This window comes from Megascapheus bottae, chromosome X, assembly GCF_031878675.1.
Source record: "Megascapheus bottae isolate mThoBot1 chromosome X, mThoBot2.hap1, whole genome shotgun sequence".
NCBI lineage: Eukaryota > Metazoa > Chordata > Mammalia > Rodentia > Geomyidae > Megascapheus > Megascapheus bottae.
The window spans coordinates 51,272,037-51,416,215 of NC_143547.1; the positions used below are offsets into that span (position 1 = coordinate 51,272,037).

Below are 144,179 nucleotides of genomic sequence, written 5' to 3' on the forward strand. Positions count from 1 at the left end.
AGTATTAAGATATACATTTGTAATGTGTCCAGTTGGATTTTTAAACAATACAGTATTTGGAAAACAGTTCCAAATTAAACATATGTTGGTGTTTCTTTCATTGGACATTGTTCAAACAAAAGCCTGTACCTTTCATAAAAGGATAAATGTAATAGCAATACTTCAAAAACAGGGAGTTAAGTAACTAATTGTGACTCAATGAGTTCCCTAAAGCAGACACATCATGTTGTGTTAGTTCATATGTGGTAACATAAGACATCTCACATGTCCCCAAGAGTAGCAAGGTGAAATGTAAATGAGCTTCAGGAGGAAATTAAATTGGTTTCATTTGCTGGAGACCTTTAGAAAAGTCTCCAGTTATTTTGATAAGAAACACTGAGTTTAAAGGGAAAGATAATTTCTCCTCAATTTTAAAGTTTCATTTGCCATAGGTAACAAAATGCAAAGAAATTCCTTGAGCTTGGATGGCAACTTACCAACATTTCAACAATGGAGTTAGGAGCCAAGCTATAGGTTCCTGTCAGCTGTATGGAACGTGTCACTATGTGACTCCTTGCTTTAGTCAGCCATTGAAGTTAAACATGGGAATCTGGCATATTTTTCTCTATCACCCGTAAAATGGTTTTAAAATTTTAATCTCTCTCTTTTGTTTTGTCTGCTGAAGTGCTTGAGAGTTAAGTTGTAAAAGTTCTGATTCCTCATCCTCAGATTCCCAAGGAACAAGTGCAGGGTCTTACAGAATAAAAGTGCAGTCATAAAAATGAGGAGAGCGATTTAACACGAATGAAATTTTTGCTATCCAATGTGCCGTTCATTTTCAAATGTTGTGAAGAATGATCTCTAAATCATGGTTCCTGTAATCAAGAGGGTTGAGGTTTAAAACTAGCCTAAGCAGAAGTTTTGGAGACTCCATCTGCAATGAACACTGGAGGTGTGGTAGTAGTGACAGAGTGCCAAACATGAACAAGGAAGGCCAGAAAGAGCACTGGTAAAGATAAAGTAAATAAGTAAATACACAAATAAATAGAAAAACAAAACAGGAAAGGAAGAATATTCTCAAATGCTAGCTTCAGTACTTTGTGCTATATGGTTGCTCAGCATGTGGATTGTGAAGCCAACATTAACTGGATATTAATCCCACATCTATAATGTATTTCCTGTTTTAATATTGAGCAAATTACTTAATGCATTTATAATAATGTCCTTATCTGTCACATGGGTATATAACATCTCCTTATTTTGGAAGAATTAAATAAGATAATATTTGTAAAAGTGATCACTGACTGTTACAGGCAACACCATGCAAGTGTATGTTTAGTTGAATAATGAATTGATGCTTTTGGGACAGAATCTTAAGATTTCCAGGCTATATAATAAGGAGTGGGAAGAGAAAGAGGGAGAGAGAGAGAGAGAGAGAGAGAGAGAGAGAGAGAGAGAGAGAGAGAGAGAGAGAGAGAGAGAGAGAGAGAGAGAGAGAGAGAGAAGAGAGAGAGAGAGAGAGAGAGAGAGAGAAAAGAGAGAGAGAGAGAGAGAGAGAGAGAGAGAGAGAGAGAGAGAGAGAGAGAGAGAGAGAGAGAGATTCCCCATATTAAAGAAGAGGAGCTGAGAAGTTAAAAAAATCAAATAAGATCATTTGCAAGACAATATTAGAAAGAGAATCCCAAGATACTGTAGAAGGTCCACTTTAAATACTCATCTGTGGGGCCCGGAGTTTGGCCTAGTGGTAGAGTGCTTGCCTAGCATGCACGACGACCCAGGTTTGATTCCCCGATACCATATGCATAGAAAAAAGCCGGAAGTGGTGCTCAGGCTCAAGTGGTAGAGCTCTAGCCTTGAGAAAGTCCAAGGACAGTGCTAAGGCCCTGAGCTCAAGCAAAAATAAAAGTCCAAGGATAGTGCTCAGGCCCTGAGCTCAGGACTGGCAAAAAAATAAAAATACTCATCTGTGCCTGCAAATAAAGAAACTATTTGAAGAAAAATACCTGATAGAATTTAAAAACAGTGCAAATATGGAGCTAAAGTTAGTATTTATTTATTGCATGTACATTTATTTATATATTTATTTGAAATAGGGAAGGGGAAAACCAAGGGGCCTGGGAGGAGGTGTGGGAGGTAAAGTGGGAGAAAAACATGGGAAGGGGTATTAATGTTCAAGAAGTAATGTACTCACTACCTGATGAATGTAACTGTAACCCCTGTATACATCACTCCAAAAATACAATACATTTTTTTCATTTTTATTTATATTGTAATTAATAAAAGGATTAATTTTATATTTGCCAGATAGAAGGTGCATTACTTCACATACATTGATACCCCTTCTCATGTTTTTGCCTCCATTTCCCTCCCCCCACAATAAAATACAATTTAAAAAATTAGTACCTATTGCCAGGTGCGGTGGCTCACAACTGCAATCCTAGCTATTTAGGAGGCTGAGAGCTGAGGATTGCAGCTCAAAGCCAGACCCGTCACTAAAGACGGTGAGACTCCAATTAACCACTAGAAAACCCGAAGTGGAGCTGTGGCTCAAGGGGTAGGGAGGTAGCCTTGAGGTAACGAGCTCAGGGACAGCGCCCAGGCCCAGAGCTCAAGCCCCACGACCCACAAAACCAAATCTTATCTTAAGTACTATCATGTCTTATCTAGAATCTAGGTGAGGCAGGAGAAATTACATATTTTTTCTGAGTATAAATGTTTTCCATCCAGTATGTAAGGGAGTAAAGAGCAAAATGTACCTGTTGAGCCAGGTTCTAAAAAAACATTTCATTTACTTCTTGGTTCCAAAAGGTCCCTAAATTCTTGAATCACATAGACTATTCTGAATACAGCTGGTGAGGGAGAATCTGGATTGATCACAGTAACTCAACAGCTTCTAAAACTGTCCTGCTTGGCCTCCAAATTTATGGTTCAGAATAAAAACAGTTGTGGTAGTAGGGGAAGAAGAGAGGAACATAAAATACAGAACACAAAATGGTGACAAAGGCTAGGATCCAACTTTAGTTATCCTCACATATCTTGTTACTATGCCCCTATTTCTCTCTGTGTGTGTGTGTGTGTGCCTGTATGTGTGTGTTTCTGTGCCAATCCTGGGGCTTGAACTCGGGGCCTGAGTGCTGTCCTTGAGCTTTGGTGTTCAAGGTCAGTGCCCTACCACTTGACCAACAGCTCCACTTCTGGACCTTTGGCGATTAATTGGCTATAAGTGTCTCACAGACTTTCCTGCCCAGGCTGGTTTTGAACCATGATCCTCAAATCTGAGCTACCAACACCTTGTTCCTACTGTCTAGTTCTGTACATTAAATACATGTATTTCCTGAACTCCACTTGTATCATATAAACAATGAAGGGCTAATGGCCCTTCTAGACTCAAGATTCCAAGATTCTAAGGATGCCTTTAACCTTCTCTGGTAATTCTATGTCTACTTTCAGAGGAGTACGAAGTCATAAACTTTCATTGTCATACAAAATAGTGTCATTTACGGATGTTTTTCAATTATATCATGTTCTTGATCATAATAATGGTCCTATAAGTAGAGCGGGTATGTTTATTCTCAGTTGACATATGAAATTGAGGCTCAGAGGCTAAAACTCATAATTTTCTCTTTGTTGATATGCTCATCATGTTACATGGATCATCTAACTAGTCATAATGATCCTTTGAAGAATCTTATAATAGATAATGTAATTCTTTACTTTTGGCAAATTAAGACAGAGGCACAAGGAGAGTTACTGATTTGCTCAGGTTCATCTATATGTAAATCTAGGCACGTACCTAGATTTTAGAGATTTACAGTTAAGAACTGTCACGTTTCTCCTCTTATAAGAACAAAAATGGGATTTTGCTTTAATAAGATGGTAGGATAGAAGGCCAAGAGTGTGGTCTAGTGGTAGAGTGCTTGCCTATCATGCACGAAGCTCTAGGTTTGATTAGAGTGCTAGCCTTGAGAAAGCTCAAGGATAGTGCCCAGGCTCTGAGTTCAAGCCCAAGTACTGGCAAAATAAGATGGTAGGATAGAAAAAAACACCAAATATTAGTGAAAGCACAAAACTGTTTTGGAAAGGCAAACATTGTGGATAGAGTCCATATTGTTGCCCTCTAACATCTCTATCTTACCCCCAAATTCTCATTTATCAATCATTTTCATAAGCGCTATCCTCATAAGTCCAGTGAAGTATAAAACGTTTTACAGAGCAGGATACACTGCAGCATATCTCTCCCCTTTACATTGTTCAACCCCGCTTGCCAAGTCTACCTGTTTCAGGGGAGTAGGCCTGATTCATGCTTAATTCCCACTACAATAAAAAATAAATCTACTGGGACCTATTTCTGCTTTTCTAGCATGTGGCTAGGGCAAGGAAGGTGATTTTCTGAGTTATCTAAATGCACAATGTATATGTGAACTGTTGATAGTACATAGTATATATTTTGAGGAATTTTTCTGAAAAGATGTAGCTCCAAGCAACAGATGTTAAATAATATGAATGCAGGCATGATGTTGGGTTATTTTATGTGACATAACACTCTCTCCATCCTCACATCATGACCTCTTAATTTTTTGTAGTTGGTAAGATGCTTTCTTCAGTGCCATGTAGGTAAAGGATGCCAATATTTTCTAGAATAGAAAAAGTGGGGAAGAATCCTAGTAGTTTAGTTACACAAGTGGGTTGGCTTGACCTTGGAGGTAATGCAGTATTATTTCGCCTTCAGATAGTAATCAATAGAGCTAGAATAGTATTATCCTGTCCTGGCTCCCTTTCAAGTTTCAAAATGAATTTCACAATACATATGAAACCAGTTCTCAATTAGTAACCATTGGAGAAATTCAAGTTTCTCAACAATTGAGTAACAATGATAGTGATGTTCAAAATCATAATGAGCAAAGCTTGCCGTGGTGGGGTCTGGAGTGTGTCCTAGTGGTAGAGTGCTCGCCTAGCATGCATGAAGCCCTAGGTTCAATTTCTTGGTACCACATACACAGAAAAAGCCGGAAGTGGTGCTGTGGTTCAAGTGGTAGAGTGCTAGCCTTGAGAAAAAAAAAAAAACCAAAGACAGTGCCCAGGCCCTGAAGTCAAGCCCCAGGACTGACAAAAAAGGAAAAGAAAAAATAAAGAAAAAGAAAAAAGCTTGCCATGAGAACAAATAGGATGAGGTGGGGTCAATTCAATTTTACAGTCTAAAATAAATTACATTGAATAGTTTCTATTGTTGTTGCCAAATTAAATATTATCATTTGACATATCTTAAAGACAAGAAAGCCTACTGATTTGAAATGACTATAGCACATTGAACAGTTATGTCCTTTTCTGGGTCATAATGTTCCCATTTGTCCCATGAGTGGGTAAGAGTGCCAGTCATTCTCAGAATTTTCAGAGTATTTGTAGAAAGGAAAGAAACCTAAGAACCACCCAAATGCTATGGCTGCTTCTTTTCATGCACAGAAGTAGCCTGAAATGTCAGAGAAAAACTGTTTGTGGGAATTTGTACCTCGAAGGTCTCTTGGACAATCTTGAGTGGGCTGCTTTCAATAAGCTTTCAGTGAGAATGCCTAAGTACTAGAGATCCACTAGAAAAATGACAAAGCATAGGTTATTAACAAAAAGGAAAATTTTTGCATGTCAGTAACAATTATCAAGTACTAAAAAATTAGGTAAGCTTGTCCAAAAATTAGCAAGAATTTTGTCATTTAATTATCAATAAATGTTTTCATTCATCTACACTTTCATACATTGTAGGAAACATCATATATGAATAGTGAATACAGTAATTATGAGTTGCTTATAAGCATATTATATAGTTCTCACAAAATGTGGTCAAAATATTAAATATCAAAAGAAGTTCCAAAACCAAATTTTTAAGTTCCTGTACATGCGTTTTAAAGCTCAGTTGGTATGGAAACACTCTGTTTTTCCCACTTTATTGTCAGTTATATTTAAATAGTTGTATGATCTGCTGAGTGTTTTCCTGTACCTTATGAGACCTAAGAGAGTCAAAGTTCATGTGCTTACATAACTTGGGGGTATTGGTGGGCTGGGAAAGATGAGGGACAGTGATAGAAGAGGTGACATTGATCAAGATGTATTGCATTTATATTACTGGATTAAACTCTTTATACAGCTACTTAGAGATAATAATAATAAAAAGTCAATGTGCCGGGGCTGGGAGTATGTAGTGGTAGAGTGCTTGCCTAGCATGAATGAAGACCAGGTTCAATTCCTCAGTACCACATACACAGAAAAAGCTGGAAGCGGTGCTGTGGCTCAAGTGCAGAGCACTGTCCTTGAGAAAGCCCAAGGACAGTGATCAGGTCCTGAGTTAAAAAAAAGGCAATGTGCTTAAATGTTCATGACCATGTTTTAGATTGAAAATTTGTTTAAAAGTGATATGTCAGGCTGGGACTATGGCCTAGTGGTAGAGTGCTTACTAAGCATGCATGAAGATCCAGGTTAGATTCTGTGGTACTATATACATAGAAAAAGCTGGAAGTGGTGCTGTGGCTCAAGTAGTAGGGCTCTAGCCTTGAGAAAGTCCAAGGACAGTGCTCAGGTACTGAGTTCAAGCTCCAGAACTGGCAAAAACGTGGTGTGTCTCAGAAAATATGAGATTTCAGCAGTGTTTTGAGAAAAATTAATTAAAAATCCCCCTTTTAATATTCTAAGAATCCTAAGTATTCACTTTTTTCCCTCAATGGTTGTTTCACTGAAATCATATGACAAAAAAACACCAAAGGGCTAATGATGTACTCAGTAAAAGAAAATGTTGCTTCCCAATTGCACTTTGAACACCTTCATGATTTCCAGTGGAAATAACTGGAAAATAATTTTGGTGTCCCCACAATGCTTTTCTCTCAATTTCTATTGGACTGGACTTCATTAGCAAGCTGAACAAAACATTTTTATTTATAATTTGTATATCACTTCTTCCAAATATTGAAGTTATTGTTTTAAGAGAATGAACACATTTAAACAGTAATAAATTTGAGTTACTTCATTTACTTTTCTTTTTTGTTATTTTGTTGGTTGGATTTAAAAACATGGACTAATATTCTGGGGATATGATTTTAAAATCATATGCAAACCAACTCCTTTAAAATATAGTACAAGTGGTATATATACACAATGGAATTCTACATAGCCAACAGACAAGATAAAATAATGCCATTCGCAGGGAAGTGGATGAATCTAGAGTGAATTATGCTGAGTGAGACAAGTCAAGACCTAAGGAACAAAAGGCGCATGGTATCCTTAATATGCGGTTATTAAACCCAAAGTGTACAAGAGCGAGGACTCAATAACTGCATACCCAAAGCTATGGACATGGTAATGGAAATACAAACATAACTATACAGACAAAAAACCCTATGACTCTATAATCATAATGTTTTATTTCATAAACTGATATGTTTCTATGACATACAAACCGTTAGCCCAATTTCGATTAAGTTCTAAGTACTAAGTCCCTGAGAATGTAATTAGAGATTCCCTCCTTGAACAATTGTTTGTTAAACTTGTCATTTAAAATATGATGTAAACATAAGCCATATAATTAATATTGTTACACTATCTCACTTTGTTACCTGATATATCAGATATATTTGTGTTTGGTTATCTGAAATTGGATAGGGAACGGGGGGGGGGGAGACAAGATGAGGAGCGGGGGAGAGGGGAAGGGAAATGGAGAACAAGACATGGGAAAGGGTATCAATGTATGGGAATTAATGTATCATTTATCTGGCAAATATCATGTAACTCTTCTATTAATTACAATAAAAATATATTAAAAAATAAAATATAGTACAAGAGTTATCAACATAAATAGAAGCATTGAAAATATATCTTAGAAAGAATGAAATGTTTGATTATTCTTGGAGACTTCACTGTAATATTTAGCAAAGGGAAAATTTAAAAATGAATAAGCATTAACTTCTCTGATTTAATGTTGCAAAACTTTTATAGTTAAATAAGGAAATTATTACTGAAACTTTTTCCCCTGTTAGATGTGGGTCTTGAACTCTGGGTCTGGGCACTGTTCCTGAGCTCTTCAGCTCTAGGCTAACAGTATACCACTTGGAGGCACAGCACCATTTATAATTTTCTGGGGGTAAATTGGATATAAGGGTCCCATGGACATTTGTGACCAGGCTAGCTTTGGAACTGTGATCTTTAGATCTTGGCCCCCTGAGTAGCTAGGATGACAGGTGTGAGCCACCAACACCTGGCCCTGAAACATTTTTTAAGTTAGGGATTAAAAATACTAGTCACTAAATTATTGGGTAAAAATATCTAATGAAGCCAGGCGTCAGTGGCTCACAACTCTCTGATCCTCTCAGGAGGCTGAGATCTGAGGATCGAGGTTCAAAGCCAGCCCCAAGCACGCTCATGTCCAGTTAACCACCAGAAAACCAGAAGTGGCCCTGTGGCTCAAGTGGAAGAGCAATAGACTTGGGCTAAAAGCTCAAGGACAGCACCCAACCCAATCAACATATATACACACACACACACACACACACACACACACACACACACACACACACACACAGAGACAGAGAGAGAGAGAGAGACTAAAGAGATCATGAATATAGATTGTCAATTGTTCTATTTAGCAACAAAACATCCCATAAAATACACAAATGGCATCCTTTGTGAAACTTCCTCTTTTTATTTGGATAAATCACATGTTATCAGACAGAAATTTAAAGCTACTTTAAAAAATTCCAAACCTGGGCCGGGTCTGGGAGTTTGGCCTAGTGGTAGAGTGCTTGCCTAGCATGCACGAAGACCTAGGTTCGATTCCTTGGTACCACATACTTAGAAAAACACAGAAGTGGTGCTGAGGCTCAAGCAGTAGAGCTCTAGCCTTGAGAAAAAAAATCCAAGGACAGTGCTCAGGCCCTGAGCTTAAGCCCAGGACTGGAAAAGAAAAAAGAACAAAAAATTCCAAACCTTGGTTAGTAGGATGAGGGAGAATGATGAAAGGAGTGATGAAGCTGCATTGTACTTATAAACTGACTTGTTGAATGGTAATGCCTTTGTACAACTACTTAAAGACAATAAAATATAATTAAAAATGAAACCTGAAATAAATAAATAAAACTGGCAAACCCCAAACCTTTATACTATATTAATAAAAAGTACTTTACTTAGTTGTAGTTTGGTGCTATAGTTTTGATATCATATTTAAGAAAAGTGTTTACCGGAAACTAATGTTGGCTTTATCAAAGATATGTTAATAAGTATGCTTCTCACATTCTTTCACATACTATACACAACTAAAAGAGCAACTAATATGGAAGCTGTAAGATTTCTTAGGAAAACACTGCAAGGCAATACAAATCATTATCTACAAATAATGTTTAAGCATTCTGACATATGGTGTATAGTGTTTTTAATCTAGAAGAATATTTTAGAAGCAAGTATTGAAACCCAAGAACCAATTCTTTTATGTTACACTTGGTCACGAAGACGAGCAAGTCTCTGTGACAGTTCATCCTGGAAAGAGGCAAATTTTACAGGTCATTAAGGCTGTGAAAAATACAAGTCACTAGTATTTTAAACACCTAACATTTTAAATAATCCTATCAGAAACTCACACAGAAATAGCATGAAGAGTTTAATTTAAACATTTTAAAGAAATGAAAAAATTAGTCGAGGAAAAGCAGTGAAGGGGAACAAAATCAATTTACAGATGAAATGTGCATAGAAAATACCTCTCTTTATAAAGCTATAGACTAACCACATTTTGTTAATTTATGATATAAAATACCCTGGTAGAAAATACTTTTTAATTTGGGAACTCAGTACACGCAGATATTCTACTTCAATCATTCTATTTTTCTTCATAAAGAGGAATATTTTTATAATACAAAAGTGTAAATGTTTACTAATATAAATAAATGCACACTTCCCATAAAATATAGATCCCTAAAATTATTTATTTAAACAGACATTAAGAAAAATATAAATCAAAACAAAATCCCAACTCTACTTGTTCCATGGAAGCAATGCTGGTGCTAACAGGCTTTGTTTGGTCTTGTGAAAGCTCCATATTGATATCAAGGCTGAAAGTCGATTGTAAAAAGATTAGCATAAATGACTGTGATAGCATTTTACAATAAGTATTTCTAATTTAAATACTACATCCCAGATTTCACTTTAATTTATTAAATGTATTTTTATTATATTTAAATTGTTGTTTGAAGGAGTTTGAATTCCTCTTGCCAGTTTATGAGTATGATGTGTCCTGAAAAGGGTCATCCCTTATATCATGTTCCCCACTACTTCCATTTAAGTCAACATAGAATAAACTCCTATATCTGTAAAAAGAACTTCAAACATCTTCTAAATGAAGACTTCAGGGTAAATGATGTTACTAATTGTAAAGTATTTTTGTTGAGCCCTAAAATTCATCCAGTTAGATGATGCCCCCACAATAGAGAAGCTAATAAAAGACCAAGAAATTAATATAGTGAAAGAAAATAAACAGGGTAGGTAAACTTAGCCTCACAATCCATATCTAATATTTTAGTCAATTTCCAGACTGCCCTTAATAGAAATAATTCCCTGATGGGGGGGAGGGAAATGGGTACCAAGACATGTGAAAGGGTATCAATGTATGTGAATTATTGCACCTTCTATCTGGCAAATATCATGTAACCCTTTTACTAATTACAATTTAAAAAAAAGAATAAAATTTTCAAAAAAAAAAGAAATAATTCCCTGAATCCAACTATAAACTGAGGTTCAAAAAATTTAAGTATGTAGGGCCGGGAGTTTGGCCTAGTGGTAGAGTGCTTGCCTAGCATGCATGAAGACCTGGGTTTGATTCCTCAGTACCACATACATAGAAAGAAAATTTAAGTATGTTGTCAAAGATCATCTTGTGTGAGAGTTAAACCAAGGCTGGTTTGCTTCCAAGGTTCACTATTTTAATCTCCATTGCACTATTTCTTTAGGGTATTAACTATTCTTATCATTTATATCAAAACTAGTGCATGTCAACTACAGTCTAAAAAACTAGGGAAAATTCTGTAATTTTTGTAATCATTATAAGATGCTATTGACAGATTACCACTTGGAAAAGGAAAGATACTAAACCTTTGTTGTGAAAAATTACAAACTCCAACAGCAATTGGATATTTCACATCATTAAGTATGGACATTAGCTCTTCTGTATTTCTACCTTGTTTTATTGCTGTAGTAACTACCAGCCATTACTGACCTAACTCATTTCTCATATCTAGAGATATGTCTGGCTTCACAACTGAGGGGAAGTTTGCTTATTGTTAATTGGTGAAAAGCATCCAGGATGCTGTTAAACATCCTATAATGCATAGGAAAAATGTTCATGGCAAAATGGCTATACTGCATAGGTTGAGAAATACTGATTTAACCTTATCAAAAAGTTTCCTGCTGATACTGATTTATGACTGAAGAGGAGTAAGGCTGTAATGTATTTCTAAGCTCTATTATCTCATTTTGTCTTTTCTCTCCTGCCAGTCCTGGGGATTGAGCTCAAAGACAGGCTGTATATGAGCTGTTTTTTTGTTTTGTTTTGTTTTGTTTTGTTTTTTTGTTGTTAGCACTCTACCACTTATGCCATACTTCTACGTCTAGCATTTTGATGGACAATTGAGTCTCACAGGCTTTTCCTACAGGCTGTGGCTGGCTTTGAACCATGATCCACAGATCTCAGAGTGGCTAGGATTGCAGGCGTAAGCCACTGGCACCCAGCTTTCATTTAGTCTTCTAGTAAAAAGATTATTTAATAGCTAAGATAAATAGAAATCAATTCTACTAATATGGAGCCTTCTGACACATAATGGCTTTGTTTCTTTTATAATAGTCAATAAAAACCACTTTTACTAACTGCTTATATTAACATATGAGCTGAATTAGAATATTAACAAGGTAAAACAGTAGGCAACCTAACTTCAAGCCATGTTATCAAATACTGAGTAGCTTATTTTAATTTATTAACTTGGACATTAATTTGCCAATGACAAGTGATCTAAAGAGGTGATAAATCTAACTTTTCATTCTAATCAGCAATTATACCACAGCATTATTCATTAACTCTATCCCCTAGGTGACATTGAACTTTATCTTTCCAGAGGAAAGCAATAAAGAATACATAAACCCTATTTCAACCCATTAATGTACACTTGAAAATAAAATCTAAAACACTCATTTTTATTATTTTAGAAAATTTATTTTTGTGATGTTTATAGGGCTTGAACTCAGGGTCTGGGTACTGTCCCTGAGTATCTTTGATCAAGGCTAGTTAATTAGAGATTAGAATCTCATGAATTTTCTTGCCTGGGCTGGCTTAAAACTGTAACCCTCAGATCTCAGCTTCCTGAGTAGCTAGAATTGCAGGCATAAGCAGTCTGTACCTGGCTAAAAATGAATTCATTTTTGGCCAGTCCTGGGCTTGAGCTCAGGGCCTGAGCACTGTCCTTGAGCTTTCTCAAGGCTAGAGCTCTACCACTTGAACCCCAGCATCATTTCCAGCTTTTTCTATGTATGTGGTACCAAGGAATTGAACCTTGGTCTTCGTGCATGCTAGGCAAGCACTCTACCGCTAGGTCAAACTCCGAGCCTACCAAAATGAGTTTTTATTATGTTATGCTTTAACATGACATTTGTAACAGATATGATCAAGTCATTCTGTTCAAACATGAAAGACTAAGAAACAGTCTATACTGAACATCCTGTTTCCAAGAGCAGGATTGTAAAGGGCATTGGTTATTTGCTGTCTTAAAAAAGCAAATGAACCTGGGCGTAGTGGCTCAAGCCTGTAATCCTAGCTACTCAGGAGGATGAGATATGAGAATTGTGGTTCAGAGCCAGCCCAGGCAGAAAATGAGAAGTGGCCCTGTGGCTCAAAATGGTAGAGCACTAGCCTTGAGCCAAGAGCTCAGGAACTGCTCCCAAACCCAGAATTCAAGCTCAACGACTGATAAAAAAACAAAAACAAACAAAAGAAAACAAATGTAATATGGCTTTCTTTTAAATTATTTGTGTATCTTTACATATTGTTCAGTTTGTAGGACTCAAATTAGACATGAATTAATAGTTTTGGGCAAAGATTATGAAAAATCCAAGTATGTTCTTCATTAAGCCAATGTATTTCTTGGTTACCTTCTTTCATTTATTACCATATATTAAATGAATCTATCTCCAGAGATTTTAAAGAATATGTTAGCATGATTTGAACAAAGTCACACATTTATGAGTATGCCAATAACTAGATGACAATTAACATTCTTCAAATCATTAAATTTTGGTGTCAAGAAACGAATCTAATCAATGATAGTAAAGACTAAAATTTTAATCTATATCATAATTTTTAGAGTACTAGAAACTTCACACAAGACATCACACATACTAAGCAAACACTCTACCATTGAATCACACCACTGACCATATACCAAAGAATTTTAGGTACTAAATATTGAGCCAAGATTATCCAATAGCTCCTGAATAATGTCTTACCCAGCTTCATCTGCCATTTCTTGAAGTAGAATATCAACCTGGTTCTAGAAAAGGAATATTAGAATTTATACTTCAATGGTTTGAGCTTTAAAGGGTAGCCTGTGATTTTAAAAATGAATTAGAGTGAATGAATTAGAGTGAAATAAGCTAATCCCACATGGATGCACATCACATTTTCCCCCTCATTTGTGGAAGTTGGGGGAAATAAAACAAAACAATCAAGGTTACAGGATTAAGAGGAACTACTTAAAGGCAAAAGGGGAAGAAAAAAGGAGGGAGAGGAAGAGGTATTAAAATAGCAATAGAAGTGGGCATGGTGGCTCAAGGATTGAGCCTGTAATCCTAGCTACTCAGGAGGCTAAAATCTGAGGAATGTGTTCAAAGCCAGCCCCAGCACGAAAAACTGTGAGACTCTTATCTCCAGTTAATCACTAGAAAAGGGAAAGTGTGGCAGAAGCTCCGGGGTAGGGCTGTAGCTTTGAGCTGCCAAGCTCAGGGACAACACCCAGGCCCAGGGGTAGGGCCATAACTTTGAGCTGAAGAGCTTAGGGACAGTGCCCAGGCTTAGAGTTCAAGCGCCACGACCCCCTAAAAAATAGCAATAGATGGGAGGGTGTGGAGGGAGGAAAAGTGGGAAAAAACTTGAGAAAGGGTATCAAGGATAGAGAAGTAATATGCTCACTACCTGACAAATGTAATGTAACTCCTCTATTTGTTACCCCAACAATAAAATAAATTAAAAATAGCAATAGAAATGGTTAATAGAATCAAATTAATATATTCATATATGAAAATGCCATGATAAAAAATCTTACATTGTACAATTTAGTTTATGTTAATGAAAATTTTTAAAGAGGGAAACCTCAACTTTAAAAATAAACTATTAAAATGCTTTCATTACCACCAGAGGGTGCTGTCTATTTTAAAACATGGCTACTTTCAATTAATGTTAAGTTATAAAAAATAGTAAGAGTAAGATTCATATATGATTTGTACCTTTGAGGAATGTATCTCTCTAATGGAATGACTCAATCTGTAACACTCTATCATAATTCACTGTGTTTTCAAAATTTTACTGATGTAAATTGTGTAAATGGTTTTGTTTTTATTTCATACATGCATACTGTTCTTAGATCAATTTCACACTTTCTAATGCTCATGGATAACAATCCTTTCCCCAGTTTTGAACATTTTTGTTGCTATTTTCATTTATGTGTGCATATATATATATACATATATACATATGAATGGACTTCAACCATTTTAGATATATTGCTACATACATATGTACTATACAGATAGATATAATGTATTTTGCTCATCCATCAGTCTTTGCTTTCCCATTCCCATCTTGCTGTTTCCTCATGCAAACCTGTTACAATTTTATTCTGTTATTTTTCTTGGGTTTAAATTCCACATATAAGCAAAAACATGATAGCTCTAATTTTAGATTAGACTAGCCATAACTCATATTGATGCAAATCTGATATTTAGGAACACTTTCAAGTATCTCTGTCTATATTGTATATACTATATCTCCTGTCATTATGCTTTAAACAACACAGTTTAACTACTCATAAAAGATTTATATTGCATTAGGTACTAAAAGCAATTCAGAGATATTTTAAACTATAAATAAGAGGATGTGGAAATGTTGTATTTAAATTATATGTGTGTGTGTGTGTGTGTGTGTGTGTGTGTATAAAGACATACACACACATATATGGATTTGAATATGCTCAGGTCCTGGCATCTACAGATATTAAGCAATGACTGATGTACTTTTGTAAGGGATTTTTTTGAGAGAAGATGTCATGATGTGCCTATGTAGCACAAGATGGGCTGGTAGCTTATATCTTGCTAGCCTAAATCTCAAGTGCCTCTGGCCTCTTTCTCCAGAGTAGTGAGATCACAGGAATATATATGAGATAACAAGTACATGAGATTACACTTGGCCCTATATTTAGATATGCACTAAGGTATAAGAAGTACTCAGGGGGCTTAGAGTTTAGCCTAGGGTAGAGTGCTTGCCTAGCATGCACAGGGACCCGGGGTGGATTCTTTGGTACCACATACATAGAAAAAAAGCTGGAAGTGGTGCTGAGGCTCAAGTGGTAGAGCTCCAGCATTGAGAAAGTCCAAGTGCAGTGCTCAGGTCCTGAGCTCAAGTCTAGGACTGTCAAAAAACAAAGTACTCAGGGAAAACTTAGCTTTACAAAGTATTTTGTGTTTATGCAGGAAGTTCTAAAATGTGATCACATTTCTACAAGTAACACGATATATGATTCTGAGCAAGCCATCAACTTTCTTGTTGGAGCTTTAGTTTCTCTTGTGCAATTAACTTAGTCATATATGTTTGTAATATACAATCCAAAATCAGAAAATAACAGCACATACTCATGTGGATTAACATTTTTGTCATTTTTATTTTATATCTAAAGTGTAATTATTTTTATTTTGAACTGGTTTTGATTGTATTACATGGTATTTATCTGACTTGCTTTCCTTAAAAGTATAAGAATCAATCATTCCTATTTAGTGATCTAGTTCATTCATTTATTCTTTCAGGGTATTGTAGTACAGGAATACATTAAATTTAAATCATTCTATTTCTAGATACTTATTTTTTCTTAATTTCTTACTATATAGAGAAAGTGCAATAAGTATGTATATATGTATATAGGTATCTTTGTATACACAAAAGACTTTTTAGTGTATACATTTGGAAGTGGGAGTCCTATATTAACAATTATGAAACTGTCATATGTTTAAATGTATTTAACAATATTCATAAAGTAATGAGCACCTGTTCTATGCTAGATAAATATTTTACATATTATGGAATCATTGATAAACAAGTATCTGTGCCAGTGACAGGTAGGAAGGGGAGAGAAACACCACAATTTAAATATTGCTGTGTGGTTTAATTCCAATGAACATAATGAAATTTAATCTAAAAACATAGATAAAATATAGATAAAAATATAGTTTGGCCTAGTAGTAGAGTGCTTGCCTCGCATGCATGAGGACCCAGTTTTGATTTCTTGGTACCACATACATAGAAAAATGCTGGAAGTGGTGCTGTGGCTCAAGTGGTAGTTCTCTAGCCTTGAGAAAGCCCAACGACAGTACTCAAGCCCTGAGTTCAAGATCCAGGACTGACAAAAAAAAATAAAAAAAATTTTAAACATACGGTCAAATTGAAAATATGGGAAAGGATTTGACATAGAGGCAAGAGATCACATTATTATCTCCATCAATATACCAATGACATTCTTTAAAGAAGTAGAGAGAAACCAACCACATAAACATACAAGTAGCTGTAAAAGTGCTGAATAAAAAAGAAAAGCTGGAGCTACTGCAGTGCCCTATTTCAAGACATAATATATAGTCAAAGTAACACAGGCAGCATAGTATGATTGGCCTAAAAACAGGACACATAGACTAATGAAACAGATTGATATCTCAGAAATAAAGCCAATATGTAACTGATTTTTTTTGCCACTCCCAGGGCTTGAACTCAGGGCCTGGGCACTGTAATTGATTTTTGACAAAAGTAAAAAACCAAAATAAATACAGTGGAGAAATGACAGTCTCTCCAATGATTGGTTCCAGGAAAAATAGTTATCCATATATAAAGATCTGAGACTTCACTTTTATATCACCCTGTACAGATATCAATTCAAAATGGATCAAAGACCTAAAAGTATGGAAGCCCTTGAAGAAGACATGGAGAAAAGACTACATATCATTTGTAGGGGCTGTGATTTTTTGGGAATGTATCCTTAAAACACAGAAAACGAAAGAAAATTAGACATATAGAACTATACCATTCACAAAAGATTCCACACAGCAAGTGAAATATTCAATAGTGAAGAGATAACTAACAGTATAGGAGAAAATATCTGCCAGTTATTTGTCTGATGAAGACTTAACATCAAGAATATATTAGGAATTTTAAAAACTGAAAAGTAGACAAATTAGATAATCCAATTAGCAAATGGGGAAAAGACCTACATTTATCAAATAAAGAACAAATGGCCAACAATAGATTTAAAAATGTTCAACATCACTAATCATTGCAGGAATGTAAATCAAAATCAGAATGAGGTATCACATCACTGGATTAAAAATAGCTATTATGAAAAAACAGAGTACTGCAAGTGCTAGTGAGGATGTGGAAAAGGGAATTGTTGCATATTGTTAGTTGGCAAGTAATTTAATTATTATGGAAAATTCTGTGGGACTTCCTCAAAAGCTACAAATATTACCTAGCAATCCCCAGTCTATGATCTAGGAATGGAGCGGTAGATAAGTTGAATAAGGGAAGTCTAGATTTGATGAGTACTCTTCAAAAGATATATCACACAGATTTCCTATTAACATGTACAATTAATACACATTAATAAAAATGGAGAAAGTTAGACCCTCAAGAAAAATGGAATTATTTCAGGGATATTAAAGAACTTTTCTGAATTGTTTATGTTGAAGCACTCAAATAACTGTGTTATTTGCCAAAATTCATAGCATCATCTTCCAAAAGTGTTTAATTTATTAGACACTACTATTTTAAAAAAGAAAAATGAATTTTGGAAAAGAAAACAACATACCATCAGCAGGAATGCCATACATAGTATGGAACACTGATTAACTCTAAATGTAGGGGCAGCATTTTTAGTTGTCATTCTAATTCTTTTATTTTTATTCTTATTTTTTTAATCAGTCGTGGGGCTTGAACTCTGGGCCCAGGGACTGCCCCTGAGCTCTTCAGCTCAAGGCTAGCACTCTACCATTTAAGCCACAGCATAACTTCTGGTTTTCTGGTGGTTAGTTGGAGATAAGAGTTTCATAGACATTCCTGCCTGGGCTGGCTTTGAACCACCATGCTCTGATCTCAGCCTCCTGAGAAGCTAGGATTACAGGTGTGAGCCAATGGTAGCCAGATTTATTTTTTGAAAAATGATTAAGCTTACAATCTAGTATCTGCAGGTGCATAGAGCAACTAAAAATTTTAAAGAAGCACATGCTATGTTAGAAAGCGAGAAGTAACAGATGCATGAAAAAGTGTTCAATATCTTTAGCTATAAAAGAAATGCAAAATAAACATTACATGGAAACCCCATCTCACTCCAGTTAGAGTGGAAGCAATCAAGAAAACACAAAACAACAAATGCTAGACATGGGCTGAGAGTTTGGCCTAGTGGTAGAGTATTTGCCTAGCATGCATGATTCTTCAGTACCACATACATAGAAAAAGCCAGAAGCAGTGCTGTGGCTCAAGTGGTAGAGCTCTAGCCTTGAGAAAGCCCAAGGACAGTATTCAGGCCCTGAATTCAAGCCTCGGGACTAACAAACAACAACAACAAAAACAAAAACAAAAAATGCTAGACAGGATGTGAGAAAAAGGATCCCCCATACACTCTTGGTGGGAATCTAAATTATTGCAGTGCTGTGAAAATTAGTATTGAGGTTATTTAAAATATTAAACATTGCTGGGTGGTGGCTTATGCCTGTAATCCTAGCTACTCAGGAGACTAAGATCTGAGGATCACGGTTCATAGCCAACCTGGACACTAAAGAATGTGAGACTTATTTCCAATTAATCACTAGAAAATAAGAAGTGGGGCTGTGGATCAAGGGGTAGGGTGGTAGCCTTGAGCTGAAGTGCTCAGGCACAGTGCCCAGGCCCAGAGTTCAAGCCCCATGATCCACCAAAAAAAATACTAAAAATAGATTTTCCTCATGTCCTTGCCATAATACTATTGGGTATATATCCAAGAAAGAGCAAATTAATACACTAGAAAGACACCTACATATCCATGTTTATTAACAACACTGTTCATGATAAGCCAAACGAGGGAATTATTAAGGTGATCAGCAACAGATGGCTGGTTAAAGAATCCATATTACTTACACACACACACACACACACACACACACACACACACACACGCAATGGAATACTACACAGCTATAAAGAAAAATAAAATGTTACTTTCAGGAAAATGGATACAACTGGAGGATTTCCTACTGAAGGAGAGAAGCCAAATTCTAAAAACAAACAAACAAACAAACAAAACTGTATGTTTTCACTTAAATATGAAGTCTATACCTAAAATACATACACATGGGCTGGCACGTAAGTATCCATGTAAATAATTACTTTAGAGGGTTAGATATAAAACATGAATCAAGCTTAGAGACTACATAAGAGAAGGGTAGAGGAGAATGGTAAAAGAAAGAAGATGAACAATTGTGTAACCATCAAAGGTGTATATGAGTGCAGCACCAAGAAACAACACAAGACCAAGATTAATATTGGTAGGAAGAAAGTGAAATAAACTCTGTGGACCATTGGGATGGGATGCACCTGGAGGAGCAAAAGGAAGATTAAATACTGTCAAAATACACAATTTGAAACGATGAAATTGGAACAAGAAAGCCAGTTGGTGAAGTTATTTCTTAGAGGATAGGAGCAAGGAGTATGTTAGAGGAAGTCCAATTGATTGGAATACAGAAACATCAGTATAACTGATAGAAGTTAATTTTAAAAATGAAGATGGTATGTACTTGGGACAGAAATACAGAAGGAAGGGTTGGTGCAGAGTAGGGCATGAAGGTACATGGTTATGTAAGATTAAGTAGAGTTGAATGACCTCACCACGAGAATGACTTGAAAAAGGACTGAAGGGAAGAAAGGATGGAGTCAAACAGATGTATGAAGGAAGAACTCCTGGAGACAAAAACTACAAATGGTGGAATGGCTATGAAGCAGAAATATGGATGGTGTGCTCGATAAAAAATAAGGAAATTGCCTGAATAAAATAAAAAGTAAGAGAAAATTATATCAGAAAATCAGTGTGAAGCAATTCTTACAAGATCTTATTACTCAGAAAGTATCTGACTTTTAATCTGGGTTAACATTGAGCCACTGGAAGGTTTTGATCAGAAGTATGACAACTAAACTTATTTTAACAGGATAATCTGGTTGATAAAATGAGAGCAGGATAAATATTACTAAGTTGTATTTACACAATGGATATTACATTTAAATTCTAGACACATATTAACAAGATACAAGTATTTGGGGAATTAGGTACATTCAATCAATTCACTTGTGTTTTAAGGTTTTTTTTTTTATGAAGAAAGCCTTGTGTGTTTTTTAATGTCTCTAGCAAATACTTAAAATTGAGCTGTTCCACAAATGAACCTTCAATTTTTTCTAAATCTACAAAGCATTTTTAAAGGTCATTAAGCCCAACATCTGCATTTTACAGTTACACACAGTGAGGCCCAGGGGCATGAGTATTGTAATCAATGTCCCAAAGTTAATTGCAGAGCAGAGATTAGGAATCCTAGCAGGCTTACTGAAGTTATCATTCCAATTTACTTGTGCTTCTTAAATTCAACTAATCATAAAACCATAACTGAGGATCACTTAAAGTACCTGCAAAAGGAAGATGTGCAGAAAAGAGAGCACTTATGCACTACTGATAGTATTGTAAATTAGTATAGCCATTAGGGAAAACAGTATGTGTGTGCGTCAAAGGACTTCCAAAGAACTACCATGATTCAGAAATCCCACAGTGCAGTAAATGAAAGTAGTATGTCAGAGAAATATCTGTACCTCCACCTTCCTTCCAGCACTAGTCACAATAATGAAGAAATGGAACTGATGATGGGTAAAGGTATGAATGCACAATAAAACAGTATTTTTCCATAAAATACATAAATAGTATCACTTGTGATAATATAGGTAAAACTGGAGACTTATTGTTTAGTGAAATAAGCCAGGCACAAGAAAGACAAATATTGTATGATTTCATTCATATGTAGAATATATAAAAGCTGACCTCATATAGAAGTTGAGAGTAAAATAGCGGTTACCAAAAGCCAGAGAAGGAGGTTCAAGGACTAGAGAAAGAGCCATTGGTGTTACTAATGTAGTCTTGGATCATAGCATCATATTCTAGTGTGCTATTGTATAGTAGAATGAACATATTAACAGTAATATACTGGATGTTTTTAAAGCCAGAAGAAAGGATTTTGAAACTTTGCACCAGAAATTGGAAACGTCTGAGATAGATGTACTTGATCTGACTTGATCATTACACAATATAGACACCTATTCAAACACTATGTGACCCAATTAATACTTACATTTTAAGTTTTATGTAATTATAATAAATTTAATAAAATAGTACCAGTAGCAACAGGGTGTAACTAGGCTCTAGACCTGTGACCTAATATAATAATTTCCAGAACTCCAGAGGAAGCTAGATAATGTAGTCCTCTGATTTGCACTGAAAATCTAGGGACAAAGCAGTTAATTTCCTATTTGTATTTTGCAGTATATTATGTTTATTTAGAAATGAAATGATGGTTTAGATTCACAAATCCCTTGTATTTTGAAGTCAGGTGATTTTCAAAAAGCTACTTTACACAGGAAAATTCTTCTTACTTGTGGTGTTCTTAGAGTTTTAGAGCTACTCATTGTGTCTTCCAATTTGTTGTGTTTGAACATCCAGTGTTTCAAATTGGTGTTCAAATTTGTCCATTAAGGCAGAAACCTGTTAAAAATACATTCATATGAAATCTTACAATGAAAAGATATTATCTATAAAATAATAATGATGAAAAGTCATATTTCTTTTACAATTTCAAGGTTCATAGTCCTCAGTGCAGCATCCATAGACTTAACAACACCTACCGTGGATTTTGCCACCTATTTGGAGTATAACAAAGATTTAGTATACCATGCTACAAACAATGTTAGCATTTTTTATTCTCTTAAACTTATTAGTTACAGATACATTTGTTAAAAGTCTTAGGAGTAAAAATATATCATGCAGTCTGTTCCAGGCATTATATATCACATACCTATGATCTTCTGCTTCATTAGAAAGAAAACACATCTTGGTTTGAAAATCCATTACCACCATAATTTTCCTCACTAAGCACTCTGACATTTTTCCAGTTCAAGAAGGCCTTTGCCAGAAGACTATAAAACTTTGCAATAGATTTATATTTTTGACAACTCTTAATACACTGTAAACTTAAACCAAAAATTCCTATTATTTATAGATATGAAGTCTTACTTTGCCCATTGTTACTGCAGTCTGAACTCTGCCTGCAACAACATCAATCCTAGCACTCATTCTCAAGTAGCTGATTGCTTGATTTTTTTTGACGGATTGCATTTTCAGCATGAATTCTGGCAACTTCTGCATTGCCTTTCTGAATGGCCTGTTTTAATCAGAGCAAAAGCAAAGTACATATTGTTGAAGACAAAGAGAATAAGAAACTGATGAAAACAAAGTACTTAAAAAAGAAATTGACCCCAAGTTAGCCTATAATCTATAAGATCTGCTAATTTACCTTTTAGAGAAAAATTATTACTTAAACTATTAAAATCTTTACATTTTTATCTTTTTTGCCAGACCTGGGCTTGGGCTCAGGGCCTGAGCACTGACCCTGGATTTTCTCAAGGCTAGGGCTCGACCACTTGAGCCACAGCACCACTTCTGGCTTTTTGCTATGTATGTGGTACAGAGGAATCGAACCCGGGTCTTCATGCATGCTAGGCAAGCACTCTACCGCTAGGCCAAACTGCCGGCCCCTAGATTTTTACCTTTTGACTAGAAAAATGTTCATTAATAATTTAAAAATTAGCATATATAGAAAAATTAAAATTAAAAATGCTTATGCTCATATCACTGAGAAATTTCCAGGATCAATATTTTAGTACATAGTTTCAATATATATATTACGACATATGCATTTATTATCAAAGAACACAGAGAACACTGTCTTAGAAGCTGTTTCCATACTTTAGAATCTGTTTTCTCATGTATGAAAACACCTTTTATTTATTTATTTTTATGATTTATTTATTTTTTTATTTACTTTTTATTATTTTATTTTGCCAGTCTTGGGGCTGAACCTCAGGGTCTGAGTACTTTCCTTCGGCTTTGTCAAGGCTAGAGCTCTACTATTTGAGCCACAGCACCACTTCTGGCTTTTTTTTCTATGTTTGTTGTACCAAGTACTCAAACACAGGTCTCTGTGCATGCTAGTCAAGCACTCTACCACTAGGCAAAACTCCTGGCTCCAGGAAAAACCTTTTAGTGTAAAAAATATGTAACCACATCGTTATTTCTAACAAAATCAGGAAAGCGCTCTTCACTTGTACATCAAAAAGCCAAGGAGTTTTGAGAAGTGGAGCCCAAAGTATGTAATGTAATAGAAGCCTATCAAATGATTTCAGGGGCCAAAAATCAGTGAGATCAAGTATGCCAAACATGACAAAATATTTGGCAAAGTGACTTGGGAGGTCACTGTGACTACTGAACACAGTCCCAGAATAAGTGAGAACAGCTGGTTTAACAAGCTAAAGAGGGGAGAGAAATTTAAAAATTCAATGTAAGTACTTTTATGCATTTCAGGGAGGAGACAGTTAATGAAACATAGATGTATTTTAAGGTTGAATAAACTTAAGAGCATAATTTTGGCTGAAGTCAAGGAGCCAGTGAAGACAGGAAGGTAGAGAACTCAAGATAAGGAAAAGGAGATGGTTCACGAAACAAAGGCCCAGGGCAGAAATAAAGATAACTGAAGAGAGGAAGCAAGTCATAATATTCAACGCATAACCTATAAAAGTAAGAATATTGATGGGAGGGGTTGTGTGGGACAAGATGGGGGAAAATGATGAAAATGATGATATTGATCAAGATGCATTGTACTTATAAGCAGATTTGTTGAATGGCAACCCATTCCTACAACTATGTAAACATTTTAAAATGTGAGAAAGAGCTTGGGTATCAGGCTGGCAAAAGGGAGAACAGGCTAACTTTTGAAATGAAAGTCGAAAAGTAAACGTATGTATAAAGATATATTTAGGGCCAGGAGTTTGGCCTAGTGGTGGGTTGCTTGCCTAGCTTGCACAACACCCTGGATTTGATTCCTCAATACCACATACACAGGAAAAGCCGGAAGTGGTGCTGTGGCTCAAGTGATAGAGCACTTGCCTTGAGAAAGCTCAAGGATAGTGCTCAGGCCCTGAGCTCAAGGCCCAGGACTGGAAAAAAAAATAAAAGATATAGTTTAGTTGAGGATGTTTTGGTTTTAGAAGAGAGGGATCAATAGAAACTTGCTTCTGATGCTTCAGTTTCCTTAAGAAAGCAGATAATACGTCCATTAAGGAGGTGACTAAGTCTCTTTGGGCTGTTTGGGATGGGGTGGGGGGAGGGAAATGTGGACAAAAACATGAGAAGGAGTATCAATGTGCAAGAAGTAATGTACCTACTACCTGACGAATGTAGCTGTAAACTCTCTATACCTTATCGCAACAATAAAAAGAAGCTTTGAAAAGAAAGGAAGGAAGGAAAGAAGGAAGGAAGGAAGGAAGGAAGGAAGGAAGGAAGGAAGGAAGGAAGGAAGAAAGAAAGGAAGGAAGGTAAGAAAGGAAGAAAGAAAGAGAGAAAGAAAGAAAGAAAGAAAGAAAGAAAGAAAGAAAGAAAGAAAGAAAGAGAAAGAAAGAAAGGGCCAGGAGTTTGGCTTAGTGGTAGAGTGCTTGGCTAGCATGCACGAAGACCTGGGTTCGATTCCTTGGTACCACATATATAGAAAAAAGCTGGACGTGGTGCTGAGGCTCAAGTGGTAGAGCTCTAGCCTTGAGAAAGTCCAAGGACAGTGCTCAGGCCCCGAGCTTAAGCCCAGGACTGGCAAAACAATAAAATAAAATAAAATTTAAAAAAAGGAAGAAAGAAAGAAAGAAGAACAGAAAAATATTATAGGGCCGGGAGCGTAGCCTAGTGGTAGGGTGCTTTCCTAGCATGCATGAAGCCCTAGGTTTGATTCCTAGGTGCCATACATTCAGAAAAAAGGCAAAAGTGGCACTGTGGCTCTAGTGGCGGAGCACTAGCCTTGAGCAAAAATTGTCCAAGGACAGTGCTCAGGCCCCAGGACTAAAAAAAAAAAAAAGAAAAAAAAAGAAAATAGTAGAAACTAAATGACATAAATAATAAAACTTTATTTCTCACATTCTAGAGGCTGTGAAGTTTAAGGAAAAGTATTTCCAGGTTTGTCTGAAAAGGGCCCATTTAGTATTTCAAAGTGCTTCTGTGTTGACATATAATAGGCACTTAAGAGCTGGAAATATAACCACCAACAAACTTTTAAACATAGAAACAATGGCATTATTAATTATGTGAGGCAACTAAATAGACACTTGGTTTAAAATGTGACAGATGTTAATTTTTTCAATGTAAAATACAGTGTATACAGTTAACCACCTTCAATGTAATTAACTGTACTTTCAACATAAATAGTGAGACTATTAAAAGTGTTCTACCTTCTTAATCTTGGTTTTTTCAGCTTTTTCTTCTTTATCACATTTCTTGGCATTCCTATTAAGTTCTTTTGCAACAAGTTTCAAGTTAAAAAAGTGTTCTGAAAACATAGGTTAAGGCTATTCAAAGAGCCATGTTCCCAACACAACTAACAGCAAATGTGATATTACCATTACAGAAATTATCCAAGAACGTATGTAATTTAGATCAACACTAAAAATCTTTTTTGAGGATCTAGAAAAATGTATACCTCCTCTATTCTTGCTTTCATTCAAAACCAAAGTAAGATATCATATATATATATATATATATATATATATAAATTGTAAAGGAAAAGAACACTTTTCTTTTTTTAACTTTTTTTCTTCATACATTTTTATTGCAATTAATACAAGGGTTACATTATATTCACCAGATATAAAGTACATTAATTACTTCACAAACATTGATACCCTTTCTCATGTCTTGGTCCCCATTTCCCTCCCCCCACCCTCACCCCTCATCTTGTTTCCCCCTTCCCTATCCTATTTCAAATAACCAAACAAACATATATACAATATATCAGATAACAAGGCAAAATACTGTAACCATATGAGATAACCAAGGGACAGCAAAAGAGATGAGAGATAACATAGTACATTAAGGACAACAATCACTCATTATATGGCTTTTGTTTCTATATCCTGGAGGTCCTCTCATTTAGTGTCATACTATATGGCCTTATATATCTAGGTTTTCCTCTATTGTAAATCTCTGCTAGGAGAAAAGAACACTTTTCTATGTGAAGAAATTTGGCAGATAGCACCTTAACTAAGTTTAACACCATTAATAACATATTTTTTGTGGCAGTCATGGGCCTTAAATTCAGGACCTGTGCATTGTCTCCGAGATTTTGTGTTCAAGCCTAGTGCTCTATCACTTGAGCCACAGCTCCCTTTGTGGCTGTTTGGTAGTTAATTGGAGATAGTCTCATAGACTTTCATGCCCGTGCTGGCATTGAACCATAAAACTCAGGTTTCAGCCTGAATAGCTTGGATTATAGGCTTGAACCACTGGCACCTGGCAATAGTAAAGCTTTTTGTTGTTGTGTTGGTCCTGGGGCTTGAAATTAGGGTCTGGATGTTGTTCCTGATCTTTTAATGTTCAAAGTGAATGCTCTACCACTTGAGCCACAGCTCCACTTCTGGCTTTTCCTGGTGAATACCTGAACATAAGAATCTCATAGACTTTCTTGTCCAGGCCGGCTTCAAACAAAAATCCTTAGATCTCAGCCTCCTGAGTAGCTAGGATTACAGGTGTGAGCCATCAGTGTCTGGCTAATAGTAAAACTTTTAATATAATTTACCGTCTGAAATGAAGATCTGAGAAGGTATACACAGCTATCACTTCCATGGTATTATGCTAAAAACATAACTTCAGTCTGCATCAGACAATCCTGAAGTGAGAGACATTTGTGTATTCAGGTATCAAATTCATGGAAAGCTAGTAACAGTTTAATAATAACTCTCCCCGATTCGAGAACATAGGTAGGATGATAAAACACAACATGGTATCCTGGATTTTTCCTTGAATGCCAAAAGTATATAATTAGAAAAACTGGTAAAGTCCAAGTAATTTCAGAAGTTTAGCTAACAATATTGTAGTCATTGATTTTTTTTTGCTGCTATTTATACTACCATTATATATGGCAGCATTAGTGGAAACTTGGTAAACAGTTTATAATAACTTTACTTTTCTGCAACTTTTCTTCAAATATAAAATTATTTTCAGATTAAATTTTGGGCCAGGAGCATGGCCTAGTGGTAGAGTGCTTGCCTAGCATGCATGAAGCCCTGGGTTTGATACCTTGGTAGTACATACAGGCCCTGAGTTCAAGCGCCAGAAAAAAGATTAACTTATTACTAAAAATACAAAAGTTATTAAAATAAAAAGAAAGATATTTTGTTCAATAAAACCTCAGTGAGCAATATGATGAATATTTTCTTTGAATTTTTATGCCATATAAATGATTATCAGATATATATATACACACAGAGAGAGAGAGAGAGAGAGAGAGAGAGAGAGAGAGAGAGAGAGAGAGAGAGAGAGAGAGAGAGAGAGTTTTGTGATACTTAGATTAAATTTGCTTTTGTATACTTGGTATTTCTTTGAGAAATCTACAAACAATGGAAAGTGCAGTTTTCTGAAAGGTCACATAAATGCAGTTCAAATGGTTCAGGATATAAGAATGCTTTGTTTTATTTACCAATGCTAGTAGACTATTTTATTCATCTCTCAACGATTTCATGCTTCTAATCTAACACCTTACTTTAATGAGAAAGATGAACATGCTATCTTGAGGAGTATTCAGGATATAAATTGGAAGTACAACTAGATTTGTTTAAGAAATAAAGCATGTGAATAAATTTCTGGGCAATTTTAATATAAAGTACCATGAACATTTATAAGATTTGATAATTTCAGCCAGATGTAATTGCATCTCCTTTTATAAACATAGCTATTTTTCTAAACTCTTTGGGTTATATAACTCTTTGTTTCAAGGTCATTCTGTGAATTCTAGAACTTTCAGCAGCATCACTGCCTTTTACCCATTAGGTGTCAGTAACATTCCTGTTTCCCCGTTATACCAACTTCCAGATACTACCAAAGGTCACCTAGGGTAGGAAAGGGAAAATTAAACTAATAAAAATGATAATCACTGCTACAGATTAAAAGAAATGATATAAATTTTCTTCATTTCTTAAATAATCTCCCCTTAAATATACTTACATAACTCAAATGCTGGTGAACATGAGGGGAAGGGAAAAATTGTGGGTGGGAATGTAAACTAGTGCAACTATTATGGGAAAAATTTGAATGGAGGTATCTCAAAAACCTAAAATTAGGTCAACTGATATCATTCTTCAGTGTATCTGAAGAAGTATAAGATAATACACAGAGAGATACCTGAATATCCATGTGTATTTTAGCCTGTTCACAATAGGAAACTGCTAGTGTTCAGTGAATTGATAAAATAGTGCACATATTTACTGTGTAATATTACTCATCCTTAAAGAACAATGAAATTATGAGCCAGGAGCCGGTGGTTCACATCTGTAATCTTAGCTACTTAACAGACTGAGATCTGAGGATCATAGTTCAAAGCCAGTCTGGGCAGGAAAGTCCATGAGACTCATTTCCAATTAACCACCAGAAAACTGGAAGTGGCGCTGTGGCTCAAGTGGTACAGCACTATCCTTGAGCTGAAGAGCTCAGGGACAGCCCCCCATGCCAAGGGTTCAAACTCCATGACTGACAAAAAAAATCAAATTATGCCATTTGCAAGAAAATGAATGCAACTGGATGCTATCACATTGAGGGAGATAAATCCAGCCCCCAAAGTCAAATATCTCATTTTCCCTCATATGTGAAATCTAGTCCTAAAATAATGATGGCAACAACAACAATAACAGTAATATTGATATAATGGGACATATGTGTATATAGATGACTGCTTGAGTGAACCAGTGAGATCTAGGAAGAGAAACGGAAGGATATAAAGAAGATCAAAGTATTACAAATATATGTAGAGAGACTGTGTATGAAATTCACTAGAATGGGACAAGCAAGAGGAGTTATACAATTTTTTTTAAAGATGGGAAATATGCTCAAAATAAAATGAGGAAAGGCATGGGAGAAATGGAAATATAATAGGGGAGGTAAACTTGCTCAGCAAACATTTTGCACTTCTATAGAATTATCATAATGAGGGCTGGGAGTTTGGCCTAGTGGTAGAGTGCTTGCCTAGCATGCACACAGGCCCAGGTTCAATTCCTCAGTACCACATACATAGAAAAAAGCTGGAAGTGGTGCTTTGGCTCAAATGGTAGAGCTCTAGCCTTGAGAAAAGTCCAAGGACAGTGCTCAGGCCCTGAGTTCAAGTCCCATGACTGGCAAAAAATATTAAAAAAAGAATTATAATAATGAAACTCTTGTGTTACTGTGGGATTAATTCTAATTAAAACTAAAACTATGACCTGGAGTATGGACTGGTGGTAGAGTGATTGGCTAGCTTGAATGAAGTTCTGGGTTCAATTCCTTGAGGCCACATACACAGAAAAAGCTGGAAGTGGTGCTGTAGCTCAAGTGGTAGAACATTAGCCTTGAAAATGCCCAGGGACAGTGCCCAGCCCCTGAGTTCAAGCCTCAGGACTGGCAAAAATAAGTAAGTAAGTAAGTAAGTAAGTAAATAAATAAATAAATAAATAAAAGAAAAAAAGAGAAATAAAACAGGTTTACTGTATGTAAGTTTATTTGAATTAGGGATGGGAAGGGGAACAACAAAAGGATGAGACAAAGGACAAGGGTGAACCAATACAACAGCGATACTCACAATGAAATATGTTGGAAATGAACTTTACAACTCGGGGCAGGGGGTGAAAGGATAGGCAGTGGGAGAAAAATTTGGGAGGATGTAACTATGTTTAAGAAGAAATGTCGGGGCTGGGAGTTTGGCCTAGTGGTTAAAGTGCTTGCCTAGCACGCACGAAGACCCGGGTTCGATTCCTCGGTACCACATACTTAGAAAAAGCCAGAAGTGGTGTTGAGGCTCAAGTGGTAAAGTTCTAGCCTTGAGAAAAATCCAAGCATATTGCTCAGGCCCTGAGCTTAAGCCCAAGACTGGCAAAAAAAAAACAACAACAACAACAACAACAAAAACCATCTACGGGCCTGGAGTTTGGCCTAGTGGTAGAGTGCTTGCCTAGCATGCACGAAGACCCAGGTTCGATTCCTCGGTACCACATACATAGAAAAAAAAAGCCAGAAATGGTGCTGAGGCTCAAGTGGTAGAGCCTCTAGCCTTGAGAAAGTCCAAGGACAGTGGTCAAGCCCTGCGATCAAGACCACAACTGGCAAAAAAAAAAAAAAAGAAGAAGAAATGTCCCAGGCACGATGGCTCGTGCCTGTAATCCTAGCTACTCAGGAGGCTGAGATCTGAGGATCACAGTTGAAAGCCAGTCTAGGCACTAAAGTCCATGAAACTCTTATCTCCAATTAATCATTAGAAAATGGAAAGTGATGCTGTGGCTCCAGAGGTAGGGTGATAGTCTTGAGCTTTGTAACACCTCTGTATATCACCCTAAAAATAAAGTTACATAAAAAATAAAATTTATTAGTGAATGCCTATTAAAAATAAAAATTTAAAGATGCTAGGGAAATCCCAGAGGACAGAACTATGGAGGAAAATGAACCATTAATAGTAACCAAACATTTGAAGCCCCTGAAACCTTCTATGGTAAGGTCTTCCAGCTGAGCTTTCAAAATAAAAGCATACCATTCCTTTAAAGTTACATTGTTTGCATAAATTTACATAAAGTAATAATTCCTAATAGTAGACAAAGGAAGAAAAATATGATTGTCTTTTGGGGCCTTGGTTAAGTGTAGTAACAACCACTGGAAATACCTTTACATTGATTTGGAATTTAAGTGTAAAATAATCTAATAAACTAATTTAAGATGTTATTTAGTTTTGATCATTTAAAAATTTTATTGCAATGATGATGTACAGAGTGGTTATAGTTACATAAGTCAGGTAATAAGTATTAGTTCGCCCTTTGTCCTACCATTTCTGTGCTTCCCCTTCCCCTCCCCAAGTCAGATAAACTTATATACTAGACAATGGGTACCAAAGTAAAACAGAGACAAAAGAGAAATAACCAAAAAAAGGAAAGAAAAAAAATCTATAAACAGTACAGTAAGAAAACCTCTTGTTGCCCAGCGTGGGTGGCTCATGCCTGTAATTATAGCGTATTCAGGTGGCTGAGAATTTTAATATCGCAGTTCAAAGCTTGGGCAGGAAAGTCCATGAGACTCTTATTTCCAATTAACCTCCAACAACCAAAAGTGGCGCTGTGGCTCAAGGAGTAGAGCCCTATCCTTGGGCTAAAGAGCTCAGGGACAGTGCCCAAGCCCAGAGTTCAAGCCCCACAATCCACCCAAAAAAAAAAAAAAAAAAACCAACTCCACAAAACAAAAAAAAAATTCTAGTTTCCATTTTTTTAGAGTTCATTTCAATAAGCATCATTTTATATGATCATATGTACATAGCTATTGAGCTCTTGTGATCCTCTCCTATGATTATCCTCCTTTGATCTCACTGTGTGAATGTTTAAAGGGCTTTAAAATATTAATTCAATATGATCCTAAATTGGAGACATCCTCGGCCTAGGAGTTTCAGGATCCTAACAGGTTTAAATGAATAGTGAAAGTGAAAACTGTATAAACCTGAAGAAAAAAAGAGTGAACTGCAATGTAGGTCTGAGTGAAGATGGGAATAAATCCAGTAGTCAGGAGGATATGATTTGAAGCTAGTGGAACAGAAAAATTTATGAGGGTCTCTATCCAAAATAACCAGCAATAACAAGGGATCCAGGTGTAACTCAAGGGATAATAAGTAAGACTAGGAAGCATGGGGCCCTGTGTTCAAACCCCAACACTAACCAAGAAAACGAAGAGTTGGGAATCCCCTGCATTGTTGGTTCACACTTGCAATCCTAACTACTCTACAGGCTGAGGATCTAAGGATTTAGGGTCAAAGGCAGCCTAGGCAGTCAAATCTGAGACTCATTTCTAAGAATCCAGTAAATAGCCAGAAATGAAGTTGTAAGTGGTTGAATGACAGAAGGAAAAAGCTAAGCATGAGCTTCAGGTCAAGTTCAAGCTCCAGTACCAGCATGCATGCAATTTCATACACACATGCACACATACACACACAAGATTAAATTAAATACAATAATATGAATTTGGATTTCCACAAAAACATAAAGTTGGCAATCAAGGAGAAATTGTCTGTGCTCTCCACAAATAATGAGAGGAATGAAACCCATTCATACAGCAAAAAAAATCTGAAATAGGAAAAGACAAAATATATCTACTCCTAGAGACACGATAGTAAACCTCCAAATGTCGACTAAAATAACTTTAAAACAGGCCAATCTGTAACATCTAAAGATCTAAAGTCAGACTGAGCAAAATTTACAAGCAATACACTTAACTTTGAAAATATATACAATCAATAGATGTAATTCAAAGTAAGTAGTTGCCACCAACACCAAAATTGGCAATTACTGAAGCATTGCTTCTAGGATAACGTGAGTCCACATTGCCATCAGTTGATCAATAATGTAATTTTATGTCTATTTCTAGTAACGTATCTCATTTAATATTCATTACCATTTCATTAACATTGAAATCACAGCCAATAACACTATAATTCATGGCCTCAAAAAAGCTTATCTAAGACATGTTATTTTTTCCATAAGGTATTACAGATCCTTTCTACAACAAGGAACACTAGCCAGAGCTTCAGGCAATATAGTGGAATACCATTTTAAATATGAAATCACCAACTAAAGGCACAGAGATATAAAAAATGGGACACTAAGTAGGTAACAAAATACATTTCCTTATGGAGTATTCATTTTTTTCATTCTCAGGTAGGAATATACATATACATCTAGTGAGTTAAAACTTTTACTATTCTGATTGGGTCCTAGAATGACCATTAAAGTATCATATATATTGATTATCTGGTTGCAAATTTTATCACGTAAACAAATTTTCAAATACAGAATCTGTGAATAATAAAAGCCAACTGTTCCTGGGTCTTAAACTCAGGGCCTGAGCACTGTCCCTGAACTTCTTTTCTCAAAGGAAACGTTCTTCTCTACTACTTGAGCCATAGCTCACAGCTCCACGTAGGGTTATTTTTATGGTTAATTGGAGATAAGAATCCAAGGACTTTCCTGTTCAGGCTGACCTCAAACCACAATCCTCAGATCACAGCCTCCTAAGTAACTAGGATTACAGATGTAAGCCACCAGCATCTGGTATCAATTGTATTACTCAAGAACAAAACTAGGTGTGACATAATAATTATGTCTGATATAAAGGTTTATTGAGCATGGAGACTACTAAATACAGTTAAATCCAAAGAAATGCTGGTTACACAAGAGAATCACAAGGTTTACACCAGAAAAATTTTAAGGCATAGACCATAAATACACAAGGAAAATGGTAAAACATAGAATTAGAAAAATGAATCAAAATATTTTAAAACCTTTGTGTTATTTGGAAGGATAGTATTTTTCACTGATTTTGATACTTAATAAGTATGTTAAAATAACAGGTTAGGGCTAAAGTAGTAGTATATAATTTCCAGGTAGTAATGGGGAAAAGAGTAGTAAATCACAGACAGAGAAGAATCAGAGAAATGATACAATAAAAGAATAAAACGGGGGCCGGGAGTTTGGCCTAGTGGTTAAAGTGCTTGCCTAGCATGCATGAAGACCCGGGTTCGATTCCTCGGTACCCCACATACATAGAAAAAAGCCAGAAGTGGTGCTGAGGCTCAAGTGGTAGAGCTCTAGCCTTGAGAAAGTCCAAGGACAGTGCTCAGGCCCTGAGCTCAAGCCCAGGACTGGCAAAAAAAAAAAAAAGAATAAAACATCCCCCAATGTCAAAAGGAATTAAGAAAATAATGAAGCTGGGTATTGGTGGCCTACACCTGTTATTATATACATATCATATATATATATCATATATATGAAGTTGAGATATGAGGCTCATGGTTGGATGCCTGACTAGGCAGCAAAATCGATAAGACTCATCTCCAATTAACCATCAAAACTGGTACAATCTTGAGTAAAAATGGCAGGGACAGTGCCAGGCCCTGAGTTTAGGGCTTAGTTTGGAACACACACACACACACACACACACACACACACACACACACAAAATAATAATGAAATAAATCATACCTCCGTGCTTTAAACTGGACCTTAAAACTACAATGGCATAGAAAAAGTAGATGTCAAAGACAGAAAAAATTGAGATAAATACTACCTTAAAAATAGCTTTAATAGTTATCAATAAAAATCCAGCAATATCACTCTTAGGCATATATCCAAAGGAATGTAAGTCAGCATATAATACAGGTACTTGTGCACCCATATTCATTGCATATTGTGCACAAAAATCAACAAGCCAGATGCCATACAAATGATGGATGAATTAAGAAATTGTGGCATGTATACACAATATTATTAACTTATTAAAAAAAGACTGAAACGATGTCATTTTCAGAAAAAGGAATAGAAGTAAAGATCATGTTTAAGCAAAGTAAGCCAAGTTCAGGAAGAAGAACATACATTTTCTCTCATATATGTTTGCTAAACACTGAAAGGATAACCATATATGTATACACACACAAGATCGTATATATGTGTATATAATGTGTTTGTAATTGTGGGACTGTTTTAGAGGAGTTGAGGGGGAAAAGAAGAAAATGCTATAAAATGAACAATACTGAAATCCATTGCCTCTTTGAATGAAGACAGCAAATTCAAACTCACTGAAAGCTTTTAAATAATAGGGGTAGTGGAAATGGAGGAAGTCAATTTCATTCAGTTACAGTGTGTGCATATGTGAAATATTATAAAATCTATATGAGCAATTAGCATACACTAAATTAATGAATGGTAACAATGTAAAACAGGTCCTGTCTAGGGTGTGGATACTACAGAAGAAGGGTGAACGTGGTCAAAGGTTTTTCTTTCCGTTTTTTCTTTTTTTGGTTGGTAGTGTGGCTTGATCGCTGGGCCTGGGCACTGTCCCTGCTTGAGCTCTTAAGCTCAAGAATAGCGCTCTACCACTTGAGCTATAGCACCACTTCCAGTTTTCTGGATTGGAGATAAGAGTGTCATGGAATTTCCTGCCTGGGCTGGCTTTGAGCCTCGACCCTAAGATCTCACCCTCTTGAGTGGCTAGGATTACAGGTATGGGCCACAGGTACCTGGCAGTCAAAGAATTTTATGTATGTTTATGCAAATTGAAAAATGAAGCTTGTAGATTGGGTTGGGAACAAGGCAGGATAAGAGACAATGATGGGCTGAGCATGGGTGGCTCATGCCTGCAGTCCTACCTATACAGGGGGCTATTTGAGGAATACCATTTGAAAGCAGCAAGGGAAGAAAGTCTTTAAGACTAATATCTCTGATTAAACACAAGTGCCACAAGTGGTGTTGTAGCTCAAGTGGTAGAGGGCTAGCCTTGAGCAAAAAAATATTCAGGGCCTGCCTTGAATATTCCAGTTCAAGTCCCAGGAGTAGCACAGAAAGAAAGAAGGAAAAAAAAGAAAGAAAGAAAGAAAGAAAGAGAGAGAGAGAGAGAGAGAGAGAGAGAGAGAGAGAGAGGGAAGGAAGGGAAAGGAAGGAAGGAAGGAAGGAAGGAAGGAAGGAAGGAAGGAAGGAAGGAAGGAAGGAAGAAAGATAGTGGATGGAAAATATGAATGTAATCCATGTGTTGATTGCAAGCACTACCAAAAAAAAAGCCAGAAAAACAAAAACCTCCAAACCAAAAATTCCTCAGGGCCTAGTGCATGCTTAGTTTGTTTGCCTTCTAGGCATGCCTACAGCCTAGCCTTTTGCTGTTTCTTTTGGAGATAGAGTCTTGCAGTTTTCTGCCTGGGCTGGCTTCAAATTACTGTTCTCCCAGATAGTAAAGATTACAAGTATGAGCAACAGTACCTATCTGATCAAAGTACATTTTATGCATATATGGTCAAGTCAAAATGAAACCTCCCTGTACAACTTACTAAGGTTAACAAAAATTTATTCCAAAATTTAAAAATTGTGTCTACTTACAGTTAGAGAAAAAATAACTACGGACCAGCAAGGGTGGCTCAGAACAGTAATCCCGGCTACTCAGGAGCCTGAATTCTGAGGATTACAGTTTGAAGGCCACTTGTACAGGGAAGTCCATGAAACTCTAATTGCCAATTAAGTTCCAAAAAGAAGTCCACAGTGAAGCTGTGGCTCATGTCATAGATTGACAGTGTTGGCCTTGAGCAAAAAAGCTTAGGACCAGCACAAAAAAAAGAAAAAAAAAACCTGCTGCATCTTAATACAGCAGAATTACACCCTTTGGATGTATTTTAGATGGTGATAAAAAGGAGGTATGAAATTACCCTCAAGAAGTTTATCTTTGTGATTGTTGTTCTTAATGTACTATGTTATTTCTTTTCTTTTTTTCCCTACTGGTTAATCTCATGTGGTTACTCTATCTGACTTTGTTAGCTGGCATATAGTACATATGTTTATTTATTTATTTGAAATACAGAAAGGAAGGGGGAACACAAGATGATTGGGAGGGGGTGGGGGAGAAATGGGGACAAAAACATAAGAAGGGGTATGAATGTGCAAGAAGTAATGCACCCACTACCTGATGAATGTAACTGTAAACCCTCTATACATTAACCTGACAATAAAATTACAAAAAGAAAGAAAAATTAGTCACCCTAAGCTGGGTGCAGGTAGCTCATGCTTATAGCTACTCAGCAGGCTGGGATGTGAGAATCACAGTTAAAAGCCAGCTCAGGCAGGAATGTGCATAAGAAATTTATCTCTAATTAATCACAGAAAAAGCCAAAAGTGGAGTTGTGGCTCAGGCCCTGGATTCAAGTCCCATGATAAACAAGTTACCCTAGAATCTGCTCTAGAATGAAACAGTAGTACCAATATTCAACTTCTCTCTTGTCGGTCTCAAAAAAATGATTACTCCTTGTGTATTTCAGGGAGGTCTAGTTTAAGATCAGAGAGTCTCAGTTGAGATAAGAATTGAAAGCAATTTTAAAAATCATTTGTTAGGTGAGTCATGTTGTAATCCTAGCTATTCAGGAGGCTGAGATCTGAGGATCACCGTACAAAGCCAGCGCCTGAAGAAAAGTCCATGAGACTCTTATCTCCAAATAGCCACCTGTGGCTCAAAGTGATAAGAGTGCTGGCCTTGAGCTGAATAGCTCATGGACAGCACTCAGGCCCATAGTTCAAGCCCCTCGACTGACAAATGTATTCGTTAGTCTTCTTATTTTATTGATGTTTATAAAAACTGACTCCTAGAGATGGATTACTGAGAAGTTGCTAAATACATAAACAACACAGAACTTGAGTCCAGCTCAACTCAACTTTGGTGGATTTCATTATATTTATATGTATATTCATATATATGTACAAAATACACACACACAAACATACATACATGTATACAGGGCCCTCTGGATCTCAGCATTCAGAGTAGCTAGAATTAGAGGTATGAGCCACTATTGTATATGTTTTCAGAATTTAAAAATGTAAAATAATAATTATTAGTCATTTCCTCATTTTGTGGGATTTGAAGACAAAAATGATTTATCCTCCAGAATTTCACAATCTACTAAGGTGGACAAATAAACATGATCACAATGGTGGTAGGGAGAATTAAACGGATAAGAAAAGAAGTGAACAGTAAAAAGTGGTGGCAAATGATACTCCTGATTCTCAGGTTTGGGGAAGAGCAGATAGAAGATGATAAAGGAAATATCCTATAAATGAATCATATTTGAATCCAATAATTACATGAGTTGAGAATGTCGCTGTGAGGAGGCTGAGATCTGAAGAGTATGGTTCAAAGCCATCCGAGGCAGGAAGGTCCATGAGACCCTTGTGCCTAAACTATTCATCAAATAGCTAGAAGTGGAGCTATGACACAAATGGTAGAACACCAGCCATAAATGAAAAAGCTAAGGGACATAAACCAGGCCCTGAGTTCAATCCTTAGTATAAATACCAAAAAGTTAACAGAAAAAGTAACAATGACAGAAGAAAATAAAAAAGAGCAGGAAGAACAAAGAGTAGGCAATATCCTTTATTTCTTTCTTAAAAAAATAGTTTCAGTCATAATTAATGCAGCCGTAGTCTTCAGAAACTGTAAATATAGCTGTTAAATATGTGTAAAAAGACTATATGAAAACTAGATGGCCATTCAAATTTGTTTAAGTGAGATATACTTAATATACAGCAATAAATTCAGCATGTCTAACTGTCTGGAGAGAAGTCAAAATGATACTGATAACTCAATTATATTATCATACTTAGTGGTTTGATGTAGCACAACAATGATAGTTTCACGTTTTTGTTTGTTTGGTTTTTTTTTTTTGGCCAGTCCTGGGGCTTGAGCTCAGGCACTGAGCACTGTCCTTGGGCTTTTTCAAGGGTAGAACTGTAATACTTGAGCCACAGCACCACTTCTGGCTTTTTTCTATGTATGTGTGTGCTACTGAGGAACTGAACCCAGGCATGCTAGGCAAACCCTCTACCACTAGCACACACTTCTGGCCTCTAAAATGTGCTATTTTTATCCTTCTTCACAACACAATAAACTGTTCAAAATATTGTTAGTATGAGTTAAACATAAAATATCCTTCTGCATTTTAAGATAAAGGTAGTGACATTAAAAAAAAGGGGAGGAGGAAAGGAGGAGGAGAGGAAAAAAAGAGGAAAGACAAGGAAAGAAAACGAGAAGGAAGGAGGACGAGAAGAGAAAAGAAAGGAAAAGGGAGAGAAAAGGAAGGAGGTACAAGTAGGAAAATGGAGAAGAAATAATAGAAGGAGGGGGGAGTATCAGAAGGAGAATAAGGAAAGAGCAAACGAAGAAAAGGAAAAAAGGAAGAGGAGGAGAGAACTAGAAGAAAAGAAAGAAGAGAAATGGAAGTTTGAAGGAATACGGAAAGGGAAAAGAGTGAAGGAAAAATAGAAAAAGAATAATGGTAATAATAAGAAGGAGGCGGAGGAAGATTGAAGAGAAGCCGAGGAGGAGGAGGAGGAAAGGTGGAGTAGGAGAAGGAAAGAGCACAGAGGAAGGAAAGAGAAGGTAGAAGAAAAAGAGCGTGTAGGAATAGAGTAAAAAGTGAGGAGGAGGAAGAGGGGAAGGGATAGTTGGAGGAAGAGTGGGGAAGGAGGAGGCGGAGGAGACCCAAAGAGACAAAACTAAGCCAAGGAGTTTTTAAGAGTTACCAAACCAATTGCTATTACCCATATTTTATAATCTAACATATTTTCTGTTAAGCCAATTTCTAGAAGAACAAAGACTTTCGGTAATTTGGAGCCTCAGATGGTGGCATTTTGGTAGGGAAATATTTTATTTATGTATTTGTCATGGTTTTACTTAGTTTGGTTCAAGGTTTAATCATAAATACAGAACAGCAGAGCTCGTGCTTTTTTACAGGTTTGGGAACTACAAGAATTTTTTAGTATGAAACGAACAAATTTCTCATTAGAAGGCGTGTGGGTAGCTGAGGATCCATGCAGAAAAAGCAAGTGCAGTCCGCTACCCGCTATGTGCTCCGGAATCACAATTAAATAAAGACTACGACTTCTCCCCACACCTAGGAAAGCCTCCGTGCCCGCTGAGCTCGGTTTGCTACGCAACACATTTCCCATCAGTTTCGATTCAGACAGCTTCATTCTCCAAAAATACAGATGGCCAAAGTCATTAATAATATCGTATCGATGATCAATAATCTTCCAGCAGCCCAGCTACTCTCCCAAAGCACACCCACTGCCCCCCCCCCCCCGCCCCATCTACGATGGCGGCAGGTGTCCATCTGGGGGGGGGCGGATTAAAAACGAATAAAGAAATAACAGGAGAAAGTAAGCGGGTAGAGGCGGCCAAACTGCGTCTTAAAAGGTCAGGACCCCTCCCACTCGCCTCCCAGGGCCGCAGCTCCCCGCCCTCCTCACGCTCCCTGAGCCTGTGCCGGGGCAGCACCTTTGCAGAAGGGAAAGGATACTGTCCGTATTCCCGCGATCGCATCGTGCGCACGCAGAGAAGCGACACCCGGCGGCGGCCGCACAACTTGGAAAAAAAAAAAGCGCGTCTCCGCCAAGCCCGCGCTTTTCTCCAGGTGCGGGTGTGGAGTCGACCTCTTGGATCAAGCCGCTTGCGTGCGCTTGTGGGCTTCTAACCCCACTTCCTGTTTCTGTTTTCCTCACGCGAGCAGAGATCCTGAGAGCCTCGAGGGGGCGGAGCTGGGGCCACGCCAAGATGGCTGCAGGGAGAAGCAGTACTTAGGAGAGTAGCAGTCGCTTGGGGGCAGTGGAGGATCAACTTTGCTGTCCACTTCTTGGATCTTCATCGGCCTTTTCAGGTGCTTTAATGGGTGGATGGGTCTTTAAGCTAACTCACTACCGTTGAGCCGCTGTCCTCTTAGATTGTCCTGCCAAGGAGAGTGGCCCTTTGTCATCGGCCGATCCCTCCCTAACTGGGGACGGCCGGGGGGGGGGGGGGGAGCGGCGGGTTAGTGCCACGAGATGCCCCGGCCTCCTCCCATCGCATTGTATCCTCCCCTGGCGGTCTCTTCTCCCAACTTGCCTTAAATAATGAAGGAAAAGGTGAATGATCTCAAATGTGTTCTGTGAAATGTCTTAAGTATGAAGTATGACGCGTGGCGGGGAAGTTGTCGAGGCGGGCTTTTCGTGATGGGTGGCGGCCGGTGGGATTTGATAGTGTGGGATATACACTTAGGTTGTTTTGTATGCATAGTTTTTAGGTTTGAATAGTGCGGTGCATGGCCCAGAGGGGTGGGGGTATTAGATGGTTTTGAAATGTGAACCTGCGAGCGGAGAGTGAAAGTATATTTTTCCTTGACGGTCTTCTCTTCTAAACTAACCAGCGGCGACATTTTTTGGTTGAGCGTTTATTCTATACGACTGGAAAGTGGGAGAGCTGGCAAGTAGGCCATTGCAATGTGGTTTAGTTATGATCTTTGGAGGTGTGGAGGGAAGCATTTTGTGGAGCACATTTGTACTTTTAAACTTCAGGGCCGAGTCGTATTCCATAAAGCGTTTTGGAGGCGGGGCCATTTATTCATAGGGCAGTTTTAGGCGTGGAGCGTGGAGCACGTGCGTGGGCGGACGGGCATTGCGTGCAGCGGTGTTACCTATGAATTCAGAAGGGGCGGGGCCAGGCCAATCAGCATTTTTAATTATGATCGTGGGGGGTAGGGGGAATCCGTTAAACGATCTTACTCAAAAACCGTTGTTTTTTTTAAAATTTTCTTTTGAACCTTGGAGGAGGGGTTGGTCCGCGCTTAACGTATTCGACTTAAGAGTTTTGCAGCGGGAGGACGGAATTTCTGCTGCGCGATTTTACTTATGAACTTCGGTTCAGAGGAGAAACGCTTAATTTTTTTTACCCTACTTTTCTTTTAGACAGAAGGGGGACACAGAGAAGTTCCGCTAAATTTCTGAGGTAACGGGGGCTGGGAAATATTAATGCTTACCAGATTATTTGAATTTTTTTCGCTCATGGATAAGGTTAAGATGAAAAAAATTACTACAAAAATATGTATAATGGGCAGAGAGGTGAACTCTAACCTCTGAACTACTAAATACTGCCTGGCATTTTATATGAGATCTGTTAATGTTCTTAGATAGTATTACGTGCTATTTCTAGAGATATGAAAGGACTATTGATTGGGTCACTTTTTTCCAAACTTCACTCTCAACTTAAACATTTCAAGGGAGACCGAGGTTATTGCTTTAAAAAATTATCGTAGTAATTCTCCCAGAAAAAATGTAAGAACTTTGTCTTTAAAATTTCAAAATATAGAAAACAAAAATATAATACAATAAATTTATTTTACCTACGATTCTCCTTTTTTAAGCTCCCCAAAATTAGTATTAATTATTGGTGATAGGAATCAAACTTGTTACCTAATTATGACTGCTGCAAGATACTTAAAGAAAACAAAAAGAATTTAATAAAACGCTTTTGAAGCAAGGTTTGTAGAAAGAACGCTCTGAAAATGACTTTCATAGTTGAAACTAGATGAATATTACCTTTGGTTTTTTGAGCTCACTTTATATTTCACTACACGGAATCTCAAATACAAATAAAATAATCTCAAATTCAAATAACTTGCATTTTTCCAGAAGGAACAAGAACAACTTAATAATTATTTCACTAGTTACTATATTAAACACGTTTAGTTCACTGTTGAAAGGCTTAGTTTTTTTCTGTAAATGTAAAAATTAATACTTAAAAAATCTTCCCTAATCACTTAATACATTTTTTTGGCCAGTCCTAGGCTTCGGCTCAGGGTTTGAGCACTGTCCTTGGTTCTTCTCAAGGCTAGAGCTCTCCCACTTCAGCCACAGCACCACTTTTGGCTTTTTTTTTTTGTGGTACCGAGGAATCGAGCCTAGGTCTTTGTGCATGCTAGCCAAGCACGCTATCACTAGGCCAAACTCCCAGCCCCCCTCAGACAGCACTGCTCTACTAAATTTAACAATTTCTCTATTTTTCCTCTTTGTCTACCTGCCTCCATGCCTTCTTGCCTAATCTTTCTATCTCTACTACCTGTCTAACTTAGCTATTATTTAGCTGTCATGTCTTTGAGTTATGTGAAGGTAACCATAAAAAAACTTGCCAGTCTTTTAAATTTTACGGTTTGGTTAAATTGTACAATTTGGTTAACAGAAATGTTCCAATAAAATAATGATATGAAAACATTAAATCAGCTATATGCTATTAATCTCAAGAAAAAAAGACTTTATCTTGACAATAACTTTCCACTTGAAAAATTAAGGGTTTTTTCTTTTGTTTTTTCCCAGTCCTGGGGCTTGAACTCAGGATCTGTGCACTTTCCTTGGGTTTTCTCAAGTCTAGAGCTCTACCACTTGAACCATACTACCATTTAAAGATTTTTTCTATGTTTGTGGTACACTACGCCAAACTCCTGGCCCATAAGTTTTTATTTTATGTATTTTCAAAGAACCTTTATTATAAAAGTTATCTTCATATTTATTTTTGGATATCATATTTCTTTTTAATTAATTAGTGATTTTGAACTGAGGGCCAGGACACTGTCCTCGAGCATTCTTTTGAAAGTTAGTACTCTACCACTTCAGCCACTGCACCACTTCTAACTTTTTCTGTATATGTGGTGCTGAGGACTCAAACCCAGGGCTTCATGCATGTTAGGCAAGTACTCTACCCACTAGCCCACACTCCCAGCTGGATATCATGTTTCTTAAACCTAGGTCTAAAATTTTATTGTGTTTCTCTAGTGAGGATTGAATTCTGGTCTTTTCACTTTTTTTTTATTTGAAACCAGCCTGGGCAAAGAAAAGTACGATGGATTCCGTCTCTATAATACCAGAAAAAGTCCAGACTAGATGTGATTTATGTGGTAGACTTCCAACCAAGCAAACAGATGAGCAACTGGGAGGCCATGAGTTAATGCCATGCATTAGCAAAAAAAAAAGACTCAAGTGGTCATTTATTCATTATGTATTCAATATCATTCACACTCTTTTAAGTCATATTGCATATCTTTGCTCCCTTTCTTCCTTCCTACTAGATTTAGCAATCCTCTCACCTGTATTTAACTAGCCAAGTGAATTTCCTGTCATTCTTAGGTTGTTTAGAAACCTAGTAAACTCTAAACATTGAAATTTAAATAAAACTATCATTCGCATACCAATATAATATATATCACTTCTTTATAGTTAATTAAAACCATAGTTTTAACTACATGGCTTTTAACTAGAATTATATTTAAAGGATTAGTATATATGTATATTAATCAATTGCTGTTGAGTGTTAAAATTTGACATAAACTGATAAATTAAAATTTTGTAAAATATTGAATTATCATGATTAATCATTCTTACTTCAGATATCCAATACATTACCAAGAATAGACTTTTTTTTGCACAGGGTACTTGAACTTTGGGCCTGAGTTCTTTCATGCAAGGCTACTGCCCTACCCCTTGAGCCACAACACCACTTCTGGTTTTCTAGTGGTTAACTGGAGATGAGTCTCATGGGCTTTTGTGCCCAGAATGGCTTTAAACTATCATCCATAGATCTCAAGAGTTAGAGGCATGAGCCACTAGTGCTCGGGAAGAATAAACTTGTTAAAGTTGAAAATGTAAAATAATTGTGTGTAAAAGTATAATTAATCATATTTGATTTGATTGGGTCAAAATATTTATAACATTCTTTACCAAATAATTTTGCGATGATTAGAAAATACAGAGGTACAGGAAAGTTATATGCTATTGTGAAATGAGAATGGTGTGGTATTATATTGCGCCTTTCATACTTTGGTAACCTATTTAAAAGTATACATAAAGGTGACATGGATCAAGGAATATTGTATTCATAAACTGCTTTTTTAAACAGCAGTTCTTTTGTACAGTTACTTCAACAGTAAAAGTACAAATGAGCTGGAATCTGACGGCTTACACTGGTAATCCTTACTACTCATGATAATTGCTGATTGAAGCCAGTTTGGCAGAATCTTATCTTGAATTAACCAGCAAAAACAAAACAAACCAGTGTGAAGGTGTGGATCAAGTGCTACAGAACCAGCTTTGAGCAAAAAGGCCAAGTTAAAACTTATACCTGAGCATACCCTGAGTTCAAAACCCTAATACTGGGATATACACACAAAAATGTACAGATGAATAGATGAATGAGCCTCATATCTATAGATTCTCAGGAAGTAAATTTAGAGTAGTAAAGTCTACATCTTACCTATTTGCAAAACAAAACTAATATTCTATTATACTATATAAATCCATTTTTTGCGTAGAATAACAATATGAGTAGAAATTGCCAGGATACAAACTGTCATTAACAAAATGATTCGCATACATAATTTTATTTAGTCCAGATTCCACAAGTAAGTAAATGCATGCTATATTTGGCTTTGGAACTTGGAGACATCATTTTCCAGGGAATGATATAATTTCATCTTTGTGTGTGTGTCTTTTTTTGTAGTTTATTGGAAATAAGTCATACGGACTTTTCTGCTCAGACTGACTTTGAACTGGAATCCTACTTCTGAGCCTTCTAAGTAGCTAGGACTACAGGTGGGAGCTATGGACACATGGTCAAAATTTCATATTTATGTCTGAGTAATACTACGTACCATATATTTATCATATTTTAAGTTTTCATTTATTGCTTTTTATGTCAGTCATGGGACTTGAACTCTAGGCCTAGGCACTGTCCCTGAGCTCTTCCGCTCAAGGCTACCCATCCCACCCCTTGCGCCACAGTTCCATTTCCAGTTTTCTGGAGGAATTTAATTGGAGATGAGTCTCACAGACTTTGGTCCCCGGGCTGGCTTTGAACCATGATCCTCCGTTCTCCGCCTTCTGAGTAGCTTGGAATACAGTGGTGGGCCACTGGTGCCCAGTTCATTTATTGTTTTTTGAACAGTTGTGCAAAATTCCACAACTTGGTTACTGTGATCAAACTGTTGTAAACATAAATGTTTAAGTACCTATCTGGCAATTAATCTACAATTTTTGAATATAAACACAAAACTGGTATGACAGGTAGGTCTATTTTTAGTTTGTTGAAGAATCTCTGTATCAGTCTCCATAATAGTTGCACTACATTGCATTTCTGGAAACCGTTTGTGAAGGTTATCTCCCACAACTTTACCAGCAGCTGTAGCTTTTTGTTTTATTGATGACTGACATTCAGATTCGGTAAGTTGGAATCTTAGAGTAAATTTGCTTTTAAAAAAATAACTAGATGTTAACATTTCTTTCTGCGTTCTTCAGATACTTCTGAGAATTGAATGAACAAGTTATCTGCTTGTTTAGTAGATGATTCTGTTTAAATCTTTTAGCTCCATGTCTATGCTGGGTATTAATCCCTTATCTGTTGAAAGAGCAGGCAAAGATTTTCTCCCATTCTGTGTGCTGCTTCTTGGTTCTGGTAATTATTTTCTTTTGCTGTGTATAAGCTTTTAAATTTCATCAGTGTCACTTGTCAATTCTTGCTCTCCTTTTTTGACAGGTTAGATACTGTTCAGAAAATATAGTTGCTCCTATAACCTCCAGAATTTCTCCTTTGTTTTCTTGCAATAATTTCAAATCTTACATTAGCTCTGATCTATTTGGAATTGATTTTTGTACCGGGTGAGAGACAGAGGCCTAGTTTAGCTTCCTATATGTATATAACAAGTTTTCCCAGCACCATTTGTTAAAACGACTGTCTTTTTCCAGTATATATTTTAGGCTACTTGGAAAAAAAAGTAAATGACTGTAAACATTTGGACTTATTTGTATCACTTTCATTCAGTTCCATTAGTCTTTATGTCTGTATTTTTTTGCCAGTACCACACCCTTTTTTTTACTATGGCTCTGCAGTATAATTTAAATTCTGGTATTGTGATAATTCCTGTGTTTTGCACTTGGGTCATGATTACTTTTGTCATTGGGCATAAAATGCTTAGATATGAATTTTATGATTGTTTTCTATTTTTTCAAAGAACAATATTGACATTTTAATGGGCAATGTATTGATGTGCAGATTACTTTCATAGCATGACTATTTTTATATTATGTATGCCAGTTCATAAGCATAAAGACCTTTCCATTCCTGCTATGTTCTTCAAAGTTTTATAGTTTTATTGTACAGGATTTTTGCCTCCTTGATTATATTTATACTTAGGTAAATTTTGAGGCAAGAAAGGATTTTTTTTTCTGATTTCTAGATATGTGTCCGAGAGTGATATTACTGGTTATATGGTAGTTTTATTTTTAGTTTTGAGGAGCCTCAATTTTTTTTGTAATTGTTGCACTGTTTTACATTTCTTTTTTTTTCTTTTTCTTTTTTTTCTTTACTGTTTTATATTTCTATCAACTGTGTACACAGATTCTTCCCTTCGCCTAGCACCTTCACCAGCGTTTGTGGTTTGGGGTTTAAACTCAGAGTTTAATGCTGTCCTCTATGTTTTTGCTGTTTAAGGTTGGCAAACCACCACACTACTACTTCTGGCTTTTTGCTAGTTAATTGGAGATAAGAATCTCACAAACTTTCCTGTCCAGGCTGGCTTTGAACAGAGATGCTCAGGTCTCAGTCTCCTGAATAACTAAGATTTACAGGTGTGAGCCACAGGGGGCTCTCTTTTATTGTATTTTTTTCTATTTTTTAATTTATTGTAATCGTGATATACATGAGGGTTACAATTTTAAAAGTAAGGTAATGAGTACATTTCTTTTTAAAACACTGTTACCTGTTACTATGGGAATGAGAATCATGACATTTCATTATCATTTTGAATTGCTGAGCATTCTTTATGTATTTATTGACCATTTGAGAATTGTCTGTTCTGTTTATTTGCCCATTTATTAATTGGATCATGCTTTCCTAATTTATTGAGCTCTTTGAATAGTCTGAAAGCCGGGTATTTCTAACATTCAAGACTTTAAAATGTTCTTTTGTTAGGAGGCCTTTTCCTATTCTATGATAATCAAAATAAAATTGTGCTTTATAATTGAGTTGATTCTTTTTAGAAAATATTTTTATCTTTTAGTTGCACAAAGGAGTTGCCATTCACCAAAGCAGTTTATGCATACAGTGCATCTTGATCAATGTCACTCCTTTCAACATTCTCACCCATTCCTCCCAATCTGCCCTTTACTTTATCTTAATTTTAGGTTACATAGTGAATCTTTTGCCTTTAACAAAGCAAATTTTGTGTACAGTGTATCTTAATCTGAGCCATTTCTCCAACATTTTCACCCCCCTTGGATCCACCCCTTCTCTTATATGAGTTTGCTGATTCTTAAAGGATGCTACAGTGAGAGAAAAGCAGTAATTTTCCTAAATGCTCAGGAGAATTTGTTTAAACATTTGCTTAATATTATTTTACCATGAAGAAATTATTTGAAAAAAAATGTTAAGGCAAGAAAAAGCCAAAGGAAGAGGTTTTTATCAGAAGGGAAGATAAAAGCAAGGTAAAAAGAAAACGCAACCTCTTTTTTACACAACTGCTCTCTTATATTTCTCTAGCCTGTTTTCATGGCCACTAAAAGTATATATTACTTGCCGAGACTGCTTTTATTTACTACTGCTTTCTTTCCACTTTAAGAGTCTTTATCCTAGTTTGATGGGTTAAAATTCTTGAGAACATCTTCTCATAGTTATTTTCACTTTAACGAATAACAGACTAAAACATTCCCTAGTATGTTTTTTATTGCTGCATATTTTGTTTGGTTTTATTTGTTTTTTGTTTGTTTGTTTTTGGTGCTGGTCCTTGAGCTTGAATTTCTGGCCTGGCCAGGTACCTGAGCTTTTGTGCTCAGAGCTATTACTCCACCACTTGAGCAACACCTCTGCTTTTGGCTTGATTTTTTTTGTAGTTAGTTGCATATAAAAATCTCACAAGCTTTTCTGCCCAGGCTGGCTTTGAACTGCAATCCTCTTTTTTCAGCCCCCGAATAACTAGGATTACCTCCCTGCTCCACAGGTTCCTGGCTGCTTTGAAAAATTTTGAGTTATCTGTGTTTTAATATACACATTCTCTGATATTTGGACATTGTTTTTCTATAGTATAGTCAAGAGATCTTACCTCTTAAGGTTTCTCACGTAATACTCTAGACTGGGATGGATAGTTCATTGTTTTCAGTGGCTTCTTGTGCTTTGTAGGATTTTTGAGAGCATCTGTGGCTATTCTTCTAAGCAGTTCTAATTAGGAGTATAAACTGATAATGGAATTATTGTGACATAGGATAGAAATTACTATTTTTAGATAAATAAAAGGAATATTATTTCATATACTAAGAGATTTTGCGTTTTAAATGATTCAGAAAGAAGTTAACATTTGCATGCATTTCATTGAGAAGTAGGGTTTAATTCCTTAAAAATCAATCTAAGAACTATTCCAAGAACAGTTCAATGAAATATTGATTACTTACTATGTGTTTAGCACTGCATACTTGACATATAAGAAACAGAATACAGATTAGGGTGGATTATGGGTCTGATCTATAATAGCTCTTATCATCTTTTTTCAGTTAGAAGAAAGACTATCCATAGGACAAAATTGGTGTGTGTCAGACAAAAGTCTACGAAGTGTAAGTAAACCTATGAGTGAACTGCCTTTTTCATTTGCATGTTCCTCTTCCATGTTTGTCATATATTTTCATTCTCTTGGAATATCACACTGTTTCTTGTGCTTGTCTTGAAACTTGAACTCAGCACCTGGGTGTTGTCTCTGAGTATTTTATTCAAGGCTAATAATTTTCATTTGAGCTACAGTTTCACTTCTGGTTTTTTAGTGCTTACCTGGAGATAAGATTCTCCTGAAGTTTCCCACCCATTCAGGCTTTGAAATGCAGTCCTCAGAGCAGTCTCTTGAGCAGCTAGGATTAGAGGTTTGAGCCACTGGTATCCAGTGGAACATAATTTTAAAGACTTGGTCAATTGTTGCACAGAGATTGAAAGTACAAATTTTCATGTATATAATTTTTTTTCTTAAATGGATATTGAGAATATGGTGAAGCTATAAATATATACGTGTATATATGTGTATACACACACACACACATTATTGAGTCTTACCACATACTAAAATTAAGGAGAGAGATTGAAAGACAAATTCAGAGCAAAAATTTATGAATAACACACTGCAATCAATTTATGATTGCTTTTTGCCTTAAATGACAAAAAAACCAAATCAGATAGTATTTATACACTTCGTCATATAAGCAAAATCAGTTTGCTCACAAATGTGACCATATATGACAAAATTTTTTTCATATATTTTTATTGTAATTAATAGAAGGGTTACATGATATTTGCCAGATAGATGGTGCATTAATTCCCATACATTGATACCCTTTCACATGTCTTTTATTTCAAAAACAACTGGGAACCAGATGTTGGGGCCTTATAACTATAGTCATAGCTACTAAAGAGGCTGAGATCTGGAAATCAGATTTCGAAGCCAGTCTGGGCAACAAAGTCTAGGAGACACTTATTTCCAATTAACTATTAAAAAGCCAGAAGTGGATTTGTAATTCAAGGTAGAGCACTAGCCTTGCACAAAAATATTCAGAGCACCCAGGCCCTAAGCACAAGCCCCAGGACCACAATAATAAGCAAACTAAACAAGTGGGAATCTGTGTTCCTTGAAAAAAATAGTTAATTTGTATGGTAATGAATTTAAGGACTCATTTGTAAATAAGGTGCAAAGCTAAAGCTTAACCCAAACTAAACAATGATATACACTACAGAGAAATTGGTAACTTGTATTTCCTCCTCCTTTCAGATTTCTTTGTTAAAGGAAATTATCCAGTACGTCAAGTCCATCTAGCTGAAGTTTTATTAACTGGAGGTAAGATCTCAAGTTTAGTGAAGCATAATTGTATGAATTAGATGGAAAATGAGGAATTATTTAATTTTTAATGACCATATTTGAGGCTGATAATGAAATAAACTTTGATTTTTTTTGTTTTAGCCTTCAAATAACTCATCATTTAAGATACCTTTATGAATAGAATAGAAAAAAATTTCTTGAAACTCTCTTTAGATGATTTCATTAAGAAATCTTATATGATAACCTGGTGACTCAAGATTATAATCATATTTTAAAGACTGAAATCTAGAGGAACCTGGTTTGAAGCCAGCCCAGGTAGAAAAGTCCTGGAGAGTACATCTCCAAAATAAACAACTTAAAAGAGGAGGCATGGCTTAGGTGATGCAGCATGAGCAGGTAAGTTGTCCAAGCATAAAGTCTTGATTTCAAAGTATAGTGCCATTATATAAAAAAATAAGAGGGCTGGGAGTTTGGCCTAGTGATAGAGTACTTGCCTAGCATGCACAAAGACCCAGGTTCGATTCCTTGTTACCACATACAGAGAAAAAAGACAGAAGTGGTACTGTGGCTCAAGTGGTAGAGCTCTAGCCTTGAGAAAGTGCTAGGACAGTGCTCAGGCCCTGAGCTCAAGACCAGGACTGGCAAAAAAAAGAAAAAGGTTGGAGGCCTGATTCAGTTGGTAAAACACTAGCCAATGAGTGAAAGTGTCAGGTACTGAGTTTGAGTACCAATCTCAGAACAAAATGAAAGAAATGAAGTATGGATTTAATGAACCATTTCCATGCATAGAAAGTATTACAGATATGTATTTGACAAGCATATTTTCTATCATATTATGGCTTTTTTTAGTATTTCTCCATCAGCATTTTTATTTTTTGTTAGTCTTTAATTTTATTTTTTTATTATTTGCAATATTAAGTGTAATTATTTATAAAAAGTCAACATATTTATATACATTAGAATATAGCATATTGCAATTTGTAGAAAATGGAATGAAGATGCAGATATCGTTAATACTTTAAATTGAGTCTAATCAAGCATGAGGATACATTCATGATCAGACACCACCTGTTTCTTTGTCTCTGTCTCTCTGAGTCTCTCCATTGCTGTTCCTAGGATTGTCAAGGATTGGGCACTATCCCTGAGCCTGTTTGTGCTCAAGGCTATACTCTACCACTTGAACTAATAGCACACTTCCAGATTTTTCTGAGTAGTTTATTAGAGATAAGATTCTCACGGACTCTCCTGCCTGGTCTGGAAAGAGCGGAGTTTGAAAAACTAGGGTTTGAACTCACAGCCTGGGTACTGTCCCTTGGCTTTTCTGATCAAGGCTGGAACTCTACCACCACACTTCCATTTCTAGCTTTTTTGTGGTTAATTTAGAGATAAGATTCTCATGGATTTTCCTGCCTGGGTTGGTTTACCTTGGTCTTCAGATCTCAGCCTTCTGAGTAGTTAGGATTATAACATGAGCCACCAATACTCAGTTGCATGTTTCTTGATATTTACTAATATCCTTAAGATCTTCTGACAAACTGCTATCTGGAACTTAGTTATCTAAAGTCAGAACGGTACAATCACTGTGGCATCTTCTGGAAAAAACTTGATGATAAATTATTATCTTTTATAAGTGTCTTATTTCATACAATTAATCTGTTAGAACCAAATCATTGTTTTCCTTATAATATATGTATTATAATATATGTACTATAATATATTGTATTAAAATATATTATATTATTGTAATATAATGTATACTTAAAAACAAGAGTTGTAATCTTAGCTACATAGGAGGTTGAGATATGAGGATTGCTTGCGGTTGAAATGTAGCCCAGGCATAAAAATCTGTGAGACTCTAATCTCCATTTACTTACCAAAAAGGCTAGAAATAGAGCTGTAGTTCAAGTAGTAGAGTGCTAGATATCCTTAAGCACAAAAACTCAGGGACAGTGCTAAGGCCTTGAGTTCAAGTCCCAGGATCAGCATCAAAACAAACAAACAGAAACCCCACAAAAAACCCACATCTCTCTAATGAATTTTTGGCTAATAAGGGTAAAATGAGTCAAATTGATGCTAGCAAACTTGCACCTAATTTTATGACTGATATCATTATGAATACTATAACCACAAGTTACTTAACTAGGGACCTTATACTTTTTCATATAATTTTTATTGTAATTAATAGAGGTGAATTACTTCACAAACATTGATACCCCTTCTCATATTTTGGTCCCCATTTCCCGCCCCCCACCTCTGCCCCTCATCTTTTTTCCACCCTTCCCTATCCTATTCCAAATAACCAGATAAACATATATACAAAATATCAGATAACAAGGTAAAATGCTGTAACAAAATGAGATAACCAAGGGACAGCAAAAGAGATGAGAGATAACATAGTACATTAAGGACAACAATCACTCATTATATGGCTTTTTTTGGGACCTTATACTTTTTATAATTACTACATATACATTATGTAGAACACAATAGTTCTTAAATGTAAATTAGTACTCCAGAGGCCGAGTGAGGATCAACGCCGCCTTGGCCCACATAGAGAACTCTATATCAAAAACTTAAAAATCTAATGAGCAATTGTTAGACTTTTCTTATTAGATTAAGGGCTATATATACCCTCGGAAGAAGAAGAAGAAGATTTAAATTGTAAATAGCTTTTTTTGCCTGTCCTGGGGCTTGAACTCAGGACCTGGCACTCTCCTTTGACAATTTTTGCTTACGGCTAATGCTCTGCACTTAAGCCACAGTGCCACATTTGGCTTTTTCTATGTATGTGATACCAAAGGATTGAACCCAGGGCTTCGTGCTTGCTAGGCAAGCACCACTACCACCAGGCTAGGCTCCCAGCCCCTGTAAATACCTTTTTAAAAAATGTTCGATATGGTGTAGTTAAATGTTACAGATTAATACTTCTGTAAACTAGAATGGGGAAAACAGTTTTGAAACTCATAGGAAAAATGATATTATACACATCACCAACAATACACAAATTTTATGATAGACAATGGGTTACCTTTCAAAATGAATGAGGTGTGTGTGTGTGTGTGTGTGTGTGTGTGTGTGTATGTGTATGTGTATGTGTGTGTCTGTGTGTATGTGTGTGTACAGGTGCTTCCATGTGTGTCAGTCCTGGGGTTGAACTCAGGACGTTAGTGCAGCCCCTGAGCTGCAGTTTGCTCAAGGCTAGTGCTCTTCCACTTGGGACACAGCTCCATTTATAGCTTTTTTTGGTAGTTTATTGAACAGTCTCATGAACTGTCCTGCTTGGATTGGCTTCAAACCATGAGCTTCAGATCTCTGCTTCTTGAGTAAGATTACAGGTGTGAGCCACCAGTTCACAGCTCCATATGAGCTTACTATGAACTTCTTTTAAGATTTTTTCATATAATGTTTTTATATTGAATTCAAATCATCAGGACTTAGCTTTCTTGAATCTATTCAGCCTACACAATTTTTGATACCTTCTTGTTTTTCTACAACTCTGTAGATTGAAGAAATGCAGCAATTTCCTCTTTAGTTTTAGAAATCAAGCTAAAATTTGTTAAACAATTAGAAAACAGGTATTAATAGTATTAATGTTGTAGCACTGACTCTAAGTATAAACCAATGCTTATTTTTTATGTGTGTGCTAGTCTTGAGACTTCTATACTGAGACTTGAGCTCTCATTTTTGCTCACAGCTGACACTACCTTTTTTTTTTGCCAGTCCTGGACTTGGGCTCAGGGCCTAAGCACTGTCCTTGGGTTTTCTCAAGGCTAGAGCTCTACGCCTTTAGCCACAGCACCACTTCTGGCTTTTTTCTATGTATGTGGTACCGAGGAATCGAACCCGGGTCTTAGTACATGCCAGGCAAGCACTCTACCACTAGGCAAACTCCCGGCCCGACACTCTACCTTTTGAGAAATGCCACTTTTTAAGACTTTTAATAGTTAATTGGTGATGAGTCTTTCAGATTCATCTGCCCAGGCTAACTTTGAACATTGACCTTCAGATCTCCCCATCCTGAGTAGCTAGGATTACAGGTCTAAGTACCACTGTCCAGCTAGAAAACAGTGGTGTTGAGTAGAACACTTAAGGTTTAATAGAAGGTGTCTGACTTTAAAAATGTTAAAAGCTGGGTGCTGTGGCTCATGCCTGTAATCATGGCTATTCAGGAGGCTGAGAACTGAGAATCATGTTTCAAAGTTAACCCAGGCACTAAAGACCATGAGACTCTTATCTCCAATTAGCCACTAGAAAACCAGAAGTGGCCATATGTGTCAGAGGGTAGGGCGGTAGCCTTGGAAGCCTTGAGCTGAAGAGCTCAGGGACAGCACCCAGGCCCAGAGTTCAAGCTCTATGACTGACAAAAAAAATGTTGATTCACTAAGGGGGAAAGGAAAATGTTTTCAGGTATAGCAACTAAATCAAACAGAAGTAATGAATGATACCTATTTCTCCTTTCGAATATGCTGCATCAACTAGATTATGACAATCTAGCTTTCATATAATTAAATGAATTATTGATTCTTTGAATATATTCACTGACAAAATGTCTACCTGTCAAAGATACATACGAAATACAACGTCTTAGTGATTAAAGACTTTAGTTGAGTCTTTCCTAATAGAATCATGGAAAAGGGGCAGTTGTTAACAGCTCTGTGATTTTAAAGGACTTTTACAGGTTTTAGAATCTGTAAATGTGAATGACACTGAGGTATCACTTGCTCTTTGCTAATCATTAAACAATTAGGAAATCATTACAGAATTTTAATGCATAAAAACAAATACAAGTCAATTAAACTTTTATGATTCCTCTTTACTCATTACTTCCCACTTTGCATTTAGTAGAACACAAAAGAAACCATACTTCATTATTGTCTTAGTATCAGTTCCATAGACAGATAAATCATGAGACAATTTATAAGTTGTGAATAAAATTTATATATTTAATATCAAGTGACATGTTCTTATTCCTTTTAGTAAATTTTAAATTACTATCATGTCTATGTGAGAGATTTGCTAACATATTCTAAGAGAGGAGTGAAATGGAATCTGATTTAATTATTTGAAATAAAAGATTTGTAATTTTAGATAAGGTTTGATTTGGATCATTTTAGAAATTGATAATGTTCTTATGTAAACTGGTTAACTGTATGTGACACAAAGCAGAACCACAGCATGAACAGAGTTAAGTTTGGGTTTGGTCTAATCTGGAACTCTAAAATACTTTTCATTAAATTATAATTTTTCTTGAAGTCCTTGGATTGAAGAGGTTACTTAGAACATTACAGATAAATCTTGGTTATATATGATATGGAAAAAGAATGGTATATTTGATCATTTGTGTTCAGGGAGGTTATAAAATAGTAACAACTGCTTTGTGTATTTGTGATAAAAGTATGAAAGAACACCAAGGATAATTTTACTGATAGCTGTAGGTACTGAAACAAAATTGAAAACTGCAATAAAGATAGTCCCAAGTTAAACAAATCAGTTTTGTTCTGTGTTCTCAGTGCACATGACACTGTCTCTTTGTAGGAAACAATTACAGAATAATTTAGAGATTCTAAAGCTGTAAATTTTTAGTACAGTGCTTTTCTTTTACAGAGAAGCAAACTGAAGATTGTAGTTGTTATCTTGCTTGCCAAGTTCCATAAACAGTATGAGAGTCAGTATTGAAATCTACATGTTTCTAATATCATTTTTGCATTACAATGATAAATACAAGATTTGATAAAATCATTTTAAAGTTACTAACCCTATCTCATCACCATCTTCTAATACATTAGAAGTTCTCAGCATTCGTGATTTTTATGTAATCCTGTTGTAATATTCTGTTAGAAAATAACATGTTTTCTTTGGCAACTTTTCAACATGACTTAGTTTTCAAGGACTAAAACTTTTCAAATATAGAGGATGTGGAGCACTTGGAAGTTTTGATACAGAAAGGAAGAAAGGAGAAGTCTGGAATGTGCCGTGGTTCTGGAAAAAGTAGACTTGGGAGGGACTTTAGGCATTCGTATCTTCCCAGGGTTTAGGGATGCAGCAGTGAAAGAGAATGCAGTCATCTGACGCCACGCAATCGAGTACTAACAGTAAGATTTTAATTTTGTTTGAAGTGTTATTTAATAAAAGCGGTGTAATTGTAATCAATTTTGAAAGTTTTTAAAATTACTAAACCATTAGAAATAGAAATGAAAAGATGAGTCTTTTAAATTCTTATTTAATTATTTTAACCAGCTGCAATACTGTTTTTTTCTGTGTCCTTGACTGGCGTATACTAGATTCTTTGTGTATGTATGTATGTTTGTGTGGATAGGTCGGCCCCAGTGAATAATGCCTCTAATCCTATCTACTTAAGATACTATTTTACTTTATCTTTTTTTACTTTTACCTTTATGCAGAGCAATGTATCAAACTATCCATTTGTAAATTTATTTGAAAGCATGTTTGAATGTTTTCTGTTAATTATTTTAAATATTTGAACGTTTGTTCAGTTTTATTTATTCTTTGAAAGTTAGTTTTACTTACAAATACCTTTATTCCTTGGATAAAGATAATTAATCTGAGGTTACTGACATGTATGGTTATATATACACATATAATATATGTATATATACACAAATACATATATACATACACACCGGTGTATATATGCACATATACCATGACATTTTGATAATGTAATTATTGAGTTCATAGTATATCAATTACAGCATTTCCTGATTTATAACATTAACTTTGGACACAGTGAATGTGATAGCAATGCTTCCTGTTATATTATCATTCTTAAGACTAAGATATAGCACAGTGATTAGAGAGTGACCAATGAAAAATGAATTCAGGCAGGATGGGAAATGTAGTGCAAGAGATAGGAAAGTTTATTAGGAAAGGAATATAACAGGTTCTGCTCTTTGCCCCTGTGAATCAAAAGATGAGGAAAGTAAGAGAGAAAGGAGATTTATCATGTGCTTGATGCTACAGGAAGACTGCACCTCAGTTCATCTTCTCTTGTCTTCAGGGTACACATATGAGCATTAGATTTCAGTGGAGATGGAATGAGGAGTAAAAGGGCAAAAGGTTCGTATAAGGTTTCACAGCTACAGGTGTCATTATCTCAGCTCTGGTTCTCCTGGGCTTCAGAGAAGTTATTATTGCTGTTGTCATTTGAGGGGTCCCACGGCATGATTTCTTCTGCTCTAGGATGCAGCTTCATTATTATAGGTAACTATCCTCATTTGGGGCTGTTCTCTCTTGCAAGGCTCTGCTATTATTTAGCATCTGTTAATGGTACAAGAGAACTTTATTCTAATAAGTCCACATATTAAGCAATGTAATTTAACTAGACTCACTGTGTCAATCATGCTCTTTCACCCTTCCTTTACTCCTTCCCAAAGCAATCTCAACTTCATTGTCCCATTATCACAACATATACTTCCTTCACCCTCTCATTTTACCCTCCTCTATCCCACTTGTACCACATTCCAGGACATTTAACATTTGTGTCCTTCATTTCCTTCAGTGTGTGCTAATTATTGAAAGGAGTTTAACCTAGATGCATTTCCCACATATTATATTTTATTACATACTAGATATTCATATGATTAACCTATCCTTTACTCTCACTTTCCCTGTATCCAATACCCGAAATTACTCATCAGATTTCAGGGAGTTTCATTTTTCTGTCTTTATTCCCAGAAGCAACATATTTCAGTATTGTGTGTGTGTATGTGTGTGTGTGTGTGTGTGTGTGTGTGTGAGTATGTGTGTGCATGTGTGTGCATGTGTGCATGCATTCATGTATATTCCAGGGTTTGAATTAAAGGACTGGGCACTGTCCCTGAAGTTTTTTGCTCATGGCTAGTGTTCCATCACAGCTCCACTTTTGGCTTTTTAAAGTTTTTGGCCTTTTAAGAATCTCACAGACTTTTCTGCCCAGGCTGGCTTCAAGTCACAATCCTTAGATCTCAGCTTCCTGAGTAGCTAGAGTTACATCTTTAAGCCACTGTTGGGGGTCTGTTTTATTGATTTTTGCAAGAACCTTCAGAGTTTTGGGGCTTGAACTCAGGGCCTGAGCACTGTCCTTGAGCTTTCTCAACACTAGAGCTCTACCACTTGATCCACAGCACCACTTCTGAATTTTTCTATGTATGTGGTACTAAAGGAATTGAACCTGGATGTTTGTGTATGCTAGACAGACAATCTACCACTAGGCTAAACTCCCAGCCTTGCAGTTATTCTTTATCTCACAAAAGCACAGGACTAAAATGTGTTTTATAAAGTACCATAGAAGATAAACATTTCTTAGAAAAAAAGTCATAAATTCCCTTTGATATTCAAGAAAGTTACTAGCTTGAATGTGGAATGCCTACTATATATTTGCTCATTTAATCAACAAATAATCAATTGCATGTCAACTAGTATTCCCATTAACAGATGAGAAAATAGTTGTACATACTGAACAAGTTACTCATGGTAACATTTTAAAATTAGAGATGTTCTGTATGCAATATTACTTTATTGACCATTCAATGTCTGAAGTTCTATGCATGGCACTTTACATAGTATATTCTCTCACTTTAATACCTATGAGAGAACTATGTGAATTTTATAAATAGTAAATGTGAAATTTGAATACATCATCAATAATTGTATAGCTCTTCAGTGGCAGAACTGGAATTTAAATGTTTAATAGTAAATCTTGCACATCGTTTATTCCAGGTATGTACTGAGAAATAACTCAATGAAAACTAACCCTAACTTTGCATTTTATTAATTATAAATAACATGATCATTTTGCTGTGCATTTTGAAATTTTCCTTGCTATTAGCACTTGGGTTGTAATTAGAATTTTGGTTTTATACAACTTAGTTCATTCTGACATAGTGTATAGGTGAATGACACCTCATAAAACTGGCAAATGAAGGTTTTATATAGTATAAGATATTATACTCCTTTATGAAGAATATTTCAGAATAATTTTTAAATATGTTAAGCTGTTCTTTTGACTTGCTAAATACTTAATTTTGAAGCTATTAGACATTTCTCATTTCTTCCTTTTTTTTTAAATACTTTTTTTTGCCAGTCCTGGGCTTGAACTCAGGGCCTCAGCACTGTCCTTGGACTTTCTTAAGGCTAGAGCTCTACCACTTGAGCCTCAGCACCACTTCCGGCTTTTTTTTCTATGTATGTGGTACCAAGGAATCGAACCCGTGTCTTCATGCATGCTAGGCAAGCACTTTAACCACTAGGCCAAACTCCCAGCCCCTCATTTCTTCCTTTTCTTTCTTTGTCAGTTTTGGGGCTTGAAATCAGGGCCTGGGCACTGTCCTTGGACACTTTTTGTTCAAGGCTGGTACTCTGCCACTTGAGCTACAGCACCACTTCCAGCTTTTTCTGTGTATGTGTTATGGAGGAATTGAATCCAGGGCTTTGTGCATGCTAGGTAAGCATTCTACCACAAGGCTGTACTTCTGCCTCCTATTTTTATATTTTTAATGTCTTGTTTTTCTTGCTTGCGTGTTCTTTCCTGGACATTAAACTATGAAAAAGTGTTTTTATAATGTTAATAAAACTGATTTTTAGTGTAATGTATATTAATTCAAATATTTCTGTAAAAAGTAAAGGCCCTACTGACAAATAAACCTAAAATCAGTAACATACAGATTTCCAAAAAATTATAGTCCTTATTCTTTTCTATTTTCTCATTTGATTTGGATTCCTCAAAAAATACTAGTTTCCTAGGTCTTGGAGTCATAAGGTCCATGCAGTTATATATAGAATATTTAATTCATGATATTTTTTTCTATACTGTAGGTTGTATTTTTACTTTGATTTCATATGTTCTTTGAGAGAAGAATCGTTGATTTTTTTCTCATAAATCACTGGTCCTAGAAAATGAAATAAGCACACAGAATTTTCTCATCATTTTGTATACATTGAAATAATTTGGGAACTTTTAGTAGCCAGGCCCATCTCATAAATTCATTCTTTCTTCCTTTCTTCCTCCCCTGCTCCTCCCCTCCTTCACTGCCTCTCCTCACCACTTCCTCTCTTTTCCTCTCCTCTTCCCTCTTCCTTTCCTCCCCCTTTCCCTTCCCCTCTTCCTCTCCTTCACTCTTCCCTTCCTTCCCTCATCTGCTCCTCATCATTTTCCTCCCCTTCTGCTGCTCTCCCCCCTCCTTCTCTTCCTCTCTGCCTGCCTTTTCCCTCCCCTAGTTCTTTCTTCTCCCCTTTTCTCTTTCCTTCCTCCCATCCTCTTGCCCTCCCCTCTACCACCCTTCCACCTCCCCTCTTCTCATTTTCTCCTGTCTTCAATCCTCTCCTCCTCTCCTCTCCCATCCTCCTCCCCTCCAATTTTTCTTCTCCTCTCCTTTTTCCCTCTCCTTATGCTCTCCTCTCTGCCCCTTCTTCCTTTTCCTCCCTACCTCCTCCTCCTCTTTTTTTTTGGCCAGTCCTGAACTTGAGCTCAGGGCCTGAGCACTGTCCTTAGACTTTCTCAAGGCTAGAACTCTACCACTTGAGCCTCAGCACCACTTCTCGATTTTTTCTATGTATGTGGTACCGAGGAGGAATTGAACCAGGTCTTTGTGCATGCTAGGCAAGCACTCTACCACTAGGCCAAACTCCCAGCCCTCCTCCTCCTCTTTTTATGTGTCCCTCTCCTCCTATTCTCTCCACTCTTTCTTCCCAGTTCCCTCTCCCTTTTCCTATCCCACTGCTCTCACCATCAGTTTAATTCCTTCTCCCCTTCTCATCCCTCCCCTCCCATCTACTCTCTTACTTTTTTCCTGCTCTTCCCTTCCTCTGCTCTCCTCTTCCTGTCTCCCTGTCCTCCTTTTTCCTCCGCTCTCCCCTCCCCATCAGATTCATTCATCATTCCCTCTATTGTCATGAAATTCATTCTTTCTCCATTTTTCCCCTCCCCTCCTCTTCCCACCCTCCTAATCTCTCTCTCTCCCCTCTTCTCCTTCTGCTCTCTTCCTTCCCTCTTCTCTTCCCTTTCCTGTTCCCTGCCCTGTTTCTTTCCTCCTTCCTTCTTCCTCCCCTCTTCTTTAGTTCTTCTCCTCTCGTCTTCCATTAGTCTCCTCCTCCCTTCCTCCTTTCCATCTCTTCCTCCCCTCTTGTTTCCTCCCTCCTCCTTCCCTTCTTTATCTCCTCACCTCCTCTTCTCTCCCTTTCCTCCTCCCCATCTGCTCCCCTCTCCTCCCTTCCCTTTCTCCTGTCATCCCCTCCTCCTTCCTTCCTCTCTCTCCCCTTCCCCTTCCCTGCTCTCCTCTGCTCTTTTCCCTCCTGTCCCCCTCCCACCTCCAATCCCCATCATATTCATTGCCTTCCTCTCCCCTCTAATCTCCATCAAACTCATTCTCTCCCTCCACTCCTCTTTCCTCCCCTTCTCTTTCCCTTTTCTTCCCCTCCTATTTTCCTCCTCTTTCCCCTTCCTTCCCTTCACCTCTCCTTACCTCAATTCCTGTCCTCTTGTCATTCCCTTCCCTCCTCCTCTCCTCTCTTCTCTGTTCCCTCCCCTCCAGCCCTCCCCCCTTTTCCCTTCATCTCCTCCTCCTCCTTTCCTCCTCCCTTTCTCCTTTTCTCCTCCTCCTGCTCCTCCTCTTTTTCTAGCCTCTTCCGCTCTCCTCCATTCTCCTCCTCTTTTCTTCCTCTCCTCCTGTGCTTCCCCTCTCCTCTCATCCTTCTCTTCACCTCTTCCCCTCCCATTCTCCTGTCCTGTCCGCCCTCCCAATACTCCCTTCCTTTTCCTCTCTTCCCCCCTCCTTTACCGCTATTCTCTTCCTCTCCCCTCCTATTCTTCTCCTCTTCTTCCTCTGCTCCTGTTTCTTCCCTCCTCCTCTCCTCTTCCTCTTCTCCTGTTTGTCTTCCCCCTTTCCTCTTCCCATTCTCCCCTCCGTCTCCATTCTCCTCCTCTTCCTCTTTCCTCCCCTCCAGTCCTGTTCCCCTCCTCTACATCTCTGCTTCTCCTCCTTGTCCCCTCTTTTTCCCATCCGCCCTTTCTCAGAACTTCCCTCTTCACCTATCATTCATTCCTCTTCCCTCCTCTTCCCTTCCCCTTCTGCTCTTGTTCCCTCTCCTCTCATTCTCCCCTCTTCTCCCTGTATCCATTTCTGCCCCACTCCCCTCCTATTCTGCTCCCTTCCCTTTATCTTCTCCTGTTCTCTTCCCCCTTCCTTCCTCCTGTCTTCCTGGCCTCCCCTACTCCTTCCACTCTTGTTCATTCCTCCTCTCCAGCCCTCCCCTACTTTCCCCTCTTCTCCTCCTGTCTTCCTCTCCACTTTCCCTCCTCTCCTGCCTCTCCTCTCCTAGTCCTTTCATATCTCCTCCTCTCCACTCTCTCCTCTGCTCCTTCCCTTTTCTCCTCCCCTTCTCTTCTCCCTACCATCTCTCTCCCCTTCCCATTCCCCTCTCCTCCTTTTTAACCTCCTTGTCTCCTTCCCTGGCCCTGGTCTTCTCCTCCCCCCCTTCTCCTCTCCTATTCCTCCCTTCTCTCATCCTTTTCTCCTCCTCCTTTCCTGTTCTCTTTCCCCGCTCCTCCCCTCCTCCTCTATTCTTTTCCCCTTCTCTCCCCTCTCTTCCTCCCTCTTCTCTCTTTCCTTTTCATTCACTCCCCTCCTGCCCTTTCACTCTTATTCCCTCCTCTACTCCTCCTCTTCCTCTCTTCCTGTTTCTCACCTCCTCCCTTCCTCTTCCCTTCCTCCCTTCCTTTTCACCTCTATTCCTTCTCCTCTCTCCTCCCTTCTCCTGCTTCCCCTTCTCTCTTCTCCCCTCTCTTCTTTCTCCGCTCTTCCTTTTCTCTTTACCTCTTCCTCCTCTTTTCCTCCTCTCTACTCCCATCCTTCTTTCTGCTTCCTCTCTTCTACTCCCTGTCTCCTGTTCTATCCCCACTCCCTGGCCCTTCTTTCCTCCTCCTCCTCCTCCTCCTCCTCCTCGTCGTCCTCCTCCTTCTCCTCCTTGTCCTCCTCCTCCTCCTCCTCCTCCTCCTCCTCCTCCTCCTCCTCCTCCTCCTCCTCCTCCTCCTCCATCTCTCTCGTTTTCCCCTTCCCTTCTCTTTTCCTTCTCCTTCCCTCTCCTACTATCCTTCTCTCATCCTGGTCTGGGCTCCTGTCCTGCCACTCTTCCCCTCCCTTCGCCTTCTCTCCTCCAGTCCTCCTCTCCTCCAGTTCTCTTCCCCTCTTACTCTTCCTTCATCCCCTTCTATAATCTTTCCATCCTCATGCATGTACTCCTTTCCATCCTTCTTTATCCCTCCCCCCTTTCCCTCTCTCTCTTCTCCATCTCTCCTCTTCCTTTCTTCCTATTTCCTTCCTTCCTCCTCTCCTCCTCCCCTGTTCCTCCCCTTCCCTCCTCTCACTTTCTTTCCTTCTTCCCTCTTCCTCTCCTTCCTCTTCCATTCTCCTACCATCATTCTGTCCTCCTCTCTTACTCTCCCTGTCTCCTGTCTTCCCCATCCTCTTTTCTTCTATTCACTTCCCCTTCTCTCCTCCCTTCTCTCCTTATCCCCTTCCCCTCCTCTCCTCCCTTCTCTCCTTCTGTAATCTCTGCTCTTCTCCCCTTCTGCCCCTCTCTACCTCTTCCCCTCCTCCCCTCATATCCTCTTTTCCTCCCTTATTCTCATCCTCCTTTCTTCTCCTCCCCTATTCCCATTCTTTCCATTCTTTCCTCTCTTTTTTCTCTTATCCTCCCTACCACCACCACCACCCCTTCCTCCTCCTCTTCCTCCTCTCTTCCTCTTCTTATCCCCTCTCCTCTTGCTCTCTCCATTCTTCCTTTGCCCATCTTCCCTCTCCCTTTCCCTATCCCAGAATTCTCACCATCACTTTCATTCTTCTCCCTCCTTCTGCTCATCTCTATTCCCATCAAATTTGGGTTTTACTTCCTCTTCTCCTCCCCTCTTTCTCTCCCCATTTCCTCCTTTTTCCTCCCCTCATCCTTCCCTTCTCTGTCCTCTCCATTCCCTTCTCGAAGTCCTCTCCCTATCAGCTTATTCTCTCTCCCTGCTTCTCCCCTCCCCTCCATCAGATTCATTTTCTCTCTCCTCCCCTCCTCCCTTCCTCTGCTCTCCTCCCCTCCTTTCTCCCTGCCCTCCCTGTTCCTTCTCCTCTTCCCTCTCCATCAGATTCATTCCCTTCCTCTCCCCTCTAATCTCCATTAATTAATTCATTGTCTCTCCATCTCTCATTTCCCCTCCACTTTCCTTCTCTCCTCTTCCTTTCCTCCTCCCCTCCTCCTCTTCTCCACTTTCTCTCCTCCCTTACCCTTACCCCTTCTCCTTTCCTCCCTTGCCCCTCTTTCCCTCCTCCCTCATCCTTTCTCCTTCTCCTTCCCTCCCCTGCTACCCATTTTCTCCTCTTCTCTGTTCCCCTCCCCTCTTCCTCTCTTCCTTTCCTCCTGTTCCCTCATTCCCCCTCCTTCTATCTCCTTCTCCTCTTCTTCATTTTCCTTCCTCTCCCCTACTCATGACATTAATTCTGTTCCCATCTACTCTCCATCAAATTTTCTCTTTCTCCCTCTCCTCCCATCTTTCTTCCCCTTCTCTCATTCTCTCTTCCATCTCACCTCCCCATCACCTTCTCTCCTCCCTTCTCTTACTCTCCTCCTCTCCTCTCTCCCTCTCCTGTCCTTTCTTCTCTTCTTCCTCTCCTCCCTCATCTTCACTCCCCATCATATTCATTTATTCTTCTTTCTCCCTTTCCTCTCCTATCTGACTGTATTTTTCTTTTTTTCTCTTCTCTCCTTTCCCCTCTCCTCTTTCTCAGTGGTACATGTGATTAAACAGCATTTACTCTGCATTTTGAGGCAGACTCTTGGACCCTTTTTCTTGTGCCATTTTCATATACAGTCTTGTTTTTTGCCTGAACTAATATGGATCATTATCCTCATAATACACTGTGTACATGTGTGTATGCGTGCCCATGCTAATGCTTGGGCTTGAACTCAGGTGTCCCTGAGCTTCTTTGCTCAGGACTAGTGCTCCAGCACTTTAGCTACATCTGTACTCTGACTTTAGGTTATTCATTAGAGATGAGTCTCATGGACTTTTCTACCCCTGGCTGGCTTTTTTTTGCCAGTCCTGGGGCTTGAACTCAGGGCCTGGACACTGTCCTCGGATGCTTTTACTAAAGGCTACTGCTCTGCCACTTTGTGCCAGAGGTCCACTTCCAGCTTTTTCTGAGTATGTGGTACCCAGAAATGGAACTTAGGGCTTCCTACATGTTAGGTGAACACTCTACCACTAGGCTATGCTAGTGGCCCCACTGGGTGGCTTTTAACCATAATTTTCAGATTTCATCATCTTTATTAGCTAAGATTACAAGTGTTAGCCACTAGCTCCCAGCTCTATTTATACTTTCTACACGACAGACATGCTACCTCTATGACCTACTTTTATTGGTTGAGATAAGGATTCCTGAACTTTTTGCCTAGGATAACTTTGAATTGTGATCTTCCTGGTTTCTATCTCCCAGGTAGCAAGGATTCTAAGGATGGCTCAATGTTTTGCACAGGTACTAAATATTCATACAGTATAAGTAACTAAGGTCCTTGTTATATCAGGTGCTGAAGAAAAGCTCATGGCAAAAGTAACTAAGATAAAAAGAATAGGTAATTATAAATAAAAGATCATGGATATTTGTGTTTCTCTGTATCTAGAATTAAAAACCTATTTTCTCAACAAAGTTTTACTTTTTATTGGGGCCTTGCTCAGCATTTTTGCTCACAGCTGGCATTCTTTCACTTGAATCATGCCTTTGTTTCCAGCTTTTTTTCTAGCTAATTGGAAATAAGAGGCTTATGTTTTTGTCTTCCTGGGCTGGTTTCAGATCTCAGCCTCCTATGAAGCTAGATTTATAGGCTTGAGCCTCTGATACCTGTCTTCTCTTAAAACGTTTTGGTGTTTATACAGTGGTAAAATGCTTTCATTTATTTATTCCATTAGAAGATATGGTTTGCCTCGTTCAACCACTATGGAAAGCAGTGTGGCAGTGCCTCAAAAGGCTAAACATAGAACTCCCCTATGACCCTGCAATTCCACTACTTGGCATTTACCCAACCATCCAGAAATAAGGACATACTAAATCCACTAGCACAACAATGTTCATTGCAGCACTATTCACCATAGCAAAGATATGGAACCAACCCAGATGTCCCTCAGTTGATGAGTGGATCAACAAGTTGTGGTATTTGTACACAATGGAATTCTATGCTGCTGTCAGGAAGAATGACATCGCCCCATTTGTTAGGAAATGGAAAGACTTAGAAAAAATCATATTAAGTGAAGTAAGCCAGACTCAAAGGAACTTAGGCTCAATGGTTTCCCTCATTTGTCATAATCAGTAGAGACCTTGGGCTCTACTAGCAGAGATCTGCAATAGAGCAAAATCTTGATACATAAGGCCATATAATGTGAAGCTAATTGAAAGGACCACCAGGATATTGAAACAAAAGCCATATAATGAATAATTGTTGTCCTTAATGTACTATGTTGTCTCTCATCTCCTATGCTATCCCTTGGTTATCTCATATTGGTATAGTATCTCACTTTGTTATCTGATATATTGAATTTATTTGTATTTGGATATTTGAAATTTGATAGGGAAGGGGGGAAAACCAAGACGGGAGGGGGGTGTGGGGGGGGAGGGAAGTGGGTACCAAGACATGTGAAAGGGTATCAATGTATGTGAAGTAATGCACCTTCTATCTGGCAGATATCATGTAACCCTTTTACTAATTACAATAAAAAACAAAAAAGAAAAAAAAAGAAGATATGGTTTGCACCATGGTTCCATTTCAGAAAATAAAGCTCATATCATGACAGAAAGAGTTCCCCTATTATTTTTTTTTTGCCAGTCCTGGGCTTGAGCTCAGGGCCTGAGCACTGTCCTTGGACTTTCTCAAGGCTAGAGCTCTACCACTTGAGCCTCAGCACCACTTCTGGCTTTTTTCTATGTATGTGGTACCGAGGAATCGAACCCGGGTCTTCATGCATGCTAGGCAAGCACTTTAACCACTAGGCCAAACTCCCGGCCCCCCTATTATTTTTACATAGCGATTTTTGTGTATTATACAAAATGAGAGGTGTTAGTGTGGTATTTCCAAATACAGATATAAATAATATACTTTTATACCACCTACCCAAATTCAAAACATTTTTCTAATTTTTTTTGCTAATTGTGGGGCTTGAACTCAGGGCCTGAGCACTATCCTTGAGCTTTTCTCAAGGCTAGCACTCTGCCACTTGAGCCACAGCACCACTTCCAGCTTGTTCTATGGATGTGGTACCGAGGAAATGAACCCGGGTCTTTATGCGTGCTAGGCAAGCACTCTTATCACTAGGCCAAACTCCTGGCCCCATTTTTCTATTTTTATGAGCTTTTATTAGTTACACATAGGGGGATTTTTTTTATTATATTTCCATACATGTTTATAATACAGTCCAATCCATCATACTCCATCAATCTCCCTCACTTCTTTCCCCTTCCCAGAAAAATTTCAGCGGATTTACTGTTTCAATTTTCATTGTTGTATATATACATGAAAACTTAATATTTTGGTTTTTGTGCTTGGCTTGTGTCACTCAGTGTCATCCTCCAACTGCATTATTTTATTGCAAATAATATAATTTCATTCTCTCTCTCTCTCTCTCTCTCTCTCTCTCTCTCTCTCTCTCTGTGTGTGTGTGTGTGTGTGTGTGTGTGTGTGTGTGTGTGTAACTTTAAGTTAGGGTCTCTCGTTCTCACTTGCCTTTTATTTATTTATTTATTTATTTATTTAGTTAGTTAGTTAGTTAGTTAGTTAGTTATTTTTGCCAGTCCTGGGCTTGAGCTCAGGGCCTGCACACTGTCCTTGGACTTTCTCAAGGCTAGAGCTCTACCACTTGAGCCTCCGCACCACTTCCAGCTTTTTTCTATGTATGTGGTACCAAGGAATCAATGCCCCCCCCCCGGGTCTTCGCGCATGCTAGGCAAGCACTTTAACCACTAGGCCAAACTCCCGGCCCCTCACTTGCCTTTTTTAAACTCAAGGCTGGCACTCTACTACTTGAATAGCACCTCCATTTCTAGCTTTTTCTGGTTAATTAGAGATGAGTTGCACACACTTTTTTTTCCTGGTCTGGTGTGAACAGCAATCGCCAAATCTTAGCCTGGTGATCAGTCAGGATTACAGACATGAACCACCAATACTCAGCTTTCCTTAGTTATGGCTCTGTTACAGTTCATAGTTTATACCACATTTTCTTTATTCCTGCATCTGTTGTTGGATACTTCAACTGATTCCATCATTTGACTCTGACAGTTGTGAACATTGTTATAATACTGAGGTTTTTGATTTTTTTTCTGATTCAATCATTTAATTTTAATAATTTGACTAGCCCCTGGAATGTAATAGAACTGAGTGTACACTTCTTGAATTCATTGGTTAATTATGGGGCACTTAACAGGTTTTTGATTTTTTAAAATAATTTTAAGTGGATTTCATTATGATAGTTTTACACAAATCCATAAAACTTACATTTCTCTCCCTCTCCCTCCTCCCCCCCCTCTTTCTCTCCCTCCCTCCCTCCCTCCCTCCCTCCCTCCCTCCCTTTATCCCTCTCCAGTGTGTATCTTTTTTTCATTTCTAATGTTTGAATTCAGTATCTAGAGCTCTCACCAGGCTTCTTTGCTCATGGCTAGGTCTCTACCACTTGAGCCATGCCTTCACTCCAGAATATAGCTTGTAAACTGGAGAGTCTCACAGACTCTTCTGCCAGGCTGGATTTGAAGTGATCAGGCTCCTGAGTAGTTAGAATTACAGGCATACTCTACCAACATCTGGCCATTTTTCTTCTTTTTAAACTATAAGGAGTTATAAAAATGGTTTTTAATTCACTGTATCAATTTATAAGTACAATGAATCTTTATCAATGTCACCTCCTTTAATCATTCTGCCTACCTCATCTGTTATTCTCCTCAAGTTACCTGGGACGGTTTTATTAAAAATTATTTTATTTTCATCTAATGTTTAAATTTTGAATATGGAAAGAAAAGACCAGTAAGATTTACCATAGGAAGGTAGACTTGAACTGTGTGAAGTAGTAAGCTCTACGAAGAGCACCCAGGGATTCTGCATTGTATTTAAGAGGAAATATAAATGCTATATGATAATAGTGTCCCTTGGAAATTAACAATATATTGTCTATTGACAGTTCTAAAATTGATGCTTTTTAAAATGTATTGACCTTTTACCTCTTACCAAGTACAATCTGGACACTATAGTCAGAACCTTCTGAATAAAGGAATTATCAGAACTAAGCTTAACATGCATGGAAGAGGGATTGGAATCCATCCCTACTATGGCCTGCCCCCTCTCTGTCAATCACAGGGCTTGAACTCAGGGCTTGGGCACTGACACTGAGATCTTTCACCAGCAAATGCTCTACTACTTTGAGCCACAGTGACAATGCCAGTAATTAATTGGAGATAAGAGTCTCATGGACTTTCCTGCCCATGCTGGCTTAGAACTGCAATCCTCAGATATCAGCCTCCTGAGTAACTAGGATTATAGGCATGAGCCATTAGCACTTGGCAACCCTGGTAATGTTTGTATTTATTGTCTGTCATGGGGCTTGAAATCAAAGCCTGGATTCTATCCTCGAGCTTTTTTGCTCAAGGCTTGCATTCTTCCACTTTGAGGTACACCTTCACTTCCAGTTTTACAGTGTTAATCTTAAAAATCGTTTTGTGCAAGTATCATTCATTTCAGTTAAATAGGTTAATTTACCAGGAACTCTATAGTTCATAATTAAGAAAATAACATTATAACTCTGAGTCTGATCATTATTTACACTTTTTTTTCTGTCATGGGGCTTGAACTCTGGGCCTGGGCGCTGTTCCTGAGCTCTTCAGCACAAGGCTAGTATTCTATGACTTTGAGCCACAGTGCCACTTCCAGTTTTCTGGTGGATAATTGTAGAAAAGAGTCCCATAGACATTCCTGCCCGGGCTGGCTTTGAACTCTGATTTTCAGATCTCAGCCTCTTGACTTGATAGGAGTACAAATGTGAGCCACCAGTGCTTGGCAATATTTAAACATTTTAAGTTTATTACACATGAAGTGTTTATATGCTATGATAAATATGAATGGATAAAAGTATCACAATGGGATTTTAAAATGTAGAAATCTTTTTTTAAATTTCAAGTACATGCTTCTCTGTGCTTCAATAAAATGTAGAATGTTCAATCCATGTCAAGGTTAATCTATGCAATTAGGAAAGCCATATTTTCTAGATATTTTTCTAAGCACATTTTCTCCAGTGAAGGGTAGTGATATAATTTGAATTTTTCTTTTACTATATTTCTATTTTGCATCTCCTACCTTATATATTTAAGAAACATTTATTTCACTATATTGATACTATGTATTTATGACATATTAATTACATGATTATTATCAGAGACGAATAAGCCAAACCCCCTGCTATTAAGAAATATTGACATGGCTGGGAGTTTGGCCCAGTAGTAGAATGCTTGTCTAGCATGCGTGAAGACCCAGGTTCAATTCCTCAGTACTACATACATAGCAAAGACTGGAAGTGGTGCTGTGGCTCAAGTGGTAGAGCTCTAGCCTTGAAAAAAGCCGAAGGATAGTGCTCAGGCCCTGAGTTCAAGCCCCAGCGCTGGCAAAAGTAAAGCATTGGCATATTTAATTTCTTATAATAAAAGTTATCATTTGGAATTCTTAAAGAGTATGTATCTTTGTTTTATCTTGTTTGGGATAACTACAGTGGAAATCTTCTGAAGGATTTGAGTAGAGACAGGCATCTCTAGACTTTCATTTTTAGAGAATTACTTTGGATTCTATATTGAAAAGATCTGCAGAGATGTAAGGGAAAAAAAGTCAAGGAGACAAACTAGGAACCTGTTTCAACAGTCCAACTATGAGATGACTATACCCTGGATTCAAAGAGAGATATTAAAGTGATAAGAAGTTACTTGATATTTCATTGTATTTTAGAGGTAGAACTTAGATTGCATTTAGGTGTGAGAAAAAGTCATGAAGTCCACATGGCTCAATTGATGAAAGTGTGTGAAACCTTCACCAGGATTGATGCTTTGGGACAGTGACCAATATGTGAACTTGATTTGGAACCAGTTTCCGAAGTAGTTATGCCATGTATGCAATTAGATATATAAATGTTCAGTTCAAGGGGGGAGGCTCAACTTTGAAATAGTAATTAACAAGCCATCATCACATAGATAGTACTTAAAGCCATCAGATTAGCCAGTTGCCACTGTTTTTTGCCAATAATCCTAGCTAGTTACAGTAAGACCTCAGGATCTCAGTTCAAAATCAGCAGAGGAAGAAAATTCCACAAGACTCTTAACTCCAGTTAACCACATAAGAATGCTATAAGTGGATCTGTGCCTCAATTGATAGAATGCCAGCCTTGAGCAAAAAAGCTGAGAGAGAGCATCCAGACCTGAGCTCAAGCCCCATGATTGGCCAAACTAATTAATTAATTAATCTTTTAAAATGATGGGATTATGAGAATACATGCAGCCTAAAAGAAAACTTTAAATTATCAGCTTTAGTTTTATTAAATCAGTTTCCTCACAAATTTATTCATCAAAATTGTGAAAGTTGGGACTCCCTCCTTCCTTCTTCTCTCCCTTCCTCTCTTCCTTCCCTCCCTCCCTCTCCCCCTCTTTTCTTTCTTTCTTTCTTGCTTGCTTGCTTTCCTCTTTTTATTTTTATTTCCTCCCTGCCTTCCTTTCCTCTCTCGTTCTATTTTTATCTTTGCTAGTATCAGAGTTTGAACTCAGGTCTTCACACTTACTGTGTTCTCTCTGCCACTTGAACCACATCTCCAGCCGGGATTTTTGCTGATTATTTTGGAGACAGAGTCTTCTGGTCTTTTCTGTTGTTTTGTCACATTGGTTAAATTTGTTTCTAAGTATTTACTTTTTAGCTTCAGTTCCCATTATAAATGTAGAGGAATACTAGTGATCTTTATACATTGATTGATTTTTGTCATCTGTAACTCATTAGATTTATTTTGGTTGACTATTAGGAATTTTCTATATCATATTATTAGAAATAGCAGGTCAATTCATCCTTTCATTCCTAAAATTTATCCAAAACTTATTTTTTTTCTTTAGGATGTACTATAATGCCAGCAAAAGTAAAATCAAACCAGGTATCTTGATTCACCTGGAACTCATTACATGTGCATATTCCTTTGTACAGTTTGATCAAGAAATGCCTTGGGAAGAACTTTGTATTGTAAATGAATTCAATGCATTTTTAGTGTTAAGAATTTTTTTATATTAGTAATCATTTGAGGAGTAAAGACAAGTTTGTATTTCAGAACTTGTGATTTATTATTGAATTCATAAATAGGCATTTTCAAAACCAAAAAATAAAAATATTTGGATATCTGTATGGGTTATGTGTCTCTTTACTATTTTAAAGTCCGTATATCTCAAGGGGTGTTATTTTAATCTAGTATTGTTTTTCTTCATACTTGGAGATCAAAATTGCCTCATTTAAATTTCTCATTTGAAAAAGCTTCTAACTATAAGAGCATTAATGATGCAATAATATTTCTTGCCTCTTGGCAACAGTATCCATGGTGTTATAACAAGTGAAGTGCATAGAATGTGGGGAGATTAGTTGATGGGGAATCTCTGAAAAAGGAAGTTAGTTTTCAGAGTATTAAGTTTTGTTAAACTCAAACTCATCAAAACGTGTGATCAAAGATACGGTGAGAAACTCTGTAGAAACAGTTTCATTAATTTTCCTTGTAGTTTCTACTCTGGTTAGATATTGAAATTGACATTTAATTTTCATTTTTCCCAGAAACACTTTATTCAACTCAAATGAGTGCATAAACTGAACATCTTAGAAAATATGTTTATTTATAATTGCATTTAGAATCATTGCTGTGGTAAATTTGAGCTGTTAGTGTGCTGAAAAACTCATCAGCAATTATTTTAACTTAATTTTCTGATTATTCATTGTAATTATTGTTGATTCATAGAAATTCATGGAATAGTAATTTTTGGTTTGTTTCTTCATATTATCTAATTGTTTTATTAAATATTTTTACTGCAAATAATAATGAAAATTAAATGAATAGAATAAAAATATGAATCTCTGAGCTTACCCAGGAGTTAGAAATGGAATCCATAAATAATATATTGATACAGTATCCGGAATTTCATTGACTCAGAATTCAACACTGTCTGGTAATGGTTTGAAAAATATATCTTGAGAACTCTGTAAACTGAAATATCAAAGTAAAAATATGCTTAGATCTCATAGATAACAAATATCTTTAATTAATACATATCAGTGAAATGAAAGCTGTAGTCAGGTAATCAATATGTTTATGTATTTATGGATTATTCCCTAGCTTGGAATTTTCTGTATAGATATTTTATTCCTTGAAAAGTATTCATGAGACATAATCTTTAGGTATACTCCAAATAAATTAATTTTATTTTTCCCTAGAGAAATAGTTCAATGCAAGTAAACGTTAGAAACAAAACCAAATTAATATTAGACTTAGTAAATTTCACATGGATAATTTCTGTTTAGTGGATGATTCTATTTTAGGCTGTCAACTATTACATTTTGTAATTGTTTCTTTGAAGAAAACCTATATCCAGCTGTTTTCTCTTATAAGTGTTAGTAACTGTGGGAGAAAACAGGGGAGATCTGAGTATTTCTAGCCAAAGTAAGAGTGAGAGGTGTTGAAGTAAGGGAAGAGACTTCGTATGATTAATATAAGTTAAGGAAATATTTGCTAGAGAAAAAAGACACTTATTTCAGCAAAAACTGCCTTTTAGGAAGGAATGTTAGTTTGTTAGAAATTATTAAAGAAATGTGGAAGGTGTGTGTGTGTGTGTGTGTGTGTGTGTGTGTGTGTGTGGTAATACTACTACTAGTAATAGTAGGTATGTATGGCAGGAGAGGTTTTATGGGTGGGAGGTAGGAAAGCTTTGAGACTATGCAATATTTGCAAGGAAGAAAGGACATTGATTTTTCTGTCTGGGAAGGGAGAAAAGGTAGTATTATTCTACCGGAGAAAGTTCAACACTAAAGGAGAATGGAAAGTAGTAGAAAGATCACACGCCTGGGGCATGTAGAACCCACATGACTGGATACTACGGACCACCTTAAATTGTGTGACGACAGGTTGCCATGGAAATGGTTTTACGCTACCAGAGGGGGGATGAGCCAGAGGAAGGGAAGTCTGTGGAGTGGGTGAGCGGGACTAGAGGGGTGTGTTGGGGAAGTCATTTCAGCACCCAGTAATCCTTGGACAGCAGCCGCTCAGCAGCCCCTGGCAGCTGTTGTGCTTGCTTTCTGCTTTCTTTCCATTCTTCCTTAATTTCTTATTACTTCTTTTCTTATTTTTCCCTTGTTTAAAACATCTTTGCATATCTTTCTCTTTCTTTTACCCCCACCCCGCTTGCTTTCCAGCAAGCTCCCCCAGGAGCTTGGAAGGAATTGAAGAGAACAGCAGTTGTTGAAGTGAGTTTAATGGCTAAGAGAGGGTATGGTGAAGGGACGGGTGTGTATGTGTGTGTGGGGGCGGCTGTGAATAGAGATTTTTTTTTAACTTTTTTTTCCCCTGGAGCATTCTGGTGAGTTACTACTTTCTTGCTTTTTTGGGTAGTGTGTGTGAGTCATGTGGAAATGTATATGGTGATGATTGTAACTCTGGAGTCCCCTTCTGACTCCAATGTGTATTAATCTCCTGAATCTTGACATTTATATCCACAAAAGGGTCTGAAGGTCTGACGTGATTTAGGAAATGCTTATTATCTTACTGGGCTTAATATAAGGGTCACTGTGAGTTGAATAGCAACAAGTGAAGAGGGGGAGGCATTTTGATCCCATTTGGTAATGTTAGCTAGAAAACGCTTTATCTTAGAGTCATTTTAGTGGTGTCTCTGACCAGTCACTCCCTTCAAAGGGAACTGGAGTTGTCTCTGGCCAGTGCATCTCTGCTTTGTAGTATTTTCCAAAGACAGCAACTCTGTATTAGGAATAATAGTAGCAAAAGAAGCCCAACAAGTGGATACTGACTTTCAATAGCTATCACTTCTATCGAGTACTGTAAAGGGCAGAGAAAGAATAGGATAAATATTGTGTTACCTTCTTATACTACTCACTGTAAAGAATTGGCACTAAACCTGAAGAGAGCTGGTAGATTATTTTCTTGATGCACTTAAAAGCAACAGACAGCAGTCACAGAACCACAAACAATAAAAACAAGCATATCGGAAATGCATATATATGTATATGGATTAGGCAAGCAAGGAAAATGACAGTTTTTCCCCTGAGGTTAGAAGTATAGATTTTACTGGGAGAAGGCATTCTTTTTATGCTTATAAGCACCAAGTTGTTCCCTGTTGGATCTTATGGGCTCATCTCTAGGTGTTTAGGTGCCAGCCATGATTAGCTTAAATCTCCCCATGTACCTTTCAGCTAGACATTTCAACTTTAAAGGACTTCTTTTACTATTGCTCCACCTACACAAATATTATGAGTAGTTTTTTCTATAAATTAGTTACAGGAAATGGAAAATTTGTATTAATTCTCAGTAAGAACACTTTGAGGGCTGGGATGTGCTCAGTGGCCAAGTGTTTACCTAGCAAGTGCGATGTCCTCAGTTTGATCTCCAATAAAGGCTGAAAAAGAAAAGAAAAACATACTGATAACAAAATCTCAAACAGAACATTTTAATTCTTACACATGACATACAGCTAAGCCTCGTATTTGAAGAGATGTTGCAAAACTGAAGAGAATGTCAAATCCAGATATAACACTAAAATAGAAAATATACTTCTTGATTTGTGCAGATCTGAATATAACTAAAGCCTTTACTCTGACCATCTTTTGTACAGGAAAACTGATGTTTTTTTCTGCCTCTCCAACCTTGATTATAAGCCTAATTACAACTTTGAGACCCTTGTCATGTGTAGCAGTTAAAATGTACATAATAACTTAATATTCAGCGTAATAAAAATGTCAACTTTGAAAAATTAGAGAAACAGTTTTCAAAATAAGAAACTTTTTTACAAGCTTCACAGTTATCTGAGATATGTGTGAGTTGTTATACACTTTAAAATGAATCCATTTATCTTATCAGTAAAATCCTAGATAAATGGATTTCTTGCTAATATTTTGGGATCTTAACTTCATTGCAACTAAAGTAGGTTTGTGAATTGGTCTAAATTGGAAGTTGTAGCATCCATGTTAATGTGACTCATTTTTCAGAAGCAAATTAAAAAATGACTAATACTAAAGGTAACAACTATGGAGCACATATTCTTGAATATTTAAACTCGCTAGACTAGTAATAACAATGCATTAAGGTATAGATAATATTTTGTGATGTAATTATTGTCCTAGACCTACGTCATACAAAATTGCATGCACACAATACTAAAACACTTCATGTATGCATTCAAATAGATTAATCTTCTGAGTACTGAAAGTTTATTTAAAAATCTATGCCGTGATCATTAAAGTATCACATCTATATTGAAATTCTAAATTAATACACAAATTGAATGTTTGAACACTAAGGCAGTTTTTCTTTTAAATGTTTCCATAATTTCATTAAAAACTTTCCATTTGGGCCATATGGGTTTGTATTAGTTGATAGGTAAATACTTGGAGTTCAATGGACTAACACAGAATTTGCCCCCAAACACAGTAATACTTCATTATTGTTGACACATTTTGCTTGAGCTGTCTATTTGAGCAGATTATGAAGTTAAATATGGATTGGAAATGACTGTTGAACATTTTATTATTGTAATGTGTATAGAAGGATCGCTATAGATTGTTTAGTGAGCTCAATGCTTATAATAATTCTTTTAGATAATGAAGTCTTTTTAAACATCTTTTTTTTGTCAGTCATGGGGCTTTAACTCTGGGCCTGGGCTCTGTCTGTGAGCTCTTCAACTCAAGGTTTTCATTCTACTACTTGAGCCACAGTTCCAAACATCTTTTATCTGCATTGGATACAGACATTTCTGGGTTACTTTGTAAGCAAAACTTACTTTGAAGAGCCAGATGCAGGTAGTTCATGGCTATAATCCTAGCTACTTAGGAATCTGAGATCAGAGGATTTCAGTTCAAAGCCAGCCAGGGCAAGAAAGTCCATGAGACTTTTATCTTCAATTACCCACCAAAAAGCCAGAAGTAACGCTGTGACACATTGTAGAGTGCTAGCCTTGACCTATGACACATGGTAGAGTGCTAACCTTGAGCTATGGACATTAGCCTTGTGCAAAATGAGTTTAGGGACAGTGCCCCAGCCCAGAGTTTAAGGCACAGGATCAGTGCTCTCTCCCTCTCCTTCTCCCTCTCTCATTATTTTGTGAGTCATAGGGCTTGAACTCAGCCTGGGCATTGTCCCTGAGCTCTTCAGTTCAAGGCTACCTCCCTACTCCTGGCCCTGGCCATTATCCCTGAGCTCTACAGCTCAAGGCTACCTCCCTACCCTTGAGCCAAGCCTCACTTCCCATTTTCTAGAGGTTAATTGGAGATAAGAGTCTAAGGTCCTTTTGTGCCCGGGCAGGCTTTGAACCTTGATCCTCAGATCTCAGCCTCCTGAGTAGCTAGTATTACAGTTGTGAGCCACTGTGCCTGGCTCGCAAACTTATTTTGACATAAGTGAAACTAAAGTAATGAGTATAATTGAAAGTAAAAACATGCTTTTAAACATTTCAATTTCCTTTGTGTGTGTGTGTGTGTGTGTGTGTGTGTATGTATGTATGTGTATATATATATATATATATTTGCCAGTCCTGGGGCTTGAACTCAGTGTCAGAGCACTGTTCTTGGGTTTTCTCAATTCTAGTGCTCTACCACTTGAGCCACAGCAGCACTTACGGCTTTTTTTCTATATATGTGGTACCAAGGAATTGAACCTGGGTTTTCTTGCATGCTAGGCAAGCATTGTACCACTAGGCCAAACTCCAGGCCCTATTTTATTTTATATATGTTTTTAAATGTCACCAATCACAAGTATAATGTAGTATAACAGCCATAGAGAAGCAAACTTCCTCAGGATGATATAAATAACATTTAGATAGTGGTTGGAAAACCTGGTGGTCAGTTTAACTACATTCACTTATGTATTATTTGGCTATGAGATTCACCTGATATAAAATATAGCATATTCTGCAGAGTAATATCTTGTCTCTTGAAAAGGCATGCATTCTAATATGAGGGTTATTCTAAACATTACTTTAGAACTATATAGGTAGATATAATAGACATTCAGCAACAAAAAGTACACTATCACTTTGGATTAAAGGTAGCTGAGATATTAGGGAAATCTTTCATGTATAGAGACAACTGCAAAACACCCATGACTTTCTAAAGTCAAATGAAGTTTACAGTGCATTTATAGTAAATCACATGCATATTAATATACAAGCAATTTACAAGCAGTTGTCTCTATTGGTGCAGAGATCATGCATTGAAGGCAACCAATTTGCTTTTATTTTTACTACCTTTACTGATTTACTATCCTTGTGCTTTGGGTAAAAAAATTCTTTACATTACTGAGAATGGGAAACATAATCAAATTTGATATAAGATAATTTGGCTATAAAAGATCATCTTACTTATTGCTATATAGCTATTGTGGTACTTTCATTCCTTCAGATCTCCCCCTGTACACCACAGGAATTATTAAATAAAAAAATTTTATTTGAGCAATCAATGTTTTGATTGACATAACGGTTCGTAGCTTTTGAAAGGAAAAAATGACAAAACAATGATCATCTTATATTTTTCATTACTGAGGCAGGCACAAAGTAGTATAAATGAATAATGAAGATTGTTTCTGATCCCTAATCTTTGTTTCTGGTCTTGTGACTTGAATTCAGGGCCATGTAGTTTATTTGGCCCTTTTGCTCAGTTCTTGCCTTCTTCCACTTCTTCCTCAGCCATGCTTCCATTTTCTATATTTTACTAGTTAATTGAAGATAAGATTCTCAGGATTTGTCTGCCTGAGCTGGCTCTAAAACTCAATTCTCATTTTTTAGCCTACTGAATAGCTTCAGGTGTGAGCCATTGGTGCTCTTCATATATTTTTAAAAGTGTATCTGTTGGTTGTGAGTGAATCACAGTTCATTTAAATACTACAGTATTATTTCTTATCATTTCTATAGACATTAACATTTTTCCCAGAAGGAAATATGGCTTATTATATTTTTCAATGCCTTTTCTAGTATTCAGATAATATTTCATACATCTTTGGATGTATGATAGGCTGTGAACCAAATTTGTCTATACGTAGATACAGATGAATATGTTGAAGGTTGCTAGACTAGAGGAGTCCACTTCTACATACAATCATTTATTATAGGTAGGAATATTTATAGTTCTGTTTAAGAACCACACTACGGGGCTTTAGAAAAACTTCCTATGAATCTTTGAGTGTAATTGAGAAAATACTAATTGATTTTCCAAAATGTTTTTAAGCCTTGTTTTAAATAGTGTTGATTTTTATTAGAATTTTTATATTATTCAGTATAGTATTGAAAATGAGATGTAACCAAATTATAAGATATTCCTGTTGAGATTACTGTACTTTTACACTATTTCTCAGTTTCTTCTACTAGAGTGATTCATAAACTGTGGTTCCCTGACAAACAACATCACTATCTGAAAAGTTACCATAAATGCAAATACTCAGGCTCCTCTTGTGACATGCTAAATAGATTAGAAATTTTGAATGTGATTGGGCCCATGAAATCAGTGAGTTTACAATTCATTCATATTACTGATGCATACCACAATTTGAAAATTATCAATGAAGTCAGTCTTTTTAAATTATTTTTGTTTTGTGTGCATGTCTATGTATTTGTATGTGTAATTTGTAGGACTACCAAGCAGAAGGATCATATGACTCATGTATAATTATATATATATTAAATATATATAATGTTATCTTAATATTCAGGGCTCATGCCTATAATCCTAGCTACTCAAAAAGCTGAGATCTGTGAACTGAAATTCCAAGCCAGCCAGGACATGAAACTCTGTGAAATTCTTTTTTTTTATTGAGGAATTTATTTTTTTATTGTAATTAGTAAAAGGGTTACATGATATTTGCCAGATAGAAGGTGCATTACTTCACATACATTGATACCCTTTCACATGTCTTGGTACCCATTACCCTCCCCCCCACACCCCCCACCCGTCTTGGTTTTCCCCCCTTCCCTATCAAATTTCAAATAACCAAATACAAATAAATTCAATATATCAGATAACAAAGTGAGATACTGTAACAGTATGAGATAACGAAGGGACAGCAAAGGAGATGAGAGACAACATAGTACATTAAGGACAACAATCATTCATTATATGGCTTTTGTTTCAATATCCTGGAGGTCCTTTCAATTAGCTTCATACTATATGGCCTTATGTATCAAAATTTTGCTCTATTGCAGATCTCTGCTAGTAGAGCCCAAGGTCTCTACTGATTATGACAAATGAGGGAAACCATTGAGCCTGAGTTCCTTTGAGTCTGGCTTACTTCACTTAATATGATTTTTTCTAAGTCTTTCCATTTCCTAACAAATGGGGCGATGTCATTCTTTCTGACAGCAGCATAGAATTCCATTGTGTACAAATACCACCTCTTGTTGATCCACTCATCAACTGAGGGACATCTAGGTTGGTTCCACATCTTTGCTATGGTGAATAGTGTTGCAATGAACATTGTTGTGCTAGTGGATTTGTTTTGCCCTTATTTCTGGATGGTTGGGTAAATGCCAAGCAGTGGAATTGCTGGGTCATAGGGGAGTTCTATGTTTAGCCTTTTGAGGCACTGCCACACTGCTTTCCATAGTGGTTGAAGGAGTTTGCACTCCCACCAACAGTGTAGTAGTGATCCCTCCTGGCCACATCCCCTCCAGCATCTGTTATTATTCGTTTTCCTGATCCTGGCCATTCTAACTGGAGTGAGGTGGAATCTTAGAGTTGTTTTGATTGGCATTTCTTTTATGACCAGAGATGTTGAGCATTTCTTCATGTGTCTATAGGCCATTTTTGTTTCTTCTTCAGAGAAGACTCTCTTTAAGTCTTTGGCCCATTTTTTAATGGGATGGTTGTTACTTTGGAGATTAGTTTTGGAGTGGTTCAATTTTTTGAGTTGTTGATATATTTTAGATATGAGGCCTTTGTCCGTTCTTTGGTTGATGAAGATCTTCTCCCACTCTGTAGGCTTCCTAATTAATTTACTAGCTATGTCGTTTGCCATACAAAAGCTCCGCAGTTTAATGCATTCCCACTTATCCAGCCTTTCTCTGATTTGTTGTGATTCTTGGTCCTTATTAAGAAAGTTTCGACCTGTGCCAAGGAGGCCTAGTGTATCTCCTATTCCTTCCTGTAAAGTTTTCAGTGTGTCAGCTTTTACCTCCAGTTCTTTGATCCATTTGGAGTTAATTCTAGTGCAAGGTGACAAAGAAGAACAATGGAATAGAACTGAGGACCCAGATACTAAACCACAGACCTATGGCCACCTAATCTTTGACAAGGGAGCCAAGAAAAAGAATGGAAGAAAGACAGCCTCTTCAACAAGTTGTGCTGGCAGAACTGGTTAAGCACCAGCAGAAAACTAAAGTTGGATCCTCCTTTGTCACCTTGCACTAGAAGTCTGTGAAATTCTTAAAGCCAATTAACAACTGCAGAAAGAAGGTAGAAGTCAATCTGTGGCTTAACTGATCGAATGTTAGCATTAAATTATTTGAGTAAAAATTGCTTACAAACAGTACTCAGGCCCTGAGTTCAAGCCGTAGGACTGGCACATACACATACACACACACACACACACACACACACCACCACCACCACCACCACCACCACCAATAACAACAACAAACAAACAAACAAAAAAGAAACATTGTCTTGATTTCCTCTCTCTTCAGATAAGGAAGGTGGTTCATAACATTTTTTCGGTGATAAGATGAGAAGTCCTGTCTTCACTGCAAGATCCAGTGAATCATCAAATTAACTTCATTGCAGCTGTGAAAGTTTATTTATCCTGTGTAAGTGTTTCTCATTCTCTTTGAAAATATACTTAAAATATTATTATACATAAAAAATGGTTACTGAGTTCTGTTTTTCTTTCCATAGTGTGAGGAAGTGTAGGTTGTGGTAGGGAGAACAAATTATACTTCATGTATTATGCAAATGTCAATTATCAATCCACTGTGATATCTGGACAACTCTCCTGTTTTTTTTTACATCCCCAAATTAAATTAATCAGTTTAATGATAGAAACCACTTTGTTTTGATTTCAGTGTTTATTAGAGATATACATTATAGGCAACTGACACTATTTCCCACATGCTGGCAAGTTGGCTTGTTTGTATTTTTATAATTAAATATTGGCACAAAATTATTTTATAGTTGTGGTTTTAAAGTTCTTTAGAAGTCAAATATGGTGGTATATATTTGTAATCCATGTTACTCAGGAGACAGAAATAGGGAGAGTCATAATTAGAAGCCAGGCAAAAAAGCTTGAGACCTCCAACTCGACAAACAGACTGGGAGTTGTGGTTCATATATGTGATCGAAGCTAGTTAGGAGTTTTGAAGTCAGAAGCCATCTCTGGGCAAAAATATTAAGATATCATCTGGAAAATAACATATAGAACAAAATACTAGAGACATAGGTCAAGGAGTAGCATGCTTGCATAACTCCAGTACTACCCAAATAAATGAAACAAAGGAAAATAAAACACAATGATAATATAAAATTATTCTCTAGATCATTCTGAAAGTTTGGACTCCGTGTCAAAGGTAATGTAACTGGAGACTGAAAGTTGAATATTAATGAACTGTGCCACTTTCCTAGTATAAGGTGAAATTAAATTTTGGGCGTATGTGTGCATGTGTGTGTGAGCATGCATGCATGTGTACATGTGTACACATAGAAGCACCAGTACTGGAGCTTGAATTCAGGACCTTGTGCTCTTCCTTGCCATTTTTGCTCATAGCTGGTACTCTGCCACTTGAGCCACAACTTAGTTCTGGCATTTTCCTGATTAATTGGAAATAGAGCCTTGCAGATTATATTAGCTAGACTGGATGTGAACAAGGCTCGTCTAGACTTCTGCCTCTGAATAGCTAGGATTACAGGTATGAGCCACTGATATCTAGGTTAGAGAGGTTTTTTTGTTGTTTCTGCAAGATCTTACTATGATTACATGTGGAATATAGCATTTTTTGTTCCTGCCCTTTTTTTTCTTAATGTCTCTGAGCAGATCTAAGACACTGAGTGAGCTTCCTGGTTTTTTTTGTTTTTTGTTTTGTTTGATGAAGGACTTCTGCACTCTGCCAACTAGTAATTTAATCATGTCTGTATATTTTCACATAAAGGTTTTGTCCATTGCTGAATGGAGAGTAATTTTGAGTCACAGCCAATGGGCCTTGAGATTGTAATTCATGAATCATTTGATAATTTTTCAATCCCTATTAAGTTAATATTTCAACTATGTTTCTGGAATGAAAATTGTAGTCCTGTCTTTTGTTAGAGTGACCACAAATATACAGTCTATAATTTTACTTTTATTAGTAATAAAATATATTTTGGTATAAAACACTCCAAAGAGAAATTAATTCTTTATTTCAATAATATCACTTTATCAATATTAATTTTTTCCTTTAACCCATATCATATAAATGTTGTTTATAGAGATTCTAACCTTCAGATTCATTCACAAGAAAATGTTCTCACTTATATTGGCAAAGAAAATGTTCAAGGAAATAAAAATATTCTTTGCAGAAGAAATTTGCATATTGAGAAAGAATATTAAACTTGCCCTGTACATCAGTTTATGTAGTTTATATGTGATATGTCTAAAATATTTATTTAGGTAAATAGGAATCTTCCTTCCTAAAACATTCACAGGAAGCTAGCATCATTTTAAACTACTCTCCGTCCATATTTAGAACTTGAGTATAAAATGATTTAACTTCAACTAGGAAAAGGTTTATTTTTTTGCCAATTCTGGTCTTGAGATCAGGGCCTAAGCACTGTCCTTGGACTTTTTCAGTGCTAGCGCTCTAGCACTTGAGCCTCAGAACCACTTCTGGCTTTTTTCTATGTGTGTGGGACCAAGGAATCGAACCTAGGTCTTCATGCATGCCAGGCAAGCACTCTACCACTAGGCTGAACTCCCAGCCCAATTAGGAATAGTTTTAAATAGCGTTATCAATTATTATTTTGTGTTCTATTAACTCATGTTCATATTGCTCTTTTCCAATGACAAATAAATTACAAAAATCCCCAAATGTGATGTGTAATCAATTTAGTTACTTAATCTTTAAGGATTGGTCTTGATTTTCATATGGATAATCAGATTGTATAAACACAATTTAAATAGCTACAAATAAAACAAACAACCCATTCCATAAGCAAGTATGAGAATAATACACATAGAAGCAGAATAGGCTTAGTTTTTTCTTCTCACTGAAACACTTGCCTAATTCGGCTTTTACAAATTGTTTGATCAAAGTTTGTTCTACTACAGATGTCAAATAAAATGATCATATTGCCCTAGTTGTAGTGGGGAATATACAATACTAAATTCTATGTTTGGGTTTTCCTGAGTGTCATCAACACAAATCTAACTTAAGCATAATTCCTGAAATTCAGGAAGATTACAGAATTATAAAAATATGTGCATGATATAATTGATTTACTCTCCTAGATTTAATTGCATAGACAGGTTAGTAAAGCACTAAAATGCCCATGTAATCACTCTATTTGTTCATGATGATAAAATTGTATATAATTGCAATTATAGTGTTTATGCACACTATAAAATTTTAATTTCAAGATACTACCCAAATTACAAAAATAGCTGAGCATATATTGCAAATGTACAGTAAACATTCTTTAAAGCTCAGCAATCTTATGATTTTATATATTCTTATTTTCATTTTGAATAAAAATATAGTCTCACTTGCTTTTCTATTGCTGCAAAGTGACATTCAACTAATATTTTGTAAGTGCTTCTGGGCAAACAGAAAAGATTATGATTGGGTAATGTAACTATCCTCAAGAATACAGAGAATCAATAAACCAGTATAGAACTTTAATGGCCTTTTTAATGTGAAAAGTAATATATATGAAATTTAATATATGTAGCATTTTCCCTAATGATAACATTTTGCATCAGCCACAATTACAAGCTCCAATTTATCCATGAAAAATCAGTTTGCATTTACCAGTGTTTCCAATGATTACAATGATAAAAGCCTTTTCTCACCAGAAGTAACATGTGTAATTTAATATTCATAAGTTATTTCTAACTATTAGAATGTGATAATGCATGTGAATGTGTTTTTAATATGCTTTGGCATAACTTTTGACGTAAGATGCTGACATTTACACTCAATATGTTTCTTTCAATAGGTTGCTTCCTAGTTAATCTACTGACCTCAAAATGTCTGAACTTGGATTCAGCAATCTCACTTGGGATCAAGTTGTAGTATTGGACCGTGTGTTAGATGAAATAATTCCCATTCATGGGAGGGGAAATTTTCCCACTTTGCAGGTAAAACCAAAAGATATTATTCATGTTGTAAAAGACCAACTTATTAAGCAAGGAATTGTTGTCAAAGATACCCGACTGAATGGTTCTACTGCAAGTTACATACTTGCAAGCCATAATGGCATCAGCTATAAAGATCTAGATATCATATTTGGTGTTGATCTTCCATGCGATCAAGAATTTCATGTTGTTAAGGATGTCGTCCTAGGTTGTTTGCTTGATTTTTTACCAAAGGGTGTAAAAAAAGACAAGCTTACTCAAAGAACCATGAAAGATGCCTATGTTCAGAAGATGGTCAAAGTTTGCAATAACCATGATCGCTGGAGTCTCATCTCGCTGTCAAATAACAATGGGAAGAATGTTGAACTGAAATTTGTGAATTCTATCAGGCGTCAGTTTGAGTTTAGTGTAGATTCCTTTCAGATTCTTTTGGATCGCATGTTAGATTTCTATTGCGACAAAAATGCTAAGCTGACCAAAGAATCCTATCCTGTTGTGGTTGCTGAAAGTATGTACGGAAATTTTCAAGAAGCGATGATACATTTGAAATACAAGCTTATATCTACCAGAAAACCTGAAGAGATTAGAGGTGGTGGTCTTCTGAAATACAGCAACTTGCTGGTTCGCGACTTCAAACCAGCTAGTGAAGTCGAAATTAAGATCCTTGAACGTTATATGTGTTCTAGATTTTTCATAGATTTTCCTGATGTGGCAGAACAACAAAAGAAAATTGAATCCTACCTTCGTAACCACTTCATAGGTGAAGAAAAGAGCAAGTATGAATACCTTATGACCTTACATGGAGTTGTCAACCAAAGCACAGTTTGCCTCATGGGATATGAAAGAAGGCAAACTCTTAACATGATCACTCTTATGGCTTTAAAAGTACTTGGAGAACAAAATATTTTACCTAATACAAACAATGTTACTTGCTTTTATCAACCTGCTCCATACATAGTTACTGAGGGAGGCTACCCTTCCTATTTTGTACCATCTGGCCCACCTCAGGTTTACTTCCAGCCATATCAGGCAGTGCACTTTAATGTGCCAAGTGGGATGTTTTAAAGAACAGAAACACAGCAGAAACTTGCTTTTAACATCTATTGCAAGAAAGCTTGTGCAAGCAAGCTTCAAAATTATATAAAATGGAAGATTAACTTTTTTGACCGTTCCCGAAACTTTCCAAAAATTAGAACTTAGAACTTTATAGTAAATGCATTTTTATCTGTAAACTGACAGCTTGAAATTTTTTTCCAAATGTTACTGATTAAATTGTTTTAGAATAGTTGAAGTTATATTCAGATCTTATTATATATGACTTCAAATTTGTTGTGACAGATAGGTATATCTGCATATTTGATTCAAATATAAAAGAACACTACCTATGTTTTAAAATCCAAATACATAGTGAAGACATGAGCCATCAATTTTGTATTCAATTATTTTTTTAGTAACACTCTATGGTTTTCTAGTGAATAATATCCATAAAGTTTTACAAGTTAATTTGAAATGCATAATTTTAATGACAACTAATTCAAGTGAGTAAAACTCCAGGCTTTGTAAATATTTAATGTTTTGAAAAAATGATTTAAAATGCTACCATAGTTTGAAGGAATACTTAAAGGAATGTTTCTGAAAAACTATACAATAGCACTTTATCATTTATATTAAAGACAAAGTTAGGTAGTTTGTGGATCAGAAAAATATGATTGATCTGCAAAATCAATACTGTGCCCAGTTACTGAGAATTATTTTTTGCACTTAAATAAGTTTAAAAGAATGTAATCACCAACTCTGAAGGTGAAAGTTTTATAACCATATGACAGCACTGTATTTAATTATCAAGTAACATTGTCTTTAATATTTTATGGCAGATTATTTTGATCTCCTAAAGTCTTTTCTTAGAGTGAATGAAATTAATTTGTTCTGAAAAATCTCCACAAAGAAAAAAATTTTAAGTTCTACGTTTTAAGTGACTGTTGTAGCCTGGAACTCAAATCGTTAGGGTAATCAGATGATTCAAATAAGAAACATTTCACTAAATAATGGACAGTAAAACGTGAACTTTGCTTATTGCACACCTCATTGAGTTGTCCCATATAAATGAAACCAGTAACTATTGGATGTGACAGAAATCTACAAACATAAAGCAAATCATCTGATAAAGAATACATTTGAAACTCGAAGATATGATCTCAAAGCAAAACAAGAAAACTGCATCTGTAATTATCTTCAAGATGTGTTACCCGTTTCAACTAGTTCAATCTAGTTTTACATTCAAGAAAACATCCGTGAAAAGAAGAAACATGTGCCTAGTACCCAGTAAAACGGCTACTATGAATTCCTTCGCTAATACAGCGAGAAAAATCTGTGCTTTAACATGGAACAATTCAGCTTTTTAGGAAAGCATACATATAAATATAGCTTTATAAGGGTTATAGGTGCCTTTCTGTCCTTACAGTTGGCATCACCAGTTTTTGTCTCTTAGTGCAAAAGTTACCAAATGTTCTTAATACCTTACTGCATTTATAAATGAACAGTTTCACTAGTGTTTCAGATATAGGGTATCAAAAGAGATGTCTGAAGAAGATTGTGTGAACTATACATCTTTGTTGTAATATGGACTATATGTAAAATCAGAAGTTTTTTTTTTACTTTGTTATAGAATTCTGAGAGTCACATGTCCTATTTTGGAAAATGTATTTTACTGACAAAGATTTATATATGAAGAGTGCAAGATCCTTTTGATGGAAACTATTTTGAATTTGATTATATTGTGAAAATTGTACACTCTATTTCTGTAATACATCTTATACCACTATCATTTGCCTTGTCTGTCTTTTGTGCATTTTGTGTAAAAGATAATGTAGTGTTACTAGACTAAAATTCCACTTTAAATAAAAATCACTATGAAATATGCAGTGTTTCACCAAAAGGGAAAGTACCTGTAATATCAAATTCTACAAAACTGAATTTTTTAATGATCAAAAAGGTTACATGGAGATTATTTCTCTCAGTACTTGAATGGAATCTCCACAAATTTCATTATATGAGCATGTAGAACATGAGTCAGGACTACCTTTCTGTATAACATGCCTCTATTTAACTGTTTCTTTCATTTACAATTAATTGGTAACACCATCCAATAGATAACACTATTCACAGCCGTATAATACTTTTTTATATTCATTTCCCTAACTCCATATGATTCTGTCTTGTGAAAACTTACTTATCACTGCCTTTTCTTCAAATAAGGGGCACTTACAGCGTGTTGAATGAAAACATAATTGATAGTTTAGTATACAAAATAGTAGAATCCCTCAGAGGGACAGCTCAAAATGTTACTACAGGTCTTAAATCTAACTCTCCATAACATACATCTACATCACATATTGAGCAGGTCTAGATAATGTTTCAGGTCTGCATGTACTTGCCACATATTCAAGTAAATATTTATAAGTGATTATGTGGGAAAATAGTTTGGAATACAGTCTTAATTAGAAGAATAAAAACTGTCAATGTATTTGTAAAGAGCACAACACTCAGTATAGTTCATCTTAAAGTTTAAGCAGCTTTAGCCACAGGATTACCACTCTGTAGAGGTTTTAAAGTAGGAAAAAGAAGCAATATATCTATAAATACCTTTAATAAAACAGGGTGTTTTCTCTGCATGATGTAAATTATCAGATGACTAAGGCTTGAAGTAAAATAGATGATCACATTGAAAAAGCAAAAATGACTCACCACCACAATCAAGGCAGCTTTTAATCCCTTAATGGGCAGGGATAACTTGTGCCTTATTTGGTACTTCAAACATTGTGAGAAATCTTAAGTAGTCTCCACAACTTTGGTAATAAATTGCAATAAATAAGAATGTGTCAGCTATATTCCTGTATCTGCCCCATTATGTCTTGTTGCAACCTAGTTAAATCAAGGATCATATAAAATGTACACTTTATTATTTCTTTAATTGCCATGCTAGGGATTGAACCTAAGGCCTTGCATACATTAAGCAACTGCTCTATGCCTAGAATTATGCTCCCAACCCTTGGCTTATGCCATTTCATTAGTTTGACCATACTAGAAATGAGACATTAACTTTTGGAACCCTGACAATAATACGATGAAATTACTTGTACATAACCTAATTTCTGAATAGGTTAGGTGATTGCTGCAGTTGTTTTCCCTTCCTCCAATTATTAAATATTAAAGGGATGAAGCACATACATTGTATCTGCATTGGCATCATACTATTGCCACCCTCTCCACTGTGCCACCTTAAGAAACTTGTTCATATCTACATCTTGACATGATCTCTCCTTTGTTAGTTATATGTATAATACCCCTACATCAAAATATTAATGGGTAATTCTGTTAAAATTTTTGGGTCATGTGAAATGTCCAGAATAAGTCAATGGAAACTATGAAGGAGGAACTTCCAAAAAGTTATTTTGGGGGGAAAGTAATGGAAAATGTAAAAACTCTTAGAGTCAACATTTTGAAAACTTTGGAGACTCTGCAGGATCTTGCAACAATAGGCAAAAATGGCTAAATCTTAGAACAGCAGGCTTTGTCATGGCCCACAACTACTAGCTTCTGGAGAAGCTTAAGATCTAAGGATTGAGATTCAAAGCCAGCTGAAGCAGATATATTGGAGATATACTTATGTCTAGCCAGAAAAAAACCAGAGCTGAAAGTGTGACTCAAGTAGCAGAACATTAGCTGTGAGTAATAAAGCCAAGTGAGATCTCAAAGCCCTGAGCTCAAGCAAACAGCACTCTTAAAAAAAACCCAATGGCAAGCATTTCCTTTACAGAAAAGGCTTTATTTTAAAAACAGCTTTAGATTCACAGCCTATTTGAGCAGAGTTCATAGTACCATGTAACCCATACACCATATCCAGCTTCCTCTACTTGTCAATACACAACACCTACAATGAATAAAAAACCTACATTGATAATGTTCAATGCTCATACATCACTTAAGGATTCATAATGCTTGTTATACAGATTTTAAATAATAAAATGTCATGTATCTGCCATAACTACATAAGAATAGTTGAAATGCCTTGAAACACAGAAACCTAAATTTGGTAGGGAATGCTGGAGATGTACAGCAACAGGACATCTCATTCATGGCTAGTGAGGATGCAAAACGCAGTCATTTAAATACTATGCAGTTTCTCAAAAATCTAAACGTATACTTAAACCACTCAGCAATTGTGTTCTCCCCATAAATTGCACACATACAGATGTTTACAGTAGGTTTATAATTACCAAAATTGAAAGCACTCAAGATAGCCTTTGCTGGAGAATGGTTAAGCTATGGTATATCCAGACAATGGTATATTTCAGCCAACTGAAACAGAGATACAGAAGATTTGTTTGAAGCCACCTGCACAGAAAAGTTGGTAAGAGTCCACCTCTAAAATACTGAGGATAGCCAGACTGGTGTGAATGGAGTGGTAGAATGCCAGTTGAACAAGAAATCTGAATGAGCGCAAGGCTCTGAGTTCATGGCCCAATGAGAGAGAGAGAGAGAGAGAGAGAGAGAGAGAGAGAGAGAGAGAGAGAGAGAGAGAGAGAGGGAGGGAGGGAGGGAGGGAGGGAGGGAGGGAGGGAGGGAGGGAGGGGAGGGAGGGAGGGAGAAGAGAGAGAGAGAGAGAGAGAGAGAGAGAGAGAGAGAGAGAGAGAGAGAGAGAGAGAGAGAGAGAGAGAGAGAGAGTTGAGTAAACATAAGGCCCTAAACCAAGTCTCTTAAGAAAGGGAGTGAGAGGAATTTGGCCTAGTATTAGTCTGCATGCATGAAGACTTGGGTTTGATTTCTCGGTACCACATACATAGAAAAAGCCAGAAGTGATACTGTGGCTCAAGTGGCAGAGAACTATCCTTGAAGAAATCTCAAGAACAGTACTCAGGCCCTGAGTTTAAGTGCCAGTACTGGCAAAAAGAGAAAGGGAGTGAAAAGGAGAAAGGAAAGGAGAGGAGGAACAAGAGGGAGGGATTAAGGGAGAGAGGAAGGAGGGAGTCTTGGAGAGAGGGAGGAAGGTTGAGGAAGGAGGGAAAAATAATAAATCATGAAGAGACAGAAGTTGTAAATGCATATTAGTGAAAGAAGCCAATCTGAAAGTCCAAATACTGTGAGACAGGGGTCTTGTTTTGGTAATGATGACAGGAAAAACATACAGATTCAGTCCAGACACAATTTAAAAAATACTTTTAATCGATAGTTACTCAAAGATTATTAGATCAGATACTCTCATTTGTAAATGCATATATACTTATATATGGTTACTCCAGCACCATTTGTTGAAAAATCTTTTACTTATATTGAGTAATTTTGTCATCCAGATCATTTGACTAATAAAATCCCTGTGGAATATCTTCCTCAGTTTTGGAAGGAACCAAGCAGCAGCCTTTTTTAAATTAGATTCCGTTTTTTTTCATATATTTTTATTGTAATTAATAGAAGGGTTACATTATATTCACCAGATAGAAGGTGCATTACTTCACAAACAGTGATACCCTTTCTCATGTCTTGGTTTCCATTTCCCTCCCCCACCCCCATCCCTCATCTTGTTTTCCGCCTTCCCTATCCTATTTCAAATAACCAAATAAGCATATATACAATATATCAGATAACAAGGTTAAATATTGTAACAATACGAGATAAACAAGGACAGCAAAAGAGATGAGAGATAACATAGTACATTAAGGACAATAATCACTCATTATATGGCTTCTGTTTCTATATCCTGGAGGTCCTTTCATTTGGCATCATCCTATATGGCCTTATGTATCTAGGTTTTGTTCTATTGTAAATATCTGCTAGGAGAGCCCAAGATTTCTACTGATTATGACAAATGAGGGAAATTATTGAGCCTATGTTCCTTTGAGTCTGGCTTACTTCACTTAATATGAGTTTTTCTAAGTCTTTCCATTTCCTTACAAATGGGGCGATGTCATTCTTTCTGACAGCAGCATAGAATTCCATTGTGTACAAATACCACATCTTGTTGATCCACTCATTAGCTGAGGGGCATCTGAGTTTATTCCTTATCTTTTCTATGGTAAATAGTACTGCAAAGAACATCGTTGTGCTAGTGGCTTTAGTATGTCCTTATTTCTGGACGATTGAATAAATGCCAAGTAGTGGAATTGCTGGGTCATAGGGGAGCTCTGTGTTTAGTCTTTTGAGGCATCACCATATAAGCAGCACCTTTTTGATAATAAACACAACTCCTATATTTAACCTGACAATGCATGAGTTTACTTTTTTTGCCAATCCTGGGGCTTGAACTCAGGGCCTGAGCACTGTCCCTGAGCTTTTGTGTTCACTCATTTAAGGCAGCTTTACTTCCAGCTTTTTCTTTTTGGTGCTTTAATAGTTAGAGATAAGTTTCATCAACTTTCCTCCCAGGGATGGCTTCAAAGTTCTCAGATCTCAACCTCCTGAATAGCTAGTATTACAAGTATAACACACAGGGACCTGTCTGAAACATGGTTTACTCAATAGTTAATTTAACTGTTTAATGGACTGATTGCTTCAAATTTAAAAATTCAACTTTTTTAAAAAGCAAAAAGCATTTTGACTGTATTTTCTGCTCCATTTCTAAGCTCTTTAGACTGTTCCTATAATCTATTTACTTTTTTTAACCAATAACCAGATGTTATTCATTTATGTAGGTTTACAGTAAGTTTTGAAGTTTTATCAGTCTTCTGATTTCATTTTCATTTAGAGTTTTGTTGCTATAATTATACTTTTATCTAATACAATTATACTCTATATAAACTTTAGAATCACAAAATTCCTTCTGGAATTTTGATTGGTATTGCTTTGAATGTAAATATCAAGTTGGAAATAACCTAAACCTTGACAACATTATGTCTATGATCATGGTACATATTTCTATGTAATTTTTCTTCTTTGTTTTATTCAAGTCTGAGCTTTGCAGTTTTCCTCATATAAAATTTGTACACATTTTGAGTAGGTTACTGTTTATGTCACTGTTTTTCTGAATTTCACATTCCATTTGCTTATTGGTAGTACATAAGAAAGTAATTTATTTTTTATATTACAGTGGTATCCTGCAATCTTATTATAATCAGTACTTTGGTGAGATTTATTGCTGATGATTCATTTGGATTTTCTACCTGAATGACCATGCCATCTGGGAACCAAGAATTTTATTGTTTCCTCTCCAATCATAAACCCTTTAGTTTCTATGATGATTATTTTTTGTTCTTAATTTGATTGGACCTAGAAGTGCCTAAAAGATTAGTGAAGGCACATCTATGTACATGTGGAATTTGTGAGAGTATTTACAGAGAAATTTAAGTAGAGAGGAGAAAGTTCACTGGTTCAGACATTCTCTCTCTTCTTCCTGGTCAACATAATGTTAGCTGCTCTGCTCTTCCACATTCTCCCATAGCCATGATGGAATGGAACTTTCTGAAACCATAAACCTAAATTGTTTCTTTTAATTATGTGTCTTAATAATGCCTTGCCATATTAGCTAAGACTTCCAATATGATGTTGAAAGCAAGAGGAGAGCCATGATTACTTTGTTCCTGATATTACATTATGTATAACTTTTGCCAGTCCTGGGAATTGAACTCAGGGACTGAGCACTGTCCTTGGGCTTTCTCAAGGCTAGCGCTCCACTACTTGAGCCACAGCACCACTTCTGGCTTTTTCTTTATATGTGGTACAGAGGAATTGAACCTGGGTCTTCATGCATGCTAGGCAAGCACTCTACCACTAGGCCAAACTCCTGGCCCTGTATAACATTTTTATACGTCACTGAACTCAGTTTGCTAAAAAAAATCTATTGAGAATTTTTTTGTGTTTTTCAATTGTATTTTATTGGGGTGATATATAGAGGGGTTGCAGTTACATTGGTCAGGTAGTGGGTACATTACTTCATGAACATTGATATTCCTTCCCATGATTTTTCCTACTTTCCCTCTCCCACCCCCACTCAATCTTTTTGCTTTTCTCCATTACCTATTTCAAATAGACATACATACAATATTCCAAGTACCAAAGTTAAATACAGTAACAACATGAGATAAACCATAAGGAGAAAAAAGAGAGAGCGAGAAAAGAAATAACTTCACACCATAGCTAAAGAACAACAATTACAAAGATAAACCTATTGGCGTAGTATTGCTCTGTAGTTTTCTTTTAATGTGCTGACTTTGTAGAATGATTCAGGAAGAATTTCTTTTTTCATCTTCTGGAAGATATTGTGAAGAATTTGTATTATTTAACTCTCAAATGTTGGTAGAATTTACCAGCAAATACATTTGGACGTTGTGCTTTGTTTTACATTGCTGTTAACTAGTAATTCATTTACCTGATTTAGGCCTATTCAAATTGCCTACTCTTTCTTGTACGTATTCTGACAAATTTTATCTTTCAAAAACTGATCAGTTTTTAGTGTTAAATTTGGTGTATAGATTTGTTCAGTGAGATCCTTTTCTACCATCATGGTATTTATGAATCCGTAGTGGTACCTCTTCTCCCTTTCATTGATGATTGTAATTAGTGTCTTTTCTTTTTTCTTGGTAGCTGCACTTAGTCTCAGTTCTATTACATGATGATTCTCATCAATTTACATGATTTTCAATACCAAGGGAATTTATTTAATCCTTAACACTGTTCCTCAACTGGAAAACTATTTAAATTCTTTACTGTATAATTCTGTACTATAGAAGTGGTTCAATGCTGTATAATCCAGCAAGCAAACATCCCTTGCCTCTACCCACTAGATGCCTATGCCATAGCTCCTTACATTTCTGAAAAACTCTTTCCCTATGTTTCCAGATGTTACCTGCAGAGCAAAATTATTTTATGCTGAGAATTACTGATAAGTAGGGTACCAACTTGTGCTGGTTGTAGGTTATCTTCAGAGCAACCCTTAACTAATGAAGGTCATGTGACTCAGCAAAGACTAACTGTACATGAAGCTTCTAAAAATTCCTAATAGTACCTGGTACTGGGGGCTCACACAATTAATCCTAGCTACTTAGAAGGCTGAAATCACAAGATGTTGGTTCAAAGCCAGTCAGGGAGAGAAAATCTCTTAGACTGAAAAAATATTATGAAGGAGGTGAATGGGAAGGATGAGGTTATATAGGTAAGGTAATTACTACATTTCTTTTTAAACATGATTAGCCCCTCCATCATTTTCTTCTGCTTAGCCCTCCTCACTCCCCTCCCCACAAGTTATATCATTCTAGTGAGTATCTTTGTTGTATTCGTTTTTCCTTTGGCGTGCTATTTCTGTGGATCCCTTTCCCTTCCACAGATCAGATAAACTTATGTAAAGGGTTCAGAAAAATTAAACACAAAGAAAAATTGAAATAACTGCATACAGGATCAGAAAACCAGAAATTCCCAGTGCTTAAAAGTGGTAGAGCACTAGCCTTAAGCAAAAGAGTTCAGAGACAGCACCCAGGCCATGAGTTAAGTTTTCTACACTAGCACTGACCTTTAAAAGATTTCAAACTGAAATGATCACTGTATTGTATGATGTTGTTTTATTCTGGAATATTCAAGCATTTTAATCTGAGTCATTTTCTGGTTCAATGCTTTCAGTAGTCTGTTGGCAATACTCCTTACAATGATATTCCATGTATCCCCAACTTAGCTTGCTTCTTATCTTTGAGGATCATAATTGCCCAATGGCAATTGATGTTTGAACCCTTCTCCTACCAAAGATTACAGGATGTTTTGCTGCCTATGCCGCTCTACTCTGGGTGCGGTGGCTGGTGCTTGTAATCCAAGTTACTCAGGAGGCTGAGATCTGAGGATCATAGTTCAAAGCAAGCTCAGGCACTAAAGGATACCTGAGATTCTTATCTCAGTCACCAGAAAACTGGAAATGGCATTGTGGCTTAAGGGATAAGGTGGTAGCCTTGAGCTGAAGAGCTCATGGACAAAGCCCAGACCCAGAAATCAAGTCCCACAATTGATAAAAAAAATTATTCATTGCTATCTTTGTTCCCTTCCCTTGCTCCTTCTCCTAAATAGTTCCTTAGTTAGATTTATATACCATGATTATAGAAAAATACAAATATATACAGAAGATAGGTAGATAGATAGATGATAGATAGATGTGACTGTATATCTTTCAGATTACTCTCCATATATTAGTGAAAGCATACCACACTTCATATTTTGATCTTGAGTTCTTTCAATATGTTTTTTATTAGGGTCCTGGGGCTTGAACTCAGGGCCTGTGCACTGTCCTTGGACCCTTTTTGCTCAAGGCTGGCACTTTGCCACTTGAGCCACAGCACCACTTCTGATTTTTTCTGTGTATATGGTACTGAGGAATCAAACCCAGGCCATTGTGCATTCTAGGCAGCCACTCTACCACTAGGCTACACTCCTGGCCAAAAAGTTCTTTTTTTTTGGCCAGTTCTGAGGCTTGAACTCATAGCATAGGTACTGTCCTTTGGCTTTTACAAGGCTAGTGCTCACTTGAGCCACCACACCACATCCAGACTTTTCTGCATATGTGGTACAAAGGAATTGAACACAGGACTTCAACCATGCTAGGCAAGCATTCTACCACTAGGCCAATCTTTTGGCTCTTCTAATATGTTTTTAAATTGTATCCAATTTCTTGCCAAAGAGATTATTTCAGTATTCTTTATAGCTGTATAATATTCCAGAATGTAAATACACTACATATTTTTGTCTATTCATCTGTTGTTGAGTAACTCAGCTCATTTATTCCATCATTTGAGTATTGTGAAAAGGAGATAATAAATTCATGTATGTAGGTGTTTTTCTGGCTTATTGATTCATTCTCCATTGGTTATAAACTTGGTTTAGGTACAATAGTATAAAAGTCTATTTTGTTTTGTTTTTATTGCATTTTATGGTCAGGGTGATATACAGAGGGGTTAAAAATTTCATCAGGTAGTGGTTACATTACTTCTTGATCATTGATGCTCCTTCCCATGTATACAATATACCATGTACCAAAGTCAGATACAGTAACAATCTGAAATTAACCATAAGGGAAAATAGAAGAAAAATAATTTTACATAGTACATTAAGAACAATAATCACAAAGATAAAACTCTTATTTCCATATCCTAGAGTTCATTTCACTTAACCTCATCCTATATGGCCATATGTATGGCTCTTTTGAGCTACTGTGCTCCTTGGCTACGAGAATCCTAGAAGTATACTAAGGATTAGAGATGAGGAACCCTGCAGCCTATGTTTGTTTGGGTCTGGCTTACTTCAATTAATATGATTTTTCCAAGTCTTTCAATTTCTTACAAATGGCGAGATGTCATTCTTTCTGAACACTGCACAGAATTCCATTGTGTATAAGTACCAATCTTGACCCAATCATCTACTTAGGGGCATCTGGGTTGGTTCCATATCTTTGCTATGGTAAATGATGCTGCAATGAACATCGTTGTGCTAGTAGCTTTGCTTGTTCTTCTTTATGGATATTTGGGTAAATGCCCAGAAGTGGGATTGCTGGGCCATAAGGGGGCTCTCTGTTTAGTCTTTTGAGGAATTGCCATACTGTTTTCCAGACTGGTTGAACAAGTTTACACTCCCATCAAGAGAGTAGTACCATTCCCTTCTGGCCACATCTCCACCAGTGTTTGTTTTTATTAGATTTCTTGATGATGGCCATTCTAACTGGAGTGAGGTTGAATCTCAAAGTGTTTTTGATTTGCATTTCTTTTATGGTCAGAGATAGCAACCATTTCTTCATGTATCTATTGGTCATTCTTATTTCCTTTTCAGAGAAGTCTCACTTTAAGTCTTTAGCCCACCATTTAATGGAATGTTTGCTTATTTGAGGATTTGTTTTGAAGAAATTCAATTTTGAGCTCTTAGGTATATTTTATATATGAAGCCCTTGTCTGTTGTATGGCTAGTGAAGAACATCTCCCACTCTGTGGGCTTTTTATTTAACTTGCTAGCTATGTCCTTTGCCAAACAGAAGCTCTGCAGTTTAATGCAGTCCCATTTTTCCAAGCTTTCTTTAATTTGTTTTATTTCTGGGTCTTTACTGAGAACGCCTCAACCTATACAAGGAGCCCTAGTGTATCTTTCATTCCTTCCTGTAAAGTTTTCAGGATATCTGCTTTTACCTCAAGGTCTTTGATCCATATGAAATTAATTCTGGTGCAGAGTGACATATAAGGATCCACTTTTAGTTTTCTACAGATATTTAATCAATTCTGCCAACACCATTTGTTGAAGAGGGTGTCTTTCTTCCATCCAAATTTTTTTGGCTCTCTTACTGAATAATTAGGTGGCCAGAGGTCTATGGGCTGATTTCTGGGCCTTCAGTTGTATTCCTTCGGTCCCCAGGCCTGTTCTTGTGCTAGTACCAAGCTGTTTTCATTACTGTAGGTTTGTAATAGAGTATGAAGTCTGCTATTGTTATTCCTGCAGCACTATTCTTTCTCTTAAGGATAGTATTAATTATAGGGGCTTTTGACATCCTGCATAAATTTTTGGATTGCTTCTGATTTCATTAAAGAATGATGTTGGGATTTTGATGGGTATTGCATTGAATTTTTTTCTTCCATATATATTTTTTGTAAGTAATAGAAGGGTTACATTATATTCACCAGATAGAAGGTGCATTACTTCACAAACAGTGATACCCTTTCTCATGTCTTGGTCCCCATTTCCCTCCCCCAACCGCTACCCCTCATCTTGTTTTCCCCCCTTCCCTATCCTATTTCACATAATCAAATATGCATATATACAATGTATCAGATAACAAGGTAAACTACTGTAACAATATGAGATAACCAAGGTACAGCAAAAGAGATGAGAGACAACATAGTACATTAAGGATAACAATCACTCATTATGTGGCTTTTGTTTCTATATCCTAGAGGTCCTTTCATTTAGCGTCATACTGTATGGCCTTATGTATCTAGGTTTTGTTCTATTGTAAATCTCTGCTAGGAGAGCCCAAGGTTTCTACTGATTATGGCAAATGAGGGAAACCATTGAGCCTATGTTCCTTTGAGTCTGGCTTGCTTTACTTAATATGATGTTTTCTAAGTCTTTCCATTTCCTTACAAATGGGGCGATGTCATTCTTTCTGACAGCAGCATAGAATTCCATTGTGCATAAATACCACATCTTGTTGATCCACCCATCAACTGAGGAACATCTAGGTTGGTTCCATATCTTTTCTATGGTAAATACTGCTGCAATGAACATCGTTGTGCTAATAGATTTAGTATGTCCTTGTTTCTGGATGATTGGGTAAATGCCAAGTAGTGGAATCGCTGGGTCATAGGGGATCTCTATGTTTAGTCTTTTGAGGAACTACCATACTGCTTTCTGTAGTGGTTGAATGAGTTTGCACTCTCACCAACAGTGTAGTAGTGATCCCTCCTGGCCACATCCCCTCCAGCATCTGTTGTTATTCATTTTCCTGATCCTGGCCATTCTAACTGGAGTGAGGTGGAATCTTATTAGAGTTGTTTTGATTTGCATTTCTTTTATGGCCAGAGATGTCGAGCATTTCTTCATGTGTCCATAGGCCATTCTTATTTCTTCTTCAGAGAAGACTCCCTTAAAGTCTTTGACCCATCTTTTAATGGGATGGTTGGTTCTTTGGAGATTAGTTTTGGAGTAATTCAATTTTTTATGTTGTTGGTATATTTTAGATATGAGGTCTTTGTCTGTTGTATGGTTAGTGACGATCTTCTCTCACTTTGTAGGCTTTCTAGTTAGTTTGCTAGCTATGTCCTTTGCCATATTGCAATGAATTTGTAGATGCCTTTGGCAGTATTTCCATTTCCATGATGTTAATCCTCTCAATCCAGGATCATGGGAGGATTTTCCACTTCTTTTATAGCTTTAATTTCCTTTTTCAGGTTTTTAAAGTTTCCATCATAAAGGTCTTTTATTTTCTCTGTTAAGTTAATTCCTATTTTTTTGATGCTACTGAAAAAGGAGTTGCTTTCTTGATTTCTGCATCACTTATCTCGTTGTCTGCATACAGGAAAGCCACTGATTTTTGAGAATTAGTTTTTTACCCTGCTACTTTGTCAAAGTTTCAAATCAGCTTTAGTAACTTGGGAGTGGAATCTCAAGGGTTCTTCAAATATAGAATCATGTCATCTGCAAAGAGGGAAAGTTTTACTTCATATTTCCCTATTTGTATTCCCTTTTTGTTGGCATCTTTCCTTATTGCTCTGGCTAGCAATTCTAATATTATATTGAAGAGGAGTGGTAAGAGCAGACATTCTTATCTCGATCCTGATTTTATTGGTAATGTCTTTACACTTTCACCATGAAGTATAATGCTAGCTGTAGGTTTGGCTTATGTAGCCTTTATTATATTGAGGAATGTTCCATGGATTCCTAGTTTCTCCAGAGCTTTTTATCATAAAAGGATGTTGGAGCTCATCAAATGATTTTTCTGCATCTATTAGATGTGATCATGTGGTTCTTGTCCTTTCTCCTGTTGTTGTCATGAATTATATAAATTGACTTGCATATATTGAACCAGCTTTGCATCCCTGCGATGAATCCTGTTTGATCACAATGTGTAATTTATTTTAGTTGTTGAAGTCGATTAGCCAATATTTTGTTGAGAACTTTTCCATAGATGTTCATCAAAGAAATGGGTTTGTAGTTCTCTTTTTTGAGTCCCTGTCTGGTTTTGGGATAAGGGTAATGCTGACTTCATAGAATGAGTTTGAGAGAGAACTTTCACTTTAAATTTCAATGAAGAGTTTGAGGAGTATTGGTGTTACTTCTGTTTTGAAGGCCGTATAGAATTCATCTGTGAATACATCATGCCCTTGCCCTTTTTAGATGGGCCGTCTCTGATTGCCAATTTTATTCCATTACTTGAAATTGGTCTGTCTAGTTAGTTTAGATCTTCTTGGTTTAGTTTAGCGTATCAATATTTGATAGAAATTTGTCTATTTCTTCCAGATTCTGAAATTTTTTAGCATAAACGTTTGAAAAGTATTCCCTTATGGTGTTCTAGGTCTTGGTAAATTTCTCTCGTGATATTCCTTTTTTTTTTTTTGCTAGTCTTGGGTTTGGACTCAGGGCCTGAGCACTGTCCTTGGTTTTATTCTCAAGGTCATTGCTCTACCACTTGAGCCTCAGCACCATTTCTGGCTTTTTTCTATGTATGTGGTACCGAGGAATCGATCCTGGGTCTTTGTGCATGCTAGGCAAGCACTCTACCACTAGGCCAAACTCCCGGCCTCCTCTCGTGATATTCCTATTCTTGTCCCTGATATGGATTATTTGGATGGTATCTCGTTGTTTTTGTTTTTGGGTTTTTTTGGTAAGATTTGCTATGGGTCTGTCAATTTTCAAAGAACCAACTCCTTGTTTTGTTGATTCTATTTTTTTGGACTGTAATTCATTTAATTCAGATTTAATTTTTAATAATTTGCTTCCTTCTAGTGGATTTGGGTTTGGTTTGTTGCTGTTTTTCCAGGAGCTTAAGGTGCATCATTAAATTGTTGGTTTGAGACTTCTTCAATTTGTTAATGTAGACTCACTCAGAGCTATAAATTGTCTTCTGAGTACTTTCTTTGCTGTGTCCCAAAGGAGCTGATATTTTGTGTGTTCCTTTTTGTTAAATGCCATAAACTGTTGGATTTCTGTTCTTATCTCTTCAATGAACAACTGGTGATTCAACAATATCTTGTTTAATGTTCATGAGCTACAGGATTTTCCTTGGTGGCATTTGGTATTAAGATCCAATTTTATAATGCTGTGGTCTGAAAAAAGGCAGGGAATAATTGCAGTGTTTTGGAATTTGCACAGATTTCCTTTGTGCTTTAATATGTGAACTATTTTAGAAAATGTTCCATGTGCTGCTGAAATGAGCATATATTCTGGTGTTGCTGGGGGGAATGCTCTGCAGATGTCTGTTAGGTCTAGTCGGTCTATGCAATTGTTTAGTTCTGAAGTCTTTGCCTTGTCGATCTATCCAGAGGTGACAATGGAATGTTAAACACCAACATTCACTGTCTTAGGATCTATGTGTGTTTGTCACATAATTGAAGCTTGTTTGATGAAGTTGGGTGCTCCAGCATTTGGTATGTAAATATTCAGAATGGTTATATCTTTCTGAAGAAAAGATACATTTAGTATGTAATAACCCTTTTTGTCTCTTCTCCCCAATTTTAGGTTGAAGACTATTTTATCTAATATCAGGATGGCAACTCCAGCCTGTTTGTGGTGGCTGTTTGCTTTAAATTTTATTACAGCCTCTTGCTTTCAGAACATGTCTGTTTTTGGACGGGGGCAAGATATTTCTCTTGAAGAGAGTAGAAAGATGAATCTTGCTTTCTGATCTAACTAGTCAGTCTATATAGCTTAATCGGAGTGTTAAGTCCATTGATATTGAGAATTAGCATTGAAAAGTTTTTGTTAGTTTCTACTATTTTATGTATTTCATTAGTGCCTGTGTCTTGTCAATTCATGCTGTAATTTCCTGGTATTTTGTTCAGGTGCCATTTCTCTGTCAATACCATATTTGTGTTGATTTTTAATCTGTAGAATATCTTTGAGAATTTTTTGTAATGCTGGTTTGGTTGACATGTACTTTTTCAATTTTTCCTTGCTGTGGAAGTTTTTTTATTTTTCCCTCAGCTATGAATGAGAACTTAGCTGGGTACAGTATTCTTGGTTGGTAGTTATTTGTCTTTAGGGCATGACATACATCATTCCAAGTGCTTCTTGCTTGCATGGTCTCTGCTGAGAAAAACGTGGTTATTGTGATTCATTTTCTTTTGTAGGTTATTTTTCAATTCTCCTTGGGTACTTTAAGGATTCTTTCCTTGGTATTTATTGATTGTATATGGCTTATGATGTGGCATTGGGATGTCCTGTGCTGGTTTGGTCTGTTTGGCATTCTAAAAGCTTCTTGTATCTGGATAGGCTTACTTCACTTAATATGATTTTTTCTAAGTCTTTCCATTTCCTTATAAATGGGGTGATATCATTCTTTCTGACAGCAGCATAGAATTCCATTGTGTATAAATACCACTCATCAACTAAGGGGCATCTTGGTTGGGTCCATATCTTTGCTATGGTAAATAGTGCTGCAATGATCCTAGTTTGTTTTTTTACTTATATTTTCTTTTTGCCTATGGAAGTTGACAATTTTGTCATCAAGAATTTAGCCATTTATATTTCTTTTTGTGAGAACTGGTCAGCACACTTACTCATTTACTAATTGGATTATTCATTCTGTTGCAATTTATTTTTTTAGTTCTTTGTATTTTGTGGGTATTCTTTATTTACTGAATATTTGGTGAAGATTTTCTCTCATTCTATGTGGGTTGTCTCTTGGTTCTGGTAATTGTTTCTTTCACTGTGCAGAAAATTCTGATTTCCAAAGTACCAATTGTCAATTCTTGTTCTCATCCACTAGACAACTATTGTTGTATTCAGAAAATGTTAATCTATAGCCAGGTGACAGTGGCTCACACCTGCAATCCTTGCTGTTAAGAAGGCTGAGATATGAGAATCATGGTTCAAAGCTAGCCTGGGCACTAAAGTCCATAAGTGTCTTATCTCCAGTTAATCACCAGAAAATCAGAAGTGGCTCTGTAGCTCAAGTGGTAGAGTATTATCTTTGAGCTGACGACTCCAGAGACAAAGCCCAGGCCCAGAGTTCAAGCACATGACCCACACACAAAATAAGAAAATGTTAACCTATACATAGAGAAAACTATGTAGATTTTTCATTAAAATTTCCTATGGTAAGATTAAAGTTTCACGTCTTTGATACCACTGGAATTTATTTTTGTGTAGGATGAGAGACGGGATCAATTTTTGGTCTCCCTCTTTTTCCAGCACCATTTATTGAAGAGTCCATCTTTTCTTGAGTGGGTGCTTAGCTATATTGTAAAATGTGATTTTTATTATTGGCTCTGCTACACTCTTGAATTTGTCTTTGGGTATATTTTTGTACCAGGCCAATGGTATATTTTTATTATTTTGGCTCTGTAGTATAATTTGAAATTAGTGTTCTCCTTACTTAGAATTGCTTCTTAATTCAGTTTCTTACTCTTCCATATGAATGTTTGTACTTATGTGAGTAAGGATTTGCAGGTTTTCATTGTAGGGGCCTTTCACCACTGTGGTTAATATCTAGATATTTTATTGGTTTTAAGGCTCCAGTGAATGGGATTTTCCCCCTAGATTTCTTTCTCAGCCTATATATTGTTTGTATGTAGGGATGCTACTGATTTGAGAGCATTGAATTAGTAACTGGCTGTATTTCCAAAGGTATTTACAAGTTCTAAAAATGTTTTTGGAGGAGTCTGTAGGGTCTAGTAAGTATAAGATCATATAATCTGAAAATGGATTATTTGGCTTTTTCCTTCCCTATTTTATTCCCTTCTATTTCTTTGTTTTGGCTGATTGATCTGGACAGGAATATTAAAAAGAATGGGAAAAGTGGACATTCTTATTTTATTCTTAACATTAGGAGAAATATTTCCATGTTTACCACTTAAAATATGTTGGATATAGGTTGACTATTTATAGCCTTTATTAAGTTGAAGCTATTCTTAATTTCTTCATAACTTTTATCTTAAAAGCATGCTATGCTTTTTGTTCATCAACTGAGATGATCATATGATTTTTGTTCCTGGTCTTGTTTATGAGATGTTTGAAATTTATTGATTTGCATGTGTTTCATCTCTGGAATGAATTCAGTTTTCAAGAATTTTATTAAGAATATCACATCAATGTTCATCAAATTGATTTGTCTATGACATTCTCTTTGTTTCCTCCCTCACTTCTTTCCTTCTCTTTTTCCTATTTTCCTGTATCTCTGTATATTTTTCCAGTCCTGGGGCTTGAACTCAGGGCCTGAGCACTGTCATTGGGCTTTCTCAAGTTAACAGCTCTACCACTTGAGAAAAAGCACTACTTTCAACTTTTTCTATGTATGTGGTACCAAGAAATTGAACCCGGGTCTTTGTGCATGCTAGGCAAACACTCCACCACTAGGCCAAACTCCCAGCCCTGAGAAGTTTTTGTATAAGTGTTAATTCTTGTTTCATGGAATAGTTTGCAGAATATTGATGCTCACTCTTCTTGAAAACCTGCAAAAACTTCTGGTTGAGAGAGTTGTTGTTAGACTTGATTATTGAATTAGTCTCATCCCTTATCATAATTCTATTTAGGTGGTTTATATGCTCATAGTTCCATTTTGGTAGCCTTTCCATGGAGTGCAAAACAGTGTGATAAAGAACAAGCTTCTTGAATAATACCAGAATTGGATTCATGGGTACTGACAACATACATTTCCCACTCAAACACATCTACACATGACATTTAGCTAACGATTCACATGAAACAAAAAAGAACTAGAAGCCTATAGATCACAGAAACTTGTTTAAGGAACAAAGGTATAGGATATAACAACTAATTCAAAAAAAGTGGGGCACAAAAGATTATACCATAAACTGGCAGTATTTATTAATAACATAGTGGGCAGTCTTAAATTATTAAAATCTTATGTAATCATATATCATCAGTGGCAAAACTATTCCTTATATTGACACTGCCTTCCAGTAACTAAGTATAATTTTATATATATATATATATATACACACACATATAATGATGATGTACAGAGGGATTGTGTTACATAAGCAAGTGAAGAGTACATTTCTTTTTGGGCAATGTCACCCCTTCCCTCACTCTCTCTCAGTTTTCCACTCCCATCCATCACTCACAATAGTATAGTTGATTGTTAACATATTGTCTAGTGTAAATTTTTTGCTCTTTTATTTAATAAGATTAAATAGGTGACTGTCCTTATTTATGGCAAGTATCCAGTGTATATCCAATAGATCATAGAACTCTTTATTTCAGTATAACCAACAAAAGAAGAAAAAGGCAAAATCAATTTTTTTTCTGTTTTGATGAATCTTCTTTCACTTTAGATACTATTCTTTAACCTAGATGATACTGCTGCAAGTGACAGTTTCAAAAGCATGAGCAAATACTGTTGCCCAAACTAGTTTGCTTATGCATCAAGCAATCTGGGAAAGTCATGCTTCAGTTATTTCCAAACAAAAAAGGTAGAATAAAATCCTGATTATCTCTGAAAGCAGCTGATGATCAGGGGAAAAATCACTCCTATAAAGCAAATAAATTTTCCTCCAACTAGGTTCTATATTCATTTCTAAAATGCAGGTTGTAGTCTGAGTATAATTTCTTTTGTGCTCTTTGATGTGCAAAGAAATCTAAATATTAAACCTGTCACTGAAAAAACTACACAATATACACTGTCAACATATAGTATATATTAAAATGAGGGAAAAAGATAATTAAGGATTAGATTTGGCAAAGGGAAGTTTGTTGATAGGCCTGGAAAGTAAGTTACCTCCCTTTGTTAGGAAAGAATGGAAAACACACTTTTAGATAACTCATTAGGACTGCAAGTAAAGGAAAGTTAGGAAGTATGCATTTGTTGATTCCATCCAATAATGCATACACAATCCTAAATCTACATATATTACTTCATTTTATATTTAGGATCACTATAAGTATACACGTTTATTTTACAGATAAAAATTTCTTTTGGGAATGGGTTTGAAATGATTGGAGACTTTTTCTTTTTCCCCATCTACTTAAGAGTTTATTTGTCTATGGGGTAATATATAGCTGTGTTCCAAACCAAAGAAAGTAAAGCATCAGCTTTTGAACAAAGAGAAAACAACTGGACACTAGTGGCTCATTCCTGTAACCCTAGCTACTCAGAGGCTGAGATCTGAGGATTATAGTTCAAAGCTAGCCTGGGCAGGAAAGTCTGTAAGTTACTCCTTTCCAATTAATCAGAAACACCTGGAAGTGGCATTGTGGCTCAAGTGGTAGCATGCTCAGGGACAGCTCCCAGGCCCAGAGTTCAAGCTCAAAGACCAACACAAAGAAAGGAAATAATATAGACTCTAACATCTAAAAAGAGAGTTCTATTAATATATTTCTGAGAAACAGAAATTCTCCCATCTCAAGTCATTTGTTAATATATTTCAGAGTGTAAGGGTCAGCATAGATGATTTTTCGTAGCATTATGCTATATTACAAATAGTATGAAAAATAAAATTATTTTATATTTGCTTTATTTTGTAGAATCAATTACTTGTTTCATTTTAACATGCACATTTATGCATTCAGAATGTATGCCCAACATAAATACAAAACTTCTTGATCATGTTCTTCCCTTTGTTTCCCTCCTACTCCCTCCTTTACACAAACCAGTCCTATCAAGTTTTCTTATTCCATTTTTACCCATGATTGTAAAATATTTTTAACATATCATGGTCCCATAGCATTTCAAAATATTTTCTCCTTGATATCTCTCTCATACACACACCAAAATGTAGCCAAATTATATCTATCTATCTATCTATCTATCATCTATCTATCTATCTATCTATCTATCTATCTATCTATCTATCTATCTATATCTGTCTGTCTCTATCTATAAATACATTTGTTTTTGAAGTCTAGCATCCATATATATGGAAAGTCACATGAGCTAGGTCCTTCAGAGCCAGAGATTTTTCATTTACTTAACTACAGTGATCATGGATAAGTAGCATTGTTGGATCATAAGGTAGTTCTATCTTTAGATTTTTGAGAAACCTCCAAACCAATTTTTTTGTTCTTACAAAAATATAAAGTTACCATCGACAGTTTATTAGGCTTCTCTTTTCTATACATCCTTACTAACATTTCTTATTTATGTTCCTGTTGGTGTCCATTCTGAACAATGTGAGGTGGACTCTGAGCATTTCATTGAATTTTGTTGTTGGTCCTGGGGCTTGAACATGAGTTCTAGGCACAGTCCCTGAGCTTTCCTTTCTTTTATTCTTTTGGCTCAAGGTTGGCACTCTACCACTTAAGCCACAGTTCTACTTTAACTTTTTGCTCATTAATTGAAGATGAGAGTCTCAGAGACTTCTTTCTTGTCTTGCTTTGAACCAAAATCCTCAGATCTCAGCCTGAGTAACTTGGATTACAGGCATGAACCACTGGCTCCTAGTTTGATTTTTATTTCCTTTATGGCAGGGATGTTCATAAATTTATTTGTCATTCATAATTGTCTTTTTGAAAAGTATTTATTCAGTTCATTTTTCATCTGTTAATTGGATTATTAAGATGCAAAGATTGTCTCATACTGTAGCATGTCTATTCAGCATAGTCAGTACACTTTTTGTTGAATACAAGTGAGGTATTTTTGTTTATTTTTTATTGTTTTTCTATACTGAGGTTTGAGCTCTGGAACTGGGTGCTGTCCCCTAGCTTTCTTTTTCTTAAAGCTAACACTCTACCACATCATTCCACTGCATTTGTGAAATTTTGATGGTTAATGGGAAATAAGAGTCCCACAAATGTTCCTACCATGGCTGACTTCAAGCCTCAATCTCAGATCTCAGCCTCCTGAGTACATACGATTATAGATGTGAGAGACCAGCCCTTGGTTTCACACAAATTTTTGTCTAGTTGCAATCCCATTTGTCAATCTTTCCTTTCATTAAGGAACTCCTGGGCTTCTACTCAGGCGGTTCCTGACTAAACCAACAAGTTTCAGTTTTCCCATATTCTTTCCTTTAGAAGATTCAGTTTCAGGCCTTGCATGAAGGTCTTGTATCAAGCTTAAATTTACAGTCGCATAGGGTAAGAGATAGGTGTCCACATTTGCATGTAGAGATCCAAATTTCCCAGAACCGTTTCTTGAAGTGCAAGTCTTTTCGCTAGCATATATTTTGGGTTCTTTTATCAAAAAGTGAGATAAATATAGATGTGTGGATTTGATACCTGGTCTTCTAGCCTGTTCCACTGGTCTTTGAGTCTGTTTTTGTTCCAAAATCATGCTGGGTTTTTATTATGTTTTGGTTTGTTTTTGTTAACTACAGCTCTATAGTATAATTGGAAGTGTGTAATTTTGATAGTCCCATATTACTTTATTTGATCAAGATTGCTATGGCTATTTGGGATCTTTTTGATCCACTTTTAGGATTGAATTTTCTCTCTGTGCTTTCCAAGTAGAGGTCACAAGAGAACAGAGCCCTTTTTAAAGCCCTTCTACTTTCTCTCTACCATCCATAGCCAACCTTCTCCAATATACATACACCAGACCTTAAAGTTTTTTTTTTTTCTGCAACCTCCTCTGGGCTCACCAATGGCTGCTTCCCAAACTACATGTGATTACTGTCAGATTCTGTGATGGGTAGAAACTTACTTCTCTCATAATCACATCTTCTTGAATTCCATATGCCATTTGCTTCTTTTGCTACTGGGACTATTTTAAAATCATAGTTCTGATTGTTGTTGTTCTTAGAGCAGGACTCTGCACAAAGCCCTTTCTTTCAAATCATTCTTTTCCACTTTGCATTTAGCAATTCTCAAATTCACATCCCTCTGCCTGAATAGATTCTTGTTAATTCACTACTTCTACCTACCTACCTGGGTGGCTCTCTGGCACTGCCACTTCAACTTGCCCAAGAGCAAGGTCACTATTTTCTCCCTGTTTAGGGCACTATACCTTCAAGAGGATCCCCTTAGTTCATGGAGTCTCCATACATTTATTTCTCAAGTATGAATATGGGGTCATCCTTGTTCTTTCCTCTCTCTAATTTCCAGAATCCATTGTGTCTAGTTTTCATCAAGGATGGGTGGAGTTTCCTTCTAGGTTACTCTCAAATCCATTGAATTGTCTCCACTTTCTCAACCAGCACACCACAGTCCCCACATTTCTTATGTGGAAGGCAAACTATCCCTTCCCTCAAACAAGCAATGTCTTCTTATCATTTTATTTTTTGGAGAGACTAGTTAAGAGTTTATTTGATAATAGCATTACTAATATATTCTTGTCCAGTCTTGGTGAGGATAAGTCCATTATTATCTAAAATACTGGATCTCCTCCTCCCCCTACTCCTCCTCCTCCTCCTCTTCCTTCTTCTTCTTCTTCTTCTTCTTCTTCTTCTTCTTCTTCTTCTTCTTCTTCTTCTTCTTCTTCTTCTTCTTCGTCGTCGTCGTCGTCGTCGTCGTCGTCGTCGTCGTCGTCGTCGTCGTCGTCGTCGTCGTCGTCTTCTTCTTCGCAACAGAGTGATGTATGTATGTATGTGACATAGTGAGTACATTACTTCTTGAACATTGTTAAGCCTTCCCATGTTTTTCTTCCACTTTCCCTCCTTCCCTCACCCCCTCCCAAGTAGTAAAGTTCATTTCCAACATATTGTCTTGTGAATATCACTGTTATACTGGTTCATCCTTTGGTTTTGTCTCATCATCTTGCTTCCCATCCTTGATCAAATAAACAAATAAATGTATATACAATACACAATGTACAAAAAATAAATCATTTAAAAAGTCAGATGATCACCCATAGGCAACTTATCCCAATAGTGAAGTGATAACTTCTCAACAGCTCCTCCAATGACAAACTGAGCTGTCAACCAGGCCTCAAACCTGCGGCTTGAGACTGTTTTAACTATGCCTTTCTCACTTCCTGTCTCTAGTTCTTTCTATTTAATCTGAAGCTAATGCCTGTGTCCTTAAGATGGCTGAAGATAAACTAAAGTGCTGTCTTTCTATGGATGCCATGAAGTACATCTCTTTTCTCTGTCATTGTCCATGTCTCCTTAATTCGAATATGATGCAGACTGATAGTCTTAACATGAGACTCCTAGACTTTGGACCTGGGGGTCTAAAAAACCTAGTTTTAATATTATTCTTTAAATTTAAGTTGTGTGTTGTATTTTACCCTGTCTCTGAATGAACTTTTATTCAGATCTTTTTAAGTCAGTCTCAGCTTGGGTTTCAATATATTGATGTCATCCCCAAATGAGGAATTCAGTCATTTGAAGAGGACTGGGTTTTTCAGGTAAGATTCCTGGATCCTGGTTATATATGGGGCCAGCTGGATCTTGGGACACCATCTCTAGATGACATTAATAACAATGAGGATAATAAATAATACAAGACTATAAGGAAAAAACATCCATCTGCAAACCAAAATCCAGGCTCTTACCAGACACCAAAATATCCAACATCTTGAATTTGGACAATTTGTAGCAATGAGAAATTAATATTTTATGATATTCCCCTTTATGGAACTTTCATATAGGAATAAGAACTAAGCTAGCACTTTAGCAACTGTAAGTAAAATACTCCAAAGCAAAAGGTTATGAGATAGGTTTTCTCCATCCTTCCTTTTCCCCATTCTATGGTGGTACTTATAACTGACTGGTATTCTTTTGTTATAGATAATCCTCCAAGAGCATAATAATAATTTGAATTCCAACCATAGTATATGGGAAAGCTCATGATTACTGGGTTTTCACACTGTCACTGGCTATTCTGAAGAATGGGAATCTTCATTGCAGTATGAGAATCCCTCAGGTGAATATTAGAATGAGTACAAAATTTCTCAAAGGAGAAATTTGTTTCCTTTTTTATTGAGATTTCTCAATAAAATTAATGCTTCAAGTCCTCTTTTATCTGTCAAACTCTTTGAAAATGTGTGCCGAATAGAAAATACATTACATGATGTGTTCTCTGCTGAACAGGGAGCACATTTTAGTGTACCCAGTGCTTGAACAATGGCTGCTCCATCAGTGTTAGGAAGGAGGGTGTATTATATATACTATGAATTCATTAGCAATGCCTCTGTCTTACCTCTGTTACCTCCACACTTTCAGCAAATGTGATGTTTCTAGAAAAATCAATGAAATAAAAAATTTTCAATGTACTTCATATGTCTGCTAAAGGAGATTTAGTGATAAAGACTGGCAATAGTTAGAGAAGACCCTTCACTAGATAGTGTAGTGGAAAAAGTTCATTTCCATATCATGACTCTTCCTTCTAACATCTACAAATCAGCCACTGAACGCTTGCCTGTCCTTCCTTCCCAATCACTGTCTCTTATCATAGTTTCAGGAAAGGCTATGCTTTTTCATAATTAACAGCTCAGGCTCCACATACAGATGTGCCTCAGATAATTTAAAAAAATAGTTGCCAAACCTTTACAGAGCTCAGTGAATCTTGTCTGTAATTGTAGCTACTCAGGAGGCTGAAATATGAGGAATGTGTTTCAAAGCTGGTTCATTTAATACATTTTCTATTCTTATCTCTAATTAACTAGCAAATGAATATAAACTCAAGTCATATAGTACTAGCCTTGAGGTGCAAATGCTGAGAGACAGTGCTCTGGTCCATAGTTCAAGCCCTACTACAATCACACAGCACAAACACATACACACATATACACACGCACACACACACCTAATCTGGTTCATCAAGTAATTCTAACCATAAGGGATTGTTTTTTAATTTATGCTAGGAGTCTTAATGTATATACATGCTAGAGACTAGATTGCTAATACAAGTATAGGAATCAGGTAGGGACATTTTGTCTGGCTATCAACAAGTCTCATGATTGATTCTTTTTATTTATTTTTATTTTTCTCCTATTTATTTATTTTTTTGAATTTTTTTGCTGAGGTAATATATAGAGGGGTTACGGTTCCATTCGCCAGATAGTGGGTGCATTATTTCTCACACATTGATACCCTTTCTCATGTTTTTGTCCCCATTCCCCCCTCCCTCTCCCAATCATCTTGTTTCCCCCCTTCCCTTTCCTATTTCAAATAAACAAGTAAATGCATATACAATATACCAGGTAACAAAGTCAGATATAGCACCAATATGAGATTAACCAAAGGGCAACAAAGGATAAGAGAAATAACAGTAGTACATTAAGAACAACTTAAATGAAATACTTCCCATTTGATTTGATATTAGGTCAAAGCCTTCCCATTGTCTTTAGAATAACACAGAATGATCTGCAGTGACTTAGTAATCCAGCTTTTGTCTGGCTTTCTAGCTACATTTCACATGGTATTTCATGTCACTCATTGAACTAGTCATGTAGATTTTCTTTATGATTTCATACGTTGTATTGTCTTTCCATCGTTTTTAAAACACTTGAGACAATCAATTTACATAAAGGAAATGTTTATTTTACTCACAGTAGTGAAGATTTCAATCCATGTTTTGTTGATCCTGATGATTTGTGGATTGTGGCAAGGGGAACACATGGAAAAGAGCCACTCACTTCAAAGCCAGAAGAGTGAAAGAGGTTTGATGCCATAAGTTTCACATGAAAGGAAACTGTCACATGGTTCAGACAGAAAATAGTTTATTGTGGAAAGAGCATACGTCCAGCTTGTACAATATGGAATGTGCATGAAGAAGGGAAGGAAAGACTTTTTGGGGGATTGGGGTTAATGTAGGGAGAGAGTGGGGAGGTGTGGCCACCGTGGATATGGATGTAACTTCAGAGTCTGGGAACAGAAGAGTCTGGACCGAAGGAGGCATGACCTCAGAAAAAGGGAAGGTAACTGCCTCTGGGGTATGCTGGTCACCTGAGTAAGGGGATAGGCAGAGACTTCTGGGAGTGGACATGTGCAGTCCTGAATGGGAAAACAAAGGGGAAAGGGGAAGTCTATATGTGAAATAGAAAGCGTTGCTAGAAAGACCTAACAGGTGCCACCATTCCTCCACAAGGGAACTCTCCCAAAGTTCTGACTGACTTGTTGGTTCCACTCTCTCCCAATACTGTCACAGCTTGTGATCAAGTTTTTAACATATGAAACTTTAGCTGATACTCCAGAGCAAAGAAATAGCAAACAGATTGTATTTTTGTTCCAAAGCCTTCAGAACATATACTGTCCTACAGCGCTTTTATTTCCTTTCACCAAATGAACACCTACCCCTTTAATTAACAATTTCTTTTCTTAGTTTATTTTCTTATGAATAACTTTTCTAACATCAGATTCTAGGTCAGCAACTTTGGTTAACTAATTTGGAGCAACTACTATTTTTGACTATTTGAATGGAAAGACTAGGTCTAAGTAACTTATCTTGTTTTCACACCAATCCTGGTGCCTAACCAGGTGATAGGGGCTGTCCACCCAGCTTCCAAGGCCATCCTTGGAATTGCAGGTCAACCATGTTGCTTAGATTCAAAGGATATGTAAATGCATCCTTTTGTTTACCCCAGGAAAACCCCACCTCCCAGATGATGGGAATGACTGAATCCTGAGAAACTTGACCAGTGACTTGGATGATATATTACTGAACCTGTCACTCCTTTACCTCGAACTTGGCAGACTCTCAAGTTTTCTTTGACCCTACCTGGTCACTGGACCTGACTTTAGGATCAGACCAAAGTAGACACCATTATACCAGGACTTGAATGTTGTGTCTGGTCTCCAGACTTGGCTCCAGTCAAAATGACATTCCACTTCAGCTTTCTTTAGGATTGATCTGGGTTCTTGGTATTGTTTTACTCCTCTTTCTTTCCTCTCCTGCTCTCATGACTCAGTTTTTTAACAGTGTTAAGTACATTCATGGGGCTGCAGCTCTTTGTGACTATACCTCACTTGCAGATGCCAACTTTCTAATAAAGACTCCCAATGCAACCTCTCAAAATGTGATTTCTCACTTTACAACAGTGATTACTCACTTTACAACAGTTTTTCCTTACTACAGTATCAGGTCAATGAGTATAGAAACCATTACATTTGTGTGTATTCATGTATTCCATGTATGGATGCACACATGGTAGTACTGGGACTTGATACCAGAGCCTTGGACTCTTCACTTAGCTTTATTACTCAAGACTGGTGTTCTGCTACTTGAACCATATCTCCATTTGTGCCCTTTTTTTTGTTAATTGGAGAAAAGAGTCTCTTGCATTCTGTCTGCCTGGACTAACTATGGACCACTGTCCTCAGATATACTTCTGTGCAGCTAGGATTCTAGTCATGAGCCTTGATCAGAAACCATAACCTTTTCACTTTGTGTTCCCATAAATTATTATAGCCACTAATGAATACTTGTTAGTAATTTAGCATTTCTAAATGAATACAGAGATTTTTTATTGGCTCTCTCAAATCAGCCCTGTACATAAATGCCATTTTGATCGGTTTAAACCTTTAATTTAATCACTATATCTAATCTGGGGATTTCCAGCTGACTACAAGCTGAAGTAGGAACTCTCACATGACTTAACATCCTTCCTCTTCAGCTTCACAGTCTAGCTATTTTAAGCATCTATGGACCTCCCATCCTATATTTCTTTTTCTTTGCCTGGAATTCCCTCCCATGTCTCCTAATTTTAAAAATTTTTAAATTTTATTATTTTTATTTCAATGTATAGAGAGATGACAGTTATATTTGCCAGATAGAAGGTGCATTACTCTCACAAATTGATATCCCTTCTTAAGTTTTGTCCCCATTTCCCTTCCCCAACTGCTTCCCCTCATTTTCCCCCTCCTATTTCAAATAAACAAGTAAACATCTATATAACGTACCAGGTAACAAAGTGGGATAGTGTAACAATATGAGATTAACCAAAGGGCAACATAAGACATGTCTCCTAATTTTAATATTTTTCTCCACAAATCCTTCTCAGATAAATTGGTCTGATTTTGAGGCTCCCAAAACTATGTATTTTTATTCTTTCCAACTCAATTCTTCCTTAATCCATTCTCCTTTTTGTGCTCTATTTGTACCCTACGCAAAATTCCATTTCACCACCTAACAAGATATGCTATGTGATAGAACTAATAGTTTTTATATTATGACGATTAAGGAGAGTAACCTTTAACTCAGTCGCTATTCTGTGACTTAGAAGCACATCGATTTTGTTGCATCATCTACAAAACCAGAAATACCAATGTTACCTAGTTCATTATAGGTTTAAGAAATAAATAAAAGTTATTTCTATCTTAATAAATCCTCAATAATGAATAGTATATAAGTGGTAGCTCAAAGCATGGCATGAGCATTAATGTGTTGGCCAATTAAAATAAAAGCCTTATGATTTATAATGCATGCTCAATTTCAAGATAACATATTGTCACTGAATATGAAGTTATGAGAGGAGTTGAAATAATGAGGGTTCACAAGCTGATAGGAAGAGAGCTCACTCACATCACTAGGTAAAAGCACAATGAATCTTTGTTCAAAGATGAAATTTAGGTGGAGAAGTTTAGTTTCCAAGGCTATTTATCTACCATTATACTTGTATTTTTTATGTCTTCTTAACAATATCCCTTCTAAAAGGTTTTTCAAGCTGAACACAGTGGCTCATGACTGTAATCTTAGCTACTCAGGAGGTTGAGTTTTGAGGATCGCAGTTCAAAGCCAAAGCCAGCCCCAGCACTACAGTGTGAGATACTCTTATCTCCAATATACCATTAGAAAACCAGAAGTGGCCCTGTGGCTCTAGGAGTAGAGCAATAGCCTTAAGCTGAAGAGCTCAGGAACAACTCCCAGGGCCCAGAGCTCAAGTCCCACAATGGACAAAAAAGTTTTTCTTATGCTTATAATAATATCCATCCCATTTGGTTTTCTTTTTTTAAATTTTTTTTTGTGGGGCATGTGGCTTTTGTGGGTCAAAGTCAGCTTGGGTGCTGTGCTGTCCCTGAGTTCTTCAGCTCAAGACTACTACATATACAGAAAAGCCAGAAGTGGTGCTGTGGCTTAAGTGGTAGATCACTAACCTTGAGGAAAGCCCAAGGACAGTACTCAGGCCCTGAGTTCAGTCCCCAGGACTGGCAAAAAAAAAAAAGGAGAGAAAAATCCTCAACTATGTCATATCAGGAAATGTATAAAAGAAAACCTCACTGAGACATCATTTCTGCTATTTGTGTAGACCTAAATTGTATTTCATAATGCTTCCCAATATATATTTGATGTACACTCAATTTTATAATGAAACCTAATGATATAGTGCATAATATTCTCACATACACAATTACATAAAATGATCGACTACATAAAATCATCACTATCTTGGTGGACACTAAAACTTGTAATCATCAAATAATGGAAGTCAGTTTTTATTCATGTACATTTATTGAAAGGAGGAAAACACTAACAAATGACAAAATTTGGATACATTATTTTTGCCATGTTTTGATCTATCAATTATTCAGTCAAAACTTTATTAGTTGCTCAAATTTTTCCCTTCTGTCTTTGTCTAAGACTAACTCCATCATTCTGCTTTGCATACAGGTTCTTTGAACATCCTCTATGTTCTTTCTGTAATAATGGTCACAATTGAGACTTCTACCTTTCTACCATATCTGGTTTCTGCTTTCAGCTTTACACACATCTATAGCTAAAATTCATCCATCACTTCTGCCTCCCTTTTGTGTTATTCTGTATTTTCTCTGTAAATAGGCTGCTTTTTTAAGTTTTTCGTTAAGTAGTTGTACATGGAATTGCTATTTTACAAAGAAGTTCATGAATATGATATATTTCGATTAATATCACCCCTTTTAATATTCTCACCCATCCTACCCCTACCTACCTCTTCTCCCATCTGCACAAATTTATTATGCATTAGATTCTTGACTTCATTCTCCCCCTCTTTTCTTCTCTCCTCTTGACCCCAGCCCACCCCTTTTGAGAACCCAGTTCCTGGTGTTTTGTTTTGCTGAACTTTTACTTTGCCTTTCTAAGGAATTACACTATTTGAGTTCTCCATTTAAGCTACCATATTTCAGCTAATACATTTGCATGCACTTATAAAAATAAGCTTTTTGAAAGTATAATTTATATTACTTGATTCTTGCCTTTATATTTATGTATGCCTTACCCTCTGAAATGTTTTTAGGGTCCAGTCACTCACAGAAACTTTATTGTAAAGATAATCAATAGGTAGTTCTTCATTTCACTTATACACTCTTAAAACTTGGAAGTTTATAATTATCCATGGGACTCTCTTCCCTTGGATTTAAAAATACCATACTTTGATTCTCTCTGTGTACATTCAGAAATTTCCCTGTCTTATTTGCTGGATACCCTTATTTGGAACATCATTTTAATGTTGCATTCCCTGGCATTCCAGCTGAAGTCCACTGGGAGATCTTGCGAAGTTTTATACTCCCTGATAAGATCTGGAAATACATGCTATATACTTCCAAATGTCCTATATGGCTTTCAGAACGTTAAGACTCACTTCTCCACTGTATATTAGATATATCACTTAGGTGTCTGGTTGTAAAATTATTACCTCAATCATAAGCTTTATACATTATTTTCATCGAGTGCTATCACCTCCATTTACCCTAAACCTTAGAGTAATCCCTAATCCCTTTCTTTGTATTCCTCTTATTCAATGGCTACTGAATCCTTGATAGTCTACCTATTAACTTCTTAGTCCTCTTTATTCTCAATGACATCATCTTAGTTTATCACTTTCCACATAGGTTAAACCAATTGTTGTTTAATTTGTTTCTTATATCTGACCTTTTTCCTTTCCAATATTTTTGATCAATTTAGATTCATACCTAATCAGATCACTTCTTTATTCTGAATTCTTTAGTATTCTTGTGTGTTCATGCCCAAATTTCTTATATGTCACAAGACTCCTTACAACCAGACTTATGCCTAACTTCCTAGATTCTTCTCTGGCCATCATATCTTTATTTCTACATATTTTACGCTTCACATATGAAACTATTCAAGTTCCCTTGATACCGTTTAGTCCACACCCTATTTATTGTTTTTCTTCTGCCTGAAACATCTTCTATTACATTTGCCTTCCTAAAAATCTCCCATTCACCCTTTGAATATTGGAACATAGGGTCACCTCCTTATTAAACTTTATCCCTAATATCATTTTCTGCCCTTCACTACCACTGTAACATCTTATTTAATTAGCAAAACATAAAAAATAATTGTTCTCTTTTATGTACTTTCTTGATACATAGCATATATCACAATATATTTGATCAAATAACTGAAAGTTTCTATGCATATATCCTAAATCATTTGCAAATTATTTTAAGCAGTTATACAAAGGAGTTTCAATTCAATGTACCAGTTTACACGTACAATTTATCCATATCACAAAATCTTTAAATATCAGATTAAGTACATAAACTCAACATTTTCTATGACAGATTTGTGGCTGGCAGAAATTAGTGCTGTCCATTGAAGAAAGTTTTATGAGTACCTGTTATGTGCATGGCACCTGCTTTCAAAAATACAAAATTAAGTAAGACAGTGTATTCCAAACCACCATTTGAATGAGAATGCTAAACAATTTGTATTACATATGGTTATTGTAATATTTATATTCATATATTCATATATTTTATTGTAATTAATGGAAGGGTTATTATATTCATATTTTATTGCAAGTTATTTTGGCCATTTTGAAATATTTTATTAGCCTCTATTCAAGGGAGTTTTACTGGGATATTTCCATATATGTTTACCATGTATCCATTCTCTGAACACAATGGCCCTCCTTCTTCTTAAAACAATTGCAACAGGTTTCATTGTTCTATTTTCATGTATGAACACCAAATACCTCTTCACTGATGCTATTCATCCTCACCCTTCCCCTATTCCTTTCCTTTTTCCCTCAAATGGAAGATCAGTTTCATGTTCTTATAGTTCATATTTTAGTTGTTTATTAATTATTCACAGAAGTTTCACCATACTGTTAATCACATGCATATATTGTACATTAATCAGATTGAGTCCCTTTATTTCACTCTCTTTTACTATCTTCCCTAACCCCCTATCATTGAAGAGCTTTCAATTAATTTCATTATGCCTCCTTCATACACAAATGCAATATATTTCATATTTTTCTCTATAACTAGTTTTGTCTTTTCTCTCTTGTAATCCTCTCAGATAATTCCATAATTACGAGTATATTAGACACATAGATGGATAGATAGGGAGATATAATAGTATATATCCTTTTGATATATTTCCACATATGAAAGCAAACATGTGACTTTGTCTTTCTGAATTTAAGTGACTTCAATTAACATGATGATTTTCAATTCCATTTCTCTTTTTATTGACAGCCCTGGGGCTTAAACTCAGGGCCTGGGCACTGTCCTTAGAAACTTTTGGTCAAGGCTAGTGCTCTGCTACCTGAACCACAGTGCCACTTCTGGCTTTTTCTGTGTATGTGGTACAGAGGAATCAAAACCAGGGCTTTGTTCATGCTAGGCAAGCACTCTACCAGTAGGCTATGTTCCTGGCCCCCCATTTATTTTTCTTGTAAGAGACATGATTTTGTGTATCTTTATGGATAAATAATACTCCATTATTTATATATAGTGCATTTTCTGATATGCTTCCTTACTTCTTTTTAGTAAAAGAAAAATACTGACTGTTTAGGGGTCTAGTGCTATTTTTTCCCTTTTATAGGTATTATAATAGTTCAAGAAAAATGGATCCTAGTTCTTCTTTGAAAAAAATGGTGGAATTTATCAGTGAATCCATTCAAATGTAGGTTTTTTTCTTTACTGGAAGATGTTTTACTTTTTTTTTTTGCCAGTCCTGGGCTTGAGCTCAGGGCCTGAGCACTGTCCTTGGACTTTCTCAAGGCTAGAGCTCTACCACTTGAGCCTCAGCACCATTTCTGGCTTTTTTCTATGTATGTGGTACCAAGGAATTGAACCTGGGTCTTCATGCATGCTAGGCAAGCACTTTAACCACTAGGCCAAACTCCCGGCCCAGATGTTTTACTTTTAAATATGGTACTGAGGAATTGAACCCAGGGCTCTGAGCATGCTGGGTAAGCGCTCTACCACTAGGCCATGTCCTGGCCCTTAAGATCAATTTATTTAAGATTTATTTAAGTTGTATATGTTTCCATTTTGGTATCTTATGTGTCAAGAAACCTATCCATTTCTGATTTTCCAGTTTGGCAGAGTATAGATTTTCAAACTATTGCTTCTTTTAGGTATTGTCTGATTTTGCTAATTTAGGTCTTTGATTAGTTCACTAAAGTTTTGTTAATCCTTTTTTAAAAATTGTTTTATTGATTAGTTTTTGGTCACTATAACCTTAATTACCATCCTACTTTTTTAATAATTTCATTTTGTCTATTGCTTTGGAGACTGACTTGATTTTATTTTCCTAAGACCTTGAGGAACATTATTAGATAGCTTACCTAAGACTTCTCTAATTTTCTGATGTTGATATTCATGACTATAAACTTTTCTCTTAGCACTATTTTGCTGTGTTCTGTATGCTCTTATAAATCATGTTTTCATTTTCCTTCAAACCTAGGATATATTTTAAACTTCTTATAATTTCTTCAATGAACTATTGATTGTTCATGTTATTATTACATAAAGTTGATGAAAATTTGTCTCTGTAATAAGTTGATTACTCAAGCTTCATTCAGGCATCAGGTACACCTATGATCCTAACTATTGAAGAGGCTGAGATCTGAGGATTACAATTTGAAGCCAGCCCAGGCAGGAAAATCTATGAAAATCTTTTCTCCAATTAACCACCAAAAAGCAAGATAAAGAGCTATAGCTCAAGTTATAGAGCATTACCCTTGAGCACTAAAACTCAGGGTCCAGCGTGAAGACTCTGAGTTCAAGCCTCAATACCAGCACAAAATACAATTTGCTAAAAACCATTAAAATGAGTTTGTCTTTATAAGATTATAAAATAGATATAGCACATAAACACTATTATATAGTTCCCAGGCATCATTTCAGCAATAAATTATAGTGAAGAATTGAAAAGGTTTATTCATTTTTCAATATTGGAAGATAATAATGCAATATCATCTGGAATTGCTTCCATTATTTGCCTCTATTATCAGCTCTCATGAATCCATTCTTTAAGTCAGAGTAAATGATCTGTTCTAAGGATGATTCCATGACTCACTTGCTCTGCAATGCCCTGTTATTTTTCCAAAAGATAACATTTAACATGACCTACAATGCCTCTACACTCTACTAAAACTGAATTGCTCTTCTCAATTGCTCTTCTCAATTAAGCCATTCTGTCTTCCAATCATGTCATTGAATCTTCTCTTTACTCAATCCACATTCCAAAATGTAGGGGAGAAAAATCATTAAACATGGGTCTGGCAGTCAGTTAATAAAAAAATATTCTTTTCTCCTAGCTTTTGTGATATTTGTAAGTTTTCAGCATTTTAAAATGTGCAATCTACTAAAATTACTTTTTAATGGTAAATAATGATTTGCTTTAGTGTTTAATTTCACATTTTTTATTTATTGTATTTGCACTCTACCAGATTCTCCTTCCTGTCCTCAGCCACAAGATATACAGTTCACTTTCCATAAAGTGTCTAAGGAGCACCACCGTTGTATTTATTCATACTTGCTCCATCTAAAAAACAATACAAAAGGAAAAGAACACAAAAGGAAATTGGAAAAATTTGGAAAAGTTATTTTAAGCAAAGGAAGCCAGGACTTAAGACACACAGGCTACATGGTTTCTCTCAATTATGGTAACTAAAATGTGCTCTGAATGATAGATAGATAAATAGATAGATAGATAGATAGATAGATAGATAGATAGATAGATAGATAGATAGATGATAGATAGATAGATGATAGGTAGGTAGATAGACGATAGATAGATAGATAGATAGATAGATAGATAGATAGATAGATAGATAAATAGATAGATAGATGATAGATAAATATAAATGCATACACACTGGGACATGATAAATTCTATAGGACTGTAGACATTCACATGCTGTAGCCAAAGGAAGTTATGCACATGAGTGCCTGGTGATTAGTTCAATAGCTACATGCAGATGATCCTGTAAAAATAATATTCTATGATGTGAACTCCAAGAAAGGGAAATAAGATGCAATTAAAAATTTAAAAAGCCTACCCAGGGGCTGGGAGTTTTGCTTGCCTAGCCTTCAGGAAGACCCAGGTTTGATTCCTCAGTACCACATACATAGAAAAAATCCAGAAGTGGTGCTGTCGCTCAAGTGGTACAGCTCTAGCCTTGAGAAAGTCCAAGGACAGTGCTCAGGCCCTGAGCTCAAGCCCAGGACTGGCAAAAAAAATTGTTCAACATGAAGAAAACTATGAACTCTGGGACATTGAATGGAAGTGTTATTTCTGTCACTGGAATATAATAGGATCATGACTATAACATATCAGCAAGGATATCCCTCAGCTTATATGAACGATCTGAATCTATAACTAATGATTCTAGTATCAAAGAATTGAAAAATAGCATAGAAACTTACAGAATTAGGTAAATCTTTATCATGAATGTAGTTCATGTGACTTCATGCTTAGCTCAAGACACTTGAGAAAATGAGGCATCTGTAGAAAATACTTACAATGAGTGGGAACACACACACACACACACACACACACACACACACACACACTCTCTCTCTCTCTCTTTCTAGTTTTGCTGAGCAAAGCAAAACATGATAAAACAATTACAATGTAAATGGTCAATTCTCAAGAAGTAATGTACCCATTATCTGACAAATGTAACTGTAACCCCTCTATACATTACCCCGACAATAAAATACAATTAAAAAAACAATTACAGTGAAAAAGTATAAAACCTGTAATGCATACATAACAAAAAAATCTACAGAATATGGATGAGATTCAAGGATATATTGCAATATATACTTTAAAACAGCCAGAAAAGAGCAACTAGAAAATAACAGAATTAATTTAATAAACCACAGATAAGAAAAAAATTATGAATAAAATAATTTACAGACACAAAAGCAAATAAGACTACCTGGAAATGAAAAATTTAATCATCAAAAATACCTAAAAGAATCTAGCTAAATTGATTTAAGGAAACTCCTTTCTTAGGTTATCTTACTTCTTTCAACTAATGATTTGCTGGGATTTTTTTAAGACATGTCATGAAAATGGGGCATTAGCACTTCTACTTAGACCCCTAGGTCAACTTGAAACAGGAAAATGTTTCTAGCAAAATCTTATTACAACAAATTGAAAGAAATGCTATGAATAGATTAAGAAAATACAACTGCTTTACTAGAAAGATTTGGCCAGAATTACAGTAGTGTTGTTTCTATTGTGTATATACTGGTAGAAACCCAGGATACTCATTTATTTGATAATCTGGTTTTATTAAATGATTGAAAACATAAAAAAATACTCAAAGAGAAAATGGACAACTAGCCATGAAATAATGGTGTGAATATATTTTAACATTTGTGTGTGTGTGTGTGTGTGTGTGTGTGTGTGTGTGTGTGAGTGTGCCAGTCCTTAGGCTTGAACTCAGGGCCTGGATGCTGTTCCTGAGCTGCTTTTGCTCAAGGCTAGTGCTCTACTACTTGATCCACAGCTCCACATCTAGCTTTTTGGTAGATGATTGGAGATTAGAGTCTCACAGACCTTGCTGCATGCTTTCTTGCTGGCTGTGAACCATGATTATCCTATCTCAGCTTACTGAATAGCTAGGATTATAGGTGTGAGCTTACTCTGCCCAACTTCAATGTACTTTTTTTTCTTTTGCCAGTCCCTGGGGCTTGAACTCAGGACCTGAGCACTGTCCTTTGGCTTGCTTAAGACAAGAGCTCTACCACTTGAGTCACAGCACAACTTCCAGGTTTTTCTACTTATGTGGCACCGAGGAATTGGACCCCAGTCTCCGTGCATGCTAGGAAAGCACTCTACTGATAGGCTAAACTTCCAGCCCCCAACATATTTTTTTGATGGATGTATTCTGGTTTGGTCTCAGGGTCTTGGTTTGTTATGCAGCTACTTTATCAGTTGAGCCACACATCCTTCATTGTGAAGTTTTCCTATTAGGAGTGACATGAGAAGAAAACTAAAAGTATGAAAAGTGCTTGTACATTTGCATAGTGATATAATGAGGAAGAAATGGGAAGTTATACTTTATATACAGCAAAAAGCCATATACTCATGAGCTAATAAATTACCTTGAGGTGATATTTCAAGAACAAATATGTTTCCATCGTGTTACATCACCAAATCTTGGTGACATTAAAATATCTTAGGAACATTTTCAATGTTAACAAAAGTTATACTTGCTAGGAGGTAAAGCCCTTTGCTGAATTTTTATGACTAGCTAGTGGTATCAATGAGATTGAGAGCTCAATCTTTTAATACTAGAAGAGAATATATTTTTACTGTCCTACAATACTCTATCACTCATTTCTATTATATCTATATTCAAAGATTGTGCCATTATTTAAGCTCCCATAATTCATGTGACTCTGTGTTATTCATATTGAATAGTTTATTTGAATTACTTTTCATTAAAACATATGGAAGACAATTTTATCATTTTCCAAGGGCAATTTGAACCAGGGTGATTATATTTCATTTCACTTTGCAAAGCCTAAATTTCCTTCTCTAAAAAAATGTCCTAGCTAGCCTTCTTCTAAAAAAAATTATGAAACTTAAAAGATAATGAAGTCTTATTATCATCAATTTAAGGACAAAAGGACTGAACTTTGGAGAACTGAAGAGAAGTTAGTTATAGTAGAAGAGAAACAGAATTAGCCACAAAATGAAAACAATATTTACCAAATAAACAGTTCAATAGTACAGTTTCCCATGGGGATGCTCTGGAGGAGTATCTCAACATTGGGGAAAGGGTATTTTGAGTCATTTTCTAAATTTAATGTTGTTCCATGAGTATATTTATCATAGTATTTACATTCAAAATTTATTTGCTTTCTTTTTGTATGAATATATTAGCATATATTAGTTTCATAAAGGGGTCCCATTGTTATATATCAATATACATGAACAATCATCAAGTTCATCCTGTGAATTCACTGACTGGAGTATAAAACAACCTGTACAGGGTACTAAGACTGGAGAAGGCAAAAATAGAGTACACAGCCTATGAAAATGCTTGAGGTATTCTACAGATATGTATGAAAATAGAAATCATTTCCTTTTAAAATTATTTAAAAATTTTAACTTTGTTTTATTTTTAAATTAGTATATTTAATTATTATAAAAGGTTTCTTTTCTTTCCTTTTTTTGGGGGGGGGCAGGTCGGTCATGGTGCTTGAACTCTGAGCCTGAGCATTGTCTCTGAGCACTTCTCAAGGCTAGCATTCTATCACTTGAGCCACAGTGCCATTTCTAGTTTTCTGGTGGTTAATTGGAGATAAGAGTCTCTTGGACTTTCATGCTTTGAAAGTCTAGAGGTTCATGGCTTTGAACTGCAGTCCTCAAATCTCAGCCTCCTGAGTAGCTAGGATTACAAGCAAAAACCACCAGCTCCCAGCCGAAATGTTTCACTGTAATAAATTTATAAATGCAGATGCATAGTATACATTGAACACATTAGTTTTTCATTATGGTACCTTGTCCTCTTTGGTCCTCCAACTTTTCAGGATTTGATATTTTGATCTTTTTTACATTTCAATACTTCTGTATATTTTCATTTTCTGTTTCTGCCTCCCATTGATTTTATCCCCATATAATTCCTCTTTTTTGTTTTCTTTTTTTTGAAAGCTGGGAGGTATTTTATTTCATATAGCTTATCTTATTTAACAAAAATACATTCTCATATAATTCCTCTTTACCATTATATCTCATTATTACTGTTAGTCTTATTATAAAAATTTTAAGTCCATATTTGAAAATGAACAAAGATGTGAGATGCTTAGCTTATTATTTTACCTTGACTTACCTTATTCAGCATGATTATGTGCAGTTTTTAAATCCATTTTCCTGGAAAGAAATAATTTGTTTTTTTGTGGATGGATAATATTCCATGGTTTACCTGTCTAATTTTCTTTGTATGTTTTTCAATTTTGTGGTACCTTGGCTGATTCCACAGTTTGACTATTGGGAATAAAACACTTAAAGGAGATAATGAAGATATAATACCTAAACACCATTTAGAGAGTGGATACAGTGGAGATATTAGTACTTGGCAAAAGTTCAATGTCACACTTTTCAGTTCTTTGGAGTTAGGGAAGCCCAAAAGGCTTGTTGTAGCCAACAGAATATGAGAAACATCTTCAGGCTGAAGCTTAAAAAGTCACCTGTTTATGCTCTGGCTATCTTGCTCCTTGTCATTTATGCTAACCATGCGAAGACACAGAAGTAAGTAACTATGGATATTTTCTAGATTTTTGGTTTCTGATTATAGTCAAGAAGTAAAACACTTGCCGTGTGAGCTGACTCATGCCTGTAATCCTAGCTACTCAGGAGACTGAGATCTGAGGATCAAGGTTCAAAGCCAGCCAAGGTACAAAAGAATCTGAGACTCTTATCTCTAATTAACCTGTAGAAAACGGGAAGTGGGGCTTGGCTCAACGGTAGGATGGTAGCCTTGAGCTGAAGAGCTCAGGGACAGCACACAGGCAGAGATCAAGCCTCATGACCACCAAAAAAAATTTAAAAAGAAGTAAAACACTTATTCATTAAGTCACTGAGATTTGGGGATTTGATTATCACAAATAATTTATAGCTTATTTTTGTCTGGTCAAATGAATGGGCTTTTATATAAGCATTGTGAGTACCACTTCATAGGAATAATATTTTGATTTCTGAATATTGTTATAAAGAAGATATTATTAGAAGAAATCTCGTTTAAAGATATGTAAATTTATTTTACAGTCATGAGTATAAGTTGCTGCATGAGCAGAATCATTTAGAGTTTACAAAATGAGGGTTGCCTTGACTACAGTTTTCCAAAGCGTATGAAGTTGTCTGATGTGGTTCTGATTGAAACAAGGTCTCCAGATGCAGATGTCATGGAGGATACAGGAGTCATAGCTTCCACAGTGCTTCTTGCAGTGCTGTGTAGTTACCTCAAGGTACCTGTGGAGTGTGTAAAGCAGTCAAGCTAATATTATGATACTCTAGTTAGTTGCCAAAACAGAAGGTGTTCACTTGACAAGTCCACATAGGGCAGTTTGGTCAAAATCATGCTCATGAGTTTTTTTTATTCATAGGAAAAGTGACAAGTTGTGCGTATACTAAAAACTTACCATTAATGTTCATATTCATTAGAAAATTTAACAGTGTTTAACTCTTAGCTCAGAACCTTTAGGGAGAATTGAGTCATTCTAATTTGTCTCAATACAACCCTGTATCAAATATATCACAAGTAATGAATGACAAATATAAAATAGAAATGGCATCCAAAAATGAAATTAGAAGGCTAGCACCACTGGTTATAACATTACAAATACTTAAATGGATCAAGAATTATGCTTATTACCTTATGTGCATTATCTCATTTAACTAAAAAACAGTAGTTCTGTAAAATACAGGCTTTATTCATGTAGTATTTTTAGAAGAGGAAAATTGAAAACCATATTTTTGCCAGTTCTGCAGCTTGATTTCAGAGCCTGGGTGCTGTCCCTGAGATTATTTTCTCAAAGTTAGCACTCTACCACTTCAGTCACAGCTCCATTTCTGGCATTTTTGTACTTAACCAGGTATAAGTATCTCAAGGATTTTCTTGTCTGGGCTGGCTTCAACCATTTATTCTCAGATCTCAGCCTCTCCAGTAGCTAGAATTATAGATATGCCTCACTGATGCTAACCACAGAATATTTTTGTGCTAACATCTATGAATGTGTAATCTGCTCCAGATAATCTTTAAACATATTAAATATGACAAATAAATTGTTCTTAAAATCAAACCCTCACCTTGCAATTCAGGGAAGTAAGGCACAGACTGGTTTAGTTAATAAATCAAGGTACTAGTAGCTAACAGAATTAGAATTTTACTGAATCAAAAAGCTACCATATGAATTGTTAAAATCTTGTGCCAGGCAGTGGTGGATCGTGCCTATAATTATATTATCTGAGGAGACAGAGTTAAAGGATCAAGTTTTTGAAGCCAGCCCTAGAAGAAAAGTCTGAGAGATTCCATCTCCTCTTAAACACCCCCACCCAACACACACTCACAGGGGCAAGAGTCACAGATCAAGTGGAAGATTTCAAGGCATGATCAACCAAACCTAGAAAGCAATCCATCAAGGCCTGGGAGTTTGGCCTAGTGGTAGAGTGCTTATCTAGCATGCATGAAGTCCTAGGTTTGATTCCTTGGTACCACATATACAGAAAAAGCTGGAAGAGGTACAATGGCTCAAGTTCTAGAGCACTAGCCTTGAGAAAACTCAAGGACTGTGCCCATGCCCTGAGCTCAAGCTCCAGGACTGGCAAAAAAAACAACCCCATAACAAAAGATAAACCATAACAAAAGATATCTTCATTAATTATAGAATTTCTAAAGGACAAAATTAAGGGATCTTAGGTAAGCAATTATAGAAATAATTTATCATTCCCCATTTTAACATGTGGAAAACTGGTGCCTAGAGAATTATAGAGAATTGCTAAAAGACAAATATTTATTTAGTAAAAAGAATTCCCCCCTTTGATGATTTTCCAACTATCACATATTAGAAGGTAACTGGAAAACTGCAAAACGAATTCTGCTGTGGAAGATTGAGAAAATGAGATCAGCTTTTCTAACTAGCTTAGTATTTCTTAAGTATAGTAACTTTCTGTTGTGTAAGTAAGGTAAGATTAAATCATGTTGACCAAGACCATGAAACTTATCACATGGAACTTCTTAATGTAGATAGAATAATGAAGTAACAAATTAGATTCAACATGTAGGTACTTCAAGTTTAATTTTCATGGTTGGGGCCTTTGGAACTTTAAGAATACTTCCCTACCCTAGCTCATAATGTTTTATCTATTGTAATTTATATTGTTGTTATAACTTTTTATTTTTTGCCTGTCCTGGGGTTTGAACTCAGGGACTGAGCACTGTCTTTGGGCTTTTTCCTCAAGGTTAGCCTTCTCCCACTTGAGCCACAGTACCATTTCTGGCTTTTTCTATGTATGCGGTACCGAGGAATCGAACCACAGTCTTCGAACCAGTGCATGCTAGGTAAGTGCTCTACCACTAGACCAAACTTCCTGCCCTGTTAGATCTTTTTTAACCTTTTACATGTAGACTTTAATATAGCTGGAATTTAATTTTGTAGGTGAGAGGGGCATGAAGGTTTGGTCTAGTGGTACAGTGCCTTCCCAGCATACACAAAGCCTTGGGTTCGATTTCTCAGTACCACATACATAGAAAAAGTGGGAAGTGGTGCTGTGGCTCAAGTTTTAGAACACTAGCCTTGGCAAAGCTCAAAAACAGTGCCCAGGCCCTGAGTTCAAGTCCCAGGACTGGCAAAGAACTAAAAAATTAAAAAGAAAATTTAGATGATACTACTGTGTATATAATTTTAGTTTTCTATGAGTCAGATTTCCCAGAATCAGTAATTAAGAGATTTCATCTTTTTCATATACTAAGCTTTTGCATAAATGTCAGTCTTCTTATGAGCTCTGTATTCTGTTCTATCAACCAATTTAGTTGTCCTTATATAAATATTTTTGTTCCAGGCCTAGCACTTGACCTCAGGGCTGGGCACTGTCACTGAGCTTTTAATCTTTTTCACAAGGTTAGCATTCCACCATTTGAGCCTCATTGCCACCTCTGGCTTTTTGTTGGTTAAATGACGAAAAGAATCACATGGACTTTCTTGCCTAAGCTGGCTTTGAACTGCAATTTTAAGATCTCAGCCTTTTGAGTAACTAGGATTACACAGGTGGGAGTCGCCTATTTTCTTTTAAAAAATAGTCACATATTACTACTAAAGGGATCTTTCCTCTAGGAGGACATAACCATCCTAAATATCTATACACCGAATCCCGGAGCTCCGAACTTCATCAAGCAAACTTTACTTTCACTGAAACCATACATAGATTGAAACACAGTGATTGTTGGTGACTTTAACAAACCACTCTCACCTTTGGACAGATCAACAAGGCAAAAACTCAACAGAGAAACCTTAGAATTGAACAACTATATAGACCAATTAGATCTAACAGACATCTGCAGATTATTCCACCCAGCAACAACACAATATACATTTTTTTCAGCAGCACATGGAACATTTCCAAAAATAGACCACATTTTAGGCCATAAAACAAACCTGGACAGATTCAGAAACACTGAAATTATTTCCTGCACTCTCTCAGACCACAAGGGCATCAAATTAGAACTGAACCACAACACCACCAACGAAAACCCTGTAACACATGGAGATTGAACAACACATTGTTGAATCACCAATAGTCATCGAAGAGATCAGAACAGAAATCCAACAGTTTATGAAATTTAACAAAAAGGAGCACACAAAATACCAGCTCCTTTGGGACACAGCAAAGGCAGTACTCAGAGGAAAATTTATAGCTCTGAGTGCCTACAATAACAAATTGGAAAAATCACAAACCAACAATTTAATGTGTCACCTTAAGCTCCTGGAAAAAGAGCAACAAACCAACCCCAATCCCACTAGAAGGAAGCAAATTATTAAAATCATAGCAGAATTAAATGAATTGGAATCCAAAAAAAACTATAGAAAGAATCAACAAAACAAGGAGTTGGTTCTTTGAAAGAATTAACAAAATTGACAAACCCTTAGCAAATCCTACCAAAAAAAGAAGGGAGCTTACAGAATTGAACAAAATCACAGACGAAAATGGTAATATCATGACAGAAATTACCAAGATCCAGAGTATCATGAGGGAATACTTCTCAAACCTTTAAGCCAACAAACTTGAGAATCTAGGAGAAATGGACGAATTTCTAGCCAATATTAACATATCCACACTGAACCAAGAAGAACTAACTCAACTGAACAGGCCTATTCCAAGCACTGAAATAGAAATGGCAATAAGAGACCTTCCACCTAAGAAAAGCCCAGGGCCAGATGGATTCACAGCTGAATTCTATACGGTCTTCAAAGCAGAGCTCACACCAATACTCCTCAAGTTCTTCTTTTGTATGGCAAAGGACATAGCTAGTAAACTAATTAGGAAGCCTACAGAGTGGGAGAAGATCTTCACCAACCATACAACAGACAAGGGCCTCATATCTAAAATATATCAACAGCTCAAAAAATTGAACCACTCCAAAACTAATCTCCAAAGTAACAACCATCCCATTAAAAGATGAGCCAAAGATTTAAAGAGAGTCTTCTCTGAAGAAGAAACAAAAATGGCCTATAGACACATGAGGAAATGCTCAACATCTCTGGTCATAAAAGAAATGCAAAACAAAACATCTCTAAGATTCCACCTCACTCCAGTGAGAATGGCCAGGATCAAGGAAGCTAATAACAACAGATGCTGGAGGGGATGTGGCCAGGAGGGATCACTACTACACTGTTGGTGGGAGTGCAAACTCGTTTAACCACTATGGAAAGCAGTATGGCAGTTCCTCAAAAGACTAAACATAGAACTCCCCTATGACCCAGCAATTCTAGTAGTTGGCATTTAACCAATTGTCCAGAAACAAGGACATACTAAATCCGCTAGCACAATGATGTTCATTCCAGCACTATTTACCATAGCAAAGATATGGAACCAACCCAGATGTCCCTCAGTTGATGAGTGGATCAACAAGATGTGGTATTTGTACACAATAGAATTCTATGCTGATGTCAGAAAGAATGACATTGCCCCATTTGTTAGGAAATGGAAAGACTTAGAAAAGATCATATTAAGTGAAGTAAGCCAGACTCAAAGGAACATAGGCTCAATGGTTTCCCTCCTTTGTCATAATCAGTAGAAACCTTGGGCTCTCCTAGCAGAGATTTGCAATAGAGCAAAACCTTGCTACAAATGGCCATATAGTAGGATGCTGAATGAAGGGATATCTAGGATATAGAAACATAAGCCATATAATGAATGATTGTTGTTCTTAAGGTACTATGTTCTCTCTCATCTCTTTTGCTGTCCCTTGGTTATCACATATTGTTACAGTATCTCACTTTGTTACCTGATATATTGGATATATTTGTATTTGGTTATTTGAAATTGGATAGGGAACGGGGGAAACAAGATGAGGGGTGGGGTGGGGGGAGGGAAATGGGGACCAAGGCATGTGAAAGGGTATCAATGTATGGGAATTAATGCACCATCTATCTGGCAAATATCATGTAACCCTTCTATTAATTACAATAAAAATATATGAAAAAAATAATCATAGGTTTTGTATTATCCTTTAGGGTCTTGTTAAGCAAAATCTCCTGCATGTACTCTTTTTATAGCATTGGATCCAATCTGTGAATTTTTATTTTCTTTTACAAATTTTAGAATAATTTCCTTAACATATACTGGAATTTGATTAGGATTACATTAAACTCTATGGACATAATCATTAGGTTGTTTCAAGCTCTTGTATGAAATAACTTTCTATTCATTAATATTACCTCCTGTTTTGCTCAAAGTGTTTGACAGGGAAACTCACTTATGTTGAAATTAAGAGTAAATAAACTGGTTGCTAGTGGCTCATGCCTATAATCCTAGCTACTCAGGAGTCCTAGATATGAGGACTATGTTTCAAGGCCAATATGGGCAAGAAAGTCCAATAAGACTAATATGGCCAATTAACCACCAGAAAATAAGAAGTGGAACTGTGGCTTAAGTGGTAAAGCACCAGCCTTGAACACAAAGGCTCAGGGACATTGTCCAGTCTCTGAGTTCAAGCCCCATGGGAGATAAAAAAAAAGAATAAATAATCATTGTAGGATGCATTATCAAAACATTTTATACAGACATAAATTTGACTCTACCTCTTCATTATAGCATTTACTGTATTTTGGTATTAATAACTGTTATAAAATAGATCTTTGAAGGCAGAGAATGAAGGTTGTGAGGATCTTCCACTGTTATGTTAAGACTTCATGTACCAAAAGACCAGAACAAGAATGAAAGAAATCGGGTGAATGGAACAGAATCGAAGAATCAGAAATGAACCCACAGACCAACAGCCACCTAATATTTGATAAGGGGGTCCAAAACACAGGATTGAAGAAAGATAGCATCTTCAACAAATGGTTCTGCGAGAACTGGCTATCCACATGCAGAAAACTGAAGCTAGATCTTATATCACCCTGCACCAGAATCAATTCTAAATGGATCAAAGACCTTAATGTAAGACCAGATTGTGAAAATATACAGGAAAGGATAGGGAAAACACCAGTGGCAATCAAAATAACATTCAGATTCGACCTCACTGAAGTTATAATGGTCATTATCAAGAAAATGAATAACAGATGCCAGCAGAGATACGGCCAAAAGTGAACACTACTACACTGTTAGTGAAACTGTAATCTTGTCCACCTCCTATGGAAAGCAATATTGAGGTTCCTCACAAGACTAAACATAGAGTTTCTCACCCTTGGCTTTTATCCAATAAAATGCAAGGCCACACTAAACCTAGTTCATTGTAGCATTCTTTATCATAGCCAAGACACTGATTCATCCCAGATTCCCCTGAGTATGATGAATCTAGAAAATATGGAATACATACACAATGTAATTCTATGTTTCCATCAGAAATAATGATACTGTACCATTCATAAGGGAATAGAAAGACTTGGAAAAAATTATAGTAAGTGATACATGTCCAATTATACATGACTCTCGATCTTCATATAGTGAGAGCAAAGGAAGATAATCTTAGGAGAGGCTCACAAAGGCTTAATAGCTGTGTGCATATGTTCATATACAATGATGCTTATCAAAATGAGGTCAAAATAGAAACAAGAGGATTATTCTTATTTTGTTTTCTTATTTTTCTCATGTTTTTGATTTCTGTGCATTAAAAATTATTGTCAGGGTGATGTACAAAGAGGATACAGTTATATTCACAAGGTAGTGAGTAAATAACTTCTCCAACACTGTTACCCCTTCCCATGTTTTCTTCCAACTTTCACTCACCCACCCCTCCCAATTTGTAAAGTTCATTTCTAACATATTGTTTTTTGAATAACGCTGTTACATTGCTTCACACTTTTTCTTTGCTCTCATCACCTTATTTTCCTCCTTCCCTTCCCTAATTTCAATAAGCAAATAAATGTTTATACAATAAATCAGATAAAGTGAGATACAGTAACTACAGGAGATAAATCATAAAGGGGAAAAGCAAAAGAGAAAATAAATTACTTCACATAGTACATTACAAACAGCAACCTCAAAGATAATCCTCTTGTTTCCATGTCATATGTACATAGCTGTTGAGCTATTGTGATCGCCTGCTAGGAAAATCCTAGATGTATGCTTATTATTACAAATGGAAAACCATGGAGCCTATGTTTTTAGAGTCTGGCTTACTTCACTCAATATGTTTTTTTTTTACAAGCCTTTCCATTTCCTTACTAATGAGGCAATATTATTGTTTCTGATGGAAGCATAGAATTCCATTGTGTATAAAAACCACATTTTCTTGATCCATTCATCTACTGATGGGCATCTGGGTTGGTTACATATCTTAATTATGATAAATAATGCGGCAATGAACATGTTTGTGCTGGTAGGTTTAGTATGTCATTGTTTATGATTATTTGGGTAAATGTCCAGAAGTGGGATTGCTGGGTCATGGGGGAGCTCTATGTTTGGTCTTTTGAGGGACCTGCATACTGATTTCCAGAGTGGTTGAACAAGTTTTTACTCCCACTAACAGTGTAGTAGTGTTCCCTTCTGGGAACATCCCCGCAAGTCGGCATCTGTTGTTAGATTTCTTGATAATGATCACTATAAATGGGGTGAGGAAGAATCTTAAAATTGTTTTAATTTGCATTTCTTTTATGGCTGGAGATGTCAAGAGTTTTTTCTTGTCTTGTATGTAATTTTACCTGTTTGGGGGAGAGTAAATGGGAACACAGAAATGTTGGGAAAAGGGTGAATAAATTCAGCAGTAATACTAATTTAGACACTAATTGAAAATGTATACAACTTGCAGGGGGAACAGGATAGAAAATCTGGAAGAAAATGGAGGAAGAGGTGACACTTCAAAAAATGTACTCAGTATCTGATTTATATAACTGTAACCCTTCTGTAATCATCTTTACAATAAAAATAAAAATTAAATTAAATTAGGAAAAGAAATCGGGTAAGAGATTTTAGTTTTGCTTTTAGCAGAACAAAATATAAAAAACACCCAGTCAGAGCCAAGTGCCAGAGTATAGTACTTTCTCAAGAGGCTGAAAACTAGAGGATCTAGGATCCAGCCATGGAGTCATGAAAACTATGACTCCATCTCCAAAATAGCTAGCATTATAAGGGAAGGCATTGATCAAATAATAGTGTATGAACTAAGCAAGCAGCCTGAGCAAACTTGAGACCCTTGATGCACAGGACTTGCAGTACTGCCAAATAAAAAGAAAAATACCTAGATACCAACTGCTAACAATTGCAAACCTAGCTACTCAGGAGCTAAGATCTAAGGATCATAAATTGAAGGTATGAACGTTTGTGAGATACCCAACTACAATTACTCCCAAAATGCTGTAAGTGGAATCTGAGCAAAAAAGCCAAGAGACAATGCCTAGTTTTTAATTTCAATCCCCAGTGCACCCTCCTTTACAAAATATCTCCTGAGTTACCTTCCACCAAGTCCAAGAAAACGTACATAGAAAGAAAAGTCAAGCTAATTCCTAGGAACTTTATTTTCTTTGAGGCTACTGCAAAAGGAGTTGCTTTCCTGATTGTTGCCTCGTTCCTCTCATTGTTGGCATATAGGAAAGCAGTTGATTTTTGAGGGTTAATTTTATACCCTGCTACCTTGCCAAAGTTTTGAATCAGCTCAAGCAACTTGGGAGTCTATAGGGTTCTTTAAATACAGAATCAAGTCATCTGCAAAGAGGGAAAGTTTCACTTCCTAACTAAGAATGTAAAGGACTTTTTTGATGAAAACTTTAAAACCCTGAAAAGGGAAATTAAAGCAGAACTGAGGAAATGAGGAAAACTCACATGCTCCTGGATTGGAAGAATTAACATCGTGAAAATCGCAGTCTTGCCAAGGGCGATCTACAAATTCAATGCAATACCCATCAATATCCCATTGTCATTCTTTTTTTTGCCATTTTCAAAACATGGTATTGGGCAACTTCAGGGAGAAAAGTGCTTCATTTTTTCCTTTGTCATTTTGGAAAGTACGTACATCCAGACCTGAGCACCAGTGGCTCAAACTTGTAATACTAGCTTCTCAGGGGACTGAAAAACAGAGAACTGAGTTTCAACATCAGCCAGGGCAGAAAAAGTCTGAGAGATGAGACTATCTCCCATAGAGCTAACAAAAAGCCAGCCTGGAGATGTGACTCAAGTAGTACACCAGTGAAGCTAGCGCAAGACCATCAGTTCAAACCTCAGTACAAAAGAAAAAAATAAGACACCCAGAGATCAACTGTGGGAAATGTAGTGAATGAGTCTATTGCCAAACAGACATTCTTTCATATAGAACTTCCAATTTTACTGTTCTGAAACTATCTACATTGTCAAAAATGTTTGCATGGCTGAAAAAGTGGAAATTTCTGGAGATTCATATTCCATGTCAGTCCAATGTCATTCTTTAAAGAAATAGAAGAGGCAATCCAAAATTTCATGTGGAATAATAAAAGACCCCATATAGCAAAAACAATTCTTTGCAGAAAGAACAGTGCAGGAGGAATTTCAATTCCAAACTTTAGACTCTATTACAGAGATATAGTGAACAAAACAGCTTGGTACTGGCACAAGAACAGGCCTGAAGACCAATGGAATAGAACTGAGGACCCAGATATTAAACCTCAGACCTATGGCCACCTAATCTTTGACAAGAGAGACAAAAAATAAAATGGAAGAAAGACAGCCTCTTCAACAAGTTGTGCTGGCAGAACTGGTTAAGCACCTGCAGAAAACTAAAGACCAATGGAATAGAACTGAGGACACAGATATTAACCCACAGACCTATGGCCACCTAATCTTTGATAAGGGAGCTGAAAAAATAGAATGGTAGAAAGAGAGCCTCTTCAACAAGTGGTGATGGCAGAACTGATTAAGCACCTGCAGAAATCTAAATTTAGATCCTTCTTTGTCACCATGCACTAGGATTAACTCCAAATGGATCAAAGAACTTGAGGTAAAAGCAGATACACTGAAAACTTTACAAGAAGGAATAGGAGAAACACTAGGTCTCCTTAGCACAGGTCGAAAATTTCTTAATAAGGACCAAGAAACAAAACACATCAGAGAAAGTCTGGATAAGTGGGACTACATTAAACTGCAGAGTTTCTATATGGCAAAGGACATAGCTAGCAATTTAACTAGAAAACCTACACAACAGGAGAAGATCTTCACTAACCATACAACGGACAAAGGACTCATATCTAAAATATATCAACAGCTCAAAAATTGAATCAATCCAAAACTAATCTCCAAAGAAACAACCATCCCATTAAAAGATGGGCCAAAGACTTAAAGAGAGTCTTCTCTGAAGAAGAAATAAAAATGGCCTATAGACATATGAAGAAATGCTAGACATCTCTGGTCATAAAAGAAATGCAAAATAAAACAACTCTAAGATTCCACCTCACTCCAATCAGAATGGCCATGATCAAGAAATCTAATAACAACAGATGCTGGAGGGGATGTGGCCAGGAGGGATCACTACTACACTGTTGGTGGGAGTGCATTCAACCACTATGGAAAGCAGTATGGCAGTTCCTCAAAAGACTAAACATAGAACTCCCCTATGACCCAGCAATTCCAGTAGTTGGCATTTAACCAATTGTCCAGAAACAAGGATATACTAAATCCGCTAGCACAATGATGTTCATTCCAGCACTATTTACCATAGCAAAGATATGGAACCAACCCAGATGTCCCTCAGTTGATGAGTGGATCAACAAGATGTGGTATTTATACACAATGGAATTCTATGCTGTTGTCAGCAAGAACAACATCGCCCCATTTGTAAGGATATGGAAAGACTTAGAAAAAAATCTTATTAAGTGAAGTAAGCCAGACTCAAAGGAACATAGGCTCAATAGTTTCCCTCATTTGTCATAATCAGTAGATTTACAATAGAACAAAATCTAGACACATCAAGCCAGATTGTATGATGCTAACTGAAAGGACCTCCAGGATATAGAAACAAAAGCCATATAATGAGTGATGGTTGTCCTTAATGTATTATGTTATCTTTCATCTCTTTTGCTGTTCCTTGGTTATCTCATATTGTTACAGTATTTCACCTTGTTATCTGATATAATGTATATATTCTTGATTGGTTATTTGAAATTGGATAGGAAAAGGGGGGAAACAACATGAGTGGTGGGTGGGGAGGGGGAGGGAATTGGGGACCATGACATGAGAAAGGGTATCAATGTATGTGAAGTAATGCACCTTCTATCCGGTCAATATAATGTAACCCTTCTATTAATTACAATAAAATATATGAAAAGAATATTTTAAAAAAGAAAGAAAAGCCAATATAGGATTCTCACTTGCAGCCCAGTAATAGCAAACCCATTGTGGTGAAGCACAGTACTAAATAAAGTCTCCCAACTCCCTATCCTCAGGTCAATTCCTGAAAACTGGGAAATTGGCATTACTTTAAGCTAAATTGCTGATTGCATCCAATACTCAGGAGAAAAGAAAGCAGCAAATCTCTACACATTTGAGAGTTACCTGGTGAGTTTAGCATTTGCAGTGAGATCCAGCATGTAGGAGAAACAAGGTGCCAATACACAGACCACAGTTGACACTCATAACCACAAGAGCAGACGGTATCATGCAGATAGCTATTTTCCCATTGGAAATCCTTGACTTTGGTCCACATCACTTCCAGCCTTGGAGGAGGTCCAGAGAGACACCCACACTATTTCTGACTCTGCAGGTTCCTGTGGCTGTGACACTCACATATGATTCAGTTTAGAGGCAGCCTTTGGTATCCAAGGGAATGTTGTTTTTTTAACCATCTGTCCCCCACCTCAGGCAGCACAGCCGTTTGGGCACTGATGCCGAATTACCACAGCCTTGGCAAGGAGAGAGAGAGAATCATATCTAAATGGGACAGTCTTGTGCTTTGATCTGCCTTACTGCCAGCTGTGATGCAGAACCTTAACCATCTCATCATCCCCTAGAATACACTTATCTTTTCAACTGTGACACTCAGTTATTACCCAGTTCAGCATTAAACAAGATGATACGGGACTGCCTTCTTCAACATTGTCCTAACTTTTGGCTGCAAAATACTGTTTTCTGAAAGACCCTTATAGAAACTAATAGCTACTAGACTCAAGGCTTGCCTGTGGGTAAAATCTCAGGAAAAGATGCAATGTCAGAGGAAAACATCGAACTACAGTGCTTTGGTCTTTTATTATAACTAGTTTTACCTGTGTCTATCTTACAGAAATCTTGGGTCACAAGTCCTCTTTATCAATACACAAGTTATAGCAGCCATGTTGGTGATGCTTCTTTCGTGCTCTGCCAGTCTTCTTAGGCTGTGAGTTAAAGGTAAAACACAATTTGGTGATGTTTTGGCCACAAACTTAGCACACGACCTAGGACTGTTACATTCAACTAGGTAGGCAAAGCATTTGGATGAACCCAGGATTAAGGAAAGGCTTGGGGGGGGGGGATGCACTACTCTTTCTTTAACTGATTGGAGTGAGATAGATAGTAGGTAGGCTAATATCACATAATTTTAAAATATATTTTAGTGTAATTAATAGAAGGATTCCATTATATTCACCAGCTAAAAGGTATATTACTTAACAAACATTGCTACCCCTTCTCATGTTTTTGTCCCCATTTCCCTCCCCCACTCCCCCTCATCTTGTTTGCCCCCCTTCCCTATCCTATTTCAAATAAACAAATAAACATATATACAATATATAAGATAATAAGGTAAGATACTGTAACAATATGAGATAACCAAGGGACAACAAAAGAGATGAGAAATAACATAGTACAATAAGAACAACAATCATACATTATATGACTCTCCTTTCTATATCTTGGAGGTCCTTTCATTTAGCCTCATCCTATATGACCTTATGTATCCAGGCATTGAGCTATTGTAATCCTCTGATAGGAGAGTTCAAGGTTTATACTAATTATGACAAACGAGGGAAACCATTGAGCCTATGTTCCTTCAACTCTGGCTTACTTCACTTAATATGATTTTTTTCAAGTCTTTCCATTTCCTTACAAATAGGACGATGTCATTCGTTCTGATTGTAGCATAGAATTCCATTGTGTATAAATAACACATCTTGTTTTTTAATGTATTTTTATTGTAATTAATAGAAGGGTTACATGATATTTGCCAGATAGATGGTGCATTGATTCCCATACATTGATACCCTTTCACATGTCTTGGTCCCCATTTCCCTCCCCCCCATATCTTCTTTTCTTTTAATTTCTTTTATTTATAACACATCTTGTTGATCCACTCATCAACTGAGAGTCATCTGGGATGGTTCCATATCTTCACTATGGTAAGTAGACATCACATAAATTTTATAAGTGTGTTTGTAACTCAGAGAAAGCAACACATTGTGATTTTTAATTTTTTTAAATTTTATTTTATTTTAATGTGTAGGGGGTTACAGTTATATTCGCCAGATAGAAGGTGCATTATTTCTCACATTGATACCCCTTCACATGTTTTTGTCCCCATTTCCCTCCCACACCCTCTCCCTTAATCTTTTTCCCCCCCATCTCAAATAAATAATATATATATACATACATACATACATATATATATTTATATATCATGTAACAAAGGCAGATACTGTAACAATATGAGATGAACCAAAGGGCAGCACAAGAGAAGAGGAAAAAAACATAGAACATTAAGAACAACAGTCACTCATAATTAAGCTCTTGCCTATAGTCTTTCTGAAACGTCTTTTACTTTAAATCATACTAGTTGTATATCCAAAGCCACAATTAAGCAAGATACACTGACAGAGTTAATTCTACCATAGATTATAACTATTAGCACAATCTCTTCGCTAAAGCAGCAATGATCTCTGAGCTTATATAAGTGCTACTTGAAAATGTGGCCTGGGCAGGATCGTGGCTTAGTGGTAGACTGCTTGCCTAACACACACAAAGCCCAGGGTTCAATTCCTCACTACCACATACCCAGAAAAAGCCAGAAGTGATGCTGTGGCTCAAGTAGTAGAGAACTAGCCTTGAGAAAGCTCCAGGACAGTGTCTAAGGCCTGAGTTCAAGCCCCAGGACCAGCATATGCTACAAATTTGTGCAAGTGAACTTCCTACAAGTACTGTCATATGACCTTTCAATGTCAGATGAGCTTCACATAAAAAGATTACAATATAGAAACATTTTGAGAAGGTGGAATAGTTTCACAAAACGTTAAAACTCTTTATGTAATGATTAACATATAGAAATCAGTGCAATCTTCACTATCTATTTAAATAAATGATACATCGATATGAAATACTCTCCAGTTGTTTAAAACAAGATCGATACATGGAAAGATATTGAACACATTAAGAAAAACAAGGTAAAGTGAAGAACTGTATGCATAATGTGATTTCACCAATATAAAAAATAAGAGTAGGGGCCGGGAGTATGGCCTAGTGGTAGAGTTCTTGCCTAGCATGCACAAAGCCCAGGGTTCAATTCCTCAGTACACAAAAAGCTGAAAGTGGTGCTGAGGCTCAAGTGGTAGTGCCCAGGCCCTGAGTTCAAGATTCAGGACTGGCAAAAAAAGAGTAATGTGTTCTCATATGCATATACAATTTTTAGGGGAATATAGCTCAGTTAACAGAGTAGTAGAATGCTTGTACTGTATGTATGTTTATTTGAATTAGGGAAGGGAAAGGTAAATAGCAAAATGGTAGGACAAAGGAAAAATGGTGAACCAATTCAACAGTGATGTTTAAAAGACATGTTGGAATTTAACTATAAAACTTGGATGGTTGAAGGGAGGGAACATGGGAGGAACATATGGGAGTGGGTAGAAATGTTTGAACAAAGAAATGTACCCACTACCTTACTTATGTAACAGTAGCCCCTCTGTGCATCACCCTGACA

At 36.5% G+C, this 144,179-nt stretch overlaps 1 protein-coding gene and 1 pseudogene across 2 annotated transcripts; one reads left to right on the forward strand and one right to left on the reverse strand.

Moving 5' to 3' along the window:
- Positions 1-13,436: 13,436 nt before the first annotated feature.
- LOC150041080 (charged multivesicular body protein 1B2-like) lies at positions 13,437-85,410 on the reverse strand (annotated as a pseudogene).
- Tent5d (terminal nucleotidyltransferase 5D) lies at positions 48,315-89,237 on the forward strand. 2 transcript variants are annotated; one of them, XM_090326166.1, is made up of 5 exons: positions 48,315-48,463; positions 49,523-49,582; positions 50,779-50,844; positions 82,782-82,901; positions 86,278-89,237. In XM_090326166.1, exon 5 carries the CDS (start codon positions 86,309-86,311, stop codon positions 87,479-87,481), a length of 1,173 nt encoding a protein of 390 aa, XP_090182292.1. In that variant the 5' UTR covers positions 48,315-48,463; positions 49,523-49,582; positions 50,779-50,844; positions 82,782-82,901; positions 86,278-86,308; the 3' UTR covers positions 87,482-89,237. The 2 variants fall into 2 exon arrangements, with proteins under 2 accessions (XP_090182292.1, XP_090182293.1); XM_090326167.1 differs by lacking the exons at positions 48,315-48,463; positions 49,523-49,582; positions 50,779-50,844 and adding an exon at positions 73,486-73,576.
- Positions 89,238-144,179: the final 54,942 nt, after the last annotated feature.

Coding starts and splice junctions, on each gene's coding strand:
- Tent5d (XM_090326166.1), top strand. CDS start 86,309: ATGTCTGAACTTGGATTCAGCAATCTCACTTGGGATCAAGTTGTAGTA.